The following is a 143,471-nucleotide window of genomic DNA, read 5'->3' on the forward strand; positions in this document are numbered from 1 at the left end:
ACATTCCCCAGCAACCCCAGTCATGCACCTGCATCACATACCTGTGGTGGTGAGGTGAGGCTTTTTAGCTAGTGATAAACCATTTGCCATCCAGCTTCCCACTGAAATGGTTCCCTGCCAGCTGCCTCATTCACAGCTGGCCAGTTCCAACGTCTGTTTGCAAGAGGCCTTGGAAACAAATAAATGTCACCCCCAATTATGCATTCTTCCATCACCCTGTGCTGTGCAAGCAGGGTCTCTGAGTTAGGGGGGGAGGAATCTGCGCGGCGCAAGTAGGTTGTGCCTGAGGTTTCTGCAGCTAACGTAAACAGTGACTTTGTGGGAAACAGTTTTGGAAGTTGAGAGCGAGACATGTAATTACACGGAGAGCACCTGTTCACCGCAGGTGGATTTTCTTCTGACCAAAGTGATTTCTTTTAATCGCTGGCTAGTCTGGCTCTAGAATTCCTACTTACAGTTTAAGGAATGCTGCCATTTTCACCACTCAGAACCTTGGCCTCAATTTAATCCTTTAATTACAGAGCAAAATCAGTGAAGGGGAGATACTGCGTTGGCTCTGGGTCAGTTTCAGAGCAGAAGCAAAGGGACTCCAGACCAGCTTAAAATATTCACATGGGATAGGAGATAGATGTGCGATCTCTGTATGTTAATAATCAATATGATAGTATTCATACCTGTTGAAAATATTAAGATCCTAATGACTAATATCAATAATATAAGCAATCACGTAATCGTTGCCGTACACTTTAACAAAACATAACACGATGTATATCTCACAACAACTTTGCTGTATTTGCACGAGGTTTCACTTATGAAAACCTAAAAATGCAACTGTCCATATTGCACTGCAGAAGCAAATGTTCGTAAAGAGTTGGAAATTTTTGGAACTGCTCAGTTCACGACAGAAGTTCGCAAGCCATTATTCAGAGTTGTGTGTGCACTGAACATGTAGTATAGATTTTGTTAAGAATTACATAAAATATATGTATGATAGTTGGGGTCCCTTCCGGACCACCAGGCCCCAGTAATTTGTACTGGCTCCCACCCACCATAGACCATGATGCCACCAACAGCTTTGCCGCAAACCACCTGTGGCTTCCTGCCCACTGGCTGAAGACCTATGCTTTGAAGGAAATTGAAGTTTTAATTTGCCTTCATAATATAATTTGGTGTTTATGCATTTGTTTAGAGTTGTAACCTGTCGGGGGGCATTCCCCCATCCTTCTTGCCTGAAAGGTGATCTATAAATTCATTAAATATCTATAATCTGCCCAGTTTGAGGATTAATTTTTTGGCATAAATCTCTTATTCTTGGTGAAGCCAGGATACCTTCTTGCATTTGCTGTGAGCGTTTCTGTTATCTGGGATGTCTCCCTTAAAACGGGGCAGTCTTTGCAGATGCAAGATGCAACAATTATGGACAAATTAACGACGCATCTAAAGGGAAAAAATGGACTGGTGTAAAAACCTACCTACTATACAATGTGGCATGTCTGTAAAATAGATATGCAATGTCCAATTCTGTGTCACTAGTAGGTAAAGGTAAAGGGATTCCTGACCCTTAGGTCCAGTCGTGACCGACTCTGGGGTTGTGGCGCTCATCTCGCTTTATTGGCCGAGGGAGCCGGCGTACAGCTTCCGGGTCATGTGGCCAGCATGACTAAGCCGCTTCTGGCGAACCAGAGCAGCGCACGGAAATGCTGTTTACCTTCCCGCCAGAGAGGCACCTATTGATCTACTTGCACTTTGATGTGCTTTCGAACTGCTAGGTTTGCAGGAGCACTGCTACTAAAAGAAAAGTAATTATTTCTTTATTACAAAGGTCACATTGCTCTTTTTAAAAAATAGTTAACAATCCCAAATTTGAGGTACATTTCACATGTTGGCCCATAATATACCATTTTTCTGTAAACACCATCAACCAGAAGGGCTTTATATGTTCTCATGTCCGCTACCTGTGAAATGTGGTACCTACACTGTTGCAACCTCTCCTGATGTACAAAGTGTACTATCATATTCTGCCTTTAGTTTTGTTTTTTTTAATCCCACTATTCTAGACTCCTTCCAGGATCTGGAAGTGGTTCTGTGCTTTTTTTCCTGCTGTGTTCATCTCTGTAAGAAATATCAGTAAAATATGTAATAATAATTATAATATTTCCAGAGCAGGACACAATCACTATAAATAAAACATATAACAAGATGCAGCGAGTTTTGCGAAGCAGATAAACTTTGAAACAGCAACAGCAGTAAAACTCATGGCTCTGGTGAGGCAAGCAGATCCACCTCCACCTTTAAAGGACTGGGCAGGAAAACACATTTTTAACTGGCTCAGCAGACCAGCAGCACTCTTAGTAAAGATGGGGTCATAACTCCCTGTAATGCAGGAATCTCAACGAAAGTATCTGTGACAGACGACCACCCAACCTCAGTTTAAAAACTTCCGAGGAAGGAGAGTCTACTACAGGCATCCCCAAACCCAGCCCTCCAGCTGTTTTAGGACTACAACTCCCATCATCCCTGACTACTGGTCCTGTTAGCTAGGGATGGTGGGAGTTGTAGTCCCAAAACAGCTGGAAGACCGAGTTTGGGGGTGCCTAGTCTACTACCTTCCAAGGGAGACTCTGTCCCACTTTTCCATAAATGGCTATAATTTGCCCTTTAGACCTAGTGCAGTGGTTTTGCAGGTCAACAAGCAGCTTTAAAAACCACTTAGTTGGAAAGTGGTTGTGGTTCTCTGTGGCAAGGAGCAGATGCAGCGGTGCATTACATCTGTGTGTTCCTGAGGGGTTGCTGGATGTGCTAGGTCTGCTGCAGCAAAAGAGTTTAGTGGCAGCTTAAAGACCAACAGATTGATTGTGGCAGGAGATTATCCAACAAAGTGGACTCTAGTTTATGAAAGCTGAAGCCATGATGCATCTGTTTGGCTGTTAGTTGCCACAAGAGTCGGTCACAAGGCTGGAGCCACCAGTTTTAGGGTGCCTTAACAGAGGCTTAGGGTTTCACCCAACACTAGTCATACTCAGAGTAGACCTGCTGAAATTAATTAATGTGACAAATCTAGGCCGGCTGATTTCAATGGGCCTACTCATGAATAGAACTTAGTTGGAGTCAACCCATTGTGTTCATATCATGAGAGATAAGTTTTCCTGCTGCGTCCTGCTCTGGGCACCCCATATTTTGAAGGGCATTCACCAGCTAGAGTATGCCTGGAAAATACATCATGGAGAGGCTGGTCCAGCGATGACGTGTGAACTGAGGTATGGTGATGCAGGATGATGGATTGATTGTTAAGCCGCTCTGGGAACTGTAGTTCTGGGAGCTGCATTCGAGTCATTTTAGGCTTTGTTGTTTAGTCGTTCAGTCGTGTCCGACTCTTCGTGACCCCCTGGACCAGAGCACGCCAGGCCCTCCTGTCTTCCACTGCCTCCCGCAGTTTGGTCAAACTCGTGCTGGTAGCTTCGAGAACACTATCCAACCATCTCGTCCCCTGTCGTCCCCTTCTCCTTCTGCCCTCCATCTTTCCCAACATCAGGGTCTTTCCCAGGGAGTCTTCTCTTCTCATGAGGTGGCCAAAGTATTGGAGCCTCAGCTTCAGGATCTGTCCTTCCAGTGAGCACTCAGGGCTGATTACCTTATGAATGGATAGGTCTGATATTCTTGCAGTCCATGGGACTCTCAGGAGTCTCCTCCAGCACCAGAATTCAAAAGCATCATTCAGCCTTCTTTATGGCATTTTAGGCTTAGTGATCTTATAAGCAATGTGCAAGGGCACTCCAGGTTTGTGTGGGCCTTTGAGCAGCAGAGTATAATTCACCCCTCTGTTGTTCTGCTGGCTCTGCTGCTCACTCTCTTAAGTAGACCCCCACCCCAGACCCCCACCCCAAAGCCCAGCCCTGGCAGTGCCATTCAGGGGAGTGAGGTCACTGTCCTCACATGCAGCTGTCAGGCACCAAAGTGCTTTATTTGTGTGTGGGTGGTTTTTTTTAAAAAATCATTTTATAATGCATATGAAACAGAGAGAACAGTGATAACAACAAAACTCAAAAGGTGAGAAATAAAACTCCAAAATACAGTGAATACAGTCACATGTGGCGTTAAAATAGCAAAGTCCAAGCAGAGACTATCAATGGGGTCTGATTATCCAACCTAGTTCCACATTTGCCAGGATTGTGATAGGGGTTGTCTTGAAAATTGTGGTTCCACTGTATGTATAATAAAGGAATGCCAAGCCAAAAAGAAAGTGCCTGGAGGTCCTAGTCCTTGTCAGGAAATCCTACTTTAATAATTGGAAAAGATGGTAAAAAGGTAAAGGTACCCCTGCCCGTACGGGCCAGTCGTGTCTGGCTCTAGGGTTGTGCGCCCATCTCACTTAAGAGGCCGGGGGCCAGCGCTGTCCGGAGACACTTCCGGGTCACGTGGCCAGCGTGACAAAGCTGAAAAGATGGTAATATGGAAAAACTAGTTACGTAATAACAGGTGTATTGATCTTGGGCTAACTGGTAGATGAGGAAGGTGAATTTTATACGCGCAATGCTCTAAGAGAAAAATACCATCCGTCAGAAGTGGGCCAATGGCAATACTTGCAGCTACAACACCTTTTAGTAACTTTGTTTGGCCTGGTGACCTTTACAGCATTTGAGACACTTGAGATTTTGGACCAATTGGACAATTCATTTGAAACTAAAAAGCCAATAATTACTTTTTACAGATATTTATTATCAACAAATCAGTTTGCTATGCAGAGTTTAAGAAATGATTGGAATAAAGAATCGGACTGTTCAGTGTTACCTAGACAGCGGGAAAATGTCTTGTCTTTGGCATCAGACGGATTGATGGAACTTAAACTAAGACTTATACAACAGAAAATACTATTGGACTGCTTACATTTGTATAAGAAAGGAATATCTAATGTATCTCATTGCTGGAGATGCAATATGGACAATGCTTCTCTGAAACATAGGCTTTTACCATGACCCACACTTACTAAGTTTTGGGAGAAAGTTCTGGACTATATGAGCAAGATTCCTTGGGGGGAAATAGGATTTTCAGAGGTAAATATGCTCTTGGACTAAGGTTACCAGATGTCCCTGTTTCCCGAGGACAGTCCCCGGATTTACAAATCAGTTCCCATATAAAAAGGGATGCGGGTGGCGCTGTGGGTTAACCACAGAGCCTAGGACTTGCTGATCAGAAGGTTGGCAGTTCGAATCCCTGCGACGGGGTAAGCTCCCGTTGCTCGGTCCCTGCTCCTGCCAACCTAGCAGTTTGGAAGCACGTCAAAGTGAAAATGGATAAATAGGTAGCGCTCTGGTGGGAAGGTAAACGGCGTTTCCGTGCACTGCTCTGGTTCACCAGAAGCGGCTTAGTCATGCTGGCCACACGACCCGGAAGCTGTATGCCGGCTCCCTGGGCCAGAAAAGCGAGATGAGCGCCACAACCCCAGAGTTGGCCACGATTGGACCTAATGGTCAGGGGTCCCTTTACCTTTTACCCCATATAAAATCCTATCATTCCTACTTGAAGTTGAAAACTGTCCCCTGATTCATTGAAAAAAATCTGGTAACCTTATATTGGACTATACAGTATACCCATTGTATGGAAACTGACAACAGGACAGTGAAAATGGATTCCACGTGCCCTAATGGCAGCCAAGAGACTGGTATTGATGAACAGGGAGGATAGAGATCCATTTCCCCTTAATCAATATCTTGAAAACATGACAACATTGGCAACATATGAACTGACAGCTTATAGACACACTTTCTTTGGATAAATACAATGATATTTGGAATTAGTTTACACAGAGTGTATTAGATTATTGACCATTATATATGTGGATTGGGATAATAATATTAATGTATGGCAATTTCTCACCCACTCTATCATTTTATAAATGATTCCCCCCCCCCAAATAAAATCTGCTGCTCCCGTTCATCCTGCTGCCGAAGGCAACTGCCCCACTTTGCCTCGTGATCAAAATCTTTGACTGATCAAAAACATTCAGTATCATTAATAGGCATCAAGGTCTGGGCCACCAGCCTAAGTGTGAAATACCTGAAGAAGTGTATCTGAAGAAGTGTGCATGCACACGAAAACTCATACCAATAACTAACTTAGTTGGTCTCTAAGGTGCCACTGGAAGGAATTTTTAAATTTAATTTTATTTATTTTGTAACTGTGAACTACCTGTATCAGGAGGACTCATGGTGTCTTTGCTGCCCACTTTACCATTTCAAGTTTTGCCAGCTCAACATGGTCCTAGGCAGCGGATGGGCTCCAGCACCTTTGCTTCTGGTTCAGAACACCCTTGCGAATTATTCAAAGCAGGGGGAGCAGGGAGGCTTATCCCCCCCCCTGCACTTTGGCAACAGCTGCAGTGCCACCTGCTGGCCACGCTGGGTCATTTCCTTTCTTTATTAGGAAGACTACAGTTGGGAGAGTAAAAATCCGTTTGTGGATATACCCTGTACATGAATCATTACATGACCATCCCACCCTTCCTCAAAGGAGTCCAAGGCAGAGTGCATACCAACACACACCCCCCTTTAACCCTCCTAACAACCCTTGGAATAGGTTAGGCTCACAGGTAGTGATGGAGTCCTGTAAATAGCTTTATGGCCAAGTGAACCAGGGTCTTCCTAGATTGGCCATCTAGAAGAAGAGAAGAGTTTGGATTTGATATCCCACTTTAAGGAGTCTCAAAGCGGCTCACATTCTCCTCTCCCTTCCTCCCCCCCAACAAACACTCTGTGAGGTGAGTGGGGCTGAGAGACTTCAGAGAAGTGTGACTGGCCCAAGGTCACCCAGCAGCTGCAGGTGGAAGAACAGGGAGGCGAACCCGGTTCCCCAGATTATGAGACTACCGCTCTTAACCACTACACCACACTGGCTCTCCTAGGGCACCACTGTGGCTTTTCTCTTCCTTGCCTCATATTCCCACGCCCCAATGTGGTGCAGTGGTTAGAGTCAGACTAAGACCTGGAAGAGGGCAGTGCTCAAATCCCTGCTCACCATGAAGCTCACTGGGTGTGACCCAGGGCTGGTTGCTGCCTCTCTCAGCCTAATCTGCCTTTTAGGGTTGTTGTTGTTGTGGGGGAGTTAGATGGGGGGGGGGAAGAGCCATGTCATCCACCTTGAGCTCCTTGAAGGAAAAGGATATAAATGCAATTAATAACAATAATAAATTTATTTTACCATAAAACAGGATAAAAATATTTTAAACAAACAAACAAAGTACCCAAAACTCTTGTCCATCAGCTTGCACCAAGCTGTCCACGTGATTAGCATGCCTGCAATATTTGAGATTTGATTGCATTTTGAAGCCTGAGGCTTTGAAGAGCTGTAAAACAGGGCTTGCGGTTCAGCTGTCCGCTGGGTTTATATGAATATTCTGATGAAATGTCGGGGGGGGGGGTTGTCTTTGTGCCTTTCACAGGATAGATAAAGGGTGTTGGAATGTCCCCCCCCCCATTTTTTTAGAAAATAGAAGATGAAAGTTGTGGAGTAACTAAGAATTGCGAACACACACACAGACACAGAGTGACTTGGAACAGCTACTATCTCCTAGCCTAAACTACCCCATAGGGTTATTGTGGTGATAAGAGGCAGAGGAGGAACCCTCAGGGAAAGAGCATGGCTGTGTATATAGTACTGTTACAGTGCACACTTCTGATCACATTCTTGGTGTACAGTGTGGTGTAGTGGTTAAGAGCAGTGGACTTGTAATCTGGTGAACCGGGTTTGCTTTCCCGCTCCTCCACCTGCAGCTGCTGAGTGAACTTGGGCCAGTCACACTTTTCTGAAGTCTCTCAGCCCAACTCACCTCACAGAGTGTTTGTTGGGGAGGAAGGGAAAGGAGAATGTTAGCCGCTTTGAGACTCCTTCGGGTAGTGATAAAGCAGGATATCAAATCCAAACTCTTTCTCCAAAGCAGCTCTTTATTTGTAAGCTGGAACAGAACTGAACAGCAAACAACTCAGCCGGCCTGCTTTTATAGGCAGCCGGCTGTCAACATTGTAGCAACAACAACCCAGGGTTTCCTGCCTAAAATAACTGACGTGGACCTGAGTGAAAACTATATATGCAATACTCCTGGTGGCCAGGGTGAGAACTGCAATACATAACACCCCTCCCCACCGAGATAAGGCATTAGTTACAATCATAGTGGTTCCATTACATACAGCAATACCCGTATTGGGATCAGTAAAACACATAAGCATATTAATTGACCCTATTCACCATACAGCTTTACATGTGCAGTTTGTCCAGTAAACATAGTCTTTTAAATACGCTGGGCGCTTGGAAACCCTGCTGGATTGCAGAGGGCCAAGTACCAGAGTCCGGGTGACCTTCCGATTCTGGCTGCGACCAAATGTGGCATTGAGCCCAAGTTCCCTGGCTCCACTGCTGTTGAAGGAACTGCCGTGAGCGGACTCGGCAGACGGTCAGGCACGGCGGTGGTCTGAGTCTCTGGAGAGCCAGGCAGACCCACTGAAATGGCTTGGCTCGGCTCCATGCCCTCAGTTTGTGAGGAAGATGTAGATGGAGCCTTGCCTTCCATTAACAACTGCTCCGGAGCTGGGGCCACAGTTGGGGGCACAGCGGTAGTGTGACACGGGCTGCTGGCCTTGTGGATCTCCTGGGCGGAGCATTCGGCCAGGGCCTCCTCAATGGCTTTTTGCAGCGTGAGGTCTGGCTTGGCAAGGAGACGCCGTTGCAGACGGATGTCCCGGACCACGCAGAAGATTCGATCCATCAGGGCATTGTCTAAGTCTCGGAACTCGCAGTGCATTGCAGCCTGTCGGAGGGCGGTGGTGTAGTTGTTGATTGACTCCCCCTCTGCCTGGTTCTGGTGGTAGAACGCATGGCGGGCAGCAATCTTGGACGGCTTTGGCGCATAGTGGTTGCGGAACTTATCTTGCATCGTGTCCCACAGTGTTGCCTGGACTGCTTCAGGTGCAACCAATGCTCGGGCCGTCTCGAACACCTCAGGCCCACAGAGGCTGAGGAATAGGCCCCGCTTACGCTCCTGTGATACTTCCATCAGCTTGTTGGCTTGGAGGTAGCAGTTGAACCGAGCGAAGTAGGAGTCCCATGATTTAGAGGCTGGGACAAATGGCGGTAGAGGCACGAGTGAAGCCATGTTTCCAATGCCGGTGTGAAGGGCGATGGATAGAACACAGTGCTCTAGCCAGAACGGTCAGCTCTGAATTGGTTCTGCTCCGTGATTTTGCTCAGTGTTTCAGCTCCATGATTCAGCTCAGCTCAGAGGGTGGCTGCGTCTGGCTGTGCTCTGATGTCCATCTATTCCACCTTCGTCACCAGTGTTGAATAGTGAGTAGACATAGCAGATGACACAGCGATTTCTACAAAGCAGCTCTTTATTTGTAAGCTGGAACTGAACTGAACAGCAAACAGCTCAGCCGGCCTGCTTTTATAGGCAGCCGGCTGTCAACATTGAAGCAACAACAACCCAGGGTTTCCCGCCTAAAGTAACTGACGTGGACCTGAGTGAAAACTATCTACACGATACTCCTGGCAGCCAGGGTGAGAACTTCAATATATAACATAACCCAGACACCGAAAGGAGACAAAGCCCCCTCCAAGCAGAAACCTAGTAGGACCTAAGGCATTCTGTAAAAAGTTTCAATTTAGTTTTCTTGTTAGTCCAGACAAGGCAGACATCTCCTCAATTTTAAATTGCAGTGACAAAAAGCTGCATCCTCTAGCTGGTACATTTTTGCAAGAGCTGCTTCCTCTTTGCATACCCGCCAACATTTTTCCGCTGAAAATAGGGATGTCTTATTTATTCTTATTCTTACTCTTATTACAGTGGTACCTTGGTTCTCAAAACGCCTTGGTACTCAAACAACTTGGAACCCAAACACTGCAAACCCGAAATTAAGCGTTCCAGTTTGCGAACTGTTTTTGGAAGCCAAACATGCTCTGTTTTGAGTGTTATATTTCTGATTTGAGTGCCACGCTTCCGTTTTGAGCGTTATGCTGAGGTCTGTCTGTTTTTGCTATTTATTTTGTGTTTGTGTTTTTGTGATTCTTTTTGTTTTGTTTTTGTGACTGTGTGGAACCCAGTTCAGCTACTGATGGATTGATTGTGTGACTGCAGTAAATGGTTTATTGCTTTCATTTTATGGATCAATGGTCTCATGAGATAGTAAAATTCATGTTAAATTGCTGTTTTAGGGGTTGTTTTTAAAAGTCTGGAACGGCTTAATCCATTTTGCATTACTTTCTATGGGAAAGCGCGCCTTGGTTTTGGAACACTTTGGTTTTGGAACGGACTTCCGGAACGGATTAAGTTTGAGAAGCAAGGTACCATTGAATTATTATTATTATTAGACTACTGCAATGCGCTCTATGTGGGGCTACCTTTGAAGGTGACCCAGAAACTGCAATTAATCCAGAATGCGACAGCTAGACTGGTGACTGGGAGTGGCCGCCGGGACCACATAACACCGGTCCTGAGAGATCTTTATTGGCTCCCAGTACGTTTCCGAACACAATTCAAAGTGTTGGTGCTGACCTTTAAAGTCCTAAACGGCCTCGGTCCAGTATATGTGAAGGAGCGTCTCCACTCCCATCGTTCAGCCCGCACACTGAGATCCAGCGCCGAGGGCCTTCTGGCGGTTCCCTCATTGCGAGAAGTGAGATTACAGGGAACCAGACAGAGGGCATTCTCGGTAGTGGCACCCACCCTGTGGAACGCCCTCCCTTCAGATGTGAAGGAAATAAGCAGCTATCCTATCTTTAAAAGGCATCTCAAGGCAGCCCTGTTTAGGGAAGTTTTTAATATTTAATGCTGTACTGTTTTTAACATTTGATTGGGAGCCGCCCAGAGTGGCTGGGGAAACTCAGCCAGATGGGCGGGGTATAAATAAATTATTATTATTATTATTATTATTATTATTATTATTATTATTATTATTATTTAAAATTCATGTTAAATTGCTGTTTTAGGGGTTGCTTTTAAAAGTCTGTAACGGATTAATCCATTTTGCATTACTTTCTATGGGAAAGCGTGCCTTGGTTTTGGAACGCTTTGGTTTTGGAACGGACTTCCGGAACAGATTAAGTTTGAGAAGCAAGGTATCACTGTATTATTATTATTATTATTATTATTATTATTATTATTATTACCCCACCCATCTGACTGGGTTGCCTCAGCCACTCTGGGCAGCTTCAAGCATATATAAAAACATAATAAAAAATTAAACTTATTTAAAAACAACAACAACAGAACTTCCCTATACAGGGCTGCCTTGAGATGTCTTCTAAAGGTTGTATAGTTATATCCTTGGCTCAGGAGTCACATAACTCCATACCCTCCAACATTTCTCTGATGGAGATAGGGACCTCCTAAAAAAAAAGCAGGACATTTCAGGATCAAATCAGAAAATGGGACAGCTTTTGTAAACCTAGGACTGTCCCTGGAAAATAGGGACACTTGGAGGGTCTGTTTTGCACATAGAGGTCCTCCATCGTTCTGCCCGGACACTGAGATCCAGCGCCGAGGGCCTTCTAGCGGTTCCCTCATTGCGAGAAGTGAGATTACAGGGAACCAGACAGAGGGCCTTCTCGGTAGTGGCACCTGCCCTGTGGAACACCCTCCCATCAGATGTCAAAGAGAACTACCAGACTTTTAGAAGACATCTGAAGGCAGCCCTCTTTAGGGAAGCTTTTAATGCTTGATGCATTACTGTATTTTAATATTTTGTTGGAAGCTGCCCAGAGTGGCTGGAGAAGCCCAGCCAGATGGGCAGGGTATAAATAATAAATTTATTATTATTATTATTATTATTATTATTATTATTATTATTATTATACAAGATGAAACCATTAGTCCCGCTTGCCCAGTATTGTTTAGTTGTTTAGTCGTGTCTGACTCTTCGTAACCCCATGGACCAGAGCACGCCAGGCACTCCTGTCTTCCACTGCCTCCCGCAGCTTGGTCAAACTCAATATTGGCTCACACCAATGTGGAACTCTTAAGAAACTGCTGCCATAAAATGCTCTGTTCACAGGTAATAATTGGCAGTGCTTAGATGACACCTCCCTAAATAGAACACAAGGCGATTAAAGCAGCCAGTGCTCCCCCAAAACTTGCAACATCTCCAATCATCCAAAAAACCCCAAAATACTCCCCCAGAGATGAATACATCTTTAAAAAATAACAAATTGGGACAGAAGTACTTGAGGGTGCTGTACTTTGGGGGTCCCAGGTTCACACTGACTCGATGGGGTCTGAGATGGATGTTTCTCTCAGCTGTAGAGATAGAGATAGTAAGGGGGTGTTGAACCCAGGGCCTTCTGCATGCGGAGCAGGTGCTACAGCCCTCTCCCTGCTTCTGATGGGTGTTGTCTGCCTTTCCTGTATTGTGGGGTCTCAGGAAAAGCCACAGAGGCCTGTTCTTGTCTTGTTTTTTGGTTATCCTAACTAACCATTTTGCTTTTGTAAAAGAAAAAAAACACTGCCTGCTTTAGAATTTAGGAGGGTGAGCCATAAAACACATGAAGACCAGGTAATGTTGCTAGGCGATTTTCAGGGAAAATCTCCCTATGTCTGGACACTGTCCCTTTCAAGGCATGGTGTCCTGTTTGAATCAGTGCAAGGAACCTCATAAGGGGGGGAAGGGGGGGAGAGAAAAGGCTTATATAGAAAGTAGAATTTTTTCCTTGGCGCGGCCTTTTCCATTCCTTTGTTTGGAACATGTTTGTGTTGGGATACTGCTGGGAAGATGGGGGCATCAAGCAGCCCCCCAGCTGGTTCCAGCCACCGGCTGGCAGCCAGTCTCCCATGAAACAGCATCCATCAGCGACACAAGCCTCAGATACGTTTAGAGACCCATGCACGCTCTGTCAGCAGTGTGTGTAAATCTTCTCACAGCAGAATAGGCGGACAGAGAAATGTGTAAGCATAATGTACAGCATTTTATTCAGCATAGTTCAGGAACAGAGGAAAACACGTCTGCTTCCCTTCGTCTCCAGCAAAACAGCAGTAACACAAAAGCTATATACAAACGGAAGTTCCCAGCAGACTGTGCTGGCAGTAAACAGGCATGTGACACACAACAGTCATGCCTGCACCCTTTTAAGGTGGAACAGAACTAACAGTTTGCCCTCTCTTTTGCTCAGCTGAATAAAAAAAGGTTTATTGGCTCTCCCCTGTTTTGGGCTCTTACTGATTTTATGCGTCAAAGACAGCTCAGGTCCGAATAGCGGACCCAACTGTACCTTTTCATCCAGACTTGGGACATTTCCTTGTGACATCAGTCTGAGACATTTGGCGCCCTTCCCTGGGATTGTGACACAGACACAGCTCTGCCCACGGTCATTGGTGGTCAGGGTCTGCCCTTGCAATGCCCACCCAATCAGAAGGCCACACAGAGCCAGCAGGGCAAGGAACTGAAGATGCCCTCCTCACACAGGAAAGGGGGGTGAATGGGAGTTGGAGGGCCAAATAGGAGGAGAGAAGGAGACCAGTCTAGGAGGAAGGAAAGGGCTGTTCCTCAGGCCCAGCCCAGTAGATATATCTATATATATAGTCAGCAGCAGTTTCCACAGTCATGAGGTCGTGTGCCATGGAACAGAGGAAGCTGCCTTATTCTAGGTCAGACAATTGGCCCATCTAGCTCAATACTGGCTACACTGGCTGGCAGCCAATGGCTCACCAGGATTTCAGGCAAAGGAATTATTCCTAGGCTTGCCTGGGCATCTTAGATAAGAGACAGTTCCTGGCATCAGCCCTCTAAGAACGTACTTAAAGATGCACCAAAAATACTGGTTTTGTCCAATAAAAATTATTTATTATTCTGATGAAATGGACTGTGATCGATGAAAGCTTATACCATAATAACTTTGCAAGTTTTTAAGGAGACACAAGACTTGGTTGCTTTTGCTGAAAAGCCTAACGCAGCTAATCCCCTGGAAATTATTGTTTTATTTCTCTTCTCCCTCCCCTGGCTAAGCATTCACTGGATATTGATCAGGCATGGTGGGAAGATAGATCAACAACACCAATGAATTATTTATTAATTGGATTTTGTTATCAGAAAGGGTATCTGCAGCATGACCCATAAATTTTAATTATTTTTTAGTTTAATTATTTTTATTTGGGGTGCTTAACAAGAGTCCATTTTTCTGTATACTTTTCACAGTTTGAAGGACATAGAATTATTTTTCACATTTTCATTGTCCCAGCTGAACTCAGTAGGGCTTGCTCCTGAGTAAAAAGAGGCACAGGTGTGCACTGGCCAGGCCCAGTGGCTGAATATTAGGATTTTGCTAACACTGGATATTTGGGACACATCTGCTTGCATGTGAGGAGTCACCCACATCCACATTTATTTTAATTCTTAAATGAAATTATTTTAATTTGTGACAAGGGGAAGTCTACAGTTTGGGAAACTGCCAAAAAAACACACAAAAGAAAATGGGAGGAGGGCATCTTGATGGAAACTGAGGCAGAAATGAAGAAGAAAAGCAGGTGTTTTGAGGAAAACGAGGAAGAATGGAGGAAGGAAAAAAGTCCCATGAGGGAAACTGAGGCAGAAAAATGAGAAAGAGGAGGAGCTAGCTAACCTGACTGGAAGAATCCACAATCAGAAAGAAGAGGAATATCAAGAAGATTGGAAGAAATTTAAAGACTATTTAGCTAAATATTGTAACATAAGATAAGCAGAAGTCACTTGAAAGTATCAAATAGGCCTAGGATTAGAGTAAGAATGAACTGTAAAATACTATGGATTTAGATAATTATGAAAAGAGAAGAAGATAGTAACTTGAAGGAGTTAATTTGAGTAGAAAGAGGAAATTGGAGAGCTGTCACAGGGTGATTCAATGAAACTCAGTAAGCGGGGATTGGAGGAAGTCAGTTAACAATGAAAATTAAATCAGGTCTTAAAGTAATAGGTGTTTATATGTTTGTTTTTATTTTTTTTTAGTATTGTAATTTTTTTCTGTGTTATATTTGTTACAAATTTGGAAAATCATTAAAATTTGGGGGGGGGAGAAAAATGAGAAAGAGGAAAGAAAAAACTTGAGGGAAACTGAGGAAGAAATTATAAAAAAATATGAATGAAACTGAAGTGGAAGCAAACTTAAAGGAAGCTTAAAGCAGAGAGGGGGGAAAGGCATAGGAAAACTGAGGCAGTAAAAAACACATGGGGAAACTGAGGCAGAAAGTTGAATGCGCATAACTGAGGCATAAACAAATGGAGGAGGAGGTGATGGGGAACTGAGCTGACTAATAATATTTAATGCAGGCAGGCGCTTTAAGGGGAAAAGGTGGAGGCTGCGCTGGAGGGCGCGCTTGAGGGCGCGGAGGCTCTTCGGTTGCGCGCACGTCGCCGCAACAAAGCCACAAAGAAGGCTCCCACGGGGAGCATGCTCAGTTCCCCCAGTGCCGGCAACGGAGGAGGAGCGAGCAGCCGAAGACGCCGCCACCGCCGCTGCCAGCCTGAGGATGGAGATGCCGGTGGGAGAAGCAGACGCCGCCCCCGCGCGCGAGGAGAGGAAGGCGGCGGCGGAGGAGGAGGAGGAGCAGGAGCGCAAGGGGGCGGCGGGGGGTCCGCCGCCGCCGCGGCCGGAGGGTCAGCCGGGGGGCGTGGAGGGGGCGGCGGCGTTTCCAAGAAGAGCCCCTGGCACTGCGCCCTCGGCTCGGGCAGGTGCCGTGGCGCGCCTGGGCTCTGCCGGGCGCCGGGGCGCAGCGCCCAAGGAGCCGCCGCCCAGGAAGAAGAAGGGTCCCGCGGCTCCGGGGCCCCGGCCGCACCCGCGCAGGAACCCGCGACCCGTAACGGTGGACAGCTCCAAGGCGCGCACCTCGCTCCAGCCGCTCAAGCGCAGCCTCAAGCTGCTGCGTTGGAAAGAGGTAAGCGGGGAAGGGCGCGGGGAGAGGACCCAGCACCCCCATGCCTTGGCCCGGGTGGAAGCCCCCCTTCCCCATCGCAAGAGCAGCTCCGCAGCTGGAGCAAACCCGGGTAGAACGGGACTCCAACTCCCATCATGCACCACCGTTGGCCTGGCTGGCGGGGGCTGATGGGAGTTGGAGTCCTGGCACAGCTGGAGGGACGCAGGTTCGCCCATCCCTGAGCCGCCGCACCTAGTAGAAGCACCGGCCTAATTTGGGGGTCTGTAGCCCGCACGGCATGGGGATCTGGAGGGGGACCCTGCTGTGAAAACTCATTGCCCACAGGCACTAAGTTTGGCTCTTAGATGACTTTGGACGTACAATAATAATAAAATTTTATTTATATCCTGCCCTCCCCAGCCGAAGCCGGGCTCAGAGCGGCTAACGACAGTAAAATACTTGGTTGGCCACTGTGAGAACAGGATGCTGGGCTCAGAGGCCCAGCACCCCGAGCGGTGCAAGCTGGGCACCTGGGGGCGGGGCTAGCCATCCCAGGGGGGTGGAGCGATGATGTCACCACCTCTCAGGGGTGTCACCCCCCCAGGTGGGTTGCATCCCGCTTACTCCTTCAGTGGCTGGGCTGCAAGGGCCTGATCCTGCAGCTGGGCTCTTCATCCAAGGACCACAGGGCGGTTTGCAGTATAAAAACATGAAAACACCTACTATAATAGCAGTACCCCCACCCCACAATTTAAGAGGGCAGAGAGTATATTAAGCTTATCCCCACAGTTGCCCACTAACCCGTTGTGTGTTTAGCTAACACTGACTTGGTTCATTCATAATTCCATGCTATGGTTTACTAAACTATAGTTTATTTGATCTTCTGAACACTGTGCAGCGACTTTTAACTATGGTTTGTTTGTTGCCAGCCAACCAACCAACCAGGATCTGAAACCAGAGCTTGTTGTTAAAGTACAAACCTTGGTTTGGCAAACTCATAGTGTACACCAGCCTTCTCCAACAGCTGGAGGGCACTGGCTGGGCAAATGCTGATGTCCATGCAGCTTTGATTATGCATCAGTTCCCTGATTCTGAAGACAGGATCTGTTTTCTTTTGTGCAGCGGCAACACAGTCTAACTTTTCTGATGTGGTTTCTCTTCTTCCCGGTAAACAAATGAACTTTGCAAGGCTCCAGGCTCTTCCTGGAACACATCTCTCTCTGCATTTAAAGGGCCTGGCTAAATGTTTAGAACATCAGCCCCTTGCCACATGGCCAAGGATGATGGATGCAAGCAAAAGGTCTATCTATCTCAAAACTCTGTTTGGGACACCAGCTCCCATCAATCCCCACCAGCATAGGAAAGTTGGGGAAGTCTAAACTGGACACGTACCAGGACCTCCTGGTGTGTGTTGCGTTTTGCAGCTCTGCGTCAAATTTCACCTTGCTTTCCTCATAATGTCTAGTTGAGCACAATTCATATTGTGACATCACTGCACCGTGCAATGCCTTTGACCTCACTGCTGGCAACCAATAATATGAGGCAGGAATGGACCCCAGGTAAATGGTGCCTTTCTGGTTTTCATTGTGTAGGCATTGACCAGGAGTGGAACAGAGTCCAGCCCTTGTGCAGGCACCTAGGAACAAAACTGGGCTGTTTCCCCTGCTTCTTCCTGAAGAAAAAAAATTGACACACCTCAATTTGGCTGGTACTGAAGCCATTCATCATGCTGCTAATTAAGTTTTCTTTCTTAAGAACCTATGAAGAGCCTCTGCTGGATCAGGCCACAGGGGCCCTATGTAGCCCAGCATCTTCTTCTCACAGTGGCCAACTAGATGTCCACTGTGGGAAACCTGCAAGCAAGATGCAAACACAAGAGCCCACCAAGAGTGGTGGGGCAGCCAGAAGGGTCTTCTCTGCCCCCCCTCCATGAATTTGCTCCATAGAACTCACGGTGGCACGCAAGGTTATCACCCTCACCTTTTTATCATTGGGCGAGGGGACCCAGGCCACACACTGAGCTTCATGACTGAGTGGAGACTTTGCTTTTTTTACCATAATTTTTATTGAGTTTTCCATATCACTTTTCATTACGTAAATCCATAACTTAAAATATTGCTCAGAAAGAGCATCAACCCTCCCTCCCTCTGACTTCCACATATCTTTAACAAATCCATCGCATTTCTATAACCGCTTCTTTACCTGGTAGCAATCCCCCCTTCCTTTGGTTTCTCCACCCCCCCATAACTTTTATTAAATTTTCCACAGTTGTAACAAATATTTCAACAAACATTGCACAACCAAAGGTCAAACCAGAACAAACACACACAAAAATACATCAAAGAAAAACAACAAACAATAAAGACGAACTTAATTGTTTAAAAAACCCAACCTTATGAACATGTTAATTGACTTCCTCTAGTCCCTCCCTTCTGGGTTTTCTTGAATCTGAATGTAACAGCTTTACAATATCATTATTAAACAGCAATATTCTAATTATAATCAAATTTATTCACTTTTCTTACTGTTCTGAATCCCGTTTATTAAATTAAATCCTAATTTAGTCCTAGGCCTATTTAGTACTTTCAAGTAATTTATATTTTTTTTATATTACAATATTTATTCAAATAGTTCTTAAATTTCCTCCAATCTTCCTGATATTTCTTTTCTCTCTGGTCACGGATTCTTCCAGTCAGGTCGGCTAGCTCCAAAAAGTCCATCATCTTCATTTGCCAATCTTCCACTCTTGGTAGTTCTTGTGTTTTCCAATTTTTATCTAGTAAAATTTGAGCAGCCGTTGTGGCATACAAAAATAATTTAACATCTTTCTTGGGCAATTCCAAACCTGTTATTCTAAGAAGAAAGGCCTCTGGTTTCTTAATAAATGTATATTTCAACATTTTTTTCAATTCATTATAAATCTTCTCCCAGACGTCTTTCACCTTGGGACAGGTCCACCACATATGAAAAAAGGTACCTTCTTTTTCTTTACATTTCCAGCAAAGATTATCACTATTGTGATAAATCTCTGCTAATTTTGCAGGGGTTGAGTACCACCTATACATCATTTTCATAATATTTTCCTTTAATATCGTACATGCAGTAAACTTAACCCCTTTCTTCCATAACCTCTCCCAATCCTCCAACATTATATTATGTCCCACATCGCATGCCCAGTCAATCATTACCAATTTAACTTGTTCATCCTTTGTATGCCACTCCAACAGCAAGTTATACATTTTAGACATATTCTTGACTTTGGTATCTAACAACTCTGTGTCCAATTTGGTTTTTTCTGTTGCAAAACCATTTCTCTTATCAATCTTATATTAATTTGATAATATTGATAATCTTAATTTGATAATATTGCAGCCAATTCACTTTATCTTTAATTTGTTCAAATGGTTTTAATTTAAAACCTTCCTGATCCTCTAACAATAAATCTGAGTATCTCAACCATTTATTTTCCATATTTAACTTTTTTGGGGCCTCTGCTTCCATTGGCGAAATCCATTTGGGTGTTTTTCTTACTAAGACATCTTTATATCTGCTCCATACATTATATACCTGGTATCAATTTTTAACATTCACCCTCTTATATGTAAATTAGCTCCTTAATTTCATATTACCAAACATTTCATGTTAAAGCTGCAAACGTTTTCAAATTTTTACAATTTTCTTTCAAATAAAGTATAAATTTCCTCCAGTCCTTCTGAAACAGTTCATTGCGCCGATTCTGGATCTTCCCTGTCAGCTTTGCCAACTGACTGTGTGGAGACTTTAATTGCACTCCAGGATTTTGTCCCCTGGGCCATCCAGGCAACGTGTTTTGGGGAGGGTCTCCTTTCCGAAGAAGAGTACAGCAAAGGGGTATTTTTTTGTTTTTATTTATTTATTTCCCCATTCTTTATGATCACACTTTCATCCAGGGATGTTGAATAACTTACAAAAAAAGAAAAATCATTCAGTCGAAAATCTAACAATAACATGCATCAAAATCGCCCTCCTATTAGATATATATAACAGTATATACTTTTGTCCCTACTCATTTATCCTAATTTCTCCCCCACTTCCTCCCTCCCCTTTAACCCCTGCCCCAAAAACTTGTTCTCTCTTCAAATCTTTAACCATGTACACAGATTATTCATTCTAATTTGGAGGCTAGGTTTGGCTTCCCCCTGTGCTATCCAATTCCTATAACTTGTCCATTTATTCAAAATCTTTTGACATTTGTTTTCCCATGTATCGTCCGTCATTACCTGTTCAAATATATCAGATTATATATATTCAAAAACATGGTCATTCCATTTTTCCATCGTCCATTTATCGTTTTCTTTCCATCCTAATGCAATAACAAGCATACCAGCTAAGATCATAATTTTATACCAAAGAGTATAGATAAAATAAAAATGGATAAATATAAAGAATTAAGTAGGAATTTCCTATTGAAAAGGTATAGAACTGGCATATATAGTTAAAGGATTGAGTCCTAAGTGTTGGCAATTTGGTCAAGAGTTAGGGGTATATGCACATATGTGGTGGGAGTGTATTTGTGAAAAGGAATATTGGCAAAATATTATAAAGGTTATTTCTGATGTATTTCAGGTTAAGATAGAAGTCAATAGAGAAATGCTTATCTCAGGAATACTGGGGAATAGTAAAATAGAAAGCAAAGGAATATTTGTCATCAGTGCCCTGGCCTTGTGTGTTTCTGCCAGACAGACCCTGGTCTGTATGCCTCTCTGCCCTCATTCCTGGCCCCCGGCCTGAATTGCTCTTCCTCTGCGTCCCTGCCTTCCTCCTTTTATCTGTACCTGTGTTTTTAATTACGGTTCTCATTCTAGCTGCCTTGTGGCTGGACCTCTCCAGTCTCGCTGGGCCTCAGAAGCCTGGCTGCCTTTGCTGTGGTCAGTGGCTGTTGCGTCATCAGTAGCCGTGATTCCTGCGTTGTAGGAAGATGGACTATCTAGATGGCCCTTGCGAGTCCCTTCCAGCTTTGTAATTCCATGAATGTAATTCCTGCTCATGTCGTTGGCAACACACAAATCGCTGGCTGCCCCCTTGATTAAACATGATTGCATGAGAACGTATGCAAGTTCATAAGCAAAATTGGCTTATTTATTTCAGGGGTGGGGAGTCTGCAGCTCTCCCAAGTAATGTTTGGTTCCCTCTCCCTGCAGCCAGCATGCCCAGTGGTCAGGCATGAGGGCCGTCACAGCACACAAGCCTCTGTTGGGCCGCAGACTTATTTATTCTAGTTAGCTTGGCCCCGTTGTTTTAGGAAAGTGGTTTTGTTTTGTTTCTTGAGCGCTTTGGACCTTCCACCTGCAGCATTTCTGCACGAGAGGGAAATGCCTTGCACTCTATTTTCACACCTTGCCCAAGACGGTGCCACAGTCGTGAGAAGAGCCCAGCTGCATCAGTTTCTCCCAGGGGCCACGCTGGGGGCCCCCACAGGAAGCCCCCCCGGCAGGACATGGAGGAGGCAACGGCCTTCGCCCTCTCCTGCAGCTGGCAGTCAGTGGGATAAGGCCTCTGAGCAGCCAGGCTCTCAGCAGCACCCGGCCCCAGAAGTCACGGGACTCCAACTCCCATCATCCCCCACAGTTGGCAGCACTGGCTGGGCATGATGGGACTTGGAGTCCAGCAGGATCTGGAAGGCCCCTCGTTCCCTGTCTCTGCTTTATAGGGAAGCAGAACGGAGAAGGACAGAGCAGAGGTGGAAGGCACCCCAGGGGTCATCTAGTCCAACCCCCAGCAACGCAGGAATCATGGCTAGGGAATCCCCTGACAGGTAGCCATCCAACTTCTGCTGGACTACAATTTAATAATAATAATAATAATAGTTATTTATACCCCACCCGCCCTGGCCAGAGCTGGGCTCAGGGCAGCTAACACCAGTAAAATTACAGTAAAAACATAATAAGGGGGGGGGGAGCAATTTAAAATACAGGTTAAAATGCAATTTAAAATGCAGCCTCATTTTAAAAGTAGCCCATAGATCAAAACCATAAGGGGAGGGAAAACATAAGGGTCCAAACCAAAGGCCAGGCGGAACAGCTCTGTCTTGCAGGCCCTGCGGAAATATGTCAAGTCAATTTAGATATTGCACTTACTTTTTCCTCCCAGGAGCTCATGGTAGTGTACATGGGTTTTATTCCCACAACAATCCTGTGAGGTAGGTTTAGTAGGACAGAGGGGGGGGGGGAGGAAGACTGGCCCAAGGTCACCCAGCTGGTTCATGGCTGAGTGTGGATTTGAATTCTGGTCTCCCATGCCCTAGTCCATTGCTCTAACCACTACATCACATGATTCTTCAGGTTCGTGTCATCCCTGACCATTGGGCGTGCTGGCTGGGGGCTTGGTGAGAGCTTGGGGTTCTACAAATGTGGAAATACTCCTTTTTCTTTTTTATAATTGTTGCCACATGCTCAGCGCTGTAGAAATTCAATATGATGGTGGTGGTGATGATCGCTGCTGAGTGCTAGGTGTTGTGCAAACATTGAAAATGCCATAGTGAGGTTGCATGGTGTGTGTGTAGGGGGCACACAGGTGGAACACATCATGAGTTTCGACAGCCAAATGCCAGGGATTCTTTATCTGTGATTGAAGGGGGTTGGACTAGATGACCCCTGGGTCCCTTCCAACTCTACAATTCTATGATCCTTTGAGCAATAGCTACCAGTTGCCATGAAAGTTCTATTAGGAGCAACAGGACCTCTCTCTGTCTCTCTTTCTCTTTCACGAGTTCACACACACAGGAGGCAACACCTTTTGTAAAATCATGCACCATCTAAAAATGAGGGAAGTGTACCTTTTTCTTCAGAATCACTGTTTTCAGTCATTTTTGAGGATTAATTTAACTTAACCTACTAAAATTTCATTAATTGGGTGAGAACCCTGGTAAAAGCATCTTTTTGTCTACATTCTCCTACCCTCTTCAGAATTTAAGAACGTACAACAAATGCTGCTGGATAAATAAATAAATAAATAATATTTTTTTATTTATACCCTGCCCTTCCCGGTTCAGAAAACCAGGCTCAGGGCGGCTAACAACAAATTTAAAACACTTAATTGATGCAACAAAAAACAGCATACAAACATGAATAACCATAAATTCAGAATTCAAAAGTCAATTTAGGGGGGAAAACCACCCAGTAAACATTAGATGATCACAAGGACTAGCTGGCTAAATTAGTCCTATTTGGGCCAGCGTGACCGGGGGAGAATGAGCTGTGGGATCCCAGAGCAGGGAATCTTCATAAAAAAGGGGAGGGAAGGAAGGGGAATAAAAGATCAGGCTAAGTTCAAATTGAAAGCCAGGCGGAATAGCTCTGTCTTACAGGCCCTGCGGAATGGATGAGGCCAGTGATCTATTTGGCCCCTCCAGCATCCTGTTCTGGGAGAGGTCAACTAGGTGCCCCACTGGGAATTCCACAAACAGGGCATGAGCACACCCCCTGCTTACGGCTTCCAGATGCCCTCCATCTCCAACAGAGAGGCTTTGTGAGTAGTAGCTCCTGGTAGCCTTAACCTTCATCTGTTCAGTCCCCCCGTCAGTGCCAGTACCACTTCTGGGCAACTGAACTCAGCCATTCTTCATTCAGGACAGATCCAAAACACTGTCTAATGCATAAAGGTAAAGGGACCCCTGACTGTTTGGTCCAGTCATGACCGACTCTGGGGTTGCGGCGCTCAACTCACTTTATTGGCCGAGGGAGCCGGTGTACAGCTTCCGGGTCATGTGGCCAGCATGACTGAGCCGCTTCTGGCAAACCAGAGCAGTGCACGGAAATGCTGTTTACCTTCCTGCCAGAGCGGTACCTATTCATCTACTTGCACTTTGATGTGCTTTCGAACTGCTAAGTTGGCAGGAGCAGGGACCGAGCAACGGGAGCTCACCCGGGGATTCAAACCGCCAACCTTCCGATCTGCAAGCCCAAGAGGCTCTGTGGTTGAGACCACAGCGCCACCCGCGTCCCTCCTAATGCACACTCCACACCATATTACAAACTTTGCAGGTCTTAATTGGGATGTTTGCTCATTGAAAAACCAATTATTATTTTATAACAAAATTAGAAGAGGAGCCCCTAGAAATTATTGCCTTGCAGGGGGCTGGACTAGATAACTTGTGGCAATTCACTACTGTTGCAGGGACAAAGTCTTTGTGACAGTTTTAAGGTGCCTCTTGTGGATTGCCATTGCTGCTTGGGGGTTAAAAGAATTCTGGTGACTAGTACAGTCATACCTCGAGTTACAGACTCTTCAGGTTGCGTTTTTTCGGGTTGCGGACCCGCCGAAACCCGGAAGTACCGGAACGGGTTACTTCCAAGTTTCAGTGGTCATCCATATGCAGAAGCGCTAAATCACGCTTTGCGCATGAGCAGAAGCGGCAAATCGCAACCCGCACATGCGCAGATGCGGGCGCTGCAGGTTGCAAATGCTGCGGGTTGCGAATGTGCCTCCTGCACGGATCATGTTCGCAGCCTGAGTGTCCACTGTACTGAATTCCTCAGAGCAGGTGTATAGACTTTAACCTGAACGGTCTCAAATTTGTTTTTTAAAAAACCCCAAAACAAAATTACAGACAGAATACTTTCACCTCCTTTGGGGCAGCAGTCTGTCTGTCTGTCTATATCTATCTATCTATCTATCTATCTATCTATCTATCTACCTACCTATCTACCTATTTCAGGAAAAGCCCCTGCCCCACTTTTATAGAAAAGCCATGTATTCCTCTCCACACAAATCCTGTTCTGACAACTTGAAGTGGCCCTGATCCTCAGCTCGAACCTGTTGTAAATGGATGCTCTACAAGTAGGATTATTCACGTACTGCTGTGGAATTTGTGGGGTAGGGGTGGGATCAAGTTTTGGGATGCTGTTTTTACCAAACATTTCCCTTCAGTTTCTGATATTAATATTTGGCCAGCAAGATTCTTTTTTATATGCTTCCTAAAAAATGCCTGAAGCCATTCTTGCAACTTTACAGCGAGTGTCGGTGGGGAGACATAGCAGTAAGAACAAGGTCAGTTAAAATTGGATTTTGTGCTAACGAGATCGGTGTGTTTGCATACTGACTTGCTGAAGTCATTTGCAGAGGTGGAAACAGAAGTCTCACCGGGAGTTATGTATGCCGGTGTTAATCAGAACGGATAACACTTCTGAAAAGTCTGCTGAACAAATCCCTTTTGGAACAAGATGACACCTTCATCTGCCATGTTATTTGCATAATATCAAGGAATTAGCATAATTAGCCCAGAAAGCAGAAAATGCTTTGCCCATTAGGGTCCTGTTCTGTTGTATCTGGAGCAGGGAGCGTGGGGATTTAATGATGCTGATTTTTTTTGGCCTGAAGGGGGAGCCCTTGACTTTCTTATGAGATACAAGGCAGACTTTGTCCTGGTCTGGAGCCAAGAATATAAAAAAATTGCATTTTTGCAACATCCTGCTTGGGCCTGAACACCATTTTTAGGTTGGTTATGGATGTGCATGTTTGTTTGCATCTATTATCCCCAACCGGGTGCTCTCCATATTCTTTGGACAAGAGTTCCAAATAGCCTTGACCACTGACCATTCTGGCTGCAGCTCATAGGCGTCGGCTGATGACTCTGCTGGACTAGATGGGCCAGGGGCTCTTCTTGTGTTCTTAAGAAGTGATTCCACACATCTGCAATGTTGTCTCTTCTGCTTTTTGGTTTTGAAAAGCTGCGTACCAGTTGCAAAATACCACAGTGGTGGCGGCGACAATGGTGATAGTAACTGAAGGCTCCTTGGGGCAGGGACCTGTCTGGGTTTTGTTTTGCCAAGGCCGCAGCGGCTGAGCATGGTTGCTTGTGGTCCCATTGTGCTTGGGCTGAGAGTTTCACCTGGTTGGGGTCTTGTGCAAAAGCTTTAAGGGAGAAGGTGGGATTGAGGGAGGGGAGGTGAAGAGGAGGTGGGTTCTGTGAATGTATCTCTGGTCGTAAGATGGCAGCAAGGGGCGAGGTGGAAGTGGCAGAGGATGTGGGAGAGACCAGGGTTCAAATCTGTACTCGGCACGAACCTCATGGGGTGTGTGACCTTGGGCCTCTCTCAGCCTAACCAACCTGCCAGAGTTGCTGTGAGATAAAATGAGAAGCAGGGAGGGCCATATAGACCACCTTGAGCTCATTGGGTAAAAAGGGGGCATATAATTATTCTTGGGGGGGTAGGTAAACAGGCAAGTGGGTGGGGCCCTGTGAGACATTTCGAAGAGCTCAGGGTGGGGGTCTTGGAAGACAGGCGGAACAGCTGATGGCTGGGCTTCCTTTCTGGGTTGCTGTTGCCATGGTTACAGCGGCATTGTTTCACCAACACAGCTGCAGCAGCTATGCAAACAGTCAGGTCCCATAACTCTCTGATTTCCTGGTGTGCGGCAGGCCGTCCCCCCTCCCCCTCTGCCTTCCTTTCCTGTTTGTTCCTTACCTTCTCTGGAAAATAGGAGATCTGTTTCACATGTTTTGCCTTTCGCTCTCACCTCCACGACACCTCCCCCCCCCCCAGGGACCCATGCGTGAAATGTGCTGCTTTAGCTTACGGGCTGTACAGGTGCGGTGGAGAATCGGGCCGCGCTGCAACCAGGGCTTGCAAAAAAAGAAAAGCAAAAAAGACGTGGCTGAGAGCAAAAGTGCCAGTAACCAAAAGCTACTTGCGGAGGAGCTAGCTTTATCTTCCTTGTTTATTTACCGTGGTACCTCTGGATGTGAACGGGATCCGTTCCGGAGCCCCGTTCGCATCCTGAAGCGAACGCAACCCACGCCTGTGGGTTGCAATTCACTGCTTCCGCACATGCGCGTGACGTTATTTTGAGCATCTGCGCATGCGCGAGCGGCAAAACCCGGAAGTAATGTGCTCTGTTACTTCCTTTTTTTCAAAAATTAATTTTTATTAATTTTCCAATCCAATTGTAGATTTTTATCCAAATTTTAACAAATTATCTCTTTTTGGACTTCCTTCAGCTTTTCTGACAATCATCCGTATTTATTTCTTCAGTACGCATTCCCTTCATTTGTATTGCCATTTGTCTTCCCTCCCCCTTCTATTTCTTTTTAACAATACATCTCAGCTTTTACAGTGCCTCTTGGAAATCCACTAGCGTTGTTTGTACATCATATACATTTCTCAGATAATCTACAAACTTTCCCCAGTCTTCGATAAACCTTTGGTCTCGCACATATCTGATTTTCCCAGTTAATTTATCCAATTCCGCATAGTCTGTCAATTTCATTCTCCATTCTTCTATCGTCGGTATTTCCTCTTGTTTCCATTTCTGGGGCAGTAAAATTCTTGCTGCCGTAACTGCATATTGGAAAAGTTTACAGTCCTTTCTTCTTATTTCCTTTCCTGTAATCCCTAAAAGAAAGGCTTCTGGTTTCTTTACAAAAGTATGTTTTAACATCTTTTTCAATTCATTATAGATCATTTCCCAGAAACGTTCTTACATTCCCACCACATATGATAAAACGTTCCTTCTTTTTCTTTACATTTCCAACACTTATTACACATCTTATACATCTTTGCTAGTTTTACTGGTGTAATGTACCATCTACAAAACATTTTTCATAACATTTTCCTTCCAACGCCGTACATGCTCCGTTACTTCCGGGTCGCCGCAGAGTGTAACTCGAAAACGCTCAAACTGAAGCACATTTAACCCAAGGTGTGACTGTATTGTATTTCTATCCTACCTTTTCACTCAAGGAACTCAAGATGGCGTATATGGTCCCCCCCCTCATTTAATCCCCATAACACCCTTCTTCGGCTCAAGACCACACCCAGTCAGCTTCATAGCCAAGTGGGGGATTCAAACTCAGGTCTCCCAGTTATCCGACTAACAATTGGCTCTCTTCCTTTATGATAGTCTTCACCAACCTGCTGGTGAGCTCTGTTTTATGCATACGTGTGTTTGTGGTGTGTACATGGCAGGGTGGGGAGGGGGTGGGGGGCTCTCATTGCGTGTACTCCTGCAGGGGCTCCCAAGCTCCTCCACCTCCTTTCCCCAGAACATTTGACAATTGTTGAGGGCCCTGGACGACCACTTAACATTTTCCCTCTGCAAAGGCAGCCTTTGAGCAGGAGCTGGAGGAAAACCTTATTCCTGTGCCTTTTCCCAGAATGCTGGCGCGGTGCAACGACAAATTCAGCTGCGGGTTGCTACACACCAGAACAAAAGCAACCGGAAGCAGGGCCTCTTTGTCAGCTGCCCCTGAAACTCTGCAACATTTCGTCAGAAGTATGAAAGCATAGCCCTTTCCTTGGGGTTCAGATGTGGCTGCAGAAACTCTTCCTCTTCAGTGTTATTTCAGCTAGTTTTCTTGAATCTTGCTGCTTTTCTTTTTAATTTTGTTATACGTCTACCAGGGTGATTGTCATTGCTTTGAGCCTTGCAAAAAATGAATTAAAACAGAGAAGCCTACCTCCTAGCATGTGCAGAGTGCCTTTCCTTCAGCCCTGGACAACTAGCCAATAACATGCTCTCGTTATGGGTCAGGGAAGAAATTGTAGGCTTCCTGGCAGCCTCAGCCCACCAGTTTAGGGCTTTCTTTAGCCTTTGGCTTGTGAACAAACTCATACACTCTAAAATTTATTTGCACTGTAATGAAGTCAGGCAGGTTTCCCCTCCCTGCTCCCCCACCAAAAAGGTGTCTTTTGTATACCTTTAGCCAAGGTTCTTTTTTGCCTTTAGATTTTTATTTTTTTTAGTGGGAAAGTGTTTTGGAGAAAGCTGTTGTAAACAAAAACTGCTCCCTTATGGGGTACCCAAGAGCCGTTATAGAGTAGATTTTCCACCGGTAGGAGAAAATAACAGAGGCCAACCAGAGAAGATTGAGAAGCAAAGCAGCTACTAAGCCTGATCTTTATTAAAGCTGTTGCAACGGGGTGCTCCCCCCACAGGCAGGAAAGGAGGGGGAGAACCCTGAACCATGCTCACAAGCCCTTATATAGACTTTTGAACTGCTCACCCTGGAGCCCCAAACCACCCCTCTGTACATCATAAATGCATCACAGAAGGGGTGTAGCCCAAGACCACCTCCAGTACATCATACATGCATCAGAAGGGACTGTCTAAAACAGAATCCTGAGTGTGTTGTTTATCTCCTGTCTGCCAGGTTACCTGGTTGGATTACCTGGGCATCCTGGCCACTCTTTTGTTACGATAACTGCCGGTACTCAATTCCTGAATCCAGGCCACAGGCTCACCCTATTCCAGGGGTCAGCAAGGCTTATCGGGCACACCAGATCACTCCCACAGAGATCCTCCATGGGCTGGGCCAGCACAGCGCAATGGCGGAAATCGCATCTGCGCATGTCTATGGCACTGGAAATTGCTTCTGCGCATGCTCAGATGCCAGAAAAGCGCGAATGCACAGAGGTGATTTCCAGAGCCTCAGAAGAGAGTCTCTGCGCTGTGCCAGTTTAGCGCAGCATGTGGGGACTCGCCGAGTGGGTGGCTTGTGGGCCGGTTAAACCCCTTAGGATGCCTACCCCTGCCCTATTCATATCTTATATGTGCCCTTGAGACAGGATTTGTGAGCAAAGAGACAATTGTGAGGCTCCCCATTTCCTTCGACCTTGCAGAGAAATATTTGAGGTCAATTTGGACAAGACAAATGGTTTCAGGACTTTTTCCGTGGGTCTCAGACGTGTCGTCTGTACATGTAAATGCTTGCTTGGTACATTTAGGAACATTTACTTTATATGTATGTAAGACCTTAAAATTCTTGTAACAAAGCAAATGAAAAGCAGCAGACAAATGAAGGGCCTGGATTTCTGCCCTCACCTTTCTTCCCCCAATGCTGCTTGGATCGGCTTATCTGCTTTGTGGTGCTCTGTCTCTGGAAGAGCCGGCGCTGTGCGGCGGATGCATTCCTTGCGCCTGTTTCAGAATTAATCAACTTGTAACTGGGATAATCTGATTTGCTATGCTGTAGTGGGGGCGTATGGATGCTAATATAACCAACTTTCTGCTCTTGTTTTCCTGGTGCTCAGAACTGGCTCCAACTTCCATCTTTCAACGGGGTTGCTATGTAGATGCAAGCTCTCCCACAGCCTCCTTCCCTAAAAACCCTCTTAAGTGCTGACATTAGCAGAAGGCACCCTCTTGGTATTCCTTCTACCCTTGCAGGCTCAGGGTGGCGATTACCCAGGAGAGGGCCTACTCTGTGGTGGCCCCTAAGTCAAGGCCACAGAGTTGCGCTTGGCTCCATTGTGCAGCCTCCGAAGGATGCTGAAGACGCGACTCTTTGCCCCGTGTTTTAATGGTGGGACCTGAGGGCAAAGAAGGGTGTGTAACAGGCAAATAAAAATTAGGAGTGAAACTCTCCCCCCTCCCCACCTATCCAGTCTCAGAGCTACAGTTCCCAGCGTGGTTTTAACAATCCATCCCTCTTCACAGAGAACTTTCGGAGCATAGAATTTTTCAAGAACCCACAAGCCTCTGGCAACACATAATTTATGAGGTTTTGGTTTTTATATCAAAGCAAAAGTCACAAGTCCTGTAAAGTTTTCCATTTGGGGGCAACTGAGGTTCTGGCAGCTGCTAGCATCCCTGTCGAGAGTTCCTAAGAGCTGAAACCTTTCAGTCGATTGGTCCATAGATTTAGTAATCAAATCTGTGGTGAAGTTGAGATAGCTTGTTTTGCGTATTTTGGTCACTTCTTGACAAACCGCTGTCCAAAATCTGAATATCTGTGGACAGTGTCACCACAGGTGGAAAAAGGTTCCTCTTTCAAATCTCTCTCCCCCTTTTTTTATGGTAAGCTCATCTGTGTAGACATAATGTGAAGTTTGGCTCTTAGATTACTTTGGAAGTACAATAATAATAATAATTTTTATTTATTTATATCCAGCCGAAGCCGGACTCAGAGCGGCTAACAACGGTAAAATAATACAGCATTCTAAAATCTATTCATTATAAAATCAGTTCAAATCAAATTAATGGCAACCATTGGGCTAGAGTTCTGTGAGGATTACCAAAGGAGGGGGTCAGGCTGTGCCTTGGCCAAAGGCCTGGTGGAACAGCTCTGTCTTGTAGGCAGAAAGATGTCAAGTCCCGCAGAGCCCTAGTCTCTTGTGACAGAGTGTTCCACCAGATTGGAGCCACAGCCAAAAAAGCCCTGGCTCTGGTTGAGGCCAGCCTAACCTCCCTGTGGCCCGGGATCTCCAAAATGTTTTTGTTTGCAGACCGTAAGGTCCTCCGTGGGACATACCAGGAGAGGCAGTCCTGTAGGTACAAGGGTCCTAGGCCGTATAGGGCTTTAAAGGTTAAATCCAGCACCTTAAACCTGACCCTGTACTCCACCGGGAGCCAGTGCAGCTGGTATAGCACCGGGTGAATATGATCTCACAGCGAGGACCCCGTAAGGAGTCTCACTGCAGCATTCTGCACCCGCTGGAGTTTCTGGGTCAGTCTCAAGGGCAGCCCCACGTAGAGTGAGTTACAATAATCAAGTCTGGAGGTGACTGTTGCATGGATCACGGTGGCCAGATCAGGGTGAGAGAGGTAAGGAGCCAACTGCTTAGAGACAATTCGTTAGAAAAGGAGAGTAGGGTTCGATAAAACCTCCTGTTCAGAGGCAGTCTACCTTTTGAGTACCATCTGCTTGGTAGGTGATATCCTGTTGGGCCAATATCCTGCCTCTGGGCTTCTGGATGACCAGGATGGGAAATGGGTTATTGGAGCAGACGGGCTTTTAGGCTGCCTGCTTTTATCTATCATGTGTGTATCACATTGCCTCCCTAGTCTCTCCCAGTTCTGGAATAACATTTCCTGCCCCCTGCTAACCTAAAAAGACAATCCCTGCTCTTAAATCCTTACCAAGCTGTCGGTGCGAAATGCTTTGACAAATGCTGTAAATGAGAGGTGCCCTGCCAGCATAATTTTTCTTCATTAGTATTTTGAAATTGGCATTGATTTAAATATTAGTTACTTAAAAAATGAAGATTCCATAGGTGTGGGAGACCTACCAGATGCTTGCCTCCAAATCTGTATTCTTTGTGCATTTGAAGAGGGCGCGAAAAGGGTGGGATTCCATCCCTTGGTTGTTTTCCTGAGAGTTACACATTTTTTGCCTCAACTTTTCTTCTTCCTGAGTAAATCAATAACGAAATGACACAGAGGTCCTCCTTCCTCTCCTGTTGACTGTTGTGGGTGTCATACTTGCTCCATTAAGCAGCAGAGGAAGAAAGAATTTCCCCAATTAGTGTACTAATTAATTTCAGACACCCCCCCTCCTTTCCCAAAGCAAGTGGCCTTCAAAACTAAGGCTTTTAAAAAAGGCATTCTTGGAGATATGTTTGCAGAAAGAATCCTCCTTTCTCTGCAACCTCCCACCTTTGCCCACAAAACTTCCATAGTAAGAGGGGGGCAGGATAACCGTAAACAGCCAGGGGGTGTTTTAAAATGTTGTTGCTCCAGTAGTGAACATACTTTTTTGCAAAAAGGGGTGGCAGTGGGAATGAAGGTGCTCAGAGGAGGCCTGGAAACGGCCTCTGCATTCACCCTGGGGAAACCGTTGCATCATAAGTCTGGCGTCTGTTGCAATACACCTCTGAGTGTTCCAGTCAGTCTTGGGGGCACAGGCTTGTTTGTCCCGGGGTGGACGCATGATTTGAAGCGGGGTGGGGGGGTGAAGTGGAGGGCAGCAAGCTTGCATCAGCTTAACGGTCCCCCAGGATTAAGTAGCTGCACTAGTGAGGGAAGTTTTAATTGCCAAGCCAGCGAACCGGGGCAACAAATGGTTGGGTTTCCTCCTCTAAAACCTGGTTGAGGTTCTGGGGTGTTTATGTAATAGAGCAAAGAAGCTGAAATGCCATTGATCTGATGGTGAGCAGTTAACCTTTGTTCCTTAAATTGGATGTTTCTGTGCATGTCTTTCTGTGATAATTTATTTTGGTCTATTCCATCTTCAAGTGACGCGGGTGGCGCTGTGGGTTAAACCACAGGGCCTAGGACTTCCCGATTAGAAGGTCGGTGGTTCGAATCCCTGCGACGGGGTGAGCTCCCATTGCTCGGTCCCTGCTCCTGCCAACCTAGCAGTTCGAAAGCACGTCAGAGTGCAAGTAGATAAATAGGTAGCGCTCCAGCGGGAAGGTAAACGGCATTTCCGTGCACCGCTCTGGTTCTCGAGAAGCGGCTTAGTCCTGCTGGCCACATGACCCGGAAGCTGTACGCCGGCTCCCTCGGCCAATAAAGCGAGATGAGCGCCACAACCCCAGAGTTGGCCATGACTGGACCTAATGGTCAGGGGTCCCTTTACCTTTATTCCATTTTCAAGCACTCAGATTCATTGGATATCCATAATACCGGAATTTGGGGGGCATCCAGTGAAGCTCTGGTTGGCCACTGTGCAGACAGGATGCTGGACTGGATGGGCCATTGGCCTCATCCAGCAGGGGTCTTCTTATGATCTGTGTCCTCACAACGGCCCTGTGGGGTTGGCCCAACATCACGGTGAGCTTATGGCTGCGGCCACGGCGGGGCTTTTGAATGTGGGCCTCCCTAGTACAGCCTTCTCCATATGGGTGCCTTCCAGGTGTTTTGGAATGCATTAAGTTGACAAAATCTGCCCAGGAACAGCCAATGTGTTGTTGGATTCTAGCCCCAGCCACCCTTCCCCAAGCAGATATGGCCAACAGTCAGGGAGGATAGGAGCTGTGTGGTCCAGTGACCACGTTGGCTTTCCATGCGCTCGTCAACACAGTTACTGCAGGTTTCCTCCAGCCCATGATTAAAAAATAAATAAATGACCGCCAATGCACCAAATTTCAACCCTGCAATGAGAAAAGCTGAATTCCGAAACCCTGTAAATTGGGCAAATGTGCATATCTTCCACCCTGCTCCCCTGTTCCATGAGAACTGAGCACAGTGTTGTTTCCTTTTGAGGAAACAGGCGCAGGAGTCGGAGGATGAAAGCATCTCCCGGATCACAGAGAAGGGGTGATGTGCCCACTGGTCCTGGTTACTGTCTGCTCAGAAGTAAATCCTTCTGTGTCCAATGTGGCTTCCTCCCGTGTAAATGTAGGCAATAGAATTGCATATCTAAATCGTTTCTAATTTATGCATAGCATTCGCTTCAAAGTTGTATGTACCTTATCTCTTCTTCCTCTTGTGCTTTGCTGCAGTTTCCTTTTGGCCGCCGCATTCCCTGTGACATCTACTGGCACGGTGTCTCATTTCACGATAATGCCATCTACTCGGGCCAAGTCAACAAATTTCCAGGTAATAGATTGTTTTTGTGTTGCTCATTTAAAAGAAGCAGTTGTACAAGGGAAGGGGGGGAGCCCTTTGTGGTGTTTTCTGTCTTTGGAGACCAAAAATAATATATTTTTTATTTATATAAAAGGACCAAAACCAACTCCATTAATTAGATCCGCACTTTGTTTTTCCTCCATTCACCTAACGCTTCTTCAGTTGACCCTCTTCTCCCTTAAAAAAACCAAACCGTTGTATGTGTACAGTGGACGCTCGGGTTGCGAACGTGATCCGTGCGGGATGCACGTTCACAACCTGCAGCGCCTGCAACCAGCAGCGGCGCGTCTGCGCACACATGGGTTGCGATTTAGTGCTTATGCGCCAAGCACGATTTATCGCTTCTGCGCATGCGCGACCGCCGAAACCTGGAAGTGACCCGTTCCAGTACTTCCGGGTTTCGGCGGTCCGCTACCCGAAAAAACGCAACCTGAAGCATCTGTAACCCGAGGTATGACTGTAATTGGAACTGTACTGCCAGATCCCTGGTCATGTATAAAACCAACACTGAATACCAGCTTGCAAAAACTTGTTCTTTTCATGCATGATGTAGGTCCTGGAACATGGGTGGCATTTACCACCTCTTGTCCAGGGGTGCAAAACCTCAGGCCTGGGATTCCTCCCCAGGCTGTACCCCCTTTTCCCCTGGCTGCCCCTGCCACGGACCCTGATCTGCACCTTTCTTAAGTGGACGAGAATGTGTCCCTGTGCAATGTCTCCTGCTTGCTGGGATAAGATGGAGCATAGGGAGGGGCGCATGGGTGCAGAGACTAGCCTGCCGGTTGGTCAATGGTAAAATTTTCACTCCTTGCCCAAAATGCTGTGGTAGGCCTAAGTTGGCTCTCATGCCGGAAGTGGCCCACGCTGGTCTACCCTGGCTGCTGGTGCCCCTCAAGGTGTCAGACATTGGGGAGGGGGTGCTTGTGTGATTTCCTAGCCAGTTTTGGTGTAGTGGTTAAAGTGCCAGAGTCGGACCTGGGACAGATCATGGTTCAAATCCCCACTTGGCTGTGAAGCTCACCCGGTGTGGCCTTGGAGGGGCCAGTCAGTGCCTTTCTCAGCCCAACCTACCTCACAAGGTTGTTGTGAGGATTAAATGAGAAAGGGGGAAAACCACATACACCGCCTTGAGGGAGAAACACAAAACATGTAGTAAAAGCAAGAACAGAACAGAACAAAACAATGGCCACCACCACTGAACTGAACTGCGACACTTCCAGTCTCAGAAGGAAAGCTCAGACAGGTTCCCCCCCTCCCAATAGATTCTTTTTAAAGAGAAGAGGGGAGTTTTAGTCAACCTTTTCCTAATATTAGGTCTATCAAACTTCTTAACGCTCCCTTACTTCTCCTTTAATCTCTACCTGAATCCGGTTAAGTAAGAGCTAAGCGCCCAAGATATTGATTCATCACAGCTCACAGCTCTTTCTGTTTATTGCGTTCTGCAAAGAGCTGTCAGGCTTTGCTCCCTTGGAATAGAGTTGGCAGGAAGGCAGCTCCCCCCGCAATGCCAAACTTAATGAAACTCTGAAGTTTGGTTTTCTCTGCTAGCTCTGACAATCAGCTGCCTCTTCTCACGTAGGAAAGAAAGCTCTGTGGCAGGATAGGTGTTCGGTCCCTGCTTTCCTCCATGCACGGGGTAAGCAAGCAGCAACAAAACAGGATAGTATTGGGCAGTGTCAGCCTCTGGCCAGTTGGGCGAAACCTTCCCCAATAGATGATCATGTTAGATGACTGCAATACATTACACTGTTGGGATGCAGCCAAGGAATCAGGGGCAATTTGCAGACCCCCAGCTGGCCCCAGCCCACCGGCCGGTGTGCCAGACAATCTCCAGTCCTTGGATCAGCATGAAACTGCGACCCCAGCTTCAGAAGCCTCTCAGCAGAGAAAACACACAACAGAAGTGGCAGGAGAGGCATATGCGAGCATATTTGCAAGCGGTTTATTCAGCATACATTAGGACAAAAGGAAACATGTCTTCTCTCCTTCATGTCCAAAGCAAAAGCTATACACAGACGGAAGTTCCCAGCAAGCTGTGCTGGAGTGTAAACAGGCATGTGACACACAACAGTCATGCCTGTTCCTTAAGGTAGAATGGAAGTATTCTAACATGCACATGGGGGTTCCTTAGGAAACGGTTGGCAGCTGGTGCAGAATTTGGTGGCCAGGTTTCTCACCGGGGCAAGACATTCTGAGCACAGAACGCCCATTCCTGGCCCGACCGCACTGCCTGTCAATTAGTTTCCGGGCCCAAGTCAAAGTGCTGGTTTTGACCCATAAAGCCTTATGTGGCTCAGGATCCAAATATCGCAAGGGCTCCCTCTCCCCATATGACCAACCAAGGTTCTGCAACACTCTTCTGAGGCTGTTCTCCGTGGACCTGATCCGTGGGAGGCCTGGAGGGCAGCAACAGTCAGTGGTGGTTCCCTTCTTGTGGAACGCTCTCCCCAGGGAGGCTAACCTGGACCCTTCACTACATATATTTAGGTGCCAGATAGAAACATTTATTTTTCTCCAGACCCATTGGCTTTTAATTATCTGTGACCTCCTTCGGTGGGTGGGATGTTTTAAACCTGCCCTTTAAAAACAGGGTTGTCTTTTCAATTTTTCTTCATTATTACTCTGGTTTTAATGTATGTGCTTGTTGCTTTTGTAAGTTGCTTCAAGTTTTATTTTATTTTTAATAAAAAAAGTGGCTAATACCGTTAAATAGCAACATGATCAGAGATTGGAGGGCATGAATGACAGCTGAAAAATTGTTCAGGAAAACCCGTGGGGTTTGCTCCATTGTGGCGTCCTTTGTCATGCAGTGTTGTGCATGTCTACTCAGAAGTAAGGCCTCTTTAGCTCAATGGAAAGTGTGTGCATTCTTACAGACACTTCCTGAGAGAGAAGTTCTGCTGCAATCGGCATAACGTGCTCCTGAGTGCAGCTTTTTCTAAGAAGGTTTCTGCAGGTATCCTGGATAATGTGTTTGATGTGTTTGATGAGACTGATGAGTGTTGCCCCCCCCCCAAAGCACACAGAGGCTGCTGTGTGAGCAACAGCTGCATTGGCACAGTCGTACCTTGGTTCTCAAACGCCTTGGTACTTGTATGTTTTGGCTCCCGAATGTTGAAAACCCGGAAGTAAATGTTCTGGTTTTCAAACATTTTTTGGAAGCCGAAGATCCGACGCGGCTTCCTCTTGAGTACAGGAAGCTCTTGCAGCCAATTGGACATCGCACCTTGGTTTATGAACTGTTTTGGGAGTCGAACTGACTTCCAGAACAGATTACGTTTGAGTATCAAGGTGCGACTGTAGCTGTGCATCGGCTTTGCAGCCTTTGCAAAATAAAACAGAGGTCGCCATTTATTATCTTTTGATATTATCAAATAATCATTATCAATAACTATAAAAAGTTATTATTATAAGTAATGCAAGAGGTGGTTGAAGGTAGAAGGCTCTCCGTCCTTGTAAGCAGAAGTTGGATGGCTACCTGTCAGGGGATTCCTTAGCTGTGATTCCTGCACTGCTGGGGGTTGGGCTAGATGACCCCTGGTGTGCCTTCCACCTCTGCTCTGTCCTTCTCCGTTCTGCTTCCCTATAAAGCAGAGACAGGGAACGAGGGGCCTTCCAGATCCTGTTGGACTCCAAGTCCCATCATGCCCAGCCAGCGCTGCCAACCGTGGGGGATGATGGGAGTTGGAGTCCCGTGACTTCTGGGGCCGGGTGCTGCTGAGAGCCTGGCTGCTCAGAGGCCTTTATCCCACCGATTGCCAGCTGCAGGAAAGGGCGAAGGCCGTTGTCTCCTCCATGTCCTGCTAGGGGGGGCTTCCCGTGGTGGCCCCCAGTGTGGCCCCTGGGAGAAACTCTGATGCAGCCGGGCTCTTCTCACGACCATGGCACCGTCTTGGGCAAGGTGTGAAAAGAGGGTGCAAGGCATTTCCCTCTGGTGCAGAAATGCTGCAGGTGGAAGGTCCAAAGCGCTCAAGAAACAAAACAAAACCACTTTCCTAAAACAACGGGGCCAAGCTAACTAGAATAAATAAGTCTGCGGCCCAACAGAGGCTTGTATGCTGTGACGGCCCTCATGCCTGACCACTGGGCATGCTGGCTGCAGGGAGCGCATCTGGAGGAGCACCCTTGTCCTAGACCCTTGCTCACAGCTGACCTTCTTCCTCAGGCATGACCGAAACGGTCCGGAAGATCCCCTTGAGCCTTGCCATGCGGATGATGCAGGAACTCTTCCCCGCCGAGTATGACTTCTACCCACGCTCCTGGATCCTGCCAGAGGAGTTCCCCATTTTTCTCGCAGAGGTGGGCTGTCCTCACTAAGGTCTTTGAAATTTGAAAGAAGTTTGTATTTTAGCATGGCACTGCCCAGTTTGGAACTCTGTGCCTTTTGATACTAGGCAGGTGTCTTCATTGTACTTCATTGTTCGGCGTTTGCCAAAAGCTTCCTTTTCTCCCAGCTTGCCTAGATATTTGTAATGCTGATGTTGTTGTTGTTTAGTTCATCACTGATTTTAATTCTTTAAAGTGTTTTAAATCATTGTTAATTATTTTTATCGACAATTTTCTTGTTTTATCTTTTTCTGCGCCAGCCAGCCTGAGATTTTATTTTATGATCAAGCAGTGTGTACGTTCTTTGATTCACCCCCTGTCCTGGTTTGCCCCGTGGAGGACCTTACGGTCTTCAAACAAAAACATCTTGGAGATCCCAGCCCACAGGGAAGTTAGGCTGGCCTCAACCAGAGCCAGGGCCTTTTCAGTACTGGCCCTGACTTGGTGGAACGCTCTGTCACAAGAGACTAGGGCCCTGCGGGGCTTGACAACTTTCCTCAGGGCCTGCAAGACAGAGCTGTTCTGCCCGGACTTTGGTTTGGACTCAGTCTGACCCTTATGTTTTGATCCATGGGCTACTTTTAAAATGAGGCTGCATTTTAAATTGCATTTTAACCTGTATTTTAAATTGTTTTGTTGTTGTCACCCCCCACCTCATTAAATTTTACTGATGTTAGCAGCCCTGAGCCCAGCTCTGGCCGGGGAGGGTGGAGTATAAATTTTATTATTATTATTATTATTATTATTATTATTATTATTATTATTATTATTATATTAAATCCAGCCCACGGATGGTCTGGGAATCAGCGTGTTTTTACATGAGTAGAATGTGTGCTTTTATTTAAAATGCATCTCTGGGTTATTTGTGGGGCGTAGGAATTCGTTCATTTCCCCCCCTCCAAAATATAGTCCGGCCCCCGACAAGGTCTGAGGGACAGTGGACTGGCCCCCTGCTGAAAAAGCTAGCTGACTCCTGTTCTACAATATCCTCCCCACCCCCCTCACACCTGCCTTGGTAGAGGCTTAGATTTGCCTTTCTGGAAAAAAATAGGCAGATGGCTGATAAAACACTGCTGCATATGGTCCTCCGTCTGTGTTTGAGGGGAAAGTACTTCTTTGTTACCAAACATGACATTTCACGCCACATTCCTCCCCCCCCCCCTTCTTTATATACTAATGCGGAGACAGTATAATCAAACTCTGCCTGGAAGCTTCCTGAGGTGGGATATCCTGGGAACTACCCTTTGCTGGTAGTTTGATGGTGCAGCCCCACTTTCCACCCCACCCCTTAATAAAATAATGATTCTGGGTGATTCCCAAGAGCCATCCCCCAGTTAGCACCACTTTTTCAAATATCATGGGGAGAAGGGGTGGGGTAGGGGGGGCCCTGTGAAGAAAGTTTGCAGTTTTGGGGGCTTCTTCGTTTGTAGAAACGGTTAATGAGAGGTGACATGAGACAAAGCGGACAGAAATAATTAATAATAATAATAATAATAATAATAATAATAATAATAATAATAATAAAGTGGTACCTCTGGATGCAAACAGGATCCGTTCCGGAGCCCCGTTCGCACCCTGAAGCGAACGCAACCCGCGTCTGTGTGGGTTGAGATTCGCCGCTTCTGCACATGACGTCATTTTGAACATCTGCGTATGCGCAAGCAGCGAAACCCGGAAGTAGTGCGTTCCGTTACTTCCGGGTCACCATGGAGCGCAACCCGAAAACGCTCAACCTGAAGCAACTTTAACCTGAGGTGTGACTGTAATAATAATTTATTATTTATACCCCGCCCATCTGGCTGGGTTTCCCCAGCCACTCTGGGCGGCTTCCAACAGAATATTAAAAACAATACAGCATCAGACATTAAAAACTTCCCTAAACAGGGCTGCCTTCAGTCGCCTTTTAAAAGTAAAATAATTGAAAAAGGTTTTCCTTTCCTCTCATAACACTGGAACTTATTGACTGCCAATGAAGCTGAATGTTGGGATATTAGGGGCAGAAGAAAGAAACTCCTTCACACGCACAGAGTTAAACTATTATGGCATTTGGTCCCACAGGAGGCACCTGTGGCTTTAAAAGAGGACTGGGCACATTCATGGAGGAGGCAGCTATTGTTGACTACCAGCCACAATGGCTATGCTTTGCCCGCAAGAAGCAGATCACTCGATTGTAGAAAAAACTTGAGAAGAGAATTACAAAAAATGATAAAAAGGTAGAGGTAAAGGACCCCTGACAGTTAAGTCCAGTTGCACACAACTCTGAGGTTGCTGTGCTCATGTCTCTTTACAGGCCGACGTTTGTCCGTAGACAGTTTTTCCAAGTTGTGTGACCAGCATGACTAAACCGCTTCTGGTGCAGCAGAACACTGAAACCAGAGCAGCGCATGGAAACGCCGTTTACCTTCCTGCCAAAGCAGTACCTATTTATCTACTTGCACTTTGATGTGCTTTCAAACTGCTAGGTGGGCAGGAGCTGGGACTGAGCAACGGGAGCTCACCCCGTCGCGGGGATTTGAACCGCCGACCTTCTGATTGGCAAGCGCTAGGCTCAGTGGTTTAGATCACAGGGCCACCCTTACAAAAAAAGATAAAGCAGTGCAATTATCCCTAAAAGATTTACAACCATAATTTAAAACATACAGAAAGTTTAGATGGCAATAGAATAGATTCAAGCAGATTAAGACTCATACGAACTTTCTAAAATGTGGGTTGCGCTTGTCTAAATAAGAACGCCTTCAGCAGGCACCGAAAGGAATACAGGCAGGGAGTTCCAAAGTGTCAGTGCTGCCACACGAAATGATCAAGTTTTTACAGACGTGCTGTGGGCATTATGTGGCAGGGCCCATTCCCTCAGTTGAAGCGGTCAAGCGGGCAAGGCAGTCCCATGGGTGAACTGGTCCAAAGTTAAGGGCTTTATATACTCACAGTGACACCTTAGACGCAACCTGGTTCTCATGTGCTTTTGGGGAATGTACCCTGTGACTGCTGAAGTAGCCTCAGGTTCCACACCCCCAGATATCGTTGCAGAAATGTGTATTGGCGCCCAGTATTCTAAGAGCGACAGCAAATGCTGTTCCCTACAGTTGCCAGCATCCCATGAGTTGCAGTGCCATGCAGTGGATAAGAGTATCTGACTTGGTTTGGGAGACACCTGGGTTTAAAGCCATGCTCTCTGCCTTGAAGGTCACCTTGGGCCTGTCACTGTTTCTCTGCATGACTGTGATGATCACACAGGGTCCCTGGACGTTTCACCGTCTATTGATCCCTGTGCCACCACTTTATTTCTCGCTGCCACCACCCAGGCCCTACATGGTACAATACTGAGTCCAGTCAGGGTTAAATTGGAACATAAACTTCTGTGTATTTATTGTAGTTTAAGAAGCGTGTGGTTTCATAAATGGTATCGGTCAGGGGGTGCCTATCCAGACCTATAACTTCCGCTACCTGCTCTCACTCACTAAACCACCTCTCAGATATTCACTTGTCTTCCTAGCTCCTAACTGTTCCTGACTCAGCTTATTTCTCTACACTAACTCAACCTGCCCACAGACCCTATTCCAATTCACTCCCACTCCAACCCAACTCCCAATGAACTCCTCCCAGAGCTGGTTTTATAGTCCCCTCTGACTCCACCCCCTGGGTTCTGATTGGGTAACCTGTTTAACTATTTCACCTCCAGCAGTCTCATATGTTAACGTCACAATGACCTACCCCACACGGTGGTTTTGAGGATAAAGTGGGGACGGGTGGAAGAGGCTGAAGCATATACACTCAGTGGTTCCCAAGGTGGGAGCTAACTGCCTCCTAGGAGGCAGTGGGGTTACCTGCACGTACGTGTGTGTGCGCGCGCACGTGCGTGCTAAGAGGCAAGGGGGTGGCAGAGGGCGATTTAAGACTCCTGCTAAGTGACTTTAAACCAGACATTGGGAAAACGGTATCACTTCATCAAAACCCATCTGTTGCATTGAGAATTTACTGAACAGTGAAATAAGTTTCTAAAGGTGGTACGCAAGATTAAGCAACAAAGCTGGTATCACTGGACCCAGTTCATCAGTTTCATTGGCTTAATCAAACCAGATAGTTTTAATTGGATTTTGAATAAAAGTGCAATTGATTGTTTGAATTTTATAGTGTTATTATCTTCCCCAGTGTGTTGTGCAAACTGCTGTTCAGAATAATGCTTTCTAAAGAGTAGGGCAGCAGGCCCTGGGGACGAGTTCATGGAGCCAAGTGGGTGGGGGTCTGAGAAAGGTTTGGGAGCTACAGGTCACAGGCATGCTTTATGGGAACAAAGGAGGGGGCCTTCCCAGTGGTGGCTGCTCCCAGACTTTGGAACTCCTTCCCTAGAGAAACCTGACTGGCTCCCTACTTGCTGTCCTCCTTGTTCTAACAGGCTTTAGGGGACTGAATGCTTTCAGTGAAAGGGCTGTTTGTTGGCACCTATCTGTCTTGAGAGACAATAGAGTGCCCTTCTGGGGGTGAAGACAAACCAATGTGTTAGCAGCACCAAAGTGACCACCCTGGGCAGTGTGTGTGTGGAGGTACAGGCTGGGCTGTCCATACGACAAGGCTGATGTGGTCCAAAGGAAAGCAGAGCAAGATGTTTGGCACAAGCTTGGCTGCAGGAGTTGCTGGAAAGAGGCGTGCAAGGCGCCATCTAACCATCTTAGGGACTCTATTCTGGATTTGTGTAGGCTTTACTTGTGAGCCCACAAGGCAGCAGAGGTTTAGGATCAGAGTTTTCTGTCTCCTAGATGGGCTACCTTCCCAGGTTGACAAGCTCCATCTGCCCCTTGGCTACTCTCACCTGGATTAGCCGGCCAGTTGAAGCCATTCCTGGGGTGTGTCCGCTGTCACAGCTTCTAGGAGCCGCAGGTGAGAGCTGAGAGCAGGGTGGGGACCGAAGGGGGACAAACTGCCCAGAAGGAACATGACATGTCCCCCACCAAAGGTACTACTTGTTGTGCGATTGTGCTTCATTGGACGGGTGCCTTTCAGAATCCACCCCGCTCCAATTTTAAGGGAGCGACTTATATTTGGGTATTTTTTTTTCCTCCTCCAGTTTTTTAAAGGTGCGGCTTATATTTGGGTGCGGCTTATGTTTGGGCCAATATGTTACACCCCTGGAATGTCAGCCCTGAGTAAGTTGTGGACTTAGTCAGGGAGAGAGGGTAGGTGGGTAGGTAAATTCTCCACCCCCATGTTGTGAGCTGTTCTTTTATCTGTAAGCTGCCTTGAATCCTTGCCGTGGAGAAAGGCTGGGTATGTATGTATGTATGTATGTATGTATGTATTGAATGAATGAAATAATCTATGCCAATCTAGGACAAAGACGTGGGTGGCATTGTGGGTTAAACTACAGAGCCTAGGACTTGCTGATCAGAAGGTTGGCGGTTTGAATCCCTGCGACGGGGTGAGCTCCTGTTGCTCGGTCCCTGCTCCTGCCAACCTAGCAGTTCGAAAGCATGTCACAGTGCAAGTAGATAAATAGGTACCGCTCTAGCGGGAAGGTAAATGGCGTTTCCGTGCGCTGCTCTGGTTCGCCAGAAGCAGCTTACGCATGCTGGCCACATGACCTGGAAGCTGTACGCCGGCTCCCTCGGCGGCCAATAAAGCGAGATGAGCGCCGCAACCCCAGAGTCGGTCATGACTGGACCTAATGGTTGGGGTCCCTTTACCTTTACCTAGGACAAAGAAGGGATAGGCAAAATGTAACAGACGTTCTTTTGCCTTCTTGCTTCCTTTCAGGTCCAGATGATGAAAGAAACCAACCCCAGGTGGAAGCCCATATTCATTGTGAAACCTGACGGTGGTTGCCAGGGGGACGGAATCTACCTCATTAAAGAGCCCAGCGACATCCAGGTGGCGGGGAGCACCCCTTTACGACCTGCGGTGGTCCAGGAGTACATGTCTAAGCCCTTTCTAATTGACAATCTGAAGTTTGACATCCGCCTTTACGTCCTGCTGAAGTCTCTGGACCCGCTGGAGATCTACATTGCCAAAAACGGGCTCTGCCGGTTCTGCACGGAGCCCTACCAGGAGCCGACCCACAAGAACCTCCACCAGGTCTTTATGCACCTGACCAACTACTCCCTCAACGTCCACAGCGGGAACTTTGTCCACTCAGACAGCGCCAACACGGGCAGCAAACAGACGTTCTCCAGCATCCTGAACAGGTTGTCTTCCAACGGAGTCAACATTGAGGAGCTCACGGATGAAATCATATCCCTGGTCATCAAGACTGTTATTGCCATGGTCCCTAACTTGAAAGTTTACTACCAGTCGGATATTCCTGCCGGAAAACCAGGGCCTTCTTGCTTCCAGGTGAGCCAAGACTTAGACTAGAGGGCATCTGAGGGTGCGTAAGAACATAAGAAATGACCTGCTGGACAGGCCCAAGGGTCCCCTGCCTAGTGTAGCTTCCTGTTCTCATGGTGACCAGCCATATGCCTCAATTGAGAAAGCTGCAAGTAGAATTCGAGCCCTCTCCCTTCCAGTGGTTTCCAGCAACTGGCGTGCACATCACTGCTGCCTCCAACCGTGGAGACAGAACATAGCTGTCATGACTAGTGGACATTGGTGGCCTTGCCTCCTCCATGAATTTGTCCGATCTTCTTTTAAAGCCAGCCAAGGTGGTGGGCATCACTGCCTCCTGTGGAAGTGAGTTCCCCAGTTTAATTCTGTAATGTGAATTTTCTTTGATCTGTCCCAAATGTTCCAAGAAAATCATTTAAGGCAACAGAAGTTCTTGCTGACGTATCCCTCCTCAACAGATACTGCCTTGGTTTGTTCATTCATTTTCAGACTTGTTATTTTTATGCAGACAAGATATAAGAGCATAATCAATTGCCATGATTCAAATCAATACACCCTGTCCACAATCTACCCAGGGCACATGTTTAATGAAATAAGAACCTAGGATGAGCCTGGGGTCACGGCGTTTGGCATGTAGTCCAGAATTCATCTCTCCTTTGTGCATGCATGTACATACATGTGCAGGCAGAAGGTGGCCAGTTGGTTTCCACACTGTAAAATACCAGGAGAAATAAGAGGATGAGACTCTGAAGGGACTGGACCATGTGTGTTGCCTCTGAGCCACAGGTTGCCTACCTGTGATCTATATTGCTCAGACCAGCCTCCCTGAGCATGGTGCCCTCCAGATGCACAGATGCACGAGGACTGGTTGTAGCATGAAACATCTGGTGGCAACAGCAGGATCAAACAGACCTTGCTGGCAGCTGCATTCCTCACCACAGTTGCCCAGATTCCCATTGGAGAAGTGCCATGGCTGGAAGGCATTCGAGAACAACTAGGGCCAGGAAAAGTTATTGAGGAGGGTCTTGCATATGTCCACCACTTCTGAGCTGCAGCCCCCCTCTCCTGGTGTGCTTGAGACAAGATTCAGAGTTGGGACTCCATCCCACACTCTTTTAACCACCCTGTTTTTACTGTTAAAATTGCAGTTCAATTTATTAATCGCTTTCTAAGCTGCTGTCTCAGGGTGATCCGCACATAAGATCATTAAAAAGAGTTAAAAGAACAACAAATACATTTGAAACCCCAACTGGTGGACATCCATGCTAAAGAACCATTTACCCAGCTGGTACAGCCTGTTGGAACATAAGTGTCCTCCGCTGTTTTTAAGAAGGTTCAGATAGCGCTTGTCTGTTGTATGTTTGGTTGTAAGTTGTTTTGCGTTGCCTTGGGCAAGATAAAAGTGACTAAATGAATGAATGAAATAACAGTAATATATCAACAGGAACTCACCATTCCACAGGACAGGGGCAGCCACACTAAAAAGTGCTGCTCCCGGTTGCTGCAGGGAGAGTTCCTCAGATCTTTGGAACTTGCAGGAGAGACTTTACTGCAGGCTGCAAGGATCTGTTGGGTGTATAAGGGATAAGGCAAGTAATCTGGCCCTGAGCTGTATAGGGAGTTATATGTCAGCACTAATACTTTGAACTCAGCCTGGTACTTCTCCAGTTCACAGACTCAAGGGAACAGCAGTGGGTAAAGGCCGCCAGGAGGCTTGGACTGGGTTCCTCATTTCCAAATTGTGGAAATCCACACCAAGGTCATCAAGAGACTCTTCCTCCAGACACAAGGCTGTAGTCTTCTGACTCCCTCCCTCGCCCGGCTTGCTTAAATCAGAAAATACATTCATTTTCTCTTCTGTTTTCTTCTTGTTGTTTTTGCCAGCGAGGGTCAGGATGAGCTGAAATCTCAGTGTCTCCTCTTGACCTTTGCAAAATTGCAGTTCATGCCATCCTGACCAGAAGACAGCTGTGATTATCTGAGCAGGCTGTGTCATTAAAGCCAAGAGGAACTGCCACAGTGACCATTTTCCAATTAGTGTCTCGAAATCTGCAGTCAAAATACTGTACTGTGGAACCCGTCTCGGAGCAGTCTCTCCCCCCGCTCCTTAGCTTCTCCTTCCACCAGGAAATCACCTTGTTGTAACCAACAAGGGTTAGCGGAGTCTGTAACCTGAAGCGTATGTAATCTGAGGTACCACTGTACAGCTATCTTATTTCATTTATTTATTTAACAAAATGTAGGAAGAAAGCTGTTTACTAAAATATATTACAAAAATAATCTTAAACCCACTTACTGCTTTCCATTGATACTACCCAAGATGTGTGTGTGTGTGTGTGTGTGTGTTCTTTAAATGGTACAAATCTGATAATTAACCATATTAGAGTATTTTTTCACATTATGCCAGAATTTCCTCAGCTGGCGCCGTCCTGGTGTTTTTAGGCTCCCAACACCTTCTACTTTGGGTTAATGCTAAGCCACAAACCATCACGGTTTGTTGCTCATGCTAAGAGAAGATTGAGGCAGGAACCACCTGCCCATTCGGGGGGAACCATTGTTAATTACGCGTGATGTGTGAAGGCAGCCATTTTATCCAGCAGAGGCAATGATTCTGTTTAGAGATTAACTGGTTGTTCTGGTTCTGGTTGGGCTGGTTCTGAAAATGCTTAATGTCCAGCATAAGGGAGTTTGGAAATGTCTTTTTTTTAAAAAAATGCTGTTGTCTCTTGTCTCAAGATTTTAGGGTTTGACATTCTTCTGATGAAAAACCTGAAGCCGATATTGATGGAAGTCAATGCTAACCCCAGCATGAGAACTGAACATGAGAAAGAGGTGAGTCCTTCAGCCTCAGCCAGGCTACTTTAGACTCTCTTTTTCTGAAAGGGTGCCACCTTGCTTCCTTCCTCAAAATAATAATAATAATAATTTATTTATTTATTTATTTATTTATTTATTTATTTATTTATTTATACCGCGCCCTCCCCAGCCAAGACCGGGTTCAGGGCGGCTAACACCAGGTAAAACAATTGATTAAAATACAACTTAAAAATAAGATTAAGTACAACATTAATTAAGTACTCCTTTCAGTAGAAACTCAAATCAACAACTTCTTGGGGATGAAAACATCAAATCTTCACCAAGGCCAACTATCCAGACTGGTCCTACGTGGGCCAGAAAAAAAAGCCAGGGAAGTCCCCAAATAGGAGTTCCATCACAAAAGGAGAAAGGACAAAGGAAAGAGGAAAGGGGGGGGGGGAACAAGTTGATTCTAAGCCGAAGGCCAGGCAGAACAACTCTGTCTTACAGGACCTGCGGAAGGAAATCAGATCCCGCAGGGCCCTGGTCTCACGAGACAGAGCGTTCCACCAGGCCGGGGCCAGTGTTGAAAAGGCCCTGGCTCTGGTTGAGGCTAATCTGACTTCCTTAGGGCCTGGGACCTCTAGGGTGTTGCTATTTATGGACCTTAAGGTCCTTCATGGGGCAGACTGGGAGAGGCGGTCCTGTAAGTACGATAACAATAACAAAATTTATTTATACCCCGCCCTCCCCTGCCTGGGCTGGTCTTAAGGCGGCTAACACTGAATATAAATTACCAGTTAATTAAAATACAGCTTAAAATACGGCTTAAAATGCAGCCTCATTTTAATAGTAGCCCATAAATCAAGACCATAAAGGAAAGAAACATCAGATATTCACCCAAGCCAGCTATCCATGCTGCTCCTACATGGGCCAGCAAAAAAGCCAAGGGAAAATTTATATACCAAATCAATCAATCAATCTTTATTACGGCCCAGAGACCCACAAATTGTTACAAAGCAATGCACAATTAATACAGCCTCTCTCCAGGTTAAACAAGCGTTTTGTTCAAAAGATAGGGATCATTGGTTCTTGCAACCTCCGATAAAAACTTTGCCACTGCTAATGTTCTAGCGTTTGTCCGGTCTTCCAATAGGAACCTGACATAGTGAGCCTCTGATTTTCCCAGGAATGGTACCCCCAGCAAGGGTAATATCAGTTCAGCCCTAGCTTGCTCATATTTTGCACAGTGCAGCATTTTGTTGATTTTAAATATTCCTGCGCTTCCATATAACCAGTGGAGCCATTCACTGTAAAACCATGCCATAAAATAAAATTTCAAAACCCTTTGCAGGAAGAGAGGTAAGAGCAGATTGGAGGCAGCAGCTTTTAAAAACTTTTAAAAGCCCGGAGAATATAAATTCCAATTCAAACAATAAATATCCATCCTCTATGGCTTTTGCTTCTGTCTTCCTTCCCCATCATTCTTTTTAAAAAATAAATAAATAAATAAATTGTAACCTCATTGGGACACTGATGTGCAGCTATACTGATCAGAATATAGAACATTTGGGGATTTACTACTGTTAATGTTGGGATTCCTGCTAACTTTGTATTATTTTGAAGTGGTTCAAGGTCTGCTGGATGAAGCAGTGGCGTAGCGTGGGTTGTCAGCACCCGGGGCAAGGCAAGTAATTTGCGCCCCCTAACCCTAACCCCCAGATGTTGCGCCCGGTGCGGCCGGGCCCCCTTGCACCCCCCACGCTACTCCACTGGGATGAAGTCCCACATGTTAAATGCAAACAGTTCCGTGTGCTGGCTCTGGAAAGCTAGCGATGCTTGCGCGAGATCTTGGGTGGCTCTGCGAGATCTTGCAAGAGTATCCCAGAACTGGGCTTTGACTCCCCAGCAAGGCAGAGCTTGAAATCTCTTTTGGTGCCAGGGAAACCCAGCGTGAAAATAACTTTGAAGCTCACTGCCTTGCTTGCAGAATTTCAGCCGGCCAGCCAGCCTGCCTTCAACTGCATATGGTTGAATTCACACAAGTTAAATGCAATCATATTGTACTGCCTGCCGCAGCCATCCCAGCTCCATAAAAGTGTATGAACAAAGCATGCCTGTTCCCAGCACAGAAGTAACCTAAGAATGTCTAATACATAGCAGTGAGTGCGCCTCTGTTGTGTGTTTGTTTTTGTAGGCTGGGAACAAAGCAACACTGTAGACCGTGGCTGGGGAAACTCTGGCCCTCCAGAAGCTATTGGATTCCAGTTCCCATCAGCCTCAGCCTGTTGCATGGCCATTAGGTCAGGGATGAAGGAAGTTGTAGTCCATGAGCATCTGGGAATCCACAGGTTTCCCCATACCCGATATAGGGAGAATTTTGTCATTCATCAGTGTACTCTATTTGAATCCAAGGTTTCTCCAGGAGTCATTGAGTACATCCGAAGCCCTGTAGATGAAGCGGTCAAAGTCTCTGTCATCCGGGACACCCTTCGGTTAGTGGACCCACGCAAGAAAAGAAAGGAAAAGACACTGTAAGTGTGTATTGATTTCATGTCCATTATCAGATGTATGCCTGTTATTCGCAGAAGGGAGTTGCTTTCTCATATTAGAGTTCAGTGACCAGGCAGTCAAAATTCTGCATCAAGAGCAGCTGGATTCTGCAACCTGCACAAATGACCTTCTCTGCAACCTTTGCTGCTTTGCGTAATACATCCCAGTTCCGATTTTAGCAGGCCTTGCACACTGACTTTCAAGCATATCTCTGCAGTCCTAATGGCTAGTAATTTTTAATGGAAACATGAGATTCATTGGGGGTCTGCAGACACCTCCAGTTCTGTTACCCCCTTCCTCCACGCTAGTGTCCCCTAAGGTGTGACATACATACCATAGCTGTCAACCATCCCCTATTTGGCAGGAAAGTCCCTTATCCCAGCACCGTGTCCTGCTGCTGTCCCTTATTGATGATGTCCCTTAAATTTCCTGGGTTTCAAAGGAAGCAGCTCCTCTTCCTCCCTCCCTGCCAGCCAGGGAGGAGGGAGGCTCCAACTCTGTTGCTTGGTTGCGTTGCTCACCCAATAAGGCGTCTAAGAATGACTGGGGGGTGGAGCTTATATGCCTTGTGCCGATCAAATCGGCTGCGTTGCCTGGGAACTCGCCTTTGCTCAGCGCTTCCCAGCGGAGAGGTGACGGTGGTTTTCCTTGCTGCATCCCCTTTGCTGGGTTGCTGCGCTGTGGGAACCACTGCTTGAGGCTTCGTTTGGCTGCTGGCTGGGCTTTCTGCCTTTGGTTTGGAGGGGCTCAGAAGTTGAACATACCTGTGCTCTGAAAATCCCTTATTTTGGCTGCTGATCCCTTATTTTCTAGGCTGCTGGTCCCTTATTTTCAAATCTGTAAGTTGACAGCTCTCATACATACAAAGCTACTGTACATATTATTGCCATGAGCTTTATGTGGGGCTTCAATTGGTCTTAAATGCAGCAGCCAGGTTGCTCACCGGGGCAAGGTGGTTTGAGCATATTACACCAATCCTGCCCCAACTGCACTGGCGGACAGTTTTTGGGCCCAATTCAAAGTTTTGACCTATAAAACCTTAAACAGCTCAGGACTGCAGTACCTCAAGGACTACCTTTGTGCGCATCTTCCATGAGAGGTCCAGAGTGTGGCAACATGAGAAGGGGCCGTTTCTGGGGTGGCTTCATGTTTGTGGAATTTCTCGCCCCAGCGAGGCTTGTCTGGAGCCTTCACTACATACCTTGAGGTGCCAGGAAAAAACAGCTCTATAACTAGGCCTATGGCCTTTAACTACCTGTGGCTTTTAGAAGTGGGTGGGATGTTTTAAATGCATTTTTTTTCTCTCTCTCTCTCTCTGCCTGCCTTGGTCTTGATATATCTATGTGGGGTTGTTTTCACAAGTCATTTCCGAGCACAATTCATAGTGTTGGTGCTGACCTTTAAAGCCCTAAACGGCCTCGGTCTAGTATACCTGAAGGAGCGTCTCCACCCCCATCATTCTGCCCGGACTCTGAGGTCCAGCGCCAAGGGCCTTTTGGCGGTTCCCTCATTGCGAGAAGCAAAGCTACAGGGAACCAGGCAGAGGACCTTCTTGGTAGTGGCTCCCGCCCTGTGGAACGCCCTTCCAGCAGATGTCAAAGCGATAAACAACTACCTGACATTCAGAAGACATCTTAAGGCAGCCCTGTTCAGGGAAGGTTTTAACGTGTGATATTTTACTGTATTTTTGGTTTCTATGGAAGCCGCCCAGAGTGGCTGGGGAGGCCCAGCCAGATGGGTGGGGTATAAATAATAAATTATTATTATTATTATTATTATTATTATTATTATTATTAGGGCAAGATACAGCGACTAACAATGAATGATAATAATAATAATAATAATAATAATAATAATAATAATAATAGCAGCACCTGCTTTTCAGAATGTACCGTTATGTTGTTGCTTGGGAGAAAAGGGATAGGCGAAGGGGCTGGTTCCTTCTGCAACCCTCCATTGAAACGTTTGGCGGAATGAACTCTTATCTGCCACAGCAGCAGCCTTCCTTTGGTCACAATATTGAAATGGCTGTATGGGAGAAGGTATAGAATGTTGGTTTGAAATTCACAGCATGTTATACACTGAAGGAAAATTATTTGAAAAGGATGTACAGGTGGTATTTATCTCCTAGCAGACATGCTAAGATGTATAAATCAAAATCAAATTTGTGCTGGAAATATAAAGAAAATGAAGATATTTTCTACCATATGTGGTGGTCCTGTAAGAGAACAAACGCTTTCTGAGAAATTGTTTATAATGAATGAAAGAAAGTGTTTAAAATAACTTTTAGTAAAAAACTAGAAACTTTTCTTTTAAGATAGTAAAGAAACAACAACAACAACAAAAATTGAATTTTTACTCAATACACTATACCCAGAGGTCTCAGGGAGGTTCACAGAACAAAATCAAAACATAAAATCACAAAATATATAATCAGAATAAAAATAACAACCCAATAACTCCCCCCAAAAACCCACATTTTAATTTCTGAAGAAGCTTGGAAATTTGTTTATGAATGCTGCAACCAAAGCCCAAATTGTATTTGCCCAGAGATGGAAAGAGGAAGCTACTCCAGCCAAGGAAGAGTGCCTGATTAAATTGATGGATTATTCTGAAATGGCAAAATTAATGAGTGCAAAGAAACTAAAAGGAGAGAAAATATTAAGGAGTGGAGAATATTTGTGGAATATGTGAAAAATCGTGGTATGCAACTAAGTGCATTGGTAGGGTCAATTTAAATCAAGCCGTTAAAAGTATTCTCAAGATTAATTGTAGAATAATTGAAAAATGGATTAAAGTGGAAAATGCATGGTTAAAAATTTAAATAAGAGAAGAAACCATAAAAGTGGGGGAAGTGAAATCTGATACGTATTTGTAATGGAAATTCGAGATGGTAAGATCTGTATCTGTAAAATCTTGAAAATGGAAAACGAAACTTATATTAAAGGGCTGCAAATGGCCAGCTCTTTAGACTATTATTTTTTTAAGCATCAGTTTTGCTGTAGAGATTGTTTTGCGGTCCTGCTCCCCTCCTTCCTTGCCTCTCCTTCCACCCATGATACTTTTTCATTATACTCGCTCCAGCTAATATTAGAACCAAGAGTCTTTAGTAATTTGCACTTTCTTTTCTACATATTTCTGACTCTTGAAATCCCGCAGCAACAGATTTGCATACCCGTTCAGTTTGAAGGCCTGACGGCAGGCTGGTGAGGAATTGCTCCTCTCATCCTGGCTAAAATGTGTGAAAATTGCATGTAGACATTACTCCCCTGCTTGGGGCAGGGTGGGGGGAATAAACTCAGCAGCCCTTGTGAAATCCTCAGCAATTCAGAGGCGAGCAGGCACAAAACAGTCTTGGGTAGAACTCAACAGACCATACAAAGTGAAATGTCATCCTTCCAGAAATAGCTGCCAAGAGAAGAATCTCTCTTTCCGGGTGCCCTGCTAAGACAAATTGGTTGCAGGCCAATTACCGTGTATATTTCATGCTGGTGCAGCAAAGCCCACCCCAGCTTGCAGCTTGCCCCCCAGTATCAAACACACGTATGAAGGGTCAAAGTCTGGGTCAAATTCTAGCGTCTCATCTCCCACCATGCCCAGCCAGATACCTCTTCGGAATCTCACAAGCAGGGCATGAGTTCAAGAGCCGCCCCCGTCTGTCCTCCTTAGTGTTAAGGACATAAGCAGAGGTTGCTGGATCAGGCCAGTGGCTCGTCTAATCCAGCCCCTTGTTTTCTCAGTGGCCAACCAGATGCCTCTTCTGGAAAACACGCAGGCATGGCATGAGCCACAGGATTACTCAGCACCCCACCCTCCACTGTGATAAGAATTTTAAGGTCTTAAAAAGGTAAAGGGACCCCAGACCATTAGGTCCAGTCGTGGGCGTTTCTGGGGTTGCGGCGCTCATCTCGCTCTATAGGCCGAGGGAGCCGGCATTTATCCACAGATAGTTTTTCCAGGTCATGTGGCCAGCATGACTAAGCTGCTTCTGGCGAACCAGAGCATTGCACGGAAACTCCGTTTACCTTCCCGCCAGAGCGGTACCTATTTATCTACTTGCACTTTGACGTGCTTTTGAACTGCTAGGTGGGCAGGATTTAAGGTTTTAGATATGTAATAAATGTTCATAAATGCACCAAGCAAACACATACATAAATATATAAACCAGATGTCTGAAAACCCCACAGAAAAAAGTCCTGAACAAATTGACCTCAATTATTTCTCTGCAAAGTCAAAGTGGGAAACCTCCCTATTGTCCTTTTCTTTCACAAATCCTGTCCTAAGGGCACATTTAAGATATGAATAGGATGTGGGCCTGTGACCTGGCCCAGGAACTAAGTATTTATCACTACAAAAGACTGGCCAGGCTCCCCAGGCAATCCAATCTAGTAAGCAGGGTATCCAATCAAGTAACCATGAGTTCCACTGTGGTGAGAGAGGGATAAAAGCCACTGTTGCAGGGAAGGTGAGTACAGGTTAGGTCAGAAAGGACAGTCTAGCAAACTTGGAGGTTCCTCTCTCTCTCTTCCCCAGGACAAGATGAGTTGCATCTCAACACTTCCAACATAAAATCCTGTTGTAGTGTTTCTTTGACCAAAATCTCCTGCCCTGCCCCCCCCAACTGATTTTTCTCTTCTGGGGAATAGATATGGGTTTTAGATTCTGTTTTCCTTGGTCTAATAAAGTCCTGTGGCCTGTGTTGACATTGTAGGCAGTTGATACGCCACTATCCAGTAGGTGAAGCTATCTGTGTGTGGATAGATTTGATTTGCCACTAATTGCCTCCTCAATTAAAACCAATGAAGCATCCGAATGAAAGTAAGGATTTTAAAGATACCACCCTAAAGCTTTTCACAGTCGTGAGAAATTAATGGCTCAGAGAAATTCTGATGCCCTTTATAGAAGCTGCATATTGTTCCCTAGCGATGTTTATCTTTTACATTGAGTTAATAATGCCCTGCTTTGATCTCTCCCCCCCCCCCCGATTGCACCATGCATCTCAATTCTCTCTGAAAGTGCTTCCAGATCTGTCAGGAGCTGCAGTGTGATTTATTTTTGGATCACCAATAAGGGATATAGGAATGAGAACTCGTGCGGAGAAAGTGAATAGGAATTCCCCCCTCCTCCTTGCATAATAGGAGGACTCTGGGTTATCCGACTAGCTGAATGTTGGAAGGTGTAGGGAAGGTAAGCTGTGGAATTCAGGATATAGCGATGGGTCACCAACCTGGACACCTGTGTCGTAAACAAAATCTGCCCCTTTCCCCTTATGGGGTACCCAAGAGCCCATATAGAGTCCTTACATAGGTTCCCTATCGGTAGGAGAAAATAACAGAGGCCAACCAGAGAATATTGAGAAGCAAAGCAGCTAGTAAGCCTGATCTTTATTGATCTGTTGCAACAGGGTCTCCCCTCACACGCAGGAGAGAGGAGGAGGAACGCAGAACAATGGTGCGCAAGGCCTTATATAGACATTTTAAATTCCCCGCCCTGGAGCTCAAGACCACCCCTCCATACATCATACATACATCACAGAAGGGGTGGAGCGAGCTCAAGACCACCACCCCTACATCAAACCTACAGCACAGAAAGGGCGGTCTGCAGCAGAAATCTGAGTGCTTTGTTTACCTCCTGTCTGCCAGGTTACCTGTTTAATGGTCACTTGATTGAATTGCCTGGGGAGCCTGGCCAGTCTTTTGTAATGATAAATACTTAGTTCCTGAGCCAGGTCACAAGCTTACACTCTATTCATATCTTAAATGTGCCCTTAAGACAGGATTTGTGAAGGAAAAGACAATGGGAGGCTTTTCCATTTTCCTCTGACCTTGCAGAGAAAACATTTGCTCAGTTTGGGAATCAAAATGGTTCCAGGTCAGTCTTCCTGTGCTGATCTATGTATGTGCTTGGTTGGTACACTTATGAACATTTAACATATATCTAAGACCTCAAAATTCCTCTAACACACTCCACCATCCCAGGGAAAGATGCGAGATTTTCCCTTCCGAATGAGAAAGCGTCCACTCTCCTGAAAACTCTGTTCCTTCCTGCCATGTGGGTGAGCAATGGGTGGAGTCGCCAGCTCTGCAGGCGCAGCAAACTACCAAATTAAAACGTTGCAAAAGTCGGGTTTAATTGCTGGCAGTTTATTTGGAAGGTGTCTGGCGTGCGTGTACACAGAGGAGAATATGATGCTTCAAGCTAGATTTCTGAGGCTTAAACGGGGGAGGGGAAGGGGTTTTTTGCACCCTTTCCTTCCTTTTTTTTTTTTTTTTTGCCACCAGGCATTCTGCCTGCCTGCCTGCCTGGTGTTTAATTGGAAGCTGCGTGTATCACTTTTGCCTGCATACGCTCCAAACAGCTTTTGAAGTGCCTTTCCCCGTCTTCCCAGGCTCTTTCCCTTCAGCACTAATGATTCTGCTTCCCTGTCGCGTCAAAAGGAAATATTTGAGTCTTGCTTTATTAGCGCTAATTAGCCCAGAGAAAAATGGGGAAAGGCTTTTTCTTCTTCTTCTTTTTCTGTACGAATAATAATAAGAGTAGCTTCTTTGGCCACCCATTTCTGTCACTAAAAATGTTGCACTTCCCTTTTTTTTATTCCACAAGACTTGTGATGAGCGTTTGGAAGTTCCTTGAGTAAGTTTGGAGGCAGTGGGGAGACATATATCAAGGTTGTGGACCCACAGGCCAAATGGGATCTCCTTGTAGCTTCACACTGGGCAGAATAAAGTGTTCCTCCTCCTCCTCTCACAATGCTAGATCTGAAGCTGAATGTTGGAAGTTTCAGGACAGGTAACAGAAAGCCCTTCTTTGTGCAGTGCATAGTTAAACTGTGGAACTCACTTCCACAGGAGGCAGTGATAGCTGCAACCTCCCCTCATCCACTGCCCTATCCTGGTTCTGGTTCACTTTGATATTTGGTCTATGCCTCAGATAGCTTTTAAAGAATTGTTTAATAAATGATAATAATAAAACTTTATTTATATCCCGCCCTCCCCAGCCGAGTAGGCTCAGAGCGGTGAACAACAATAAAAGCAACACAGTTCACATAAAATCACAATCAATCAATTGAAATGCATTCTGAAATCAATTCATTCCAAAATCAATTCAAAATCAAATTAATGGCAACCATTGCACAATAGTTCTTTTTCTTTCTTTTTTCTTAAAGATTTTCTTGATTTACAAAATGTTTGTAATGTCTCTCTCTCTCGTATTCCCCCTCCCCCCATGTAACATTTTTATTGTTATGTACTGAAGTTCTCACCCTGGGCCAGCAGTGGGATACTTTAGATAGTTTTCACTCAGGTCCGCCTATGCAAATAAGGAATTGAAAGTGACGTTCAGTGATTGGATAGTTACAGAAAGTGGTTTCTGTTGCTTTGTAGTTGAGCTCTATATAAGCAGGCTGGCTGAACCCTTCAGTTCAGTTCAGTTCTGGCCTGTGAATAAACAAGAGCTGACTGAAGAATCGCTATGTCGTCTGATATGTTCACCCACAACTTAACATTTACAAATCAGTTTCATTTGTTGAGACATTAGGAAGAAAAGGGGAAAAGAGGTGTGTGTGTGGGGGGGTGCTAGAGTTCTTTGAGGATGACTGAAGGAGGGGGTCAGACTGTGCCTTGGCCAAAGGCCTGGTGAAACAGCTCTGTCTTGCAGGCCCTGCGGAAAGATGTGGTTTATCAATGCCTGCCAGCTATGATGGTGAATTAGAACCTCCATTGTCGGAAGCAATCTACCTCTAAGTAGCAATTGCTTGGAGGCAAAGAGCGATGGTGGCTCCTGCCGGCATCTACCTGCTTGATGTAGCTGGCTCATGGCCGTTGGAAATAAGATGCTGGATTAGATCAGCACTGGGTTTCCTTTGGCAAGGCTTTTCCTTGGCCTCAGCAGAGGAATATCTTGGAATCAGAATTTGTGCTGGGAATGTAGCCTTGTTCCATTTGCCTCTGGAGCCTGTTTGATTAGAAAAGTATTCTGTGCAGAGGGGGAGAAGCCCCCGCCTCCATGTCTCCTCCTGCAAATCCCGCCCTCTCCCGCAAATTCTGCCTTCATCTCTTTTCACAGCAAGAAACGCTCAAAGGAGGAAGAATAAACGAGTAGTGGATGTTTCTTCTGCATTAAGGGGAGGCTTCCCCTCCCCGCCCCCCCGCCCCATTTACACAGTTAAGGCGATAATGCTGTCCCTGCCTCTTACATTTCAAGCATAATTTATTCCTTAGTTCTCAGCCTTGGATATGCAGCAACATTTTGCAGTTAATGAACCGTATTACCTCGGGGCTCCCAGTGCCGTGATCAGGCTGGCTCTGCCTGGCTCCACTCCCCGAAACTGGTGTTGCTGTTTTCTCTGCCGCAGAATATAGTTTGATCAGAATAAGGCCTGGCAGAGCAGCCCAGACCACCATACTGGCACTTCCTTCATTACAGGGGGTTGGATTAGATAACCCTTGGGGTTCCTTCCAAGTCCATAATTCTGTGGTTCCCACCTTTCTGGCAGGATGATTTAATCCAGCCTTTGCCAGCCCAGTGGTCCCCCCTCCAGCAGTTTCAGGCTACAGCTTCTGTCAGCTACAGCATCTTACAGTTGTTGGGGTAGCACTGCACACCTCCTCTCTTTCAGCAGAGAGTTCTTGTCCCTTCATTCTCAGATAAAGCACTCAGAATTTGCCTGCATCAATTTTATCTGTTGCAGATGCAGAACAGCTTTTCTTCTTCTCTCTAGAGCTTGTAAGCTTCCCATGAATCTGAATGTTGGGAGATTCAGGACAGAGAAAGCAAAGCACTTCTTCGTTCAGGGCATCGTTAAACTGCAGATCTTGCTCCCAAGGGAGGCGATGATGGCTGCCAACAAGGATAGCTTTAAGGAGGATTGGACTATGGCTTGCGGCTGGCGCTGTGGGTTAAACCACAGAGCCTAGGACTTGCTGATCAGAAGGTCGGCGGTTCAAATCCCCACAACGGGGTGAGCTCCCATTGCTCAGTCCCTGCTCCTGCCAACCTAGCAGTTCAAAAGCGCATCAAAGTGCAAGTAGATAAATAGGTACCTCTCCGGTGGGAAGGTAAACGGCGTTTCTGTGCGCTGCTCTGGTTCTCCAGAAGTGGCTTAGTCATGCTGGCCACATGACCTGGAAGCTGTACGCCGGCTCCCTCAGCCAGTAAAGCGAGATGAGCGCTGCAACCCCAGAGTCGGCCACGACTGGACCTAATGGTCAGGGGTCCCTTTACCTTTACTAGCCGTGATGGCTGTGCTCTTCCTTCACAGTTTGAGGCAGCCATTTTTCTGAATACCAGTTGCTGGAAAACAGCTTTGGTTGGAGGTTTTTAAGCAGAGGTTGGATGAGCATCTTTGAGGCGGAATTCTTTAGCTGTGATTCCAACATTGCAGCAGGTTAGACCAGATGTTTATTAGGATTATGATGATGATGATGATTAAATTTTATTTATACCCCGCCCTCCCCAGCCAAGACTAGGCTCAGGGCAGCTAACACTAGGTATAAAAACAATTGATTGAAATACAACTTAAAAACAAGATTAAAACACAACATTAAAATGCAGCCTCATTTCAGTAGGAACTTTTTTGGGGATGAAAACGTCAAGTCTTCACCAAGGCCAGCTATCCAGACTGGTCCTACGTGGGCCAGAAAAAAGCCAGGGAAGTCCCCAAATAGGAGTTCCATCACAGAAGGAGAAAGGAAAAAGGAAAGAGGGGGAGGGATCAAGTTGATTCCAAGCCAAAGGCCAGGCGGAACAACTCTGTCTTACAGAAAGAAATCAGATCCTGCAGGGCCCTGGTCTCATGAGGCAGAGCGTTCCACCAGGCCGGGGCCAGTGTTGAAAAGGCCCTGGCTGTGGTTGAGGCTAATCTAACTTCCTTAGGGCCCGGGACCTTAGGGTGTTGCTATTGATGATGGTGGTGATGAAGATGAAGATTAAATTTGTATGCCACCCTTCATCTGAAGATCACAGGCTGGTTCACAACTTAATACAAAAAGAAAACACAGAGTACATAGCATGGCACCTCCTGAGCCTTTGAACCCTTTTGTGCTTACCACATTGATCTCTGCATAACGGGAAAACACCCCCCCAGGCTTGAGTTCTTCATTCTTATGTGAGAGCCAGGACAACAATGACTTTCCCATCGGTTCCCCTGCATGACAATCATCCTTCAGGTGTGAATTTAGCAACTTCTCCAGTTTTTCATTACCTCCACTTTGCAAGCAGCTTTAAAGGCCCCAAGAAATACCATCATCAGAGGCAGCTGTCGAGGCTGCCTGGAGATTAGAGTGAGACCCTCTTCCATTAAGTATAAATTAACTTAATCACCAGGTATGGGAGATAAAGCAGCGTAAGCATGCATTCCCCAAAGCGTTTGTCAAAATTAAAATTCTATTTTAAAAACTCTGCTTGTCTTTTAAACAACTTGGTGCTTTTCTCCCCTGCAACCCGATCAAATAATAGATTATATATGGCTGCATTTTATTTTTATTTTTGCAGAATTGGAGTGGTGGGAAACTGGATGCATCTGGAGCAATAAAGTGCAGGGATTACTTTATTTCGTAAAATCTATGCACTGCTTGATGTGCACCAAAAAGTATACAGTGTGCAGTCAATAGGCAGGGAGTTCCAAAGTGCATGCGCTGCCACACTGAAAGATTTGAGTTGTTACAAATGTGGAGTGGGTTTTATGTGGCACCTGTAACAGTGCAAGTTCTGCCAATCACAGTGGTCAAATTCCTCTTCCTCAGACTCACCCTTGAAAGCTTGGATGACCCCCAGGGTCCTGGTGCAGCTTGCTGGGTTCCCTCCCCAGGTGCACCATTGGGCATCTCCTAGAACTCCCCCAGACCCTCATCCTGATCAGACCAGCCCCTCCAAACACTTTCTTGGGACTCATGATTCTCTTGGCAACAGGGTGGCGGAAGAAGTAACTTGCCCACAGTTCTTGGTGGAAGAGAAGCTCTGTGCTGTGTTCATGGAATGGGAACAGACCAAGGTCTGGAAGGACAAATGAAGAAAAAATATGAATTTGTCTGGGTTAATTAAATGATATTTTATATAGCCCAGGAGTTCTGTGAAAGTCTATTAAAATTGTCCTTTGAGCTAGTTCCTGATGTTAGCAATTGCATTAGGATGCAAACATGATATCTCTGCTAGCTTGCTAAATGGCACTCTCTTTATTCCTGAGTACTTGTGCTTCCTGGTAGAAAAGGCAGTCTCGTTTTTTAAACGGACTTGTGAGGGAGCTAGAAAAAGGTGTACATAAGTCATGAAAGGTAGGGGTTAGGGTTGTTTTTAAGAGGCCAGCTACAAATATTTTTAAAGGTTTCATAGCTGTTAAAACATGTTACAAATGGAGCAAAACAGCACTCAGCTGCAGAGTGCCATCTGCAAGATGGCAGTGAGTTGTGTCTGGCCCACAATGCATGTCCAAGGGTGTGAACTGGTGCCCACGGTAGTCCAAAGTGTAGAAAAGAATAAGTAGGTTGATGAAGGAATTGAGCAAATGCACATCCAGTTTATAGATGACATTGAACTGGGAATGGTAGCTAGTGCTGCAGAAGACAGAATCGGGATTCAGAATGACCTTATAACAGATTGGAGAACTGGGCCCAAACTAACAAAGTGAATTTCAATAGAGACAAATGTAAGGCAGGAAGAACCAGATGCACTAATAATAAGATGGGGACACCTGGCTTACTAGCAGTATATAAGAAAAGGATCTAGGGGGCTTGGTGTGGATCACAGACTTAACAAAACAGTGTGGTGGCAGCAGCAAAAAAAGCTAATGCTATTCTAGGCTGCACCAACAGAATTATAGTGTCCAGAACAATAGGAAAAAAAAACAGCAGTGCACTATTCTGCCTTTGCCAGACCACACCTGGAATACTGTGTCTAATTCTGGGCACCACAATTTAGGAAGGATGTTGACAAGCTGGAACATGTTCAGAGGAGGGTAACCAAGTTGATCTGGGGTCTGGAAACCAGGCTTTATGGGGAATGGTGGAGGGATCTGGCATTGGTCTGTCTTGATAGACAATGGAGTGTGCATCTGGGGGTCAAGTCAAACCATTGCTTTAGCAGCACCAAAGTTACCTTCCCAGGGCACAAGCCTGGGCAGTGTGTCTGGAGGTCCTGAGCAGCCCAGGCGACAAGACCCCCCTCTCGACCTCCCTGATGGAAGGAAAGCAGAGCCATACGCTTAGCATCAGCTCGGCTGCAGGAGTTGCCGGAAGGAAGCATACAAGGACTCCACTCTTAAGGACTCCACTCTGGATTTGTGTAGGGTTTACTCTAGAGCCATTTCTTCTGAAGATATCCCGCAAGGCAGGAGAGGTTTAGGGTCAGAGTTTTCCTGCTCGCAGACAGGCTGCCTTCCCAGATGGACAAGTACCATCTCTTTTGGACTACAGCTCCCATTATCCATGGCCATTGGCCTGGGGATGATGGAAACCATACTCCAAAACAAATGGAGGCCACCAGGTTGCAGAAACCTGCTTTATAGGCCGACAGTGGGCAGGTAAGCCAATCTACAGAGCCTGTGTATGAAGGTGCTCCACAGGGTCACTTGGTGCAAGCACCATGCTTTGCAAAAAGCCTCACTTTCACGTAGTGCATAGTTAAACTATGGAACTCCCTCCCGCAGGAGGCAGTGATGGCCACCAGCTACAAATTTGTGGAGGAGGATAAGGCTATCAATGTCTACATTCGGAAGCAGCAAAGCCAAATGAGCAGAGCTGGCTCTTGTACTCAGGTTCTGCTTGCCAGTTTCCCATGGGGACATCTGACTGGCCACTTTGAAAACAGGATGCTGGCCCAGACGGGCCCTTCGCCAGGAGGCTCCTCTTGTATTATTAACTTGGCTGCTGGCTTCTCCAGGCAGCAATGGGAACTGTCCTATGTCTGAAACTCTGGAGGTACCCCTGACCGTTAAGTCCAGTTGCGGACGACTCTGGGGTTGCGGCGCTCATCTCGCTTTACTGGCCGAGGGAGCCGGCATACAGCTTCCGGGTCATGTGGCCAGCATGACTAAGCCGCTTCTGGCAAACCAGAGCAGCGCACAGAAACACCATTTACCTTCCCGCCGGAGCAGTACCTATTTATCTACTTGCACTTTGACGTGGTTTCGAACTGCTAGGTTGACAGGAGCAGGGACCGAGCAACAGGAGCTCACCCCGTTGCGGGGATTCGAACCACCAACCTTCTGATTGGCAAGCACTAGGCTCTGTGGTTTAACCCACAGTGCCACCCGCGTCCCTAGACGCCTAACCTAGGTTGCCATTAATCTGAGGGGAAGTGACAATAGTCTGGTATAAGAACCATTTTCTCTGATATGAAATATCCTAAGTGTGCTCTGCATATATGTGAGCCTGCCTCACAACAGCAGCTTGAGCCTCTGTTTGGCTTTGAACTTGACGGTTGCCGTTTGGGCATCTAGTCGAGCCCCCGCCCCCCCCAATGAAAATCTCAAAGCCTTTAATTAGCAGTTGGAAATGTAGCTGAGGGACCGAGAAAGGGGGTGGAGGAGGAAGTGCATTAGCATAAAGATTAAGGCCACTGAGACTGAAGAGGATATTGTGCAGACATGGAGTGGGGGGGGGGACATTAATAAATTAGTAATCATGTATAAAAGATAAGCAGTCTTTGGGATTTTCATAAGCTTTGTTCAAATTGATATTCCTCCCTCTCCCCACTCCAACCTTCCTTTCCCTTCCTCTAAAAGTCATTAATATTTTCTCTGCTGGTGATCCCTTCTGAAGGGAGATCTGTCACAAGCTGCAAAATTAGAGAAATGAATGTATTGGGGTCAGACATTAGTATGTAAACGAAGTGCTGCTTTTTATTCCGTTTGTCACTGCAAGCCCTTCCGTGTGGTTTGACCTTTTGCTCGCTTAATCTGACTCCGCTGTGCCAGTCAGACAATTTAATTCTATGGAGCAGACACACCCTCTCTCCCTGGCCCCCTCTCCCCACTTCCAGGCAGGTCTGCTCCAGAGGACTTGCCCTCAGTTGTTCTGCCAGAGCAAAGAGCCACCACTGATTCTCAGTAGAAGCCCCCAGAGCATGATAAGGACATAAGAAGAGCCTCTCGGATCAGGCCATGGGCCCATCAGGTCCAGCTGTCATGGTCCGGTTCACGGGCGATTGAAGTCCCGCCTGGGGACGTCGGGACCGGGGGCAAGATGGTGGGGTGGGAGCAGGAAGGGGAGTCCAGAAGCCAGGAGTCAGGAAGCCAAGGGTCTGAGGGTCAGAGAGCCGGGAGTTAAAAAGCTAAGGGTCCGAGGATCAAGAAGTAAGGAGTCAAGGAGTCAAACTCAGCAAGGCAGGGAATGTGTTGCTGTGGCAAAGAGCCGAAGGGAAATGCTGACTTTATATCCCTTCCCAGCTCTTGCCACCAGGTGCTGTGAGTTACCAATCAGCCTCACCTGTGTGGCCACGCCTTGCCTCTTCAGAACAAACTTAGGAAGGCCCCAGACCTGCAAAGTCCTATTGGTCACAGGGCCTGGCTCCTGCACGAACACCTGACACCAGCATCCTGTTCCCACAGTGGCCAACCCCAGATGCGCCAGTGGAAAACCCACAAGCAGGAGCAGAGCACAAGAGCGCTCTCCTCCTGTGGTTTCCAGCAACTGGTATTCAGAAGCATTGTAGCTAGTAGCCTTTGATAGCCCTCTCCTCCTCCATGAATTTGCCTAGTGTTAAGTTGTGGGCGAACATATCAGACGACACAGCGATTCTTCCCAAGCAGCTCTTTATTTGTAAGCTGGAACAGAACTGAACTGAGGAGCTCAGTCAGCCTGCTTATATAGAGCTCCAGAACAATGTAACTGTTGCCATTTTCTAAAGCTATCCAAGCACTGAACGTCACTTTCGATCCTTCATTTGCATACAAACTATCCAATCACTGAACGTCACTTTCGATCCTTCATTTGCATAAGTATCTACAGTATTCCCCTGCTAGCCCAGGGTGAGAACTTCAGTACATAACACCTAGTCCTCTTTCAAAGCCATCCAAGTTGGTGGACGTCCCTGCCTGCTGTGAGAGGAAGTTCCACAGTTTAACCACATGCTGCATGAAAAAGGATTTTCTTTCGCATGCCCTTTGTCTTCCAACATTTGACTTCATTGGATGACCACAAGTTCTAGCATTGTGAGAGAGGGAGAAAATCCTTCCCCTCTCTACCTTCTCCGTGCCTTTTTTAATAAACTTCTGTCCTGTTGCCTCTTGCTTCTCATTCAGCTAAGAAGCCCTCGTGGGACTCCATCCCCTTAGCCGTTTTGGTCTTTCAGCTCTACAGCATCCTCTTGTGAGATGAGTGTACAGAGTATTCCAAATGCAACCACACCGTAGATTGGTATATTGGCAGTTTTATTTTCAGTTCCTTTCCTAATAGTTCCCAGCATGGAATTTGCATTGAACTGCATTTGAGAAAGGTTTTCAGCTGGAACTCCCCAAAGCAGCATATGGTAAAAAATGAGTGTTCAGCAGACACAGCAAAATAGTATCAGGAAACAATAATAATAGAATTGGAAAGGGACCCCAAGGATCACCCATTCCAATCCCCCAGAAATGCACTATTTACAGCTCAAAATTTCCCAGCAGATGGCCGTCCAACCTCTGCTTAAAAACCTCCAAGGAAGGAGAGCCCACCACCTTCTGAGGTTGTCCATCTGGCTGCCTAACAGCTCTTGCCCTCATAAAGTTCTTCCTAAAGACTCTGTCCTCTTGCTATGGGTTGTCTCCTCAGTGTGGATGTTTAACTGAACTCGGAACCAGGTCTCCTTCAGTCAAATCCTATCCTCCTCCCTATCTCTCAACCTGAATCCTGTCTAACATCTCAAATGAAGCCCTTTCTCTTAACCTGAACCTTTTGTTGTTGTTGTTTAGTCGTGTCCGCCTCTTCGTGACCCCCTGGACCAGAGCACGCCAGGCACTCCTGCCTTCCACTGCCTCCCGCATTTTGGTCAAACTCATGCTGGTAACTTCGAGAACACTGTCCCACCATCTCGTCCTCCGTCATCCCCTTCTCCTTGTGCCCTCCATCTTTCCCAACGTCAGGGTCTTTTCCAGGGAGTCTTCTCTTCTCATGAGGAAACGAAAGTCTTGGAGCCTCAGCTTCAGGATCTGTCCTTCCAACTGAGCACTCAGGGCTGATTTCCTTCAGAATGGATTGGTTTGATTTTCTTGCAGTCCATGGGACTCTCAAGAGTCTCCTCCAGCACCATAATTCAAAAGCATCAATTCTTCGGCGATCAGCCTTCTTTATGGTCCAGTTCCCACCTGAACCTTAGCCCTATCTCCCTCAGAACCGGCTCCTTTTATTCTCCCTCCCAAAGTGCTGCTCCTCCCCCTTCTGTGGTTGGCTGGCTTTGTAAACCACAATGTCTGGGTCAAAAGGAAATTAGGAGGTTGGTTTTTTCTGTCTATCTTCTGTCTCAGAGCCACACTGAACAGGTTTTTTTTTTTAATGAGAGTTATGTTGATACCTGGGATCCCTTGGGAAGAATGTCACCAACATGACTCAGTGGCTCCCTAAATGCCACAAGATCGAGGAGGAAATGTAACAGGGCTTTTGAGGTGGGATCTATTTTACCTAACAGTTGAGGAAAGGGGGGAATCCACATGTGTAGTTTTTAAGCAGAGAATTTAAACATACCCCCCCTTAAGAATTGTTAACATCCCAAATAAAATTTGGCTTTATGGATTTGCGTGGACCTCCTTGGTTATGCAGGCTTCGCGTAATGAGCTGCGTCCAGAAAACACCTGAAGTGATGCAGCGAGTGGCCCTGCGCTTGCCAAAGTGAATTGGCTCAGGCTCCCTCCCTGGTTCAGCCTCAGCGCCTGAATAGTCAGGCAGCTGTGAGATGGAACAAAAAATCTCCCCCAAGTGAAATACAAGTGCCCTGCTCACGACAAACACACGAGGCATTTAGGAGGAAGGAAGAAGTGAACAAGTGGCTCCATCTTGGTCGCTTCGAGGTTGGACTGCTGCCGTGCGCTCTATGTGGGACTTCCCTTTATCAGGGGGCTTCAGTTAGGGCAGAATGCTGCAGGAGTGAGGCCTTGTCAGCATTTAACACCTGTGCCTAGAGATCTGCACTGGCTGCCCATTTGCTACCAGGCCGGGTTTAACCTGTTGCCATTATTATTAATATTATTACAGCTACGACAGTTTATTACCCAGCCTTCACCCAAGGCAAGTGACAACAATTAATTAATAACAGCTTTAAACAACTTAAAAATCACAGAAATATTAGTATATAAAGACCTTAACAACTTGGGACCAGTTTACTTATGAGATCGCCTTACCTCACAGGCACCTGCTTGACTGCTGTCATCAGCAGGAATGGCACTAATACAGGTGCCATAGAATACTCGATCTGCATTTGTAAGAAATCCACATTTTATTATGTTGGTGCCATTGTCCTTCGGAACTCCCTGCCTATTGATATCAAGCAGGCACCTTCACTGTACTCTTCTTTCTGAAACCTCCTGAAAGTGCTTTTGTTTAGGCAAGCCTATCCAGACATATAGCGTGTTTATGTGTGTTTTAATATGTTTTCAGATTATCATTGATTTTAATTATTTGACATTTTAAATAGCTGTTTTTACTATTTTTATTTATATTTTTAATGTTTTCTTCTTTTTTTGTAAACTGCTTTGAGGGTTTTATTTTGGGTGGGGTGTTGCAATCCAGTGGTATATAAATTTTAGGGAAAAGCTAAATAAAATCGCTACCCGCCTTGCATTTGGTGCTGCAAGTGAAGACCTCTCCCTTACCCTAGTCTGCTGACATGACATGTGGCACGTTGACCGTTTCCTTCCCTTTTGTACATATTCAGTGAGGAGGGGCCTATTCCATAAAGCAGCAGTACCCAGCTGTGGTTCCCTCCAGATGTTTGGTGCACTCTTAACTTCCATCCCCCCTAGCCAGTGTGGCCAATTGGTCACGGATGGCAGACACTGTGATGCAGCTAATCCTGGAGAGTATTGTATTTGTTTCCATAAAGCATTATCAAAATATTTATAAACACTGGCCAGGCTTGTACCCCAGAGACGTCACTTCAGTGCTGCTAATGCAGCGATTTGACATCACCTCTGGAGGCACATTCCATTGTCGCTCAAGGCAGATGGATGCCAACAACAAAAGTATAATGGTAGCTGTGCACATTTATTTCCCCCAACATCAATTGTTTGGAAACCCTTTAGGTATCAATCAGCTAATAAATTTAATAAACAAATGACTAAATAAAAACATGGAATGCAGATGAGCTACAACCTTCCCGGTGCTCCATTTACTGGGCCTGCATTTGTGCAGGCCTACACTGGCGTAACCCAAACAGCAGGAATCTTGACCACAAACATGCCACAGATAGCTGGAAGGCCTGATAGATGCTCACAGGTGTGTTTTTATTTTCAAGGACCTTAGCAATGGCTGAACCAAAGGTTTCCTGCTGCAGCCACCCTTTTTCTCTTGCACAAAATGCTTTCTGCTAAAGCCTGAGCAAATGTTTGCACCCAGCTTCTCTCCTAAGCCCTTGAAAATGAGTTTTTACAGTACTGAACGCCGGCAAGGGTGTTAATGTATGGATATGGTCGCGTCTCGGATGGGATCATGGCAGTGGCAGCCACGAGATGGGAAGCAATGAAGATGCATTGATGCAATCTTTGTCTTTCTCTTTGGCCTGCAGGGCTGAGACTTCAGAGGCTGAATGGGAGAGGGAGAATGATTTGCTTGAGGAAGGGCCGGTGGAGAACCCAGAGCTGGGTGACAGCAAGACCTCAGAAGCCAAGTTCCCTTCCATTTGCCTGAGGGAGGTGTATCCGAAGTACGCAACGGAATTTGACTATCTGCGGCTGGTCGACCGGATTGCAGCTTTGTTCATCCGTTTCCTGGGCGTGAAGGGGACGACAAAATTGGGACCCACGGGCTTCCGGATGTTTATAAGGTGAGGGGGATCTTCCGGAATAATTTTCCAAAGGTAACTCACTGTTTGAAATGCCTGGATGTGGTTTTCCTTAAGATCAGAGATAATTGTAGAGTTGGAAGGTATCCTCAGGGGTAATCTAGCCCAGCCCCCTGCAATGCAGGAATCTCACCTGAAGAATCCTTGATGGATGGCTGCCCAGACTCTGTTCAAAAGCCTCCAAGGAAGGAGAGACCACCCCATTCCAAGGGGCCCCATTCCACTGTCACAACAGCTCCTTCTGTCAGGAAGTCCTTCCTAGTGTTTAGCTGGAATCTTGCAGTTTGAATCTGTCATAAATAACATGGTCCACTAAGAACAGAGGGAATGGCTGGCCAGCCACCAAGATCTGCACCCTGTTCCCACTGGACCAACCCACTCGTGGTCAGTTAAATGAAAGCACTTATTTACGCAGGACATGGGACTCACTCCTGCAGGAGGCAGCAACTGCTGCTGACCTAGATGACTTTAAAATAGGGTTACCAGACGTCCCCGGTTTTCTCTGGATTTGCAAATTTATCCCCAGACAAATTCCGTCCATGGAATGTCCCTGGATTTGCAATTCTGTTCCCGGGAAACGTGGCAGCGGCAGCCTCAGCATTTGGCTCCGGCTGGCTTCAGGAGCTGCTCGCGGCCGTGGCGCCCACCATTTTTCCTCGCTGGAAGTCCCCATATGATGTGTCTTGTCAGCCAATGCTGAAGGAGAACCGGGGACGTCCGGCGGTACAGATCTCCTGCCCCCTTTGTTTTGACTGAAGCTCGGGAGTTGCGGGCGTTGCCCAGTTTTTAAAAAACTGCACATTTATGTTTCACAGCGTGCGAAAGAAGGGCTTTGCACCTTTATTCAATATGCATGTGTGCTTGGGCCCAGGGTCTTTTGCCTCACCGTCCCCACTACTGACTCCCTGTTGCTACTCAGCTTCAAAGAAAACGTTTTTAAAAAGTGTCCCCGGATTCATTGAAAAATATCTGGTAACCATACTTTAAAAGAGTTGAGCAGTTTAATGGAGGAGGATAATGCTATGAATGTCTACCAGCCACAGTGGTTCTGCTCTGCAGGGTCCTTCTTGTAGGTTTCTCATAATGGGCCTCTGCTTTGTCACTGTGAGAACAGGATTCTGGACTCGATGGGCCATGGGCTGACCCAACAGGCCCTTCATAAGTTCTTACATTCTTACGTCAGTGTGTCACAGATCAATAAAGCATTAATCTCCCTATCCAAATTGACACTCGCTGCCCCCAACTTGCTTTTGGATCTACCGTATTTTTTGCTCTATAAGACTCACTTTTTCCCTCATAAAAAGTAAGGGAAAACATGTGTGCGTCTTATGGAGCGAATGCAGGCTGCGCAGCTATCACAGAAGCCAGAACAGCAAGAGGGATTGCTGTTTTCACTGCGCAGTGATCCTCCTGCTGTTCTGGCTCCTGAGATTCAGAATATTTTTTTTCTTGTTTTCCTCCTCCAAAAACTAGATGCGTCTTGTGGTCTGGTGCGTCTTATAGAGCGAAAAATACGGTAATTTAAAAACTTGTACCATCAATAAATGGTTGTTTATTTAAATCAAATCAACTCTTTATTGCGTTGGGGACCAGTCCTGCCATGCATGTATATCATCTTTCCCTGTTGGGGACATCAGGAATTGGCTTCCTTAGCTAAAACTACCTTTCTCTTTCGCTACAATGGCTAGATGGAGCCTCCACTTTCAAGGGCAGTCTGCCTCAAATGCCAGCCACTGTATGTAAGGTTACCAAATTCCCCCCTCCCATGAATCCGGGGACAATTTTCAACTTCAATGGATTTTGTATGGGGACTGATTTGTAAATCCAGGGGCTGTCCCCAGGAAACGGGGACATCTAGTAACCTTATGTGGGGCTGAGGCAGAGAGAGTATCAGTATACCATATACTCAGCTGGGCCTGAGGTGAGATTTGAACCTGGGGCGTCTGTCTTTTTTAAAAAAAATCAAGTGGGAAATAAGAAATAAAGGTGAGGGAGACCAGTACCAAAAGCCCCCCTATTATTGTTATTATTTATTTAAATTCATATACCATCCTTCATCCATAGATCTCAGGGCGGTTCACAACATGCAAATACAATATTAAAAACACAAAATACATAATAAAAACAAGAACAGAACAAACCAATTAGCTTCTAAAATAAAAATAAAAAACATTCTCAAGAATAATGGGCATAAACAGGGTTTTTGTTAGTGGGGAGGACTTTGGGGTGGGGCAGGAATGACGTGATTGGTTCAGTTTGTTAAGTATTTCTATTGTTTTAGTTGATTTTAGAATGCTGTGTTACTTTTATTGTTGTTAGCCACTCTGAGCCTGGCTTCGGCTGGGGAGGGGGGGATATAAATAAATAAATTATTATTATTATTATTATTATTATTATTATTATTATTATTATTATTATTATTATCATCTGGGGAGGGGCACATAAAGGTAGAAAAAAGGTTGCCAAAGGAGGCAAAACCCATAGCGCTTCTGCCTTTTGCCTCGAGAGCTGCTTTAGTTCATGGTGCCATTGGGAGTTTGCTCTGCGCCCCCACCCACCCCAGGATGATTCCCTCACAGTTCTCTTTTCCTGCCACCAGGAACAGCAAGATAAGCAACAGTGACTTCAGCATGGCTTCCGCAGACATCCTGTACATTGACATCACCAAGAAGCGGTATGGCATCACTGCTGATCAGCGAGATGCAGGTAAGCCCACTTGCATAATTCTGGGTGCAGTTCTTTTGGGGGTAGGGCAGGGTAGTGCATGTGGATATACCACACTTTTCCCCTTCTAAAAAGTAAGGGGAAATGTGTGTGCGTCTTATGGAGCGAATGCAGGCTGTGCAGCTATCCCTGAAGCCAGGAGAGCAAGAGGGATCGGTGCACACCGATCCCTCTTGGTCTCCTGGCTTCAGGGATAGCCACGCGAAGCCTCTTCAGGGCAACAGGAGGAACGTTATCCCAGAAGCCAGAACAGCAAGAGGGATCGCTGCTTTCGCTGCTCAGCAATCCCTCTTGCTGTTCTGACTTCACTTCGCTGGAGAGGCACAGCGCAGCTTTCCCTCTCTGCGCAGCACCCATTCAGCACAGCGGGAGGAGAAATGGAGCCCCTTCCCTTTCTCCTCCCGCTTTCCTGGAAAGGCGCTGCGCAGAGAGGGAGGGAATATTTTTTTTCTTGCTCTCCTCCTCTAAAACTAGGTGCGTCTTATGGACGGGTGCGTCTTATAGAGCGAAAAATACAGTATGTATTTATGTGGAGCATTTGTGCCCTGCTCCTCTTCAGCCAAACAGCTTCCCAAGAGCGGTTTGCATGCAATCAAATGCAAGGCAGCCTCTGCCCTTGGCAGGGTTACAGTCTAAAAATAAGCATAGCATACAAGGGGAAAGGGGCAGGGAGGGAAGAGGAAAATTGATTCCACACACATCCCCAGTGGTCCTTGCTTTCATGGGGATGAATAATTAATACCTAAGACATAAGGGCTATTAAGAATGTTGCGGTGAGGCTCTCCGAAGTCCAAACCTGGAAAGGTTTACAAGTTACAGGGCTAGATTTATGGTTAATGAATGCAGGGGAGAACAGCACTTGCAGAGTAAATAACTCACAATGTAGCAGGACTGAAGGGAAAATAGGAAACCAGTTGGTGGGCATTTATTATGTAGTAGGGAGTGCCTGGCACTGCCTGGGAATTTGTAGAAACCAAAAAATTATTGTGATTGATAGTGTAATTTGTGAGTTTGGGCCAGCCATGCCCAAAGTCACATGAAAGCCATGTTTTGCTCCACCATCTTGATTCAAGTTGGTGACCAGCACCCAAATGTCAATGAGGGTTGCCAACACTGCCTCAAGCACTCCTGTGCCATGTTTAGTGATGGTGTCTCAAGAGGTGGTCAAAACTATGCCCAGAGATGGGTGAAGTCATTTCAAATTCATGTGTTTTGTCTGCCACCTTGATTCAGAATGGCTGTTGTTGTTTAGTCGTGTCCGACTCTTCGTGACCCCCTGGACCAGAGCACGCCAGGCACTTCTGTCTTCCACTGCCTCCCGCAGTTTGATCAAACTCATGCTGGTAGCTTCGAGAACGCTGTCCCACCATCTCGTCCTCTGTCATCCCCTTCTCCTTGCCCCTCCATCTTTCCCAACATCAGGGTCTTTTCCAGGGAGTCTTCTCTTATGAGGTGGCCAAAGTCTTGGAGCCTCAGCTTCAGGATCTGTCCTTCCAGTGAACACTCAGGGCTCACTGGAATGGTACCCAGCATACAAATATTTATGAAGGCTATTGCCTCTACCTTGGGAATCCTCATGCTCAGTTTGGTGATGACATCTCAAGAGGAGTCCGAACCCATAGAGAACAGATGGACGGACGAATGGACAAACGAGGGGCAGACAAAGCATTTTCCAAAACAGGCAGGGTTGGGAGTCCTTAGATCTGAAGTCCTGGGGAACTGCTGCCAGCCAGTATAGACAAGACTGAGCTAAATAGGTTTGGGGTCTGATTCAGTAGAAGGCCTTTCTCCTTTGGTCTGATGCAGCAGGGCTCTTTGTAGAAGCTCTCAAGGGCTTGTATAGCAAAGAAGAAGAAAATTTCCTCATGACTCTTGCAGAGAACACTTTTTTTATTGGGTTAAAAATTCATTGAAGCAATGCAGGAGGCCTCCCTGTCAAGGTATTGTAGAGCCAAAGTCAGTAAGAGGGAATCCTAGATTTGTAGAAGTGGAAGGAATCCTGAGGGTCCAACCCCTGCAATTTTATTTTGGGTGCTGAAATGGAGGCCTCCTGAGGGTTAGTGTCCATATTAGGTTTCACTTTAGGGACTCAGGCTCCTCACCATCAACTTCCCACCCCTCCAAATCTCTTCCCCCAATGCTGAAATTTGGCTGAGGCAGGATCCTCAGAAATTGCTGCTGCAAAAAGTTTAGAGCAAGGGTCAGCAACCTCTTTCAGCCGTGGGCTGATTCACCATCCCTCAGACCTTACGGGGGGCCAGACTATATTTTGGAAAAAAACAACATGAACGAATTCTTATGCCCCACAAACAGCCCAGAGATGCATTTTAAATAAATCACACATTCTACTCATGTCAAAACACCAGGCAGGCCCCACAAATAACCCAGAGGTGCATTTTACATAAAAGCACACATTCTACTCATGTCAAAACACGCTGATTCCCGGACTGTCCGTGGGCGGGATTTAGAAGGCGATTGGGCTGGATCCTGCCCCCGGGCCTTGGGTTACCTACCCCTGGCTTAGAGGAAATGCCCAACTTATTTAGTAACTAGTGGAATTGATGGGCAACTAGAGCAAGAGGAAGCTTTATTTTTTCCCTACATTTATTTCTACAAGCAAGCATTGCCATCTGGCCTATTGTTAATTCAGGATTAGCGCTTGGTGAGAGGTTTTATTTTCCTTTCCCTTTTTTCCATCCTAAATTTTTCTGTGGATAAGCAGAATCTGTTGTTTGTGGAGTATCGCTAGCACAGATTTTTGTGTGTGCAGTATGTTTATTGGCATCGTATGTCGTCTTCTTCTCTCTTTTTTTGCTGACTGGGACGGGTGACGAGAAAAATATTTATTTTGTGCTGCATTCAAGGTAGCAAGAGTTCCTCCCTTTCTTCCCACCCCTCGTCCTCCTCCTCTGAAATCCGAATGTTTACTCTTGAGCCACACAAAATACATCTGGCTACAAGCCACAAATTGTCCTGGCTACAAACCACTTCCAAAGCAATTTGGGGTGGGTGAAAGGGTAGAGATGAAACTAATAATAATAATAATAATAATAATAATAATAATAATAAAAAATAATAGTGCTCTGGCACATTTCCTTCTACCAGTTGAAGTACTTTCATTGTACTGTGCTCCATTAAAACTATGGGGCTGGCTCCCATCATGGAGGCAGTGATGGCCACCAACGTGGATGGCTTTAAAAGAGGATTGGACATATTCACGGAGGAAGAGAGGACTAGCGATGGCTCCTAGCCATGTTGGCTGTGCTCTGCCTTCCTGCTTGGAGGCAGTAAATGCTTCTGAATACCAGTTGCTGGAAAGCACACAAGGGGCGAGGACCCTGGGGGATCCTGCTTGCGGATTTCCCACAGGCATCTGGTTGGCTGCTGATAGGGCCGGTGGCCTGAAGCATCAGGCTCTTCCTATGTTCTTCTCTGGCAATGCAGGTGGAGTTGTCAGGCATGAGGCAAGGGAAATGGGGGCAACAGGTAGGTTGCCATTTGCAGCCCAAGTGCTTGCTGTACATCGGGGAGGGCTGTGTGGAGAGAGTCTCTTCCTTTAAATTCCTAGGAGTTTATCTCAGTGGAGACCTTACTTGGGAAATCAATACAACCCAGGTAAGTTAAGAAAGCCCAACAGAGATTCCATCTCCTCACAGGATTGCGGAAGAACGATGTCAATCAACATTTGATGATCTCCTTCTACGGGTCCACAATAGAAATTGTCCTTTCATACTGCATCACGGTGTGGTACGCTGGTTTGGCATCACCTGATAGGAAGTGCCTACAGAGGGTGGTGAATACAGTACAAGATATTATGGGCTGTCCGGTGAATCTGCTGGATGAAACAGCGGAAGAACGTTGCCTCAGGAGACTGAGGAAAATTCTCAGGGATGATTCACACCCTGGCTGGCACTTTCTTGATCTCCTGCCCTCAGGCAGAAGATATAGAAGCAGGATTAGTTGCACCAACAGCTTCTATCTGTGGGCTGTTAGGCTGCTGAATGAAAAGATAACAACAGGGCAACTGACTTTTGGGTTTGGTGGGTGTGCTAAACGAGGGGAATTAAGACTAAGTGAGCTGAGTGGGGGTGCTCATGTAATCTCACTGTATACAAGTTGTACAAGTGACAATAAAGTATTTCCATTTCAGTTATATCCTTGCTCCGTAGGAAGACAAGCCTTGAACAGCATCACACTGAGGGCCCATAAAAGGGGGACACGCAACGAAGAGCCAAAATGAAAAACCCACATTTGGAAAATTTATTTTACAAGGGGCATCTTTCTCCCTCCCCCCCCCCCCGTTTTTCTGTTCCCCGTCAGGTTTTTAATATGTGCTCCGGTTACCCGATGAACGTTAACAACGGGAAGCCCTTAAATGCTCCATTTTGCGTCTCTTGTGCCGATTTAATTGCCAGGTTTTATTAAAAAATGTAATGGATGGGCTTTATTTTAACATCCATGAATAAGTTTTCAGTCCAAGGAGCTGGGAATGGAAATTAAGAGTGAGTTGGGATGGGGGTGGGGTTAGGTGAATATCCCTCTTTCCCCATTCCCACCTCCATGCTCTCCCAAGAAGCAGAAATAGGGGGGTGCTTTTAATCCACAGACACTGTGTGTGTGTGTGTGTGTGTGCTGAGAGTGCTAAGCTGGCAGTGGGGGAGCATTCAGTTATTCTGCAAAAATAACTTGGAATATAAGAGCCCTCCTGGATCAGGCCATTTAGTGCAGTATCCTGTTCGCACGGTGGCCAAACCCAGCAAACAGGTCCCCAGCTCAAGAACCATCTCTCCCCTCCTATAGTTTCCAGCAAGTGATTTTCAGTAGTGCTGTCCTATTTTTATTAATATCCCATATATATTCTATCATAGGTTAATTGATTTTTTAATATTTTTTCCTATGTTTTTAGCTGTTGTTATTTTTATCTGTAAACCCCCTTGAATCCTAGTCTGGGGAAAAGGTGAAATATAAATAAATACAGTAGTACCTCTGGATGCGAATGGGATCCGTCCCCGCAGTTGAACGTTTGGACATGTATTAAGGTAATTTCTCCATAGTGGCTGCTGCTTGACTGAGGTGCTGCAATAAAACCACCAATAAGCGATATAAACCAAGACAGTGCAGAACGAAAGCCTCGGGAGATTTCTGACGCTTTCTTTTCCCTTTTCCTTCCAGGGATGGACTTGCACGCTTTTGTGGAGGCGATTTGCTTCCTGGCACAGAGGAGGTACAAATCCCTCTCTCTGCATGAGCAGGTGGAGCTCCTCATTGACTTCGCGGAGTGCAACTTGGCTGCCCAGGACAAGAAGCGCGCCAGCTGTGACCAACGCGTGGCCCTGGTGACTTGCCACCAGAACAGGCTCCACCTCCGCCCGGCCACCGACATGCTGGTCAACTACAGAAGCTCCCGCCCATGAAAGACTGCGTTTGCTGATATGGATTTAAAGGGAGGTTTAGACCACATTCTAGTCCTTTGGGTAGCGTTAATCTCATAGCCTATCTCATCCTCCCATTTTTTATTTATTACGTCTGGGATTTTGAATTGCAGATACCATCGCTTTGCCATGTCCTTTTGTTGTTAGGAGGAGGTTTTTGAGGGTGCGCCGAGCCTTGGCGGCACCCTCAAACCTTACTTTGCCGGGACCATGTCGTCTTTTCATTCAGACAACATGGAGTACACCGCCATTATCCTCCGCAGTAGACTGGAAGTCTAAGAGGGCGTGTAATTGGTGGTGTGTTAGCCAGGGAATTTGGGTGTCTCCTAGTTTGTCCTGCATTTCTTGTGTTGATAGGGGTTTGTTATTTTTGTAGAAGTCTGTTAGGTGGTATAAGCCTTTGGTTTGCCAGGTTTTAAATCTGGAGGTTTTGTGCTGCGTGATGGAACAGCTGAGTCACTTTCTGACTCTCTCACAAGTTTGCTGCCTCACACTAACCAGATGCAGGTGCAAGACAAGCACACCTGAATTAACCCTTTGTTTCCCTTCTCTCTTTCTCTCTCTCTCTCTCTCTGCCATAAACAGACAGGGCTCTCTTGCACCCCGGGCTGATCACACAATGAACTGACACTGGAGGAGGAAGAGCCCAGCCTTAGCCTCGCCTCACCGGAAATTCTTCAATTTGCCTGGAATGAGGGAGGGGAGCTGGCTGCCCTTGAACTTCACACGTTGGGAGGGGTGGGCTTTGGAATTGTGCACTAAAATTAAAAATTAAAATCCTATTTGGTTTACTCCTATTTTCTTTGAAGTAAACTGGTGCAGATGGGGAGGCTGCCTGTTCAAAGTTTGACTTTAAACTTAATATTTATATGGAAGAAGGTCAGATGGGGTGAATAGGGCCTCACTTCCACTACCACTTTCCCCTAAATGAAAGCTTTTCATTTTGGAATGTTGCATTGTGCACTCAGCACAAACTCATGCATTTGCATGGTGCCTTCAAGGAGATGTGAGATATTCACAGACCCCAAGCACAGGGAGTTAATTGACTCCTCAGCTTCCTTGGGTGAGGATTGAAGTCCACCCTTTTCTACCGGACACCTAAGGGGTTCCAGGACTCACACAGGGGCTCCGGCTGCTCATTTTCAGTGAGAGGGACAACCACCCACCACCTGCACAAACCTTAGAACCACAGAATGGTAGAGTTGGAATAATAGTAGTAGTAGTAGTAGTAGTAGTAGTAGTAGTAGTAGTACTCAACCCATTGTACTGGGCAGCTTCCAGTATATACAAAAACTTCTTAAACATTAGAAACTTCTGGATACAGGGCTGTCTTCAGATGTCTTACAAAAGTTGTGTAGTTCTTTATTTCCTTGACATCTGATGGGAGGGTGTTCCACAGGGTGGGTGCCACCACCGAGAAGGCCCTCTGCTTGGTTCCCTGTAACCTCACTTCTCACAATGAGGAAACTGCCAGAAGGTCCTGCTCCAAGGGCCTTCTGGCAGTTCCCTCCAGGCAGAGGGCCTTCTCGGTGGTGGCGCCCGCCCTGTGGAATTCCCTCCCATCAGATGTCAAGGAAATAAACAACTATCTGACTTTCTGAAGACATCTGAAGGCAGCCCTGTTTAGGGAAGTTTGTAATGTTTGATGTTTTATCGTGTAGCAGGATTTCCCTAGCAGAGTAGCTAGGGAAATCCATCAGTGCCCCCAGCTCCCAACCCCTCTAGATACCATGGTCAATGGTCTCCAAAGCCAATGAAAGATCCAGCAGAACTAGGAAACAGCTTTCACCTCTGTCCCTAGCCAGCTAGAGTTCATTAACCAGTGTAACCAAGCCAGTTTCAGTCCTGGGGTGGGTCCCGAATCCCAATTGGAAGAGTTGTTCAGCAACCACCTGTTGAATCACTTTGCCCAAGAATGGAATGCTTTTTTAAAAAGAAGTGGTTGAATAATCACTTCTTTAAGGGGATCCAGGAAGACTCCCTCACAGAGGGAAGCATTCATCACCCCCACAAAGCCCATTGCCCAGCCCTTCCTGGCTTGCTGTGTACCTGCTCCTTCAGAAGGTGTGTAACCCCACCAAGAGCAGCAACCTCCCAGCTGGTCTAGGGTTCCCTGTAAAGTTCGTCTTCTGCTTTCAGTAGCGCTTCATCTGTATGACTAGTCCAATTGAAGAGTTTTGCTGCCTGATAGTATCTTATCAAGTTTGTTCTTCCAGTGCTTCCATAAGAGGGTTGGGCTAGATGACCTTTGGCAGTCCCTTCCAACTCTTCCAATTCTATTATTTGTGAGCCAGATGTGGACTCTTTGAAGGCCCAGGCCAAGTGTAGAAACCTGTAGCCTCCAGATGTTGCTGAACTACAACTCCCATCAGCCCCAACAATTATAGTCAGTGCTTGTGTTGAAGTGAGCAGTACGTGGGAATATTAGTTAGCCAAAGCTATTGACTGCTGCCCAGCTTGCCCACCCCACCTCCCCAGTTGAGACTTTCCACTTTGGATGGCTTATTGCTTCAGCATATTCTTAATTAAAATAATTTGAAGACTCTGCTCCTTTGCAGCTGGATTAAGACTGCACTGATCCTTTCATAATTGGACTTAAAGCCATTGTTGTGTATTTGGGAACCTCCCCCCCCCCACACCCCAAACTGATTTGTTTCATTGTGACCACCCCCCCTGCCCCGCCACCTCCGCCTCCATGAAGATGCAGAGTGTGCTAGATGAAATCTAGTAATCCATAGAAGTAAGAGACATACAGGTGAAACTCGAAAAATTAGAATATCGTGGAAAAGTTCTTTTATTTTAGTAATTCAACTTCAAAGATAGACTCATGACATGCCAAGCGAAATATGTCAAGCCTTGATTTGTCATCATTGCAATGATCATGGCGTACAGCTGACGAAAACCCCAAATTAACAATCTCAGAAAATTAGAATATTCAAGGAAACCAGCAAAACAAGGATTGCAAATCGAGCAAGATTGGACCTCTGAGAAGTAGAAGCACATCTCGCTTGCATGTCATGAGTCGATCTATTAGTTTCACCTTTTAAGTTGAATTACTGAAATAAATGGGCTTTTCCATTATATTCTAATTTTTCGAGTTTCACCTGAATCCCAGAATTGTAGAGTTGGATGGGACCCCCAAAGGCCATCTAGTCCAAACCCCTGCAATGCAGGAATCATGGATAGAGAACCCCTGGCAGGTGGCCATCCAGCCTCTGTTTAAGAACCGCCAACCAAGGAGTGCCCACCACTTTCCGAGGAAGTCCACTCCATTGCCGAACAGCTCCTGTCATCAGGAAGGTCTTCCTAAGGTTTAGTCGGAATTGCCTTTCTTGTCATTCGGATCCATTGGTTTGCGTCCCGTCCCCTCCACTCCAGAGCAGCAGAAAACAAGCTTGCTCTGTCCCCCATAGGACAGCCCTTCAGGTGCCCCTTGTTCTCTTTCTAGGATCTGTTCCTGTTTTACAGCTGGGGGGAACCCCTAAATACATCCCCCACACACTACTTTCCATGCTAGGAAAAGTTGTACCTGTTGGATTTTTGCCTGTTGGGCTTCAGGCCTCTCTACCTGCTGTCTGGGAGGAAGGTCCCATGTTCTATATTGCAGATTGTGCAAAGGCAGCTGCAGAGCCCACCAAGAAATTAGCAGGCATTTGTGCAAAGTACGGCATATGATACATATATTGGCAATTACTATAATTAGATCAGCTAGCTAATTGGTACCTGCGAGCAAGAGAAGAGGGAGGCCCATTTTGCCGTGTCAGAGGAAGGGGAGGGGAATACAAGAAATAAAGCTTTGGCTGCTGCCTGGGATCCAGGCGTTCCAATGCCTTTAAAATAATAATAATAATAATAATAATAATAATAATAATAATAATAATAATTATTTTATTTATACCCCGCCCTCCCCAGCCAAGACCGGACTCAGGGCGGCTAGCAAGCAATAATAAAAACAAGTTGATGAGAATACAATTTAAAAGATTTAAGAGATACAACATTAAAACAATTAGGGAGCAATCTCATCATAAGAGGAGAAAGGGAAAAGAAAAAGAAAAAGGGGGAGGGAATCAAACTGATTCTGTGCCAAAGGCCAGGCGGAACAACTCTGTCTTACAGGCCCTGCGGAAAGAGATCAGATCCTGCAGGGCCCTGGTCTCATGAGGCAGAGCGTTCCACCAGGTTGGGGCCAGTGTTGAAAAGGCCCTGGCTGTGGTTGAGGCTAATCTGACTTCCTTAGGGCCTGGGACCACTAGGGTGTTGTTATTTATGGACCTTGAGGCTCTCCGTGGGGCATACCAGGAGAGGTGGTCCTGTAGGTACGAGGGTCCTAGGCTGTGAAGGGCTTTAAAGGTCAAATCCAGCACCTTAAATCTGACCCTGTACTCCACCGGGAGCCAGTGCAGCTGGAAAAGCACTGGGTGAATATGCTCCCATGGCAGAGACCCCGTGAGGAGCCTCGCTGCAGCATTCTGCACCCGCTGGAGTTTCTGGGACAGCTTCAAGGGCAGCCCCGCTTAGAGCGAATTACAGTAGTCAATGGTGGTGAGAATTTCTGCCACCTCAACTTCTCATGACATGGTGATGCTGTGGCAGGAAAATAAGCACAGTTGCTTGCCTTCAGCCTTCCACCCAGCTTCTTAAAGGCCCAGAGCTCCCTTGGGCCAGGACACTTGAAGACAGATCCCCTGCGTTGTCAGGAGGGTTGGTTTAGGGTTGCACTGAACCAGCTCCTAAGCATTTGGTAAGAGCTGGATTATTGTACAGTACATCATTTTACTGTATGGCTGACTGGGGCTGATGGGAGTTGTCATCCAAAACATGTGGAGGGCACATGGTGAAGGCTAATCTAGGACAGTGGTTCTCAAGCTGGTTTCTTGGGGGGGGGCGGGGGGGCTTTGGGTTTCATTTTGGGGGGAAAGCAAGTCTCTAGTCCCTATGAATATTAATATGTGGGTGAGCAGTGCATGTTGAAATTGCAGAAGCCAGAGTTGCAAATATTTTCAGCAGCTGAAGGTGGGACATTTTCTGCCTTTCTGTGATGAGCAAAACCTGTTTCACCTAATTTATTGTTTGCTCATTTTGCAAAAATGTATACTAATTGCCTAAGGCAGCGCTTCCTGGGCCCAGAATTTCAGATTAATTTCATGTTTGAAATGCAGAGGACAGACACCAAGTTCTGTGAAAGTCTGTGGAAACGACGTTGCCTGGAATGGATGTTTGATTTCTTGTCTGCAGTATTTCTGGCAACTGCAGCACAAGAGAAGCCTCAGAGCTGCTTCTTAAGAGCTACATGAGAAGAGCCCCCAACCCATTTACTCTTCCCAAAATCTTGTTTCATATATTCTTAAAATGTATTTCCTTAAATGCTCACTATAACATTTGCTAATCTGTATTTTGACACTCGAATGCAGGACTTAGTGTGGCTTGACAGTTGATAACTGGCTGTATTTGACAGACAACACAAAATGGTATTAGTATTGGGCAGCATTTAATAGAAGACATCCAATGGCAGTTAGTATTTGACAAGTTTGGACACATTGTCACATTTGACAAGTGCCAGAAGCAGATTAATTGAGAGAATGCTGGCAAACCTAAAGAACTCGGCCTAGGAGGTAAAAATTTCATGTTCAAGACAGAAGTTTGACTTTTTCAGCTTTAGCTGTTTCACTTTAAACTTTCAAACCCACACTTTTCACAGCACAAATCAGTATGTATGCAAACATTCTCTTAATCTCCTGTGAAACTGGCCTACTGATAATAATAAAAAAATTATTATTTGTACCCCACCCACCTGGCTGGGTCTCCCCAGCCACTCTGGGCGGCTTCCAACAAAGATTAAAAATACATCAAAATGTCACACATTACAAACTTCCCTAAAGAGGGCTGCCTTCAGATGTCTTCTAAATGTCAGGTAGTTGTTTATCTTTTTGACATCTGATGGGAGGGCGTTCCACAGGGCAGGTGCCACTACCGAGAAGGCCCGAAAGCATGGGGAATAGAATATAATTTCTTAGCATCAAGAGCAAGAAAAAGAATGTACGTTCTACAAACTCCCTGGAATGCATTAAATTTACCTTCTACTCAACTCTGAACTGATGGATTCTTCTACGGTGGCCTCGTTTTGTGGTGGGTTGGCCTTTATGCAATGGATTCAAATGGCAAATAAGGAGATCCTGACTAAACATTGGGAAGAATTTCCTGTGGGAAATTGCAGTCAAATATAACTGGCAAGCTTAGGGCTCGTTAATGAATAAAGGGGTTAAGGCCACAGAGCTGTATTCCTAGACTCAGTCAGGTCACACTTCGTCACCTCCAGTGAAGGAGAAAGTGAAGCTTCTTCCCTTACTCTCTTCCACGTGAAGCTGACCATGCAACACACCTGGGCTTGATCTCTTCAAGCCCAGACCATGTGCTGAGAAGTATATTTCTGTATTTTGTAACCCAAGAATTTTCTACCTGTGTTCTTGCTGCTGCATGGAATAACACATGAACCTGGCCTTTGGAGTTTGTAAGTAAAGCATTTAAACTTAATAATGGTGTGGTCTGTTCATTGTGAGACGTATAGGAACAAGGAAGCGCTATCAGTGGATATTAAAAGGGCCCAACAGCCTATATTCCTAACACTTCACTGACGCTGCATCTTTTGTGAATGGGGTCTCTTACTGAATAGTGTGTTTAGTCCTGTGCTTTAGATACAGGGATCCAGCCAAGTCTTTTATTAATGATGGGTGATCTATAGCTACTCTCCCCACATACTTCCAACTCTGCATTTCAGTGATTCTATTATTCTTTGTGAAAATGTTTCCTATGGCGAAAAGACGCAACTGGGATTGAGAGGTAGCTCTCTCCACCAACGCCAGTTGGCTATCTCTGCCACCTCATGAACACGCCACAGTAGGCCCTGCTTTATAGATGGCTTTATTAACTCGGCTTTAATTAGGTTGGAAACAATTATTAAACCATTCTAAATTCGCCAGGGGACGGTTAGAATTCCACAGAGGAGCTTGGGGCTTAATCCACTGTGAAGCAGAAGAGGTGTGTTAAGAACACTTTCCATGGACTGAAGAGTTTGAAATATCCCCCTTGAGGGCACTTGATTTCTAAGAGCCCCTGTGATGTGGTGGTTAGAGTGTCAGACTATGACCTGGGAGAACAGGTTCAAATCCCCCCTTGGCCACGAAGTTCTCAGAAACTGACTAGCAGTCATTACAGTTGGGCCAGGATTTGGTTCTTATGTGGCCAGAAAAGACAACCACTTCTTCCCCCTGGGAATGGCCTCATTCTGGCAACTGGTGAGGTGAGGGTAGCCCTGGATGTTTCCTCTTACAGTCCTTGCTCCCCACCTTGCCTTCTGCAACCCTCTCCCCTCTTTTTTGCTCCACGGTCTCTTATGTCTGGCAACAGTAGTCCTTGGGGGAGAATACAGGATTGGTGTGGGAAATGTCACTGTGATAGATCAAAGTGAAGTGGTATGCTGTTGCGGCGCCACTTCTCATTCCTTCCCTTGCGTGGTGCAGGCCAGGGCCATCCAGTTAACACCCCACCTCCAGCACCACCTGAGAGATGTGGGGGTGAAAGGTGGTGGGGTAAGAGAGGCTCTTAGCTTTTGTTTGTCTTCAAGAGGAGGTGAGGAGCCCACAGACCTTTGGTCTTTCTGCCTAATACAGTGGTACCTCGGGTTAAGAACTTAATTTGTTCTGGAGGTCCGTTCTTAACCTGAAACTGTTCTTAACCTGAAGCACCACTTTAGCTAATGGGGCTTCCCCCTGCTGCTGCTGTGCCACTGCTGTGCGATTTCTATTATCATCCTGAAGCAAAGTTCTTAACCCGAGGTACTATTTCTGGGTTAGTGGAGTCTGTAACCTGAAGCATCTGTAACCTGAAGCGCCTGTAACCCAAAGAAGAAGAGTTTGGATTTGATATCCCGCCTTTCACTCCCCTTCAGGAGTCCCAAAGCGGCTAACATTCTCCTTTCCCTTCCTCCCCCACAACAAACACTCTGTGAGGTGAGTGGGGCTGAGAGACTTCAGAGAAGTGTGACTGGCCCAAGGTCACCCAGCAGCTGCAGGTGGAGGAGCGGGGAAGCGAACCCGGTTCACCAGATTACGAGACTACCACTCTTAACCACTGCACCTCACTGGCTCCCAGTGTGGAGGTACCACTGTATGCAGAAAAGTACACACACACACATATACTGGCAGGTGTCTCCTCCCTTCTGGACAGAGATCAATGATCCAGGAGTAAAGATGCATTGAGGAGAGACATCTTTCCCAGGAATTGTAAGATTGGACCACATACTGCTTTGATCATAACGGAGTCAGACGCAGGCAGTAAACAGAGCGGCGTCTGGACTCCAGCTAGCCTAGGCAGCCCCAGCCCCTAGACTTCATGTCTTTTTTCCAATTGGCTTTGGGGCCTGGGGCTGGCAGCCTGCCTGTTGGATATTAGCAGCCAACCTATTTCCAGTCATCCCAGGAAGGATCCTATGTGCTGAGAGCAATGATGAATTATTATGGTTCCACCCTCCCCCCCCCCGCAAACACCTGCCAGATGACCGAACAACCTGGCAAGATGTTGACATAGGAAACTGTTTTGCTACCAAGTCAAACCACAGCTCTGTCTAGTTCACTGTTGGCCACACTGGCTGGCAGGGGCTCTCCAGGTAGAAGTCTGTGCTCATGCTCCTGGGGGCTACAGGTGAGGCTTCCTGCTTGCGGAGGAGATGCTTTGCCTTTCCCCAAATTGGCTGACTCCTTGGCATAGGTACCAACTCCTAGGGGGACCCCCCCCATATTTTCCTAGGGCCGTCCCATGATTCAGAGGGCGAACATGGAGCTAGCCTTGGTATGGCTCAGTGGCCGGTGACTCTTGCTGATGCTGCCGCCACTGGCTGGGGCCGGCTTCTCCCATTTTTCACTTGCATGGCGGGGGGGGGGGGGACAGGGGCCCCTGAGGCCAGGCTGCCGCCACATTCGGCTCTGCATGATGTTGCATGCATGACATCATGACATCGCATAGGGCCTCCACAATGTTTTTGAGAAGTTGGTGCCTCTGCTCAATGGACTTTTTCAACAGAAGCAGACTTGGGCAATCTTTCACAATATGGAAGCCTTATAAGGTGACAAAATTTGGTGCCCCAAATGGATCTTCTTCATTATGGATCTTCACAAACTTGCAAAACCTCGGCTCCCTGGGGGGGCGGGGGGGGGACCACCTGCACCACCTTGAATCCGGCACTGACCTTCAACATCACAAAGAAGGGTGCAGGGAAAGGTGAACACATAGTTATGCCCTTGTATTTCCTGTTTCCATCAGACTGCAACACTGCATCTCTTGAAAGGAAATAGACTCCTTGCACCTTTTCCTTTCCTTTTCCTTGAAATATTTTTTATTAGTTTTTACAAGAACAAATTTAAAATAACAAAGAGAAAAAAACTTTTAACATATCCATGTTTGAAATTCTCTAAATCTTGTGACTTCCCCTGCATGGGTCCTTAAAATAATTTTTCTAAAACTACATATCATTACATTCTCCACAGTTTTCATCTCTCTAAATTATCCATATCTTTTGTTTCTTTACATGTTAAAGTCCAGCTAACTTTTTTATTTGTTTACAATGGTCTCCAATGTAAGTTATGAATTTTCCCCATTCATTATCTTCTTGATTCCTGAGTCTCCCAGTCAGTTTTGCCATTTCAGCACAGTCCAACAGTTTGGTTTGCCATTCTTCCCTAGTGTGAACTGTTGGTTCTTTCCATCTTTGGGCTAGTAGCATCCTTGCAGCTGTTGTCACATACATAAACATCTTTTCTGGTCTTTTGGGATGTCAGAAGCTGTAATTCCCAATAGAAAAGCTTCTGGGTTTTTTTCGGGACAAATGTTATTTTAAACATTTTTTTCAATTCATTGTATATCATTCCCCAAAAAGACTTTGGTATCTTACATGACCACCACATATGATAAAAGGTACCCTCCTTTTCTTTACACTTCCAACAATGTGCTCTACACATTTTAGATAACTTAGTAGGAAATACCATGGGTACATCATTTTCATATAATTTTCTTTCAGCATACTATCCTTGCATCTTTTCCTTGTGCACCAAAAAACAAAACAAAACAAAACAAGGGACCCCCTTTGCAAAGTTTAATACAGTTGCTGTTAGGTAAAGGTAAAGGTACTCCTGACCGTTAAGTCCAGTCGTAGCAGACTCTGGGGTTGTGGCGCTCATCTCGCTTTATTGGCTGAGGGAGCCGGCGTACAGCTTCCGGGTCGTGTGGCCAGCATGACTGAGCCACTTCTGGCGAACCAGAGCAGCGCACGGAAACGCCATTTACCTTCCCGCCGGAGCGTTACCTATTTATCTATTTGCACTTTGACGTGCTTTCGAACTGCTAGGTTAGCAGGAGCAGGGACTGAGCAATGTGAGCTCACCCCGTTGCGGGGATTCGAACCGCCGACCTTCTGATCGGCAAGCCCTAGGCTCTGTGGTTTACCCACAGCATACCTTCCTCTAAAGAAACCTGGGAGCTGCAAGTCATCGCCACAGACAGAGCTGTAATTCCCAGCACCCTTAAGAAACTACAATTTCCAGGGGGGTCAGGGGGGCATTAAAATGTGTGGTGCGTTTGCAGCTTAAAAGCCTCTCCTGAGCTCCAAAGACCCCTGGAGCTTTCCCTTTTCTGTTTGGCCACATCCTTGCTCTAATTGACAAATAATTTACACTAATGGCCCTGTCAATTGAGTGGGGAAGGTGAGAGTGTGGTGGGTGATAGGTATGGCAATTCAGTGTTAAGATATTTGTCTTCATTACCCAACAAAAACAGCCCCCCTCCTGCCTCCTCCCATTTAGCTGGGGAGGGGGGAAATCCTTTCATCCATTTGCTTCTAGGCCCTGGGGTGTCCTCTTCATTTCTTTGCAGTATGCTTCTTTAATTTATTTCTAACAATGTTTTTATTTCTGGGAGTATTTCTACAATTTCATTCGCTTGTAGGACATTTCTTTACTGTGTGTCTGGGAATGTTTCTAGAGTGTTCATTTGTTACTACTGTACCATGTTACTTTCATTTGTTTCAGGAATGGCCCTTTCACTAAAGATGTTTTCTAGGGGGTACCTTTCCATTTGTTTTGAGGTTTCTACAATGCACACAACAACAACAACAACAACAACAACAACAACAACAACAACAACAACAACAACAACAACTTTATTATTTATATCCTGCCCATCTGGCGATAGACTCGTAATCTGGGGAACCGGGTTCAATTCCCTGCTCCTCCACCTGCAGCTGCTGGGTGACCTTGGGCCACTCACACTTCTCTGAAGTCTCTCAGCCCCACTTACCTCACAGAGTGTTTGTTGGGGGGGAGGAAGGGAAAGGAGAATGTTAGCCGCTTTGAGACTCCTTCAGGTAGTGATAAAGCAGGATACGTTTCCGAGCACAATTCAAAGTGTTGGTGCTGACCTCTAAAGCTCTAAACGGCCTCTGCCCAGTATACCTGAAGGAGCATCTCCATCTCCATCGTTCTGCCTGGACACTGAGGTCCGGTGCTGAGGGCCTTCTGGCGGTTCCTTCCCTGCGAGAAACCAAGTTACAGGGAACCAGGCAAAGGGCCTTCTTGGTAGTGGCGCCTGCCCTGTGGAAAGCCCTCCCCTCAGATGTCAAAGAACAACAACTACCAGACTTTTAGAAGACATCTGAAGGCAGGGGAGTTCAGGGAAGTTTGTAATGTGTGTCATTTTGATGTATTTTTAATCTTTGTTGGAAGCCGCCCAGAGTGGCTGGGGAAACCCAGCCAGATGGGCGGAGTACAAATGATAAATTATTATTATAATTATTTCTTTTAGAAAGCTTTTTATTTAAAACATCCATACAAACACAAAAAAACAGACAAAGAAAGAAGATACAATTCATACATGTCCTAATTACCACCACCCATAACACCCCCATGGCTTCCCTCCACTGCAACTCGACATCCTTAAGTCCTAGAAATTCATCTATCATTGCATCTTTTATATATTACTTATCATATATTCCTTACTATTTTTTAATTTCATTTATACTTTACATACCTAGTCCATGCATGTCAACATATTCGCTTTAGAGCAGTGTTTTCCATATCATCTTCAAAACATTGCCATTCTGATTTTAGTTTTCGATTTGTCTGATGTCTTATGGCTGCTGTTAACTTTGCAAATTCTATGAATTCATTTATTCTGCATATATCCAATCTTCTTTTGTAGGTATAATATCTCCTTTCCAATTCCTGTCAATAACTAATATGGTGAGAGGCTGTGCCATATAAAAAAAATTGTTTTCTTTTCCTGTGGGATATATTTCCCCAATATCCCTAATAAATATGCCTCTGATTTTTTTTCTATGGATATTTTAAACATCTTTTTAAGCTCTTCATGAATACTTCCCCTAAATTTCTTAATTTTATCGCAGCCTCACCAAACATGAAACATTGTCCCTTCAACCTTCTCACATTTCCAGCATAGATTGGACTTTAACTTATAAATCTTGGCAAGTTTATATGGTGTCAAATACAGTGATACCTCATACATACGCTTCAGCTTACATACGCTTCAGGTTACAGACTCCGCTAACCCAGAAATAGTGCTTCAGGTTAAGAACTTTGCTTCAGGATGAGAACAGAAATCATGCTCCGGTGGTGCAGCGACTGGGGAACAGGGGCAAAGCAACTGCTTATATACATACCTGAAAGCCTGGGCCACTCCCACTCCCAACATGATTGGCTGTCTAAAGTTCCAAGCTGCGAATCATGACTCAAGAGCTCAAGGGCCAATGGCAGGTGCCCAAATCCTAAAATGTTCTGTGATTGGACATCATGTATCAAATCAGAACACAGCAGCTCAGAATCCTTAGTCCAGACTCAAGCTCAGGCAAACACAGACCACTGAATACATAGCACCTTACATTTCTTTCTGGAATGTTTCATCCATTAGTTTCCAAGGATGTTTTTAGAATGGCCCCTTTCATTTGCTACTGAAAACATTTTCTAGAATGCCCCCCCATCTCCTTGCTTCTCCCACCCTTTAGAATGGGGTCACATGAAGGACCAGATTTATGTATAGGCTAAGTAGGCTGAAGCCTAGGGCCTCTAGATCTAGGGGTCCTCGCCAGCCTGCCCGCTCCCCAGTGCCGCAGACAGTCTTCCCTCTCCCCAAATTGCAAACCCAAGACTTCATGCAAGGGCATTTCTCCCCCATTTCAATGACATTTTGCTTCAAAAGGAAAGGTGGACTTGGGCATCTTCTTCCTTCATAATCCTCTAGGGGAGAGGTCACATACTCAGCTGGACACCACCCTCCCCCATAATCCTTGGGATATACTCGCATGTGGTGCTATAACCAGGCAGTAAGAAGTGAGGTTACAGGGAACGAGGCAGAGGGCCTTCTTGGTAGTGGCGCCTGCCCTGTGGAATGTCCTCCCAGCAGATGTCAAGGCAACAAACAGCTATCTAACTTTTAAAAGACAATTGAAGGTGGCCCTGTTTAGGGAAGTTTTCAATGTCTGACACAGTATTGTTTTTAATATTTGGTTGGAAGCCACCCAGAGTGGCTGGGGAAACCCAGCCAGATGGGTGGGGTATAAATAAATTATTATTATTATTATTATTATTATTATTATTATTATTATTATTATTATTATTACAACACAACCCACAAGCCCCACATCATGTCAAGCTGGAGAAGAGGGCCAGCACCTCACTTTGCAACGCAGCTCTCCTACCGCATCCTTGAACAGCAGACTGTGGTGGCAGCGCTGCGTCCCAGACAGCAAAGACTTGCTCTCATGCATACAGAGTGGATTGCACATCTCAGCGAGTGGAATTAGGAAAGCATGATTAATGTTGATGAATCTGGGGCTTGGGAGGGCTCTGCAGACCCTCCCCCTGACACTCTGCCTGCTTCTCTCCTTCCAGCCACCCCTTTCTTCCCAAACATACCCCTTCTCTCTCTCTCTCCCCCCCCCCCCCACTCCCTGCCTGGATCTGTCAAAATGATTTGCAACTCAGAGTCTCATTCTTCCCTGCTGACAACTCCTCTCCATGTGACGTGCAGGCAGCCGGCCTGGAGACTAAGGAGGCAGGGAGGCCTCAGCTGGCAGAGAGCGCTGCTGTCAAAAGCTCAGAGCTGCGCCTGTGCCACTTAAATTTCCAGGCGTGCTGGGCTTTGTTCTAATGAAGCTGTAACTGAGCCCCCACCAAAGAGAGTTTATTCAAATCAAGGCACTCCTGAAACCCACACTTCGAGATGCATCAATAGGATTCCGGTGTAGGATAGCAGTCAGAATTGTAGAATTCTCCCATCCTTCAGTGTCTGTGAATCCCCTGCCCTACACCAGCTCCACTCCCTTCCTCTTCTCTCTCTCTCTCCACTTCCTTCCCACTGGGTTTTGCCAGAGACCCAGCAGAGTCCAGCTGAGCCCACGGCTTTGGGGCAAAGCAGCTGGTCTGTGTGCAAACCAGCAGGCGTTTGGAATGACCTTTCTCTGCCCATTAAGAGTTAATATCCCTGGCCAAATGCACCAGCCCTTTGGCTCAGTTTCAGGCAGGTCCTCTGTGTTTGAAATTCTTTCTTGGTGGTTATTTAGCGTTCTTAGTGGGAGAAGGAGCTGTTTACAGTTTCTGGCTCTCATGAAGATTTGAAAGAAAGGACCACATCTGAAGACTGCAGTTCCTGGAGCGAGAGCCACTCACCATCAGCTTGGCCATTCCCACCCTTACATCTGTTGTCTGTCTTGAGAGCCAAAGGAGGGCGCCTCCAGGGGTGAGGTCAAGCTGCTGGGGCAGGGGTAGGCAACCTAAGGCCCAGGGGCTGGATGTGGCCCAAGTGCCTTCTCAATCTGGCCGGGTGGATGGTTCAGGAATCAGCGTGTTTTTACATGAGTAGAATGTGTGCTTTTATTTAAAATTCACCTCTGGGTTATTTGTGGGGCCTGCCTGGTGTTTTTGCATGAGTAGAATGTGTGCTTTTATCTAAAATGCATCTCTGAGTTATTTGTGGGGCGTAGAAATTCGTTCATTCCCGCCCCCCCAAATATAGTCCGGCCCCCCACAAGCTCTGAGAGACGGTGGAAAAGGTTGCTGACCCGTGTGCTGGAGAATCACAGCGCCTGCTTGTGGCTGCCGAGACCCATAACTTGTAACTGCTGCCTCCCACATTGTTTTTTTACAGCCTTCCCTATGTTGCTCGACTACAACTCTCATCTTGCTTGGCCATTGGCCATGTTGAATGGAGATTGTGAGAACTTGCTTACCGCATGTTTCACTCTATAAGACGCACTAGATCATAAGACGCACCTAGTTTTTGGAAGAGGAAAACAAGAAAAAAAATATTCTGAATCCCAGAAGCCAGGACAGCAAGCGGGATCGCTGCGCAGCGTGCAGCTTCTCCCAGGCAAGGGGAACCTTCATCCCCTGCCCGGGAGAGGCTGCGCACGGCTAAGGCTCCCCCAAGAAAAGGAAAAGCCCCCAAGAGCCGCACATACGCGATATAGGGCATAATATTCAAATGGAGGATTGGGAAAGACTTTGGAAAGATGGCTTAAGATTCACTGCATGCACAGTTATAAAAGAAAATGTTATGAAAATGATGTACCGATGGTATGTAACACCTGTGAAGTTAGCAAAAATGTATAAGATAAGCAACAAATGTTGGAAATGTAAAGAAAAAGAAGGTACCTTTTTTCATATGTGGTGGGAATGTAAGAAGGTAAAATGCTTTTGGGAAATGATTTATAATGAATTGAAGAAAATGTTGAAATATACATTTGTTAAGAAACCAGAAGCATTTTTACTAGGCATTACAGGTACTGAGATAAATAAGAAAGAAAAGAAGTTATTTTTATATGCAGTGACAGCAGCAAGAATATTGATGGCCCAGAAATGGAAACAGGAGGAATTGCCTATGATAGAAGAATGGAGAACTAAAATGATGGATTATGCAGAACTGGACAGAATGACAGGAAGGATCCGGAATCGGCGAGATCAAAGATTTACAGAAGATTGGGAAAAGTTTATCCAATATATGCAGAAACTGAGTGATAATAAAATTACGTTTGTAAGCTTTAAGGAAGCTCTGTGAGGGGAAAGGGTTAAAAGGGCAGAAATGTGTAAAAAGTAATAATAGGAAGGAATGGCAGACAAATTGAGGGAAGTCAAAAAAGAGAAGTAAGATGTAATTAAGATGTATGGAATGTATAAATTTGCTTCTGTATTTGAAAACTAATAAAAATATAATATAAAAAAAGAGCCGCACACACGCTCCTTGCGGCTCTTAAAGGGAGCGCTGAGCAGAGCCTCCCGCCTGCATTCGCTCAATATGACGCACACACACATTTCCCCTTACTTTTTTGGAGGGGAAAAACACGTCTTATAGAGCGAAAAATACGGTACTTACTTCTTGCATTTCTATCCTGCTTTTTCCACCAAGGAGATCAAGATGACATGATTCTCCCCCTCCTCATTTAATCCCCACAACATCCCTGTGAGGTAGGTTAGGCTGAGAGCGGTAGGGACTGGGCCCCAAGGTCACCCAGTGGGAGCTTCAGGGCTGAGTGGGAATTTGAATGCAGGTCATCGTCTGGCACTCCAGTCACTACCCTCTGCTGGCTTTAAGTCCAAAAGTATATAAAGGGATACAGGTTCCCAAGCTGCGCCACAAACCATACATATGAACAGCAAACCTGTTCTCCCAGTGCCATTCTGATTCAGCCAAAATGATGCCCCTCCCCCCCACACAAAGGAATCAGGATCATCATTGACCTGGGATGCATGGTGGGAGAGAAGAGACAGGTGGGGAAGAGGGAATGGAATAGCATCCCTTGGACCTGGAAAAGGTGAATGCCCCCTGGAGCAACATTTTATGGTAGTCCTATTTTACTCCTTTTGTTTTTAATGTTTTGGTTTCTGCAAGCAGAACCCCAGTTCAAGAGGGGCTGACCCCTCAAGGAGAGAGGGCAAAAACAGAAGTCTCCTAGCGCTCCACATGGGCCTCACTTCCTCTCCCAACCCAAGCGCCCTTGCCAACATTTTAGGGAGTCGCAGGCAAACTTGGAGGAGGTTCATTAGACGCTTGGAAGAATTAGCACCTGTGCCTCATTACGAGTGACATAATTAGCTCCTTGTAGGGTTGCAGGAGTCAGGCTGCTGACATCAAAACAAGCCAAACAACTGGCAGCTAGGAAGGCGTTGCCTTGCTGGGACCAGGGAGCCTCTGTGCCAAGAGAGGAGCAGACGGCTTGGTTGGCACTGGTTTGTAGTTCCTGTGGCTAATGCCAGCCACCATTTGGGGTTACTCGCAGACAAGACCTCTCTCTCTTCTCCATTGCTTGGCTCTAGGCACATGAGTTCTGCTCCAAAGGCATGGATTTCCACCAAAGGCAACCACCCCCTTTGCCCTCCAGTCCTGGGGAGCACCACTTCTGTTGTGTCAGGAGCTGAGTGCCATAACCCAGGGGTCCCCAAACTAAGGCCTGTGGGCCGGATAAGGCTTGAGGGACTCGTTTATCTGGCCTGCGGTGACCCCCGCGGCCCGCTGCCGCCACCCGCTCTTACCGGCGCTGTGCTGCGCAGCTGCCCACTTCCAGGTCAGAGGAGCGCCAGAAATACCTTGTGCGCTTGCGCAAGCGTTATTTCCAGTGCACATCCGGGTCGGACGAGGCCCGTGCACATGCGCACAAGCTATTTCCGGTGCTCCTCTGACCCAGAAGTGAGCCAGAAATAGCATGTGTGCATGCGTATGGGCACGCGATCCCTGCCCTCTGGCCCGCCGTGCAATCGGCGCTGGAGACACTGGCCCTAGGCGTAGTAAGTTTGCTGACCCCTGCTATAACCTGTAGAATAACAGAGTGGCAGAGCTGGAAGGAATCCCCTGAAGGGTCATCTAGCCCAACCCCCTGCAGGAGTCACAGCTGTATGAACGACTGCAATTTTGATTACAGCTGTTTTAAAGCAGCTGTTCAATAGCTGTCTGTCAGGGATGCTTTAGCTGTAATTCTTGCACTGCAGGGGGTTGGACTAGATGACCCTCAGGGCCTCTTCCAACTTTACAATTCTATGATCAAGTAGGCTGCCTGCTGCTGCTTCCCATTGCTCAGCTGCTGTGTCTTGACTGTCAGGAATCGTGTTGAAACACCCTTCCCCTGCAAATGCATATGGTTTGGCTCACTCCCAGCCGTGTGAAGGGGCTGTTAAGATCCTCAGGGGACCGAATCCTTTGCCTCTTGGCCACCCATTGTTTGAGCCCCACTTTGGTTTAGGAGGCTTCACCTGGGCTTTCCTGCACCCTTTTCAGGCTTAAGAACTAGAAACTTTGTTACTGTGCTGCGTTTTGACATAAAAGCAAAACCTGGAAACCACGAGTTTAAATTGTGTAGCTCTCCTGTGCACAGGGCATGGACTGTGAACCCTGACCTTTGGATAGTTTTAAAAAGCACAATTTGTCCTCAGCTTATGTTTGTTTCCCTTCTTTTAGTTGTTGTGGATACCTGATAACCACTCCCCTCCCCCACTGTGCCCATCTCCTTCCTATGCAAGGTCAAGGTGGTGGATATATTTGGCACCATGCCATTGACACAGTAATAGCACATCAGTGGCGCGTTCATGCTGGGCTGTCAGTGTATCATTCGGTCTTGTAGGTTGTTTCGTGATGCTTCCCTGATGTTGCTGCACAATTGCTGTCTGGAGGGAACTGTGTCGCAAGAAAAGTGGCACAAACGCTCCCAGAATATTTGAGGTACAAAAAGTTACAAGATTTCCGTAGGAATCCTGTTTGCTTGCTCCAAAGCCCTGCCTTTTCCACCATCCATGCATCTCCAACTCCATCGGACGGGTTTTTCTACCAGTTTAGCTGCACTAGAAGGAACTGGCATTCTTACAAACATGCTTAGGAACGTCAGCAACTAAGCAATATATCAACAGCTTGAAAAAACAATATATAGAGGCAGCATCTACTTGTGTTCAGTGTTAATATGTGAATGAAGGTACTCCTGTATGTAAGAAGAGCCTGCTGGATGGGGCGACTGGCACATACAGTCCAGCATCTGGTTCTCACAAATGCCAACCAGATGTCTCTATTGTAGGGTTACCAGACGTCCCTGGTTCCTGGGGACAGTCCCCAGATTTGCAAATCTGTTCCCAGGAAACACGGCAGTGGCAGCCTCAGCAGCCCAGAGCCAGCCTGATAGCGCAGTTGGCTCTGGCTGGCTTCAGGAGCTGCTCGCTGCTGCCGAAGTGGAACCGGGGACGTTCGGCAGTACAGATCTCCTGCCTCCCTCCCCCTTTGTTTTGACAGATTGGGGGGAGGCTTGGGAGTTGTGGGCGGGCCTCCCCTGGGCAGTCAAAACAAAGGGGGAAGAGGGCAGGAGATTGGGAGAGGCTTGGGAGTCACGGGCAGTGCACAGTTCCCCAGTTTTTAAAAACTCTGCATATTTATGTTTCACAGGGTGCGAAAGAAGGGCTTTGCACCTTGCCCAGCAGAGAAACTGCGTGGCTTGCGCCTCTCCTGGGCAATAGTGTGCCATCCGTCCGTGACTCCCGAGCCTTATTCGATCTCCTGCCCCATTCCCCCTTTGTTTTGACAGATCAGGGGAGGCTCGGGAGTCATGGGTGGACGGCGGGCTGTTGCCCAGTTTTTATGTTTTGCATTTATGTTTCACAGGGTGCAAAAAGTCTTTGCACCTATATACAATATGCATGTGTGCTTGGGCCCAGGGTCTTTGGCCTCACCATCCCCACTACTGACTCCCTGCTGCTTCTCAGCTTTAAAAGAATAAAATAAAAAAGTGTCCCTGGATTTATTGAAAAAAATCTGGTAACCGTACTCTATTGGGAAACTTGCAAGCAGAACACGAGTACATGAGAACTGCACCTAGAACTGGGTGTGGCGAGTGCAGGTGAATGGGATACAGGCATGGGCATCTTGAGGAAGCTCCATCCACCTTGGGTCTGCCCATAAGAAGCACATCTAGAATGAAAAACTATGGTGAAGCTCACCGTTTCACAGAACGTTGAAGAGTGAGAACCTGGAGGCTAAGAGAGAGGGTGTGTCAGAAGGAAAATGAATTGGTATTGATTTGTATATATTAGTAACTTTGTGTTAATTTAACAACTGTGTATTTTAGTAATACTTTAAGTTGTCTGTTGCTGTTTCAGTTTTTTGTACACTGCTTAGATATTAAGAGCTAAATAATAAAATAATCAGGGTCCCCTTCCATGGTTTCCAGCAACTGGTATTTGGAAAAATTGCCACCTCCAACTGTGGAGGCAATGCAGAGCCTGTGTAGATAGTAGTCACTGACAGCCTTTTCTTCCTCCATGAATTACTGTACAGTGGTACCTCAGGTTAAGTACTTAATTTGTTCTGGAGGTCCGTTCTTAACCTGAAACTGCTCTTAACCTGAGGTACCACTTTAGCTAATGGGGCCTCCCGCTGCTGCCGCGTGATTTCTGTTCTCATCCTGAGGTAAAGGTCTGCTCTCATCCTGAGGTAAAGTTCTCCCGCTGCTGCAACGCGATGTACTATTTCTGGTTTAGCGGAGTCTGTAACCTGAAGCGTCTGTAACCCGAGGTACCACTGTAGTCCAATCCTCTTTTAAAGCCATCCAGGTGGTGTTCATCACTGCCTCCTAGGTGAGGCATAATTTAACTGCACTGAGGGAAGAAAAACTTTCATGTTTTGAATCTCCCAACACTACACACTGTGCTTCATTGAGTTCTAGTGTTGTGAGGGAGACAAGCTTTTCTCTCTCTTTTCCCTGGCATGTATAGTTTTAGAAACTTCTGTCCTGTTGCCTCTCATGTGCCTTTTCTCTAAACAGAAAAGTCTCAAGCCCTGCCCCTTTTCCTCACAGGGGAGTTGCTCGGTTCTGTTTATTTCTGTTGCCCTTTTCTGAACCATCCTTTTCAAGGTGAGGCAACCAGAACAGGGCACAGAACTACTCCAGAAGTGATAGCCCCATAGATTTATGTGCTTTTGACCCCCCCAAGATTGGGGTGTGGGAGTTCTTAAACCAGCCACTTCCCATAGTCCCTGACCAACTCCCTGCGTGACAGAGAAGTCACAAAAAATCATGGGCCAAAGGCCAATCCCTCGTCCCTGCAGCTGACTTTGGCGTGAAAAAGCACCCCACAGAGAGAATCTTGGATAAAATAGCTAAATAAATCTTTAATATTTTCTAATTGCAAATGTACATAAATTGCACACTCAAATCAATTCATTATCCCCCCCCCCCGACACCAACTACGTTCTCTGTACATTATTACACGGTGGTGGTTGTTTTTAAAAGAGCATGAAAGAGATTTGGCCAGCCTGGCTCCTTACGTTTCATATTATCAGCATCAATACTTTTTTTTTTAAAAAAAAACATACTTACAAAAAATTTATTATTATTTGCTTTGTTTCCTTTGTAAGAGGGTATAAAACATCATTTTAACTGCTTTTTGATAGGAACTAGGATTAACCTAAGCAGATATACAGAGATAAATTGAGAGAGGGGTATATTTTCAGACACAGTGATGCAGAAATGAAAGGGCAGCGGTTGCAGGGGGAACCAACCTAAACAGGTGGACACGGAGACTTGTGAATATTGGGTGTCAAAACACAGAATGTTTACAGCTCACACAGACCTGGAAGGGTTTGTTCTGGAGTTGCTGTGTAAGACTGTTCAGTCCATCTTCCTTGCATTGGGTTCCGAACATGTATGTGCAATAATTTAAAGGCTTGCCCTTTTGGTTCCTGCCCTGTTTTAGCTAATCAAGAACACCTTCCCATTTTGACTCCAAGTATAGGGCTTTCAGTTCTGGGATGCCTGCCCAGGGACTATTCAACTGGAAGCATGTGGGGGCAGAGTCCTTCCAAGCAGCTCATGTGACAAGACCTCACCACTTTTCTGAACTCAGCCTTTGCCAACCTGGTGCCCTCCAGATGTTTTGGACTACAACTCTCATCAACCCCCAGGAAGCACAACTGAGTTGTAGCCCCAAACACCTGCAGGGCACCAGGTTGGCAAAGTTTGGACTAAACTGTGCAGGTTAAGGACCGGCTTGCTGGGGAATCTTAAACCCAAACCATTCTGCTGTTTCCTCCTGCACTCTGGCCATGGGTGGTTCTTGCCTGTGGAATAGCCTGGGTTTTTTTTTTTTTTTTGCAACAGGGCAGCAGGGGCAGACTAACCATCTTTCAATGACAAACACACAACAGTTCTGCTGGATTAGCTGCTTTCTCCAGCTGGATTTAGCAGTTTGGTGGAGCAGGTAGAGAGTAGTTGAGGCTGCCAGTGAAGCTGGATAAAGTGGCGGATGGGCACTATTTCCTGCTGCCCCCATGGAAATCAACCAGAAACAGAAATGCCCCTGGCGCCTGTGGGCTTTCCACTTGTTCCAAAGCAGGTGAGATACATCTCTGTCCAGTTCCCTTTTCCAGTGTGCAGCTGTCATTCCTCTTGAAACAAATCAGGCAATGTGCTTGTGAGCTGGGTTGTACATAGCGGCACTCAACCAGATCAGACTCTTTCTACTGTCATGATTTTTGGTTTGGTTTGGTTTTGGGGTTTGGTTTTTTTTACACAAATGCAAACTCCTGCCTGTTAACTGTAGTATTGAATTTATGGTGTGTGTGTGTGCACATTGCGGAATATCTGGCATCTCCACCAAATTCCATTGGAGCTACAGAGACGACCTGATCCATCTGCAAGTCAAGGCTTTGAAGCAGGGCTTGTGTGTGGGTAAAAGCAGATTATGAGAATCCACACTGAAAGATGCATTGCACCACACACCAGATTTACACCAGGAGTGGCTCCTGATCGAAATACGTGAAGATCTAGGATATATTATTTCATGGTGGGAGTTTGGGTTTTTTGCATGTGGCCTCTGGGTTTGCTTGCTCTCCCTTATCACACCACCTGCCACAATCCCCAGGGCAAAAGCAAAGATGAGGGCAACTTGTGTGTGGCTCCCGTTTGTTCCTTGCCTCTTCCAAGCCATCCATGTCTTCACTGAGCTTGCTGAGCCCAGGTGGGTGTTTATTATGGGACAAGTGCAGGAAAAGGGTGACACTCCCCTCTTTTTGGCACTACTCATAGAGGACATAAAACGGCATTGAAACAAGATCCTGCATTTTTCTCCCATTTAATCCAGATTTCCCCTTTCCGAGGATTTGGCAGGCCAATAAATAATCAAATAATTAATTAAAAAAATTAAAAAAATGGTGCCATACCTCAATGATTCACCTGCAGATTAGGCCCTGCTCAGGAACCCCCTTGATCTCTTGCAATCTGGAATTGGAGGCTGGATTGGAACAAGGAATCTCATTTCCCCACCCCACACTCCCAAGATCCAGTGGATTCCGAAGCCAACCACTGATGGCAAAACTAGGAGCTGGAGTTCTACCGCCCATTAAGAGCTACAATGGCAATCTGAACTTGGTAGCTGTGTGAGCCCCATTTCCACACCACTGTGTACGTAGCCAGTAACAGCAGACTGCAGATCTTGGCCAAAGCAGCCACACCAATTGGAACTGAAAATTGCTTTGTACAGTCGTTAGGCAAAAATGGCACATTTTACAATCACACACTCGAGAACATCTTCGTTGGCTTACAAAAGAGAACCTGTATGATTTCTAGTCATAAAGATCTGTGTATTATCATCATCATCATCATCAATAATAATAATAATAATAATAATAATAATAATAATATTAATAATAATAATAAAAAGACTTACAGATTGTTTGCATTATATAACAAGTTCTTACAGCAGAAAGCTCGAGAAAGAGGAAGAAAGGCTCCAGGGCCATGTTTCTTTTCTGCACGTTGGACACAAACTGTTGGGGGGGCAGAAATTAAACCGAGCAGGGCAGGGGGAGCGGCGGAAGAATGTTTGGCTGGTGGCAAGCTGCTGCCCCTTGTGCCTTTTGCACGGCTTTAGGAAGGACAACAGGAGCCGCCAGTGGAAAGCCCCAAGAGAGAGGTTGCACGGAGTTTGAGATCTGTTTGCTAAGGCGCTCTGGGCCTTTCTTCTTGAGCCTTGAGCCTGGGGGGGAATGACTGCAAACTGCTGGGAAGAACCAACCCCCCCAAGGACCAGATTCCTCTTCTGCAGGAAAACCAAACCTGTTAAAATGACTTCGGAGAAGGAGCAAGTAACATCTCCACTGAGCATGAGAGCTGTGTCAAAGGGGAGTGCCAGGAAGAGCGCAGGAGAGGTCATCTGTTAAGCTACCATGGGCATACACCAACGGACGTATCGACCTCTGTATGCAAGTGCAGAACTGGAAGATTTGGGTACTAGAGGTGCCCAGGCAACAGGACCTCTCCTCCGCGAAAGACCCCCACCCTGCAAACCCTAAACCAACAGTGGTGGGCCATGGGCGGGGGGAAGTAGCTGCTCTAGAAGTGCCTATAGGGACCACTCCCCACTAGAACTCCTCCCTGGCATTTTAAAAGGTGCACATTCAAAATGTTTACAACCCCCAGCCCCTGCCCCCACAAAAAGTCTCTTGCAAAGAGGGGTTCCTGCCAGGGGTTACATATCCTGCATTTAAAATCTTATACTGAGAACCTTGCAATACCTTCCACAGGACTTGTTATTTGGACAGATCTCATTCCGGGACATGAACTCAGACAGTGCCCTGATCTATTAAATCTTTTCCCCATCCGTACAGGTGACTTGGTGGCATGTTTTTGGTTTTGTTTTTTTGCGGGGTGGGGGGCAAGTATAAGGAGGCAGGGAATTCTTAAGGTTCACACATTCAGCGGTGCTTGTTTTATGCTAGTGGTTCATCGGCACCCCTTGCAGAGATCAGGGTGCATCAAAACAAGCTGATTGTCTGAGGCCACAGACTGTTCGGGCCCTTATGGACTCACGGGGCATAGTAAAGTAGGGCTGCAAGTTTTCAAATTAGATTTGAAACCCCATCTCCTGTGGGGCGGGGAGAGGGGAGAAGTTCGTTCTTGTAACAGTCCACGTTTCTGAGGGCTGGGTACAAGGTTTGTGCTGGACCTATGGGCTTGGTGCGTGGCAGCACAAAACCATGTTGGAGCCACGAGGAATTCAAGGAAGTCCCAGTTCTTCCAAGACTGTGTGTGCATGGAACACGTTCTCTTTAAGAGGGGCTCCTCGGCTCCCCTACGCTTTGATCCACCCACCGCTGTGACGCATGGGCTGATAAGGCGGTGAGGAATCCTCAGGACTAAGCACCAACAAATCAACCCACAAGCTGGTTGGAGGTTAGTAAGCACAGCACCCGCCCCCTGCCATGATGCTGCTGTGACCCCTTCCCTGGAGGGCAGGGGTTAGTTAGGAACCACTAATCCTGGGCTGATGGCGATCCTGACAGGGGGAGACATTTTTCAGAAGCTGCCGTCCTTGCTCCACTCCCCATTAAAACAGGATAGTATTCCAGAAACTGGACTGCTTGGGGTTTATTTTTTGGACTGTTTTTATTCCTAACGCAGACTGTGGAAGAAAAGAGATAACAGTTACCGATCTTCATGCTTCTGTGAGGCCGGTTCCCCACCCCTTCATTGTCCACCTCGTCCGGCTGTTTAGCGGCGATGCCATCAGCAGCAAAGGTTTCACGCAACACAACCCTTTCCACTAACAAACCTCCAGAAAGCTAAACTATGCCAGAAAAGAGAGAGAGAGAGAGAGAGAGAGAGAGAGAGAGAGAGAGAGAGAGAGAGAGAGAATGTGTGCGTGCGTGCAAGTTTGGGGTATGTGGGAGTGCTGCCCATCTGAAGTACAACCTCCACCCTCGTTCGGGTGAAGGACCTCTGATGCTAAAGTGTAGCCGAGAGAGCTTCTTGCAAATGGGTACCTTAACCTAAGTTGGCAGATCTGCAAAGAGGAACATGGGGTGTTGCTGCTGCTGCATCGCTTTGCATCATTAATGGCACGTCATTAATGCCTTGATTTCCCCACTTGTCAAATGAAGAGATTGGGGAACAGGCAGCACGGATCTGCCTCTACATATTCTACATTGCACTTGGCCCTGCACACTTGTGTGACTTGGGAGTCTTCATAGACATGTTTCTCTTATAGTTTATAGACAACTAGCGGCAGGGGTAAAGGCTTCCTGGTCTTCTGGCCCTGCCACATCTCAACAACCTCATGACATGCTTGTCAGGCCATGTGCCAGTCTAGTTCAGTACTGTCTGCACTGATTGGCAGCAGCTCTCCAGGGTTTCCTTCCCAGCCTTACCTTAGAAATGTTTTCAGGGGTTGAAACGGGGTGTGCTTAACATACAAAGGAGATGCTCTGTCCCCTAAGCTAAGAACTACCCATAACCTTCTGCATGCTCTGCCAGTGAGCTACAGTCCATTACCACAAGTGTTCACTGAGTTGGCACAATCTGGAGCAAGACAGGCAAATCTCTGCCACCTCCCAGACTTTTTGCTCCAGTTTTTGGTCCAGCGATTCTGGACCACAAGGGAGCCCAACTGAAGCCTCGAGCCAACTGAAGCCATGCAGAGACTCGGGTCAGACATGGGCATTGCCTGGGCAGTCAAGGCTGGCATAAACCACAGTGCTAAGGAAAACTTCTGCACTGTGCAGTTTTTCAGAAAGTTAGCCCTGTCTACAAGGATAATTTACTTTGCCAGCGGTACGCAAGCCCAAGGCAGCTTAGCCAGCGAGAGGGACAATGTACCCAAGCTGGCGAGTGAGATTGTGTGTTTGTGGGCAGGTTATGGCTTGGTGCATAGCCTTGTCTCCAGCATGGCAGAGGGGCCCCCAAAACGAATGGCCCAGCCACTCTCCAGCAACTTTGTACATATATTAGGTATGTTGCCTTAGGAATGGAGGAAGCTGCTATAAACTGAATCAGACCATTGGTCCACCTTTCTCAACACTGCCTGTGCTGACTGGTGGAGGCTCTCTCCTGGCCCTACACATTGGGGATTGAATTTAGGACCTTCTGCAGGCAAGAAAGATGCTCTCCCCCTTAAGCAGCAACTCTCCAGGCTCTCATGCAGAAATGGGCCTCTGGGGTCATCTATCACCTAGCCCTTTGGGAGACGCCACTGGGTGACTGGCCCGGGAACCTTCTGCATGCAAAGCAGATGCCCTGCTACTGAGCTATGAGCAGTCTGATCACTGGCTACTGCAGAGGTCATCCTGGAGCTCCTTTCAAGCTCACTGTGATGGCTGTGTGTCCCCCCCCCAACTTGTGTGGAGGCATGGCTTGAAGGACACCTTCCGACGCCTGTGTGGCATTCCTACAGGTGGAGCATAATCTGGAGGTGGGGTTTCCATTCATCCTTCCTCTCTGCCCTCCTGGGGAATGACCTACACCTGTGAGGAGAGGCCAGGGCGAATCCCAAAGCAGAGGCGGCAACGGGCAATGGCCAGCAGCGGGACGCAGCTAGAGAGAACACCCCAGCGCGGCAGGGCAGGGCTCCCCAGCGACGCAGCTGGGCCAGTGGCGGGCGGCGGTTTGGTCCTGCAACCTTTCGCACAAGTCCTGCTAGCTTGTCCCTCGGCCTCTAGCGGGCTCCTGAGGTGTGTCCTTCAGGAAGTAGAAAAGGGCGGTGACTCTCCCCCTGCAATGATCTGCTCCGCACGGTCGATGGTCTCCTCGTCCCTCGAACTCGGGGTCGGGCTGGGGGGACGTCAGGGCTCCCCATCTTGGCGAAAGAGGGATGTGGGGTTCTCTCTTTCCTCCCCCGCTCAGGGAGGGCCGGTGGGCGGGGAGGAAGCACCAAGCACCCTTGCAACGTGGTGGCTCACCCTTCCTTCCTTCCTGCTGCTGCCGCCGCCGCCGCTCTCTCTGCCCGGGCTCTCCTCCTCTCTTTCTCTCCTCCTCCTCCTCCTCCTCCTTCCTCTCCTCTCCTTCCTCTCTCCTTTCCTCTCAATCTCCCTCAGCAGCAGCCGCCAACTCCCACCGGGCTAACAATTGCTGCTGTTTCGGAATTCGCCGTTCTCGGTAATCTGCAATTTAGTTGGGTTGGTAGGGGAGATCCCGTTACGGGTCTGCGAGCTGTACCTCTCTTTCAGCTGGGTGAGGGCGCTCATGAGCCGTGCATTGGCTGCATCCAGGGAGGCAATGCGCTTTTCCTGCAGCGGAAGGGGGAGAGAGAAAACAAAACAGAGAGAGAGGGAGAAAGAGAGAGAGAGAGAAAGAAAGAAAAAAAGAGACCAGCATTGGAACAGGGGGAGCTGCCTCTCGCCCAGTCAGATCTGGGGGTTGTTTTAACCATCCAAGTTACTGTCCATCACTGCCTCCTAGGGAAGCAAGTGCCATGGTTTAACTCTGCATTGTATGAAGGAGTCCTTCCTTTTCTCTGTCCTGAATCTCCCACCACTCAGCTTCATTGGATACCCACGAGTTCTAATGTTTTGAGACAGTGAGAAAAGCTTGCTTCTCTCTGCTTTCGGCATGCAGTACAGTCCTACCTCATGTCACGTTTGCTTCAGGCTGCGCATTTTCCACGGCGACCCGGAAGGAACGGAACAGGTTACTTCCGGGTTTTGCCGCTCGCGCATCCGCGCAAAAAAATGACACCACGCGCATGCGCAGAAGCGGTGAATTGCGACCCGCGTATATGCAGGCGCGGGTCGTGTTCTGATCAGGTTGCAAACGGGCCTCTGGAATGGATCCCATTCGCAACCAGAGGTACCACTGTATATGATTTTATACACTTCTATCATTTTGTTCAATTTTGTTCAATTTTTCTCTAAACCAAATCCTGCGGCCTTTCCTCATTTTGGGTGTGTGTGTGTTTCCCTCCATCCCTTTGATCATTTCTGCTGTTCTTTCCCAGTTTTTTGAGGTGAGGCCACCAGAACTGCACACAGTACTCCAAATGCAAAGGGGTTTTAAAAAAAATAAAAATCCAGGGAGCGAGGAAGCCAAGAGGAGACTGAGCAGGCAGGATGGGGAGAGATCTGCATCTCACCTGTGTGTGTGCCTGTGCGTACACACTCCAATGTGTATATTATGGCAGCTCAGTGTGTGAATATGCTTGCCAACTGGGCCACTGCTGGCATATGGCCCCTGGAGATGCTGGAAAGGTGGTAAAGTGGCCCTCAGTCTCCATCACACAGACCATTAAGGGTCTGAAAATTCTTGAACTGATGGACAACCCCAAGCTGTGTGTCTGATAATTATTTCCTTCCTCCTCCGTTGCATAAGAGAGTTGGGGTGTGGATGTTGGTGGGGCAGGGGTGGCCCCCACCCAGGGAGCAGGAAAAGCAGAATGCCTGTGACAAAAGGCCACAACCTCCCTCCACTTTCTCTACCTGCCTGCGCACAGAGTGTGCCCAAAGCCCTTTGCCTTGGGCCAAAGCCATCTGCAACAGGCTGATGAAGATCTCCCGGAGACTTGTCTGATTTTCGATATTGAATAGTGCCCAGAGACTAATTAAAGAACCAGCCAAGCGGTGCCTTTGCATAGGCCAGCAGTTTCTCTGATTGCCTGCTAATGGCGCAGAGCAGCAAGGGAGGGCCATGTCTTCGAAATTAGAAGCTGAGCAAATCCCCAGAGCCTGCTCAGATAATAGACTCTCTCTCCACCGTCCCCAGTGCTCTGCCTGCAAAACCATTCACTAATCCCCTGCGGGTAAGGTCACAGCCTCCAATCCGGGCCTCTGCGTAGCCTGGCGGGCAGAGACAGAGCAGGCAAAGATTTCTCTCTCCCATCGCTGGCTAAATTTACAGTTGCTAAATAGCAGAGGAGCATGGCCAGGTTTGAGAAGCTGGCAACACAGGCATGGCAACGGGCAAGGAAGCATAAGGACAACATCCTGTCCTCACAGCAGCCAGCCAGATGCCCCAATGTGAAATCTGCAAGCAGGACCAAAGCACAAGAGCAACACTGTCCCCTCCTGTGGCTTCCAGCAACTTATATACAGAAGCACTGCTGGCTAGTAGCCAGCAAAGTGTTGTGACAACTCTAGAGCTGCTTGGTGCTATAGGAACAAAATGTGTGCCTTCCTGGTAGACAGGTGCTGCAGGAGACCTGTGGCAGCTCCAGGTGAGCTTTGCTTGCAGGCACCTACCTGTGCGTCTATGATCTTCTGCTTGGAGTCCACAGCTGCCTGCATTTCTGCGTGATCTTTTTTCAACTCCTCCTCCACTGACATCAGCCTGTTGGTGGAAAATTTGCAATAGTTTCAAGTCTAAAGGTCCTCCTTTGCTGGGTTTTTTTTTTTTGGCACTTTATAACCCCCACCCCAATTTGTGGCTACAAGCCTGGAGCAAACCATCAAAGCAAGGTTGGAAACTTGCTTAGGGCAAAAGGGTAGGAGGCTGAGGACATCTGGAGTGTGCTGCAGCTGGATCCAGCCAAAGGGGCAACGGTAGGGGCTGAACCAATCTGTGGATCATCAGGATGAAAGCCTGATTTCATCACAAAACCCGGGAGGGAGGGGGTGGGGGGCTGTCCCATGGCTGATGAACCCCACTGCAACTGTCTCCTTTTCAGATATCCTTGGAGTATTTCAAAAGCCTATACAGTCATACCTTGGCTTACAGACGCTTCGGGTTGCGTGATTTTGGGTTGCGCCGAACCCGGAAGTACCGGACTGGGTTACTTCCGGGTTTCGGCACTGCGGACGCTGCAGGTTGTGAACGTACTTCCCGCACAGATCATGTTCGCAACCCAAGCATCCACTGTACCCCAAATTTAAAAGTGAAATGAATTATCAAGGTAGCATCCAGCATAAAAAAACCCCTATGGACTAGAAACTTAGTTATGGTGTTCTAATTAAGGGGTGGAATTCAGTTTATGAATCCCTTCAGAGGAAGCTCCAGTGGGGGCGGTGCGGAGGTGGTGGGGTTTAGGGAGAACCACCAAACAGCACACAGGGGGGAGTGTGTCTGGCAAGCTGAAATGGTTGCCCACATGGAATGAAGGCTTTAGTGCGATACTGAATTCCTCCACAAGTTTAGTTTAGTTTAATTATTGCATTTGTATTCCACCTTTTTCTCCAAGGAGCTCTAGGGGGCATACCTAGTTCGCACCCTTATTTAGTCCCCACAACAAGCCTGTGAGGTAGGTTAGGCTGAGAGATGGTAGCAAGTGGCTCAGGGCCACCCTCTAGTTGGTTTCACTCATGGCCAAGTAGGGAGTTGAACCCTGGTCTCCCAGGTCCTGTTCTGACACTCTAAGCACAACACTGCACTGGCTCAGGTGTGGTGCTATGACCAGTTTAAGGCTGGTGGGGCAAGTAGGCTGTTCAGTCGTGAGGCCAGAGAAGCCCCCTCTGCACTCGAGCAATGTGTCGGCTAGACTAGGGAACTGGGTGTCAAATCGTCAGCTTTATACTGCCAGGGAGAACCTGATTGGCCACCTTGGGTCACCTGAACGTCAGAAGCTGCAGGACCACTCCTGGGCCACCTGTGATGCTGCAACACAGCAAAAATCAAGTCCTCACAGGTGCCTAGTCTGACTCTAACCCAGGAGTCGGCAATGTTTACCTCGCCTGGGCCTGGTCACTCCAGTGGAGATCCCTCTGTGGGCCGGATAGCGCATCTGTGATTTCCAGCGTCTGCGGAGATGCAATTCATTCGGGGGCAGCTTGTGGGAGGGTTAAACAACCTCCGTAGGCCGCTTGTGGCCCATGGACCTTAGGTTGCTGACCCATGGGTAGGCAAACTAAGGCCCGGGGGCTGGATCCGGCCCAGTTGCCTTCTCAATCCTGCCCGCAGATGGTCTTGTAATCAGCGTGCTTTACATGAGTAGAATGTATCCTTTTATTTAAAATGCATTTCTGGGTTATTTGTGGGGCATAGGAATTGGTTCATCCCCCCCCCCAAAATATAGCCCGCCCCCCCCCACAAGCTCTGAGGGACAGTGGACGGCCCCCTGCTGAAAAAGTTTGCTGACCCCTGCGTCTAACTACAACACAGGGTGTCTTGCAGGGTGCAAGACATCTTACGAGATTTCAGTGGGCTCTCATGAAGGCCTTGCAAGATTTCGGTGATACATGGCAGAACGGAGGGGGTTTCACCGGAAGCCACCAACATGGTTTTGCCCACTGGGTTCCGCATCCCAAGATGGCTGCCTCAGCCTGTCTCAGGGCCCCTCCTACCTGCTGATGATGCCCTTCATCTGGATCTCTTTGTCTTCCTGCTGCCGCCGCAGACGCTCCTCACTCTCCTCCAGCCGCGCCTGATACTCCAGCACCAGCTTCTGAGTATTCTCCTCCTGGCACTTGAAGCGAGCTTCGTACTCCTCCAGCTTCTTGTTCGAGATGCGCAGCTTGTCCTGCAGGACCACCACGTCCTGCTGATACTGCTGTTGTGCAGGAAACACGCAGGAGAAAGGGCTGTGAGCACCCTCGCCACCCAGAGACTCCCCTGCTCCACACAGCATGGCGGGGCCCGTGCCAGCAACCACACCCACCCCGGTCAGCCGCTCAAAGCCCTTCTGTCTCTGCCCAGCCATTTCCTCCAAGCCACCACTGGAGCAGCGCCACCTGTCCACAGGTACGTGTGTGTTTTGCACATTAGAAACACTCCGTATGGAACCGTATGGAATCATGGAATTGGAAGGGGCCTAGCGGGTTCTGTAGCCCAACTCCCTGCAATGAGGAATTTCAGCTTAGTGTGGGGGAAGACAGGAGCAAGGCAAGTCATAGTGGGAGGTGCGTGTGTGTTTTGATTTCGGGTACTTCTTCTGACAGCGGTTTACAGTGGGTGGGTGTGGAGAGGCAGCACACAAGCTACACTCCTCCAGATGTTGCTGGACTACAAGAAATCTGCTTCCAGGCCAGGTTCAAGGTGTTGGTAAAGGTAAAGGTACCCCTGACCATTAGGTCCAGTGGCGGACGACTCTGGGGTTGCGGCGCTCGTCTCGCTTTATTGGCCAAGGGAGCCGGCGTACAGCTTCCTGGTCCTCTGGCCAGCATGACTAAGCCACTTCTGGCGAACCAGAGCAGCGCACAGAAACGCCATTTACCTTCCCACCGGAGTGGTACCTATTTATCTACTTGCACTTTGATGTGCTTTCGAATTGCTAGGTTGGCAGGAGCAGGGACCGAGCAACAAGAGCTCATCCCGTTGCAGGGATTCGAACCGCCGACCTTCTGATTGGCAAGCCCTAGGCTCTGTGGTTTAACGCACAGCACCACCCGTGTCCCCAAGGTGTTAGAAGTTAGTATATAAAGCCTTTAACAACTTGGGCCTAGTTTACATGCAAGATTGCCTTACCCCAAAAGGCATCCACTTGGCCACCTTGACAGGAAGAACTAGCACCACTACAGGTGCCACATAAAACCCACTTGTTTAGTGTGGCAGCACCTGCACTTTGGAACTCCCTGCCTATTGATACCAGGCAGGTGCCTTCGCTGTATTCTTTTCAGTGCCTGCTAAAAACATTCCTGTTTAGACAAGCCTTAGCCTTTTTTCAGAATTTTCTCTGTGTTTTAAACTATTGTAGTATTCTTTTCTTTTTCATAAACTGCCTTGAGGCTTGTTTCTTTACAATCAAATGGGGTGCAAATTTTATGAAATAAATACACATGCTGGCTCCTAGGAGCTGGATTCCCTTATTTACCTAGTCTTGCTTCCCCAGTGGAAACAGGGCATTAAAATGGTTCCACTAAAAAAAAGAGAGGAGCAAGTCCTAATTTTGTCCAGCACCCTGCAAACGGGCAGTTTTCTCTGGATTTTAATCCTCTCTGCCTCTCCACCCCAACAGCCCACAACTGCCCTATACAGCTGAGATATGGAGGATTGAAACCACTGCTGCTGTTTTTTTTTTCTTATTTATGACTTTAGTGCTTCTTATCTTTTTTGATAAACTGCTTTGAGGCAGTCAAGTGGTGCGTAAATTTCATGAAATAAATGAATGGATAAACAGCATGCAGGGGTTTCCACTGACTCAAAGCCTGCAACACATGCGTGTGCGCATGCCATGTGGTCGTATCAGGATTCTTTTGCTGTGGGCTTTATTTGCCGTGCTTTATTGACCCGTGCAAACGCTGCAGGAATCTCAATGAAAGAACTTTGTGGAAGCCCTCTCAGCATTCCTTTCTTACAGGGGTTCCAGCAATGAATAGTGGGGAGGGACTGGTCAGTGTAGTAGTCTCTCTCTCTCTATGTGTGTGCGTGTATGCACAAAGGAACTGAGACAGTGCACAGCCATGGCAAAGGTGCCCACGCGCATCCGTTTTACGGCGCCACCCTGGAATTCAGGAGAAGTGAAGAGCTTTAGTGGCAGTGGCTCAGCAGCAGAGCATCTGCCTGGCATGAGGCGCCAGGTTCAGCTCCTGCAAGGATCTCAGGGTAAGGCTGGAAGCGACTCCCCACCTGAAACCTCTGGAGGGCCACTGCTGCTGCCCGTCAGTGTAGGTAACGCTGAGCTAGATGGACCAAGTGCCTGACTCAGCTTCCAGCACCCCCACAAAGAAACAAATGAAGTTGCGGACGCCGCGGAGGAGAAACTTCTGCCCTCTCCCTTTTAACTGGGCAGCTTCTGGAGAGGCAGGCAGGAAACAGGTGGGAGGCAGAGAAGGAGGCGAGAATTGGAAGGCACTCACGCCAACCGGAGAGTATGGTTCCAGTGGAGACAGTGGCAATGAGGGTGGCACTGGCAGCGAGGCAACAGCGGTTGCTCCCGTGCCTGCTCTCCTCCTGTCCAGATCTTACCATGTGGCACAGCCGTGGGAGGTGTGTCTGTGGGGCAGGGAACGGGGCATGGATTATGTCAATGGAGCCAGCAAGGGAATGACAACAGCACAACGGAAATGCAGGAAATGAGCAATGCCAGGCTGGGATTATAAAAATGCTCAGAGCTGCTCTTGTCAAGGCAAGACAGGCCCCTTCTTTGGGGGTGTGGGCTGGGGAAGGAGGAGGGACATAACCTGCTGCCCAGGTTCTCTCTGTAGGAAGGACCTCTCCAGATACAGCTGGGAGTCTTCCCTGCCTGAAAGCCTGGGGAGATGCTGCCAGCCAGTGTTGACAACGCTGAGCTGGCCAGACCAATGGTGTTTATTTACCTGTTTCACTTATTTATTGCTTTTATATCCTGCCTCTCTTTCTCCAAGGAGCTCAAAGTGTCTGTGCATGGCCCTTTTCACAATTCCCACCACCAGCCTGTGAGGCAGGTTAGGCTGAGGGGCAGGAACTGCTCTCCTTGGAGAACAGAAAAGGGAAGAGACAAACGCAATAGGTAAAGTGGTCAGGGAGTGTGGGAGTGGCAGCCTGAGGTCATCAGGAGGGCTGCAGGACCTACACCCCCAACGCCCTGCCCTACATGAAAAGCAGTAGTGGGCAAGGAGCAAGGGCCACTGCAGCCTTCGAACGGCACAGGACGGGGAGCGGATGTGTTTACAAAGGCAACTGTCTCTCCATCTGGAGAGGCCACTTCTGCGTCCTGCCAGCGTTACCTTTTCCCCTTGGCCGAACTCCTCTTTATTCCGGATCTTATCCCTGTGCTTGGGTTCTGGGTCACTGCTCTCCTCTTCTAAAAACTGCACGTTCATATTCAAAAGCCAAGCGGCTGTGCGGTCCAGGGCATTGGGGTTCACAGGAGAAGGGGCCTAAAATGAAACATAGAACCACAAGCGAAAAGAGGGAGTGGAGGGGGGGGGGAGAAAAAGAAAAAAGGGGAAACCGGAATGGACATGAAGCTAGAGAAAGACAGAGAGCACATGTCCCAAATACCCAACACTTGGGTCTTTGGTTTAGTAGGCAGTCTTCCTAGAGCCAAACCTTTTCTAAGATTTTAGACTGGAGGGAAGCTTCACCTGCCAACCTGATATGGTTTGTTTTGAGCCTGAAATGGTTCACACTACAACCGCATTCTACGCAGGCATTCTGTTGCAAGGGTCCTGTGTACACACACAAATGCATATATGCATATATACAAAACCATCCTGCCATACAAGCACCACTAGCCTTCTAGTGGCCAAGTGGGCTTTGACGCTCCCCCAAGTGATGGCAGAGCGCTCAAAAGTTCTTTTCACACCAGAAAATCTCAACAGGGGGAAAAGCTCTCTCCTTTGCTTGCGTTCAGCTCATGGAATTTCTACCTGCGTATGGTTGAAATCATGTGAGTTAAATCTGCTCAAGGTGTCACTGCGCTGTGCTTTGAACATTACCGTACTTCTGGCCCAACTTCATCCCTGAATGAGAAGGCTGCCCCTCCCAAGTCTGCTCCCCATATTTGGAGGTGCTTTTTACAGAGGGACAATTTCCCCCACGACAGTGGACAAAGCTAGCAAAGTTTTATTAGGAGGGTTTTGGGGTGGGGGTGCAGCTCTCTATTGCTAGAAAGAGGTATTTTAAATGTCTCGTATCCCCCCCACCCCAATGTAATGCTGTTCCAGGGCATACCTGGAAGAAATCTTGCCCCTGCGCCGCCGCCCCATGACACAATGATTGGAAAAAGAAAATGACAGATGTGTCAGAAAAATAAGGTAGCAGCGGCGCTAGCAGGTTTACTGCATGTAGACCTACTGCCAGTATCCTGAACCCATCAGGAGATTTGGGTTCTCCCTCTCCCAGATTTGCCTCTGAAATTCACCCCCCACTTCTTGAGCTGAAGAATTTTGAAATCTGTATCAACGACTTATCTTCAGCTCCCTCTACCCTTATCTCCCTGCGGCTTCCCTAAGAAAACAGCCAAATCTGTTTTGTGGCTGAGCTGACCTCTAAAGGAGAAACAACCCTGGCTCACAGCTCCTGCTTGCAACCTCCCCACTCTGGGGAGCGAGAGGCACTGTGGATGCTCCCAACCCACCGGCTACAAGCAGACCTAGAGAGAGTGGATGTGACTGAGGCCTTAATTAGCCCTCAAATAACAATTAACATGGTTGAATTTGAACAAGGAGCTTCATTATTTATTGTGTTCCCAGCTAATAGATGAGGGGATGCAGATGAGCACCAGGGGGGGGGGGGAGGAGGAGAGATTATGGCACCAGGCTCAGGTGCAGGTGGGGGGAGGGCTTGATCCAACCACTGACCCCTTTCCAGCTGTAGTTTCTGGTCAAATGGGGCTGTTTGGAACGACTCCAGCAGCTTGCAAGTCCCTGTTTGAGCAAAGGTCACAGCCTTGAGAGGAAAGGATACCAAGGGGTCATCTAGCTGGCTGGCCTAGTGTGGCAGCTCCTCTCACCCGCCCCTTCACCTGCTCTGGGCAATGCTTCCCAACACCCTCAACCAGTGTGCATGTGTTTCGGCTGGGGAGGGCACAGGGAACGACCAACCTGCTCTCAATTTCTCTCTAGCTTCGGTCAAACAACTCCAACCAGTGGTGCTTCTCTGCCGCACACGGAAGCAGCAAGATCGTGAGATGGCACTGGATTTGGTGTGGCATGGGATGGGGTGGGGGAAGCCAGAACATTTATGGGCAAAAGCAGCAGCTGGATGGCAGAGCGAGATGAGGAACAGCCTCCCGCCCCCGCACAGACTCCCGCCCGGAACCACAGACCTGAGATGGTGCAGATTCTGGCTGGAGAAGCGAGGTCCTCAGCCAGGTGCCCTCTCTGCCACCTCTCCCCAACCTGCCCCTCCTGCCACGCCCGCACTGACCTGCTTATGCACCGTTCGCTGCTTCATCTCTGGGCTGTCTCCCTTGGAGGAGGAGGACTGCTGCCGGAGCCGTGCCCCGCTGCCCGGCCAGTCGGGCGAGGAGGAGAGCATGCCACCGCTGGAGGGGCGTGGGTACTGCATCGTGCTCAGCAGCGAAGGCGGCGTCCGGCCCCGAGTCACTGGCGGGGGCGGTGGGGGCGGAGGCGGCTGGTCTATCCGCCTCTGGGGCCCCCCGCTGTTCTGCCGGGGCATGGTGGGCTGCCCACCCTTGTCCGAAAGCGAGAGTTGTCGGCGGGCCAGCTCCCCTGCCCGCCGGTTGAAGTCCTCAGTTGCAGCAGCAACCACAGCGGGGTTGCCAAAGCCGTGCTTGCCCACCGCTGCCAAGTCCTCGCTGTTGCTGTGGGAGCTGAGCGAGCTGTGGCACTCGGAGCCCGAGTCCGCCAGCCCACGAGGCGAGAGGGGCAGACCTGCTGCCATCTGGTACACAGGGTTCTGGAAGGAGAGGGGCGCCAGGAGCTGGGGCCGTCCGGGGGTGCCTTCTGTGCCAGGTGTCGTGGGGGTCTGGCCTGCCCGGCGCACGGTGGCCATGGCGGCCACGGCGTTCTGCTGAGTCCGCATGCCCCAGGGACCCGGGGCCTGCCCGATGGAGGGGGGCCCATCGCCGAGTGGGTCAGCCGGCCCCGGGAGGGCGGCCACACCATCCAGAACCCGGCTGTCCTGCAAGTCCACCATGGAGAGGCTCTTGCTGCCGTTGGACATCTGGACGTCGGGCTCATTGGCCTCCGAGTAGCTGGAGCTCCGGGCGGGTGAGGGCTGGGCCCCCGCAGACCTTGTGACAAAAAACAAGTCCTTGTTTTCAGGGGTTGGAGACGGTAACCGTGTGAAATCTATCAGACTGTGGGGGAAATAAAAACGCATAAGGAGAAGAAGGAGAGGAGGAAAAGAAGGAGACAGAGAGAGAAAGAGCTGTGGTCGCTGCACGAGAGGCAGCAGCTCTTTCACAGGACAGCAAGCAAGCAAGCAAGCAAACAAAAAACACCCCAGCGCCATCAACACTCATGCGCCCACGCAGGCTGTTGGGAGGGCAGACGTCTCATGGATGTGGCACGCCAGGTAGGAAATGCTGAAAGGGCCACCGCTTGTGGCCTGGGCACCTGCCTTGCATGCAGACGATCCTGAGCTCCATCCCCAACTGGGAATAGGGCTGGGAACTGCCCCCTGCCCAAACTCTGAGGTGCTGCTGCCAACCAGTGTAGGCAGCACTGACCCTGGTGGAAGTTTCCTACGGTCCTAGGCCTCCCCCTTTGTTATGACTCCTCCCTTATTTTTCTGGTGGCTGGCAAGTCAGCCTCCGCCCCCGTTGTGCTGTTAAGGTTCTGTGCATGGGTGCAGCATCAGAGGGGAAGGGGGCTGCCAGCACCAGGCAGCGACAAAGCCCAGTCACGCCAAGGAAAAGCACTTCCAGGATTCTACCTTCTGAGGCCACCTCCTTCCTGGGAATATACAGAGTGTGCCAGGCAGCCTCAGGAGGCAGTCTGTGGGCAAGTCCCCCTCTTGGCTTTCCTTGCTGGTTGTCAACTAGCTGGCGGGGTTACCTGGCCTGAGGGGGCTGCCCACAGCCCAGCTCAGGCACAGGGATGCTCAGCAGTAAAGGAGAGCCAGTGGTAGCAAAGCGGTTACAGCAGTGTTTCTCAACTTGGGTCCCCAGGTGTTGCTGGACTACAACTCCCATCATCATGCCTAGCTACCAGGGCCAGTGGTCAGGGATGATGGGAGCTGTAGTCCAACCACAGCTGGAGGACTCAAAGTTGGGATGCACTGGGTTATAGTGCCAGCAGGAGATCAGGGTTTGAACTCCCCACTTGGACATGAAGCTGCCACTTGGGCCGCTCACTGTATGTCTTAGCCTAACCTACCTCACAGGGTTGTTGTGGGGATTAAAATGAGGAGGGGGGCATCCTTGCCACCTTGAGCTCCTTAAGAGAGAAAAATAGGCAGCGTACAGATGCAATAAGTGAGAAAATAAAATGAGACAATCTCAAAGAGGATGGAGATTCATGATTTTTATTCGTAACCAATATGTTTTTGTCCAGTAAAAGAGCTTTCCTCATGGGGGAGGGCGTCGTGTAAACAGCTCAGAAACAGCTGTTTTTAAAGAAGCATGGAGTTGGAATGGACTCCTAAGGCTCTCTGAGAAGGAGTCTCCTTGTTTCATTCTGCCCACTGGATGCTTCCTAATGTCATGAGCTAAAAATTTATTTTATTTTATTGGGGAGGCTTACAGTATTTGTTTTACAAACCAAGTTATGTTTATCTTAATGGCATGCATATTGTTTTGTGTATACAGAGAAGAACAGCACTGGGGAGCTGGAAGGGACCTCAAGGGTCATCAAGTCCAACTGCCTGCAATGCAGGAAGCCGGCCTATCTAGATGGATGCTGCCTGCCTGTGCTGGGGAGCATGCTCTTCCCCATAGGCATCTGGGGCTGGCTCACCCTGCAGCAATTCAGGGCTCCGGAACCATTATATTAAGAAAGCCTCTTGTTCTGCAAACCGCCATGTGGGTGAACAATTGATTTTCAACGACGGGGAAGAAAATGGGTTTTTGCAACAGCTAATGCTCTTAAGCCCAGATCAAAGGTGGGGTGGTTTTACAAGGGTGGTTTAGAGCATGCTGCTTTGAGATCCAGCCTTGTGCATCATTTAAATCATCCCCGTCCCCCCACTGATTACAGAAAGAATCTTGCTGCCGCCGCCACCCCTCTCCGATTGCTCATCTCTCTAATTAAACACATAGCTTCCACCTGAAATTTATCCATTTCGATGTTTTACATTTCAAAACGAGGAGCTGCACAAGGCGGCAGAAACCGTTAGCGGGCGAAGTGTCCATCCGCCATGGCCACCTTTTAGCCTCCCCCCCCCCCGCCCATGGCTGTCCCCCACCCCCAGGATCCTTCGGGGCTGCCTCAGCCAGCTTTTCCAGAAAAGCCCTCCCCCATTCGCCTGGCAGGGCTCATCTCTGCTCCACCCCCACCCCCTGCCCTTGCCCGTCCTTACCCAGATAAGTCGTTCTCGATCACCATCTTCTGCAGCCCCACAGATATGCTGTTGCTAGCGTTGGGCGTCGAGGCAGCATGATCTGCTGTGACGGAGACTTGCACGCAGGACGGGTTGCTGAGGGCCGAATTGACGTCCCTCAGAATGCGTGGCAAGGGTCCAAGCTTTGTTGCTGTGCTCTGGAGGAATGGGGAGAAACACAAGCAGGGCCATCACTGATCATGCCTATCCCAGCCACACAACAACGTCTAGGCCACACAGCGATCATATACTGTATATACGTAATAGACAATCTTTATAGAATTCCTTCAAATCACAAAAAGTTCAAAATGAAATCTTTAGTCTCAAAGTCTCTGAAAATCTTTAAATGAAGCAAGGTACCAAACTTTGTACAGTGGAAGACAAGCTGTGAAGCTTTGTGTATTGAATAATGATGTTCAACACTACACAGTGATTCCAGATATTGACTACTGTTTTGTAGAATTCTTCGTCAGCGTGGTGGGTGGATATAGAATGCTTCACAAACCCATCTTATTTTGAATGAATGTATGCAAATGAAAATATCAAATGCTGTGGAACAGTGCTCATGTAAAAATGTAGTATGCAGTGACAAAACAGTATAAAGTTTGGTACCTCGCTTCATTTAAAGATTTTCAGAGACTTTGAGACTAAAGATTTCATTTTGAACTTCTTATGATTTGAAGGAGTTCTATAAAGATTGTCTATTACGTATGTATATGGTCATCGTGTTGCCTAGACATTGTTGACATTCTCTTTGCAACACAGGGGTTTGTTTGGATACTTATCCTAGCCACACAACAGAGGCTTCCAGTTCCGTCTTCAAATATTTTGTTAACTGGAGTCCACTATCAGCTTGACACAAGGGGTTCCCCATAAGGGGCTTGAAGACTCTGAATGCCTTAAGATGGAAACCAGACATTGGGGTTGGCCCTTCCCCATCTACACATGCAGGACAGATCACCCCACTCCACTTCCTCGTTTCATGAGAATGTGATAAGAGAGCTGCTGGATTGGGTCCATGGACCATCTAGTCCAGCATCCAGTTCTCACAGTGGCTGACTGAGTGCCTAATCCTCTTTTAAAGCCACCCAGGTTGACGGCCATCACTGCCTCCTGTGGGAGGGAGTTCCACAGTTCAACTATGCCCCTCATTCACCAGGCGGAGATGCGCCAACCAGATGGGCATGGGCAGGCGAGTGTGGTTGGGGGAAAACAGCCTTTGGTGTCAAACTGAGACCTGTGCCATGCCTAATTATGCCAGTGGGTCAGATGCCAGGCCAGTGTCATGTAATAATAATAATAATAATAATAATAATAATAATATTTATACCCCGCCCTCCCCAGCCAAGACCGGGCTCAGGGTGGCTAACACCCAATATAAAAACAAATTGATTGAGATACAACTTAAAAAACAAGATTAAAATACAACATCATTAAAACATTAAAATGCAGCCTCATTTCAATGGAAACTCAAATCAAAAACTTTTGGGGGGATGAAAACATCGTCTTCACCAAGGCCAACTATCCAGACTGGTCCTACATGGGCCAGAAAAAAGCCAGGGAAGTCTCCAAATAGGAGTTCCATCACAGAAGGAGAAAAGGGAAAAAAGAAAGAGGGGGAGGGAACCAAATTGATTCCAAGCCAAAGGCCAGGCAGAACACAGGAATAGAGCCTGATGACAAAACTGGAAAGAACCAGTTAAGGAGGAACCTAATGGTTGAAACAACTCCAGTTAAGATACGAGGAGGGTTCTGCATGTACAGTAAAAAAAAATGGGTTACGTGTTTCCAAGGAATGTGGTTGGATGAGAGTTGCTTCAGCAATAGGGTAAAAGAAGGAGGTTGGGAGGAGGACGAAACAGCCAAGATGATGCACCTTTTGCCTATAGAGAATGTGCGCTAATGGGAAGCAGACTCCTCAGACTCTGTCCGGCGATGTGTTACTGAACAAACTAATTGGGAATTTGGTGTGAACCTCTGCACTTGAAACCCGCCCTCCCAGTTTCTGATAGCGAGTTCTCTCTTGCATAGGAGACAAGATGATCTCAGAGCAAAAAAATAATCTGGACTTCCCCTTAGCTTGGGAAACTGAACTGGAGGCCAGCAAATACCTGCCTTATGGACTATACCAGCCCCAGCCGCCCACTCCCTCAGCCCCCCAATCACCTGGAAGGCACCACTTTAGGGAAGACCTGCTTTCCAGACTGTCCCGTTTGAATAGAGGGTTTTGTTTTGCCTTTTTTTTTAAAAAAAGGAATAATTATTTACTTAACATTTCACAACAACAGCCAAGAATGTAGAACTTGAGCTGGCAAGATCCAACTTAAGTTAGGTGCAAATAAGGTTCGCTATGGTTTTTAAGAAGCCTGCAAACTTTGGTCATTAAAAAATGCACCTAATTTTGTTTGCACAACAATGTGCCTGGAGGACAGATTTGGCATGCAAATTCTGCTGTCAAAGTGAGAACTCCTTTTCATTCCTGAGTTTCATGTTTTCAGCTTGCCTTGTCTTTGCTCATAAACATACCCCCAGTTTTGTATGCTGACTGAGACTTTCCTGACAAAGAAGGAATATTCAAATGCCGACGTACGTACTGCTCACTGTTGATTTCACATGATTATACACTGCATTTTTAAATTATTGCTTTGGTGGAGTAGTTTACTGGTGGGTGGCTATACAAATTCAACAAGCCAACGGGTACCTGGTCCAGCTGAATCACAACCTCCCAGAGCAGGGAGTGTAAGGTGGAGAGTTCACGGCCCAGGTCAATGTACCCTTCGAAACCGGCTGTGTTGGATAGAGTCTCTGGGTTGGAAATCTCCAACAAGAACCGCTGCATGTTGGTCCACTCGTGCTCCAGGAACTGGTTCATGAAGGACATGTATTCTTCTTTGCTGCCAAACCTGTTACGAACAAAGCACATGAAGCGGTCTGGTTGGCCGCTGTGAGAACAGGGCGGTGGGAGAAGAGAAGTTTTTATGTCTGACCCAGCGGCCAGGCTCCCCTGATGCTCATTAAGCATGGAACCTCCATGCCCAGAGGCTGTCTACCCATAAATACTGGTTTCTAAGGGATCAGGCAGGTTCTTGTCCTCACATCCTGCTTGGGTGCTGTGGGGCGCGGGGCTAGAGGGGCCTTTGGTCTGTCCAGCAGCCAGGCTCTCCCAGTGTTCTTACAAGACTCAGATACAACCCACATTGAGTGGGTTAGCATGCCATGATGGCAGAGTCAACTAGCCAGAGTTTGGGGGTGTTGCTAGGTACATTAGAGACTTGGAGTAAAGATGCACAGCCCAAGTGAAGATGGAGAACAGGTGTGTTTCCCGCCAGAGCTGTGCTTTTGCAGACCACCCACCCACCCACCCTGCAAGGAAAATAAACAAACTTGGTGATAGCGAGGGGAGCAGGAGAAGATCATCCAGTGCCTGGTGCAAAACACACACCAACAATGCACCTGGTTGAGGTGGTAATGTCTGGAAATAAAGCTATTTCTTCTGTCGAGCCAGTGATGGTGTAGTGGTTAGAGCAGCCTTTCTCAACCTTGGGTCTCCAGCTGCTGTTGGACTATACCTCCCATTACCCCTAGTGAGCAAGACCAGTGGCCAGGGATGATGGGAGCTGTAGTTCAACAACAAAAGTTGAGAATCCCTGGATTAGAGAGTGCTGTGCTATGAGCTGGAGGACCAGGGTTCTCCCCCCCCCCACTCAACCCAGGAAGGTCTTGGGATCCATCTAGCTCAACTAGCAGCACTCCTCCAGCGTTTGAGACTGGGACCATTCCCAGCCCTAACTGGAGATGGCCCAGATTGAGCTTGGGTTCTCCTGCATGCAAAACAAAGCTATGATCCTTCCCCAACAGGTAGGTTGGAAGCCGCCTTATACCATGTCCAACCATTGTTCCAACTAGCTCAGTACTGCCTACACTGACTGGCAGCAGTTTCAGATGGGGATCTTTTTCCAATACTGTCCAGAAATGCTGGGGATTGAATCTGGGGTGTCCTGGGTGCAAAGGAGGCACTCTCCCACAGAGCTGGGGCCATAACAACACAAGAAGAGCCCGCTGGATCAGGCCAATGAACCATCTGTTCCAGCATCCTCTTCTCACCTGTGGCCAACCAGGTGCCTGTGGAAAACCAGCAAGTAGGATTTGAGTGCAAGAACAACTCTCCCCGTCTGTGACTTCTAGCAACCAGGATCCCAGAAGCATTGCGACCTCCAGCTGTGGCAGCAGAGCAGAGCCATCATGGCTAGTAACCCTCAACAGCCCTCTCCTCTTATATCTCTGCGCTGTTGGGCAGCAGAGAGTCTGTGGATCAGGAAGCTGATGTGGGCGGTGTGGGGAGGGGCCGCCAGGAGGTGGGCTAAGAGCTGGATTTCGGCCTGAACCCCTTTACGACTGACCCAGCCAAGCCAAATCACTGGCCTTCCAGATGATGTAATTTCACCCCCTTCCACAGACCAGGGATGCCCAAGGCCTTGACAAAGTCACCTTCGCTGAAAAGATTATTGGGCGGGCGGGCAATGCCAAATTAGACGGCTGCGTTGGCAGGGAGGATGGCTGGCCAGCAATTTGAGCAGGTGGGTGTACGAGTGAGAGAGAGATGGTGGAGGAGGGCTGATCCTGTCAACTCATGCGACACAGATGCAAGTCTCCTCTGTTCCAGCAGACCCCATCTTAAGATGCTTTTGTCAGCAAACTCACTCACTGCTGCTACTACCCTCTCTCTGTCTCTCTCTCTCTGTCTCTCTCTCTCTCTGTGTGTGTGTGTGCAGAGATTCTCTTTCGTTCGCTCTCTATCTCACAGCTCAGGATAAGCAGCTCAGAGCTCCTGAGCAAAGCCAGTGGGGAGATTTCTGAAATCTTCCCCCCTTTGTTTCCACCAAACCTACAGGCTTAGTTTAGAAAACTGACAGCACGGCTGTTTCCCTCGCCAGAGCTGATCCTCCTGGTTTTAGGGGCTTTAAAAAATCATAGCGCCAAGAAGTGTATGTATGCAGCGGTTGGGGGGGGGGAGCCTTGTGCAGAGTGTGGGGTCCAAAATGTAGCCTATCCTGGCTCCATTTGTGAGCTTGTTTCTATCGCAACTGGAGAGGTAACTGCAAAAACAAACCTGGTCACCCATTTCCTCCTTAAAGGTAAAGGGACCCCTGACCATTAGGTCCAGTCGTGACTGACTGTGGGGTTGCGCGCTCATCTCGCTCTATAGGCCGAGGGAACCGGCGTCCAGCTTCCAGGTCATGTGGCCAGCATGACTAAGCCGCTTCTGGCGAACCAGAGCAGCGCACGGAAACGCCATTTACCTCCCCGCCTGAGTGGTACCTATTGATCTACTTGCACTTTGAAGTGCTTTCGAACTGCTAGGTTGGCAGGAGCAGGGACTGAGCAATGGGAGCTCACCCCGTCGCTGGGATTCGAACCACCGACCTTCTGATTGGCAAGCCCTAGGCTCCGTGGTTTAACCCACAGCACCACCAGCGTCCCTATTTCCTCCTTGAATTGTGCTAAAAAAGAAACACCATCCCCCGCAACCCCGCTTTAAAGCTTGGGGTGATGTGGGTGATTTGCCTTACTGCAACTGTGTTGTGATCAGCCGTGACTCCTGCATTGCAGGGGGCTGGACTAGATGAACCCCGGGGTCCCCCCCACTCTATAATTCTATTCAGTCACTTAATAGCTAGGAAGAGGAATCCTTATCCTGCTTTCCCTCCCTGTTCAGTTCTGGGCCAAAGGGCTGGGTTGCAATAATAATAATAATAATAATAATAATAATAATAATAATAATAATAGTAATATTTCTATCCCACCCATCAGGCTGGGTTTCCCCAGCCACTCTGGGCGGCTCCCAACAGAACATTTAAAAAAAAGTTGCTGGAGCATCAGATGCAACTCTCACTTTTGTACAGTGGATTACATTCCAGCCGTGCACAAGGCGGAGGCTCCCGTGCACCAAAAACCTCCCCACCCAGGCAAACGGGAGGCATTGGCACAATTCAAGGACTCAGGGAGAGCCTGGAGCAATGCTAATGAATGGGTGTGGACTAGGGAGAGGGTGTGTGTTCTGGAAGAGGGCCAAGGGCCAGAGAGAGAGAGAGAGGCCTGGATGGCCACATTCAGCTCTCTGGCCTGCAGTTCCCCACCCCTGAGATATGGTAAGTCATAGCCCCCAGAAGACCCCCGTTTCGTATGATCTCAGATTAGCAGAGCTGGAAAGTGTCTTTCCCAAAGGCCTTTGGAGAAGCAGATGGAGAGCAGAGTTGCTGGTCTGACCCTACAAGCTGCCGGATGAGTTACTGAGTGCAGAACGCAGCTGCCTGAGAATCTTAGCTGTTTCTTTTCCTAATTCAAGTTTCTGGTCCTTATTGTTGCCAAGCGTGGAGACAGACAGCCGGGTTGTGCAGCCACAGCAGTGACCACAGGAGGAATGACTGCTGGGATGGTTGCAGAGAGAAGAAACGCCATTGTGCATCTGCAGCAGCACAACCACCAGACGTCTCCATCTGCCCCAGCTGCAACAAAACATGTCTCTCCTGTATTGTTCCCCACAGCCACAACAGGCGCTGCAGCCTGCCAATAAGCTGGACATCACCTGCAAAGACACACTCCTCCACTGTCTCCTGAGACAGACGGATGCCAACAACTGTTGCCAGTTGAAATTTAAGAAGCCAGAAGGGTGCCCAGATGAGATTCATAGCACTTGGGGCAGAGGGAGATGAATCTGCAGATTGGGCAGATTTATAGCCATTTATGTGGGCAAAATGGTGAGCCTTGGGAGCGCTCAGCCTCCGGACCTAAGGCAGCTTCCCGGTCGTTTTTAAGAGAGAGAGAGACGGAGAGAGAGAGAGAGAGGAGTTCCTGGGGAAAGGTTTACTTTGCAAAGTTGGCCAGGTTCTGCGTGACCTTGGCGATCAGGGTCAGGGTGCGGGCTGTGCGGTCATCGGGATACTCCTGGAGGAGGCTGAAGAGGGAGGGCGACATGATGGCCGGGCAGAGGAAGCGGAGGAACAGTGAGGCGCTGATCAGGCGCTCACTGATGTCTGGGCGGCCGCGGCTGCTGCACTCCTGGCGCCACGAGGCGAAGACCTCCTTCAGCTCTCTCGGGAAGACGCTGCAAAGAGAGACAAGAGGAGGGAAGGTGGGTGCAAGGCCTTTTGCTTCCCCTGGGGGGAAATCTTTTTTGGGGGAGAAGCACCCTCTGGTGGGCTCCAGAGGGAAGGAAAAGCCCCCCTAAGTCCTCCTCTAGCACAAATCAAACCTGAGCTCCCCAAAAATATTTTAAAATTTCTCCTATTCTGGTGCTTGCATCGAAAGTATTTATTATTTATTCCCTAAGATTCATATACCCGCTTCAGTGTGCAGAAAATACTTCAAAGAGGTTTATAAAACAGCATGGTTATTGGTAAAAGAAAACAAAAATATTTCAAAAATTAAAACCATCCATTAACCAAAAAACACATCAGCAATCCTATACAGTCATTCCTGGGTTACTTCCAGGTTGCGCCGCTTGCGCATGCGCAGATGCACAAAATGACATCATGCGCAGAAGTGGCGAATCACAACCCGTGTGTGCGCAGACCTGCCACTGATGGGTTGCGTTCTTTTCATATTGCGAACGGGCCTCCGGAATGGATCCCGTTCGCAATCAGAGGTACCACTGTATATGACAGGTTTTGCCTAGACAAAAAGAGTACAGTGGTACCTAGGGTTAAGAACTTAATTTGTTCCGGAGGTCCATTCTTAACCTGAAACTGTTCTTAACCTGAAGCACCACTTTAGCTAATGAGGTCTCCTGCTGCTGCCGCGCCGCCAGAGCATGATTTCTGTTCTCATCCTGAAGCAAAGTTCTTAACCTGAGGTACTATTTCTGGGTTAGCGGAGTCTGTAACCTAAAGCGTCTATAACCTGAAGTGTCTGTAACCCAAGGTACCACTGTACAACAAAGGTGCCTGTCTGGTGCCAATAGGTAGGCATCTTACAAACACAGAATGGGAATTACATGACACTTGTAACAGTGCAAGTTGGAATGGGAGGAAAGATTGGCTGCTAATACACACTGGGAAACTGTGGCTCTGGAAGGGGAATAGAGAGTCTCCTATCAACCCACAACACCCTTAACCAGCTGCAGCTCCCATAATTCCTGGGGGGTGGAGCCACGACTGTTCAAAGTGGTACTGAAGTGCTTTAAAGCTATGGTGCCAAGGTGGCCTCAGACTTCAGTTCCCACCAGTGTCAGTCAGCACAGCTCTATGCTGGCGGGGGCTGATGGGAGATGTAGTCCAAAGTACCCAAAGAGCACCGGGCTGAACTAAGCCACAGATAGGGAACCTGCAGCCTCCAGATGATGCAGGAGCCCAACACTCGTCATCTCTGCCTACTGGCCACGTGGCTGCTGGGAGCTGCAGTTCCACAGCATCTGGAGGGCTGCAGATTCTGCATCCCTGAGTCAAAAACTGACAGCCATTTAAGCTGGATCTACCATACTTTTCGCTCTATAGGACGCACTTTTTCCCCTCCAAAAATTAAGGGGAAATGTTTGTGTGTCCTATGGAGCGAATGCAGGCTCCTTGGCTGTAGCGGAGGCTACGCGTTGCTTTTGCTGAAGCCTGGAGAGTGAGAGGGGGACATCGCACTGCACTCCAAAGGCTTCGGGTTCCTTTTGCTGAAGCCGGGAGAGCTATTCTAGCTTCGGGGTTAGCTGTCCCAGAAGCCTCCGCAGGGCACGGGGATGAAGGCTCCCTGTGCCCTAGGGAGGCTTCGCACGAAGCTAGAACAGCTAAAGGGAGCGCTGCGCAGCGCTCCCTCTAGCTATTCTGGCTTTTGGATAGCCCCATGAAGCCTCCGCAGGGCACGGGGATGAAGGCTCCCTGTGCCCTAGGGAGGCTTCGCACGAAGCTAGAACAGCTAAAGGGAGCGCTGCGCAGCGCTCCCTCTAGCTATTCTGGCTTTTGGATAGCCCCATGAAGCCTCCGCAGGGCACGGGGATGAAGGCTCATCCCCGTGCCCTGCGGAGGCTTCACACAAAGCTAGACCAGCTATCCCAGCGGCTATCCCAGAAGCCAGAACAGCAAGAGGCTATCCCAGAAGCCAGATCCCTCTTGCTATTCTGGCTTCTGGGATTCAGAATTTTTTTTTTTTTGTTTCCTCCCCCCAAAACTAGGTGCGTCCTATCGTCTGGTGCGTCCTATAGAGCAAAAAATACGGTAAATGATATTTGCTTCTTGGTAGTTCCATCCCTGCCTCTTCATGGTGTAGAGCTCTAGCTGCAGTTTCCCCTTGGGCTAATTTTTGAGGCTTTCTTTAGATTGACTTTGCAGTAGCCCAACCTTTTTCCTTTTTGGAAAAAAACAAAAACAACAACAACAACAAAGCAAACAAATGCTAATTGTGTGATGGAACTCAGGGTCACCCAGATGTCCCAGAGGACCAGCTTTCTCTGTTTGGAAACTGCAGGTAAGTGCATATAGCCAAGGTGTCACGAGATGCAGCAGCAAAATCTCTTGCAGGCACTGGCTAGTCCTGCTGACCGCCCTTGCGACCAGGGCTGCTGCCAACTCTTCAAATGGTCTCTGCTTCTGTGTCTTTCACAGCTACTAGCAGGAATCACCAGCTAAAGACTCATCCTTGCATAGGGGAAGGGTTAGGATTAGGACCTATTTCCTCCCGGCATCTCAAGTTGCTGTTAAAAGTACAAGAGTGGGGCACACTTATTTTTCTGGTCAGTTGGCAACCTACTACTCTCTCCCACATCAGGTCCTTTGGGAGCATCACACATTTACTGCCATGTCTGTAGCTGCCCCTTCTTCAGAGAGAGAGAAATGTGATTACCTCTGAGCATGAAGAAAACACACCCCAACCCCAGTTGTAAGCACCTAGATGTCATGGTCACACAAACACACACATTATACGTCTGTGAAAACCAATACAGTCATACCTTGGGTTACAGATGCTTCAGGTTACAGACTCCGCTAACCCAGAAATAATACCTCGGGTTAAGACCTTTACCTCAGGATGAGAACAGAAATGGCGCAACGGCGGCAGCAGGAGGCCCCATTAGCTAAAGTGATGCTTCAGGTTAAGAACAGTTTCAGGTTAAGAACGGACCTCCAAAACGAATTAAGCTCTTAACCCAAAGTAGCACTGGACAGTGGACGCTGGGGTTGCGAATGTGATCGGTGCGGGATGCAAGTTTGTAACCCACAGCATTCGTCTGCGCACGCGTGGGTTGTGATTCGGCGCTTCTGCGCATGTGCGGCCGCCGAAACCCAGAAGTATCCTGTTCTAGTACTTCCGGGTTTCGGCAGTCCGTAACCTGAAAAAACACAACCTGAAGCGTCTGTAACCCAAGGTATGACTGTACAAGGACAGAGTTAGTTCACAACGAAAATTAACTTGCTGATTTACCTATCTTTTGCCAGAGGGAAGGTGTGTTTTTTGTTTTTGTTTGGTCACAAAGCAGGGGCAAAGGGGATGTATTCCCCCCCGCACCAGGGCTCTCACTTCTAGCACCCCACTCCACCAGTCCCCGTCCACTGACCAGTACGAGTTGATAATCTTGCAGAAGGCCAGCTCACAGCACATCTTCAGGTTGCTCTGATGCTCTGGGAGGTCTGAGGAGGAGCATTTGCTGGGATCCACCTCACAGTTTTCATCCGATTCGTACAGTGCCTTGATGAACTCGCCTGAAAGCACCAGGAGGGCAAGAAATAAACAGATAGATCATAAGGAGAGCCGCAAGAAAAGTGAGCTTTGCAAACTTGGAATGCAGTGACCTGATCGGTGCCCTTCAAGTCATCAGGCAGACGGGGTTTTTGCTCTGCTTTGCTACTCTCAATATAACCTTAACAGGATGGATCGAGTTCAGGGTCAAAACCAACAAAACCAGTCTCCGTAGCAACAAAGGTTAAGGTTCTGCACTTAGGCAGGAATAGCCAGGTGGACAAATATAGGATGGGGGATACCTTCCCCCTGTTTCTATTTTATTTTTATTAGGTATTGTAATTAGGTGGTATGGAAATACTTCCAAGAAACAAACAGAAATTCACCAGGAAAAACCTAAAGCAATGCATATACATATACACAGCCATTCTGCGGGAGAGCACAGAAAACCTAAACTTTAGCAACAAAGCACAGAGTTTGGCTTCCTCAAGAATTGCAGTTCAGGTTACTAGTTCTTGTGGCTGGAAAGCTGCACTTGAAAGGCTGTGGGCCTTCGCTAAGGCGAAGCACCCCCCCAAAAAAATCTCAAAAGGGTCTTTGAGGTGTTGAGAAGTCCTGCAGTCCACAAACAGCATCTCTGAAGCCCCAGTCTCTGCCTCCGTGCCAAAAGGTACAGGGAGTCGGGGGGGGGGTCACGGTGAATGCCGGCGGGTTAAGCAACAGCGCAACTCTGTGAAAGTGAAGTCTCTGAGTCAGCCTTACAATGGTCCACATCTCAAAAATAAAAATAAAAATATCCAAGTTGATTGCAAAGGTGAGGAAAATTAATTTCATTAATTCGGCAAGAGCGGTAGGATTAAAAGGAATTCCACTCCCGCCTATGGCTATTATATTATGCATGTGAAATCTTACAAGTAAAGAGTCTATGGACTTCCCGGCTGGAGTTAAAGCTAGCTAATTAAAAGACTATACATAGCTTTCTTAATAACAATCTTGATATTTCTGAGCTTTTTAAATACTGAACTTGAACTAAGCCTGACCTGAACTTGAGACAGTATTTAAACTTTGACTTGAACTTGAACTAAAGACTGATTATAATTTTATAAAAATGGAAGATACGCTTTGAATCCATGCTTTTAAAGACATATTTGGTTGGATTTCTTTTGAAGAGGATCTTGAGACTTTAAAGATTGATAAGATACAGACATTGTGGATTAACTGTTCCAAAAGACTCTGGATGGTCAAGATTTAAGATTAAAAGAAGAGGACTATATTATTTACATACAATGACAAGACTGCCTTGGATTTAAAACTAAATTTATACCTTTAAAGACTTATCTCTGCTGGACATTGAAAACTACCATTGTAATTAGGTCCCTGGAATTTGGATCTTTACAGGCTGCTTGGAACTGCGACAAATTTGGTATTATTTTTATTTCAATCATACATACAGAAAATTAGTGTAAAAGACTTAAGTCCTTTCTTTCTTTCTTTCTTTCTTTCTCTTTTCTCTTCCTTAAAGTTATACTTTTATGATATTGTATATTCCCTGATTTAAATTAGGTTCACATTTACTTTACTGTTGTTAATATTTGTGTAAAAGCTGGGTGTTGGGAGGGGGTAAGAACAAAGGGAAAGTGTAACCAACTTTGTAACTTTCCAAGCTCAACGTAGTGACCTTGACAGGTGGTGATTAAGATTAAAATAGCCGTTTCTGCTGGGAAAATTCTTGTTTTGAAATTTGACTGCTAGAGAGAACAGACAAGTTGCGAGGAAGTTAAATCACAGCTAAGACCTTATAAATAAAAAGTTAGGTAAAGATATGGCAGCGAAGAGGCCTCTGACCCCAATACAAGGCAGAAAAGCCTCAATACAAGAGGGTAAATCTAAACTTGTGGAACTATTTGCAGAATTTAAAAAGGAAATGGGTAGTGAAATAAAGGAGGCTGTTGGTGCATTAGCCACCCAGATTGAAAGGAGTACAAATAGGATGTTAGAAGCAATAGGCCAAATTAAAGATTTGAATGTGAGAACTACAAAGGTGCAAACGCTGGTAAAAGGTATGGAAGAGAAAACAAAACGAGTGAATGAAGAGGTGAAAGCCCTGAAAAAAGAGCAGGAAAATTAAACACAGATGTAGGTGGAGTATGTACAACCCAATAAATGGTTTGGGATGCTTTAGCTCAGGCACCCCTAACCAGTGGCCCTCCAGATATTTTTTTTGGCCTACAACTCCCATGATCCCTAGCTAACAGGACCAGTGGTCATGGATGATGGGAATTGTAGTCCAAAACATCTGGAGGGCTGAAGGTTGGAGATGTCTGCTTCAGCTGCTATGGAGATGAGACAGAGAGAAAATGTGGTATGGCTGAGGGGAGTCCCAGAAGAAGATGAGCAGGATCTAAGAGAATATCTAGATGAAGTGATGGCTGAGTGGTTGGGAATTGATAAAGGAGTTCTGGATAGCTCAGTGGATAAGATTTACAGAGTTAGATCCAAAATAGCAAATATTAGGAAGGTACCAGGAGATTGCCTGGTCTTTTTAAATTCAGGATATTTAAGGGATAAAAATTTCCAAACCAACTACACTAATAAACTTCAAATTGATGGAACAAATATTCTTTAATATTAAGGAAATCCTGGCTGGTCTTCTTAAAAAACGCATTAGTTATAAATATATAACCGATGCTTTAAGAAGAAATGAGATACGATACAGATGGGAATTCCCAGAAGGACTATCCTTCACTTATAAGGATAAAAAATTCAGATCTAGGGATTTGGAAGATGCGGATAAGTTTTGGAGGAGATATAGCAAAGATCTTGGAGAAGTGGGATAATTACCTGAGGGAGCTGTAGGAGAACAAGAACCAGAAGTATCACAAGAAAGTGTAGATAGCCAAGAAGAAGAAGAGGAGAACAAAAACGAAAAAGAAAAAAGGTAAAAAAGAAAAGAATGTAATAACAGAAATAAATATGGCTGATTTGAAGATATTAAGTTGGAATGTAAATGGATTAAATAATAAAATAATAAAACAAAAAGGATTAGAATTGAACGTGTAATATTAGATATAGGACATAGGAGACATAGGAGAATTTTGATAAATAAGAGGATTGGAATGGAATTTGTAACTTCAGATAAAACTAAAAAACGAGGAGTGGTTTTAAATATTAGACCAAAATTAAAACCAAAATTATTATTTAAAGATGAGCAAGGAATGGTAGTAGCCGTGCAAACCATAATGCATGGTGAAAAGATTGTAATAATTGGAATTTTTGCCCCTAAGGGAAAAAATATAAGGAATGTTATTGATATTAATTGAATACTTGGAAGTAAGAAATGAAAAATAGGCAACCGTGATGTTTATTCACACTGAAAAAGCATTTGATAATGTTTCATGGGCCTTTATGCGGAAAGTCCTGGAGGAAATGAATGTTGGAGAGCTATTTAAAAGAGGAATAGAAGCTATTTATTCTGAACAGCAAGCAAGATTAATAATTAACAATACTCTTACAGAAGAATGCAAAACAATGAAAGGGATTAGACAGGGATGTCCCGTTACCATTATTGTTTATTCTAGTATTTGAAGTATTGGTGAGAAATATACGGACAGATGAGACCATAAGAGGAATAACAGTAGGTAAGAAGTCATATAAGTTGAAAGCATTTGCTGATGACTTGGTGATCATGGTGGAAGACCCTATAAATTCAATATTGAAAGTGTTAGAAGAAATACAGGAATTTGGACAAGTATCAGGTTTTAAACTGAATAAAAACCAAACCAAACTCTTAGTTAAAGATATCTCAGAGCAAGATAAAAAAGAGATACAACAGAGGACTGAAATAAATGTATATAAAAAAATGAAATATCTGGGGATATGGTTAACAGCAAAAAATATAAATTTATTTCAAGACAATTATGAAAAATTAAAAAAGAAATTAAAAGGAATTTAGAGATTTGGGGAAGAATGAATGTGTCTTTATTCGGAAGGGTTTCAGTAATTAAGATGAACGTATTGCCAAAAATGATGTTTTTATTTCAATGTGTTGTTAGAATGGGAAACTAAGGATGAGGAGGTTAAACGTGTTATGAAAAAATGGGCATGTGGGACTTAACATTCACATGATTGATTGGGAAAGATTATGGAAGAATGACATGAAATTTACAGCCTGTATTTTACGTAAAGAAAATTATATGAAAATGTTATATAGATGGTACCTAACTCTGGTTAAACTGGCAAAAATGTATAAAACAAGAGATAATAAGTGTTGGAAATGTAAAGCAGTGGAGGGAACTTTTTACCATGTGGTGGCAATGTAAGGTTATAAAGAAATTTTGGGAAATGATATATAATGAATTGAAAAAAATGTTAAAAATAACCTTCGTTAAAAAACCAGAAACCTTTTTATTAGGTATCATAGGACTGGTCATACCGAAAAAATACAAGACTTTGTTTATGTATGCAACAACGGCCGCTCGGATATTATTAGCACAATGCTGGAAAGAAGATGAAGTCCCCACTAAAGAAGACTAGCAAACTAAGTTGTTGTAAAATTAATAAAAATGTTATTAAAAAAATTAAAATAGCCCAACCCTCTGTAACACAGGAATCACCGCTAAAGAACTGGCAGCAGGTGGCCATCCGAACTCTGCTTAAAAACCTCCAGTGAAGGAGAGTCCTCTACCTTCCAAGGGTGTCTGTTCTACCACTGAAAAGTTCTTACTCTTTTCCCCAATGCTTAATCAGAATCTTCTTTCTTGTCTTGAATCCACTGGTCTGGATCCTACCCTCTGGAGCAGCAAAGAACAAGCTTGCTTCACCTGCCATCTGACAGCCCTTCAGGTATTTGAAGATGGCTATTGTCTCTCCTATCAGTCTTTTCTTCTCCAGGCTAAACACCCTCAACTCCCTCAACCTTTCCTCACAAGGCTTGGTTTCCAGACCCTTAACCACCCTGGCCGTCGTCCTCCACACGCCTTCCAGCTTGTGAACATCCTTCTTAAACTGTGGCGCCCAGAACTGGACACAGGTGTGGTCTGACCAAGGCAGAAGAGAGTGCTGCTATTACTTTCCATGATTTGGGCCCTAGACTTCTGTTGATGCAGCCTAGAATAGCATTAGCATTTTTTGCTGCTGCATCACAGTCTGGACTCGTGTTAAGCTTGTGGTCCACCAAGACCCCTAGATGATTTCCACATGTACTGCTGCCCAGAAAGCTTCTGTTGATGAAACCCAGAGAGGTACTGACACTTCCCATACCTACCTAAGGCATCTTGCAAGTACTTCTGCCCCACCAGCTTCAGGTACTCTTCAATCGCTTTCGTGGCGAGGGTGTTCTCTCGGAAAATAAGGTGCTCATTTTCGCCACATCGGTCGACCTCGGACATCATGAGATCCGTCAAGAAATCCTGGAGGAGAGGGAAAGAAGGGTGGGTGGTGGGTTAGGTGAGCAGCATCTGCAGAGCAGGAGATCTAAGGATAATGTCCCCAAAAATTCACACCCTGCTCCACTCCCTGCCTGAATTAACAAGCTCTTTACACAGAAAACTTTCAGAAGCACGAAATATCCTCACATTTCTGACTGAGTTCTGCACAGGCTTCCTGCTGGGAGGGAAACCAGTTCTAGAGCAGTAACTGATTCTGACGCTCAACGGGCAGCTCTTCAACTCTTCAGGCGCTATTTGAACGATCCAACAACACAGAAACTCAGTAGAGTTACCCAGCAGGGTCAGGCTGGAAGACAGCAAGGCAAGTGCAGAAACTCATTCAGAGATGCAGCAGGCAGCCTCCCCATGTAGATATGTGCTTTGGGTTCACAGCTGAACACAAATCATTCACTTTGGGCATTTCTGCTCGGTGGCTTTGCTACTTGATGCAAGATCAGGCAGGAGAAAGACACTGAGAAACATGTCACAATAGCTGCCACAGGTTCCCCTTTCCTGGTTTAAACGACAGCTTGGCAGCAGGATTTAAGGGGCTCTCAGATGACAACAACAACAACACAGTGGTACATCTGGTTGCGAACAGGATCTGTTCTGGAGCCCCGTTCGCAACAACCCGCGTCTGTGCACGCGCAGGTCGCAATTCACAACTTCTGCGCATGATGTCATTTTGCATGTCTGCGCATGCGCGAGTGGCAAAACCCAGATGTAACCCTTTCCAGCACTTCCGGGTCGCCACGGGATGCAACCTGAAAAAAAGTATCATGAAGCAAATGTAACAAGCGCCACCGCCTCCCTGTGCTAGGAAGAGATGCATGCGATGCAATTTACAAACTAGCTTGCTTCTCATTTGGCTTCCCTGTTTCCCAGGGTGTCTTTCCAACTTGCCTAGCAAAACTAACCCTGTCTCCAAAGTTTGCATTAAGGTTTCAAATCCAGCCAAACTGAAAGCTTTTCCTTCCCTCACAGAAGCCGAATGGGAAACATTCTGACGATTTTGTTCCCTGAGCGCCTAGGAAAGTTTGAGGAATATTCTGCTCCATTTTGGGCCAGCGTCCATGGTGCTGCCCACCCCTTGTGCAATGCAGCTTATCGATTCAAGAAGTGAGGGGCTTGTTAAGCCTTTGAGCATTTCTCGAAGGACAATATGGGAAATTAACACCCAAATACTAGTACTAAGAGCCAATTTGCAAGGAAGAGACAGATGTAAAAATCCTTTGGAGGGATCCCCACTGCATTCCATTCGAAGTGTACCTCTCGCCCCCCCCCCCAAGTTTATTTCATTTTACTATCCTGCAATTTATTGGCAGCCCATTTGCTGACATTTTCTGGTCGATTTGCAGGGATGATAAACAAATACAACTGCAATAAAACCATAACAATTGGGGCGGTGGAACCAAACCAGCACACTAGGTCTGCAAGACCAAAGATGGAATTGGCTATCCACAGTGCTGACTGGCTCCCTCTTTCTATGCTGTCACAGAGAAGTCTACCCTGCCCCCCCCCAAGAAGATAGTCATCGACTATTGCAGCTGGAGAACCCCTCACAGAAGACCACTCAACAACCTCTGTTTAAGAAAATGCAAGGAAATAATAATAATAATAATAATAATTTATTTATACCCTGCCCTTCCTGGTTCAGAAAACTGGGCTCAGGGCAGCTAACAACAAATTTAAAACACTTAATTGTAAAAGCAGCATAAAATACAGTACAAAAACATGAATAACAATAAAATTCAAAGTTCAGAAATCAATTTGGGGGAAATCCATCGAATAAGCATTAGATAGTCACCAGGGCTAGCTGGCTGAATTAGTCCTACCTGGGCCAGCAAGGAGGCCAGGGGAGAATTAGGTGTGGGGTCTTAGAGCAGGTAATCTTCATAAAAGGGGAAGGGGAGGGAAGAGAAGGGAAATAAAAGATCAGGCTGAATTCAAATTAAAGGCCAGGCGGAATAGCTCTGTCTTACAGGCCCGACGGAAGGAGGTTAAATCCTGAAGGGCCATGGTCTCATGGGACAGAGCATTCCACCAGGTTGGAGCCATCACTGAGAAGGCCCTGGGGGAGGATAGTCTGACTTCCTTAGAGCCTGGGACCTCTAAACTATGGTTATTCATGGACCTTAAGGTCCTCTGTGGGGCAGAGCAGGAGAGGCGGTCCCGTAAATACGAGGGCCTTAAGAAAGGAGAGCCCACTACCTTGTGATGGAGTCCATTCCACTGTCCAACAATAATTCCTTTTAGGGAAGAGGTCTGTGGGAGGGGGCAGACTATGAATTGCACAGAGGGCTGGGCTGGATGAGACTTTGCTAGCCCACCCCCTCCAGATGTTGTTGTGACGGCAACTCCCATCATCCCTAGCCAGCACAAAGGCAGAGGCTGGACTAGACTATTTGTGGGGTCCCTGCCAACTCAACACATGATTATTTAGTGGCTGAGACAGTGCTTGAATGCCTGCCTACCACTTTAGCTACCCTTCTCCAACCTGGTGTCGCCCATGAAGATAGTATCTTAAATACTGTTCCATGCCACTCCAGTCTCAGAGCAGTGAGAGAATCCAGGGCTTGCCTTTGTTGCAGCTCTTGCAATGGAGCCCATCCTTTTGAGATGCGGGTGAGGACACTGCAGTGGCCAGCCAAGGCCATCGTCTTACAAAGAAACTTCTCTGGCTAGTTCTGCAGTAGGACCCTCTCTTTGATTCCAACCCTCCCTGGGTACGGGACCCCAAGAATTGGAAGGGACTTGTGGCAGCACCCAGATTGACCCCATAAGCCCAACAAGAATAATGAAGGTAAATATAATAAGCTGTTTCACGCCTAAATGGCGAGAGAGCGATGTCAGAGAGTAACGTTGCAGCAAAATTATATTCCAAAGCAAAGAACTGATCTGCCTCTGTGCATCCTCCCCCTGCATAAAGCAGTTTCTGGGCCACACATGGATCGTGCCCATAGGCCTGGTGTCCTGCCTGCCTTCCTTCCCTTCACCCCACACCCCACCATGAATAGCAATGCAGGCGTAAGTAAGAGGAGAAGAGTGACTGGAGCCTTCCTAAACTCAACTGCAATCCTCAGAGGCTTGGGAAGATTTGCAAAGTTAGCAGATTTTATTAGTAGCTCGGCTATTAGTGACGGAATGGGTTATTAGCACTTAAAGCGGTGGAACGTTCTTGCCTGCCTTGGCTGTGGCAGCTGCAAGGCTCTGTCTCTCAGCTCAGAAAAGATTAGCAGATTCCTGATGGTGGCAGGAAAGGTCACCTCGCCCCCCCCCCGCCACTCCCCATCTTTCCAGTCCTTTATTAACCCCAGTTCAGCAAAGCTCAGCAACGCAGAAATGGTTTGTTTACAACAATCCTAGAAGTGTGGGCTGGCGCACACCAGCAGCCTGCAAAACGAACCCTCCTATGTGCACAGAGGAGACAATGACCTTAATGGATTAGAGAATTGGGCCAAAACTAACAAAATGAATTTCAGCAGGGAGAAACAGGAAGATGGAAGGTTCTGCACTTAGGGAGGGGTAGCCGGATGCATGATGAATACAGGGTTTGGGGCACCTTGCTTGACAGCAGTATGTGTGAAAAGGACCTAGGAGGCTTTGTAGACCACAGGCTTAATATAAGTCAGCAGTGTGATGCAGCAGCAAAAAGAAGCTAATGCTATTCTAGGCAGCATCAACAGAAGAGTCCTGATCAAGAGAAGTAATAGTCCTGCTCTATTCTGCCTTGGTCAGATCACACCTGGAGTCCTGTGTCCAGTTCTGGGTGCCACAGTTTAAGAAGAATGTTGACAAGCTGGAAGGTGGGCAGAGGAGGGAGGCCAGGATGACACAGCGTCTGGAAACCAAGCCTGATGAATTGGGTATGTCTAGCCTGGAGAAGGGGATGCGGGTGGCGCTGTAGGTTAAACCAGAGCCTAGGACTTGCCGATCAGAAGATCAGCGGTTCGAATCCCCGCGACGGGGTGAGCTCCTGTTGCTTGGTCCTTGCTCCTGCCAACCTAGCAGTTCGAAAGCACGTCAAGTGCAAGTAGATCAATAGGTACTGCTCTGGCAGGAAGGTAAACGGTGTTTCTGTGCGCTGCTCTGGTTCGCCAGAAGCGGCTTAGACGCTCCTTCGTGGCCCTTAGGGTGTCTTCCAACCCTACAATTCTATTATTAAAAGGTAACATGAGAGTCATATTCAAATATCTGAAGTCCTGTCACACAGAGGATGGAGTAGATTTGCTTTCTGTTACTTGAATCTCAAGAATGGGCCTTTTCAGTGGTGGCCCCCCCACTTATGGAATACTCTTCCCAGGAAGGCACACCCAGCTCCATCACTGACCACTCTTATGCAGCACAAAAAAACACGCTTCTTTCCAGGCAGGCTTTAAATATCACGACCTTCTTTAGTGGGTAAGGTGCATTACAACAGCTTTTTATGTACAGTGGATGCTCAAGTTGCGAACGTAATCTGTGCAGGATGCACATTTGCAACCCGCAGCGTTGCATCTGTGCACATGCGGGTTGCGATTCGGCACTTCTGTGCATGTGCAAAGTGCGATTTAGCACTTCTGCGCATGCGTGACCGCCGGAACCTGGAAAAATGCAACCTGAAGCATCTGTAACCCGAGATATGACTGTATCTGGATGTTTATAGCTTTTGTTCTGCTTTAGTTTTAATTTTTGTATTATATTGTAAGTCACTTTGTGTCTCCTTTTTCTTTTAAAAAAGCAACTAGTAAGAGGAAGAAATAATAAAACAGCATCACAAAAGGATTTTGACGAAACCTTAGGAACAACTTAGCAATGATTCGACACTGGAAGAGAATGCCAGAGATGGTGGTGGAGTTTTTAAGCACAAGTGATTGAATCATGGAATCGTAGAACTGTAGAGCTGGAAGGGAACCTGAGGGTCATCTAGTCCAACCGCCTACAATGCAGGAATCTCAACATGTGATCCCTTACTCAATTCGAAAGCATATTGCATGGTCACCTCACTCAGGGGCTCCCAGGGTTCTGCTGCGTGACCCCTGAACAGTTAAGATGTGATGGACTATGCAGAATTGGATAAATTAACAGGAAGGATTCAAAACCTGCAGGACCAGAGATTCTTAGAAGACTGGAGTAAATATATGAATTATTTGAAAAGTAATAGTAATGAACAGATAACGCTAGTAGGACTGCAAGAAGTTTTGTAAGGAGGACTATATGAAATATTTCAAGAAAGACTATGAGGAGAATTATTAGTTGATGATAATTAAGAGCAGAAAATAATCAGAGGTGAAGTCTAAAACAATGTACCGTATATGTTATGTTATGTGACTGTTGGAAATGATATGTTAAAAAACTAACTATACATTATATATATATATATAGAGAGAGAGAGAGAGAGACACGTGAAGTATAGTGGGAAGTTCACTCAGACACGTGAAGTTCAGCTTGGGTGCCTCTCAGCCTAACCTACCTCACAGGGTCGTTGAGGGGATTTAAATGAGGAGAACCATGTTTGCCACCTTGACCTCCTTGGTGAAAAAAGGTGGGCAATAAATGCAATAAATTTATGAAGGTGGGATATAAATGCAGTGAAAATGAGAAGCAGACGACGCAGGCCCTTCTGCCCCAGTAACAAGTGACCAGCTAGCAGATTGACTGTGAAGTAATAAGGTCTCTTCTCATAAGCAATCCTGATTAATGAGATTGACCTATCCTTAAGAGGCTTTCACTGATAAAGGTAATATGATTAACGTGTAATTCAAAGATCGTTCTAAAGCCCTGTGGGAGAGGAGGAGCAAACTGTCTCTGCGGGCATGGGTGGCGGGTCATTACTGGCAGAAATGGGTTGCAAGCTAATCTGCAAATATGCCCCAATCGCTCCCCCCCCCCCCGGGATTGATGTAAATAAAATACTTAGTGTAACTCCTTGCAGACAGAATCACTTGGAGACCGAGACAGAACATTTAAAGCACTATGGTAGCATTTCAGGGGGGAAGCAATGGCCTTTGAGCCCTGCCTGCAGGTTTTTATACAGGCACCTATCCTGCTATAGGAGTTGCCCACGGGATCTCATTCTGATCCAGTACAACAATCCTTTTAGCCTTACGCCTTAAGCAGGTGTTGTGGCAAATGGGAGAAGGGCAAGCGAAGATGCACATCGGCCTGTGAAGAGTCCGTCAGAGCAAACAACATGTTTGCTCCAAGATGCTCAACTAAGGAAGTCAGACTATCCTCCACCAGGGCCAGGGCCTTCTCAGTGATGGCTCCGACCTGGTGGAATGCTCCTTGAGACTAGGGTCCTTCAGGATTTAACCTCGTTATGTCGGGCCTGTAAGACAGAGCTATTCCGCCCGGCCTTTAATTTGAATTCAGCCTGATCTTTTATTTCCCTTCCCTTCTCTTCCCTCCCCCTCCCCTTTTATGAAGCTCACCCGCTCTGAGACCCCACAGCTAATTCTCCCCTGGCCTCCTCGCTGGTCCAAGTAGGACCAATTCAGCCAGCTAGCCCTGGGGATTATCTAATTGATCTTTGATTTTTGAATTTTACTGTTATTCATGTCTTTTATACTGTATTTTATGCTGCTTTTATAATTAAGTGTTTTAAGTTTGTTGTTAGCCGCTCTGAGCCCGGTTTTTGAGCCGGGAAGGGCGGGGTATAAATAAAAATTTATTATTATTTTATTATTACTCTAATTAAGAGTTGAAACGGCTCTGCGAGGGATGCTCAGATGTTCTTCCTCGTATACAACACAGCATGGATCAGGGTGCGTAGAGGAGAGGCACTCACACTTATCTCTGGAGCGGCCACTCACCGGCTTGCACCCTCTTCGAACAACCTAATTATTGCCCAGAGGAAGACAGAGCTCATAACTAGCTGGACTAACTGCTGTTGTAAAAAACAAACAAACAAACAAACAAACAAACAAACAGATTTGTCTATTTGGGTGGATAGGGAAGGAAGTGGCAGCAGTGATGGTTGTTGTTGTTTAGTCGTTTAGTCGTGTCCAACTCTTCGTGACCCCGTGGACCAGAGCATGCCAGGCACTCCTGTCTTCCACTGTAAAACCATGTGGCAGCAGCCATGGGCATGTGGGTCAGCAAATCCGTGGACAGGCTGGTACGTGGTCAACACTCCGGGGTGGAGGGTCGGTGGGCTTCCTTGCGATGTGGAGCCTGTGTGAGAGAGCCACTGTGGTGTAGCATTTAGCATCAAACAAGGACCTCAGTGAGATCTAGGTTCAAATCCCCACTGGGCCATGAACGAAGATCACTGGGTGACCTTGGGACAGTTCTGCCTTTCAGCTTAACCAACCCCATAGGGTTGCAGTGGGGATTAAATGGGGAGAACTATTTAAGCCATCTTGAGCTCCTTGGAGGAAAGGCGGCCTTTTTCCATCTCCACCGTATTAAGCAGTTGGTCCCTTACCTTTCTCGCCCCGATCTGGCCACAGTGATCCATGTGATGGTCACCCCAGGCTTGATTACTGTAATTCGCTCTACGCGGGGCTGCCCTTGAAGGTCACCCAGAAACTCCTATAGGACCGCCTCTCCTGGTCTGCCCCGCAGAGGACCTTAAGGTCCCTAAATAACAACACTTTGGAGTCCTGAGTCCCAAGAAGGTCAGATTGGCCTCAACCAGGGCCAGGACCTTTTCAGCTCTGGCCCCAGTCTGGTGGAATGCCCTACTGAAGGAGATCAGGGCCCTGCGGGATTTGACATCTTTCCGCAGGGCCTGAAAGACGGAGCTGTTCTGCCTGGCCTTTGGGCTGGACTCAGTCTAACCCCCCCTCTCATTTTTTTTTTTAATGTAACCCCTCATATGGGATTTTGTATATAAATTTTCCCTCAGCTCCTTTTGCTGGCCCATATAGGACCAGCATGGACAGTTGGCCCTGGTGAATATTTGATATTTCCTCCCCTTATGGCTTTGATCTATAGGCCACCACTAAAACAAGGTTGCATTTTAAGCTGTATTCTAACTTATATTTTAATGAACTGTTTTTTGGGGTTTTTTAAAAAAATGTTTTTACTGTACAGTGGTACCTCGGGTTACAGACGCTTCAGGTTACAGACTCCGCTAACCCAGAAATATTACCTCGGGTTAAGAACTTTACCTCAGGATGAGGCGGCGTGGCGGCAGCGGGAGGCCCCATTAGCTAAAGGGTACCTCAGGTTAAGAACGGTTTCAGGTTAAGAACGGACCTCCAGAACAAATCAAGTTCTTAAACCGAGGTACCACTGTATATATATATACGGTGTTAGCCGCCCTGAGCCCAGTCTTGGCTGGGGAGGGGAATAAATAAATAAATAAATAAATTGTTGTTGTTGTTGTTGTTGTTGTTGTTGTTGTTGTCGTCGTTGTTGTTGTTGTTGTTGTTGTTGTTATTATTATTATTATTATTATTATTATTATTATTATTATCATCAAATGTAAACAACAGCAACAACAACATGGTTCTCCGGAAGTTGCTGATTCCTCACGCTACTGGTACTTGTTTTTAGGGGCTCATGGGGGAGCCTCAATGAGATTTCCATGCAGCCAGGAAAGCTGGGTAATAAGGGAGGTGCCAAAGCCAGGCCCTCTCCCCCCGGCTGCTTTTCATGGTGACGCTTTAGAAAACCCACAAGAGCCCATCTGACGGTGGTTAGCGAGGTGCCCCAATGGGAAGCAGAGAAATAGCAGCTAGTAGGAAAAGGACCCACATCCCAGCCAATGAACTACAATTTAGGACAAAATACATGCATTCCTAAAAGGGCACTTTGAGAGAAAGCATGCAAAAAAGATAGGTGCATTTCAAAAGATACCAGAATATGGGCAGGAGAGATACCCTTAGTGCAACACCCACCCTCAAAAGCACTAAGCGGAAAGGTTAGTGCTCCAGAGGAAATGGGGCAAGAGAACCCAAAGGACATTAATAATAATAATAATAGTAATTTTTATTTATACCCCGCCCTCCCCAGCCAAGGCTGGGCTCAGGGCGGCTAACAAGCAATAATAAAATCAAGTTGAAAGAATACAACTTAAAAACAAAATTAAAATACAACAATTAAAATATTGAAACATTAAAATATTAAAATGTAGCCTCATCGCAGGAGGAGAAACGAAAAGAAAAAAGAAAGAGCGGGAGGGAATCAAATTGGCTCCAAGCCAAAGGCCAGGCAGAACAATTCTGTCTTATAGGCCCTGTGGAAAGAAATCAGATCCTGCAGGGCCCTGGTCTCATGAGGCAGAGCGTTCCACCAGACCAGAGCCAGAGTTGAAGAGGCCCTGGCTCTGGTTGAGGCTAATCTGACTTCATTAGGGACCGGGACCACTAGGGTGTTGCTGTTTATGAACCTTGAGGATACATAGATACATGCATTCCCAAAAGGGCACTTTGAGAGAAAGCATGCAAAAAAGATAGGTGCATTTTAAAAGATACTTCACCACCAGGAATACAGGCGGGAGAGATACCCTTAGTGCAACACTCACCCTCAAAAGCCCTAAGCGGAAAGGTTAGTGCCCCAGAGGAAATGGGGCAAGGGATCCCAAAGGACATTGAAGAACAACAGTCCTTGCCGGCAGGCTCACAAAGTGAGAAGAC

General features: G+C 47.0%; 2 protein-coding genes and 1 long non-coding RNA gene across 11 annotated transcripts in view; 2 read left to right on the forward strand and 1 right to left on the reverse strand.

Annotated features, from left to right (window-relative positions):
• The first annotated feature begins 15,378 nt into the window (after positions 1 to 15,378).
• TTLL11 (tubulin tyrosine ligase like 11) lies at positions 15,379 to 78,023 on the forward strand. The gene is made up of 10 exons (XM_081896432.1): positions 15,379 to 15,883; positions 34,006 to 34,102; positions 38,298 to 38,431; positions 44,207 to 44,782; positions 47,510 to 47,605; positions 49,985 to 50,103; positions 68,810 to 69,067; positions 71,685 to 71,791; positions 76,982 to 77,257; positions 77,831 to 78,023. The coding sequence occupies exons 1-9, from the start codon at positions 15,479 to 15,481 to the stop codon at positions 77,221 to 77,223; spliced, it is 2,034 nt and encodes a 677-aa protein (XP_081752558.1). The 5' UTR covers positions 15,379 to 15,478; the 3' UTR covers positions 77,224 to 77,257; positions 77,831 to 78,023.
• Positions 78,024 to 98,416: 20,393 nt separating this feature from the next.
• DAB2IP (DAB2 interacting protein) overlaps positions 98,417 to 143,471 on the reverse strand; it is a 305,802-nt gene continuing 260,747 nt past the window's right edge. For 6 of the 9 annotated variants that reach the window (XM_081896336.1, XM_081896334.1, XM_081896333.1 and 3 more), the window contains 10 exons: positions 133,743 to 133,887; positions 128,358 to 128,502; positions 124,695 to 124,931; positions 120,528 to 120,729; positions 117,806 to 117,984; positions 114,749 to 115,643; positions 112,603 to 112,755; positions 109,303 to 109,508; positions 107,269 to 107,356; positions 98,417 to 105,324 (listed from right to left, as the gene is read on the reverse strand). In XM_081896336.1, the coding sequence (XP_081752462.1) occupies positions 105,157 to 105,324; positions 107,269 to 107,356; positions 109,303 to 109,508; positions 112,603 to 112,755; positions 114,749 to 115,643; positions 117,806 to 117,984; positions 120,528 to 120,729; positions 124,695 to 124,931; positions 128,358 to 128,502; positions 133,743 to 133,887 (2,418 nt within the window). In that variant the 3' untranslated portion in view covers positions 98,417 to 105,156. The remainder of the gene's footprint in view (positions 105,325 to 107,268; positions 107,357 to 109,302; positions 109,509 to 112,602; positions 112,756 to 114,748; positions 115,644 to 117,805; positions 117,985 to 120,527; positions 120,730 to 124,694; positions 124,932 to 128,357; positions 128,503 to 133,742; positions 133,888 to 143,471) is intronic. The other 3 variants (XM_081896337.1, XM_081896335.1, XM_081896338.1) reach the window with 3 other exon arrangements.
• Positions 120,736 to 123,469, forward strand: LOC309361571. The gene is made up of 2 exons (XR_014164517.1): positions 120,736 to 122,939; positions 123,302 to 123,469. It is a non-coding gene; the product is annotated as an uncharacterized lncRNA (long non-coding RNA).

The sequence above is a fragment of the Podarcis melisellensis genome, assembly GCF_964234715.1.
Source record: "Podarcis melisellensis genome assembly, chromosome: Z".
Lineage (NCBI taxonomy): Eukaryota > Metazoa > Chordata > Lepidosauria > Squamata > Lacertidae > Podarcis > Podarcis melisellensis.

Bases quoted from the DNA above. Each gene is read 5' to 3' on its own strand.
- TTLL11 (XM_081896432.1), top strand. From the start codon at position 15,479: ATGGAGATGCCGGTGGGAGAAGCAGACGCCGCCCCCGCGCGCGAGGAG. The intron at 34,103-38,297 runs GTAATAGATTGT...CTTCTTCCTCAG, and splicing joins CCAAGTCAACAAATTTCCAG to GCATGACCGAAACGGTCCGG. The intron at 69,068-71,684 runs GTGAGGGGGATC...TCCTGCCACCAG, and splicing joins GGCTTCCGGATGTTTATAAG to GAACAGCAAGATAAGCAACA.